General features: G+C 50.9%; 1 protein-coding gene across 2 annotated transcripts; it reads right to left on the bottom strand.

Moving 5' to 3' along the window:
• Positions 1-65,962: 65,962 nt before the first annotated feature.
• On the bottom strand, positions 65,963-121,358 carry LOC132805485 (pleckstrin homology domain-containing family O member 1-like). Of its 2 annotated transcripts, XM_060820585.1 has the most exons (6): positions 120,987-121,358; positions 101,924-102,070; positions 79,053-79,193; positions 76,600-76,704; positions 75,405-75,506; positions 65,963-68,681 (listed from the first exon to the last, which is right to left on the bottom strand). In XM_060820585.1, exons 1-6 carry the CDS (start codon positions 121,011-121,013, stop codon positions 67,977-67,979), a joined length of 1,227 nt encoding a protein of 408 aa, XP_060676568.1. In that variant the 5' UTR covers positions 121,014-121,358; the 3' UTR covers positions 65,963-67,976. The 2 variants fall into 2 exon arrangements, with proteins under 2 accessions (XP_060676568.1, XP_060676569.1); XM_060820586.1 differs by lacking the exons at positions 75,405-75,506; positions 76,600-76,704.
• Between the last annotated feature and the right edge of the window lie 538 nt (positions 121,359-121,896).

Raw genomic sequence — 121,896 nt, forward strand, 5'->3', positions numbered from 1 at the left:
TCCCTTTTATTTAACTACTATCAGACCATATCCCTCCTTATTCACTCCCTCACATAATTCCATTGGACCAGTTCTCTTCCACATCATGCCCATGATACAGAATCCATATAGTCCAGGTGCCTATTTACTCCTGTCCCAATGGACTCATCCGTAATTACTCAGAGAGGCGTGGCCAATGGATATTTCTTGAGATGGTGGAAAGTTTGATTGCCAAATTTCCAAGGGGACTCTTGGTTTTCCTGATAAATATTAACAATCTGGATATAGGGAAAATTTCAAAGCTTGCAGATGACACCAAACATGAAAGAATTACAAACTGTGATAAGGCCAGAGGAGAACTTCAGAAGGACAGTGACAAGTTGGTGAAATGGACAGTTAGGGAGCAGACAAGGCTCCATGCAGCAATGTGTAAGGTCAGATAGATTAGAGGCTACAATTCCAAAGCTGGCACAGGGGCAGACAGACCCGGGTATGTGTGTTCACAGATCACTAAAGCTGGCAGGACAAGTGAAGAGAACAGTTAATAAAACTTGCAACATTCCCAGCTTTACTAATAGGAACATAGAGTATAAGAGCAGGGAGGTGATGTTGAACTTGTACCTGTTAGACCTCAGCTGGTCTGTTGTGTACAGTTGTTCGCTGCCCATTAAAGGAAATATTTGAATGGACTGGAGAGACTTAAGATGTGATTTATAAGAATAGTGCCGGGAATTAGAATCTTCAGTTATAAGAATAGATTGAAAATGTAGGTACTGTTCTCTTCGGAGAGAAAAAGGCTGAGAGAAAGTATATTCCTGTTAGGGTGAAAGGGAAAGCTGGTAGGGAAAGGGAATGCTGGATGACTAAAGAGATTGAGGGTTTGGTTAAGAAAAAGAAGGAAGCATATGTCAGGTATAGACAGGATAGATCGAGTGAATCCTTAGAAGAGTATAAAGGAAATAGGAGTATACTTAAGAGGGAAATCAGGAGGGCAAAAAGGGGACATGAGATAGCTTTGGCAAATAGAATTAAGGAGAATCCAAAGGGTTTTTACAAATACATTAAAGACAAAAGGGTAACTAGGGAGAGAATAGGGCCCCTCAAAGATCAGCAAGGCAGCCTTTGTGTGGAGCCACAGAAAATGGGGAGATACTAAATGAATATTTTGCATCAGTATTTACTGTGGAAAAGGATATGGAAGATATAGACTGTAGGGAAATAGATGGTGACATCTTGCAAAATGTCCAGATTACAGAGGAGGAAGTGCTGGATGTCTTGAAACTTTTAAAAAATGGATAGATCCCCAGAGCTGATCAGGTGTACCCGAGAACTCTGTGGGAAGCTAGAGAAGTGATTGCTGGGCCTCTTGCTGAGATATTTGTATCATTGATAGTCACAGGTGAGGTGCCAGAAGACTGGAGGTTGGCAAACGTGGTGCCACTGTTTAAGAAGGATGGTAAGGACAAGCCAGGGAACTATAGACCAGTGAGACTGACCTCGGTGGTGGGCAAGTTGTTGAAGGGAATCCTGAGGGACAGGATGTACATGTATTTGGAAAGGCAAGGACTGATTAGGGATAGTCAACATGGCTTTGTGCATGGGAAATCATGTCTCACAAACTTGATTGAGTTTTTTGAAGAAGTAACAAAGAGGATTGATGAGGGCAGAGCAGTCGATGTGATCTATATGGACTTCAGTAAGGCGTTCGACAAGGTTCCCCATGGGAGACTGGTTAGCAAGGTTAGATCTCATGGAACACAGGGAGAACCAGCCATTTGGATACAGAACTGGCTCATAGGTAGAAGACAGAGGGTGGTCTTGGAGGGTTGTTTTTCAGACTGGAGGCCTGTGACCAGTGGAGTGCCACAAGGATCGGTGCTGGGCCCTCTACTTTTTGTCATTTCCATAAATGATTTGGATGCGAGCATAAAAGGTACAGTCAGGCAGGAAAGAGATGGTCGTGTGAGGGAACCTTGGTTGACGAGGGAGGTTGAATGTCTAGTAAAGAGGGAGAAGGAGGCTTACATAAGGTTGAGGAAACAAGGTTCAGACAGAGCATTGGAGGGATACAGGATAGCCAGGAGGGAGCTGAAGAAAGGGATGAGGAGAGCTAAGAGAGGGCATGAAAAATCTTTGGCGGGTAGGATCAAGGATAACCCCACGGCCTTTTATGTGTATGTGAGAAACATGAGAATGACGAGAACGAGGGTAGGTCCGATCAAGGACAGTAGTGGGAGATTGTGTATTGAGTCGGAAGCGATAGGAGAGGTCTTGAGTGAGTACGTTTCTTCAGTATTTACAAATGAGAGGGACCGTATTGTTGAAGAGGAGAGTGTGAAACAGACTGGTAAGCTAGAAGAGATACTTGTTAGGAAGGAAGATGTGTTGGGCATTTTGAAAAACTTGAGGATAGACAAGTCCCCCGGGCCTGACGGGATATATCCTAGGATTATGTGGGAAGCAAGAGAGGAAATTGCAGAGCCATTGGCAATGATCTTTTCGTCTTCACTGTCAACGGGGGTGGTACCAGGGGACTGGAGAGTGGCGAATGTTGTGCCCCTGTTCAAAAATAGGGATAACCCCGGGAATTACAGGCCAGTTAGTCTTACTTCGGTGGTAGGCAAAGTAATGGAAAGGGTACTGAGGGATAGGATTTATGAGTATCTGGAAAGACACTGCTTGATTAGGGACAGCCAGCACGGATTTGTGAGGGGTAGGTCTTGCCTTACAAGTCTTATTGAATTCTTTGAGGAGGTGACCAAGCATGTGGATGAGGGTAGAGCAGTGGATGTAGTGTACATGAATTTTAGTAAGGCATTTGATAAGGTTCCCCATGTTCGGCTTATGCGGAAAGTCAGGAGGCATGAGATAGAGGGAAATTTGGCCAGTTGGATAGAGAACTGGCTAACCGGTCAAAGTCAGAGAGTGATGGTAGATGGTAAATATTCAGCCTGGAGCCCAGTTACAAGTGGAGTTCCGCAGGGATCAGTTCTGGGTCCTCTGCTGTTTGTAATTTTTATTAATGACTTGGAAGAGGGAGTCGAAGGGTGGGTCAGTAAATTTGCAGACGATACAAAGATTGCTGGATTTGTGGATAGTGAGGAGGGCTGTTGTCGGCTGCAAAGGGACTTAGATATGATGCAGAGCTGGGCTGAGGAGTGGCAGATGGAGTTCAACCCTGTCAAGTGTGAGGTTGTCCATTTTGGAAGGACAAATAAGAATGCGGAATACAGGGTTAACGGGAGGGTTCTTAGTAAGGTGGAGGAGCAGAGGGATCTTGGGGTCTATGTTCATAGATCTTTGAAAGTTGCCACTCAGGTGGATAGAGCTTGTAAGAAGGCCTATGGTGTATTAGCGTTCATTAGCAGAGGGATTGAATTCAAGATTCGTGAAGTGATGTTGCAGCTGTACAGGACCTTGGTAAGGCCACATTTGGAGTACTGTGTGCAGTTCTGGTCACCTCACTTTAGGAAAGATGTGGAAGCTTTGGAGAGGGTGCAGAGGAGATTTACCAGGATGTTGCCTGGAATGGAGAATAGGTCGTATGAGGATAGGTTGAGAGTTCTCGGCCTTTTCTCATTGGAATGGCGAAGGATGAGGGGTGACTTGATAGAGGTTTATAAGATGATCAGGGGAATAGATAGAGTAGACAGTCAGAGACTTTTTCCCTGGGTACAACAGAGTGTTACAAGGGGACATAAATTTAAGGTGAAGGGTTGAAGGTATAGGGGGAATGTCAGGGGTAGGTTCTTTACCCAGAGAGTGGTGGGGGCATGGAATGCGCTGCCTGTGGGAGTGGTAGAGTCAGAATCATTGGTGACCTTTAAGTGGCAATTGGATAGGTACATGGATAGGTGCTTAATCTAGGATAGATGTTCAGCACAACATTGTGGGCCGAAGGGCCTGTTCTGTGCTGTATTGTTCTATGTTCTATGTTCTATGACACTAAAATTGGAGGTGGAGTGGACAGTGAAGAGGGTTAACTCAGATTACAACAGGATCTGGACCAGATGAGTCAATGGGCTAAGAAGTGGCAGATGGAGTTTAATTCAGATAAATGTGAGGTGCTGCATTTTGGGAAAGCAAATCTTAGCAGGACTTATACACTTCATGGTAAGGTCCTAGGGAGTGTTGCTGAACAAAGAGACCTTGGAGTGCTGGTTCATAGCTTCTTGAAAGTGGAGTTGCAGGTAGGTAGGATAGTGAAGAAGGCATTTGGTATGCTTTCCTTTATTGGTCAGAGTATTGAGTACAGGAGTTGGGAGGTCATGTTGCGGCTGTACAGGACATTGGTTAGGCCACTGTTGGAATATTGCGTGCAATTCTGGTCTCCTTCCTGTTGGAAAGATGTTGTGAAACTTGAAAGGGTTCAGAAAAGATTTACAAGGATGTTGCCAGGGTTGGAGGATTTGAGCTACAGGAAGAGGTTGAACAGGCTGGGGCTGATTTCCCTGGAGCGTCGGAGGCTGAGGGGTGACCTTATAGAGGTTTACAAAATTATGAGGGGCATGGATAGCATAAGTAGGCAAAGTCTTTTCCCTGGGGTGGGGGAGTCCAGAACTAGAGGGCATAGGTTTAGGGTGAGAGGGGAAAGATATAAAAGAGACCTAAGGGGCAACTTTTTCACGCAGAGGGTGGTATGTGTATGGAATGAGCTGCCAGAGGATATGGTGGAGGCTGGTACAATTACAGCATTTAAGAGGCATTTGGATGGGTATATGAATAGGAAGGGTTTGGAGGGATATGGGCCGGGTGCTGGCAGATGGGACTAGATTGGGTTGGGATATCTGGTCAGCATGGACAGGTTGGGCCGAAGGGTCTGTTTCCGTGCTGTACATCTCTATGACTCTGTGTGGTTGAAGTTTTCAAAATCATGAGCAAGCCCAATACAATAGATGGGGAGAAGCTATTCCCACTTATAAAATGAACAACGATGAGAGGGGCGTAGATTTAAAGTGATGTTCAAACAGATGAAGGGTAATGCAAGAACATCCTTTTTCACAGCAAGTACTTAAGGAATGAAATACATTTCCTGGAAGCATCAACTGAGGCAACCAAGAGGGCACTGGATGATTATTTTGATAGAATGGTGGGCAGAGATATGGGTAAAAGGGAAGGGATTATGGCTATATAAAATGACCTCTTACTGCACCATAACAATCCTGTAATTCGGTGATCCATCATAAAGAATCCAGGAGAAAGCAGATGCTGGAAAAGTCAGAGTCAAAAAGGGTAGTGCTGGAAAAGCTCAGCAAGTCAGGCAGCATCTGAGTAGCAGGAGAGTCGATGTTTCAGGCATAAGCCCTTATCAGGATGCAGTATGACCTGCTGTGCTTTTCCAGCAACACCCTTTTCAATAAATCACCTGATCAATAATCCAGAGGCCCAGGCTAATGTTCTGGGTCATTGGTTCAATCACACCACAGCACCTGGGGAAATTTGAATGCAAGTAGTAATTCTGTTGTATAAAGACAGTTTCAGTAATCTGTCACCAATTGTTGTAAAAATCCATCTTGTTCAACAATGCCCTTTCGAGATTGAAGTCTGCCGAAAGTCACCTGGGCTTGTCTAACATGTGACACCAACCCTACAACAATGTGGTTGGATCTCGATTACCTTGTGAAATGGTTATGCAAGTGACTGAGCCCGAGGACAATATTAGGATGGGCCACAAATGCTGGCCTTTCCAGCAACGTCAAAATCTCAAGAAAGATTAAAGAAAAACTACAGAATCCAAGTGGATCAGATCCCTTCCATGTCACCCTCATCACTTCGGATCCCAGTCAAGCTGTTTCAAATCATTTTCCATTCACCCCTCTTGTGTAGAATTTCAATGGATCACCAGTTCCCGGGAACACTGATAGGAATTTCGAGACACAAGTTAATACAGAACAACTGTAATCAAAAACCCGAGGACCCAATGAGAATTGGTGGCTTCGAGGACATAGAAATATTCCCACTAAGGAAGATGAACGTTAACCACAATGAATAAAACTTTGGGATTGATTACACTAAGTTTATAATTAACTAGATTAACTAAAATGTGGACTAGTATTGATTGTTAGGGCTCATATTCTAATGAATATATTTCAGTGCTGTAGCTTTAAACCAGCTGTCAGTCATATTCACCTGTTACTTCAGCTTTTTCCATTTTCACCAGACCTTTATACAGCTCCTGGATGGGATTCCTGCCCAAGGTGATCATCCCATGAAGCCAGGTCAGCAGCATTCGGTAACCATGCTCCTTATAACTGTTACTTCCTGCAGCCAGAGGATAATTCAGATTAATGTTAACACAAACTTGAAACTTTGAAATCCATTGAGCATTGTTATTCCTTCTCACCTTATGCTCAGGAATGCACAAACCAACATTGCAAAAGGTATTTTCACTCTGAATCTAATCTGTACTGTCTCTGCGCTGGGGAGTGTTTGATGGGGACAGTTAGGAGGAAGGTTTACTCTGTACCTAACCTAATGCTATATCTTTTCCAGGAATGCTTGATGGAAACAGTACAGAAGGTGCTTTACACTGTATCTAATACTGTCCCTATCCTGGGAAAGTTGCAGCCACAGAGTGGAGGGGAAGCTTTATTCTGTATCAAGCACTGTGCAGTACCTGGGAGAGTTTGACTGGGGTATTGTAAGATCATATGTTTAAATCATTTGTCTTTTTCGTGGTGAAGCAGAAAGAACAGCAAATAAGCAACTAAGCTGGAAAATTGGCTGTCATCAAATGTGACTTCAAATGCATCAACAGAGTAATGTTCAAGATGGTGTTTACCTGAACAGCCACTGATACCCAGACAGTCAGTCTCAGCTTGTGTTAAACTAAAGCAGGTTCTCAATTAATATTGAAGGCATTATTTTCTTTATCAGTTGTCCCAATGTTTGTTCCAAATTTGCCTGACATCCCCAGTTGTAATTCAGTTGTAATGTCCTGCTCTTTGCTTCATATACCTGTCCACTGAGTCTCCACGGCTTTGAAGTGTTTCTTGGAGAAATCCCAACGCTCTGCCAACTTCCTCCAATCACCTGGGCTTCAGGTCCTTTGTGGCCAACTTCCAAATCACAGAGCTGGCATGACCCAGCTTCTGCACATGGTTAAACGTCAGGTCCGGTACAGAGTCCCCCTGTCCTTCTGAAGCAGCCTGGGGAAAAGAGCAGAAGGACATTTCGACCACAGTCTGACAGAGTCAGAGAGCTGATAGTTATTGGAACTGGTGAAAGGGTTATATGGAGGTTAATGGGACTGGGCAGCATACTGAGTTAATGCAGGGCTTATGCCCACTCGAATTGACAAAAGCTGTCTGTTCTGATGTGTCCTAACCATGATGTGTACAAAATCATGATTGGGTGCGTGTTCTCTTCAAATTATTTCCTATCACATAAATCAACTGAAATATTGGACATAACCTCACATCCATTTGTATTTATCAGAACCCTTTCTCAGTTTTTAGATTAGATTAGATTCCCTACAGTGTGGAAACAGGCCCTTCAGCCCAATAAGTCCATGCTGACCCTCCGAAGAGTAACCCACCCAGACCTCCAGCCCCCTCTGACTAATGCACCTAACACTACGGGCAGTTTAGCATGGCCAGTTCAGCTAACCCGCGCATCTTTGGACTTGGGGAGGAAATCAGAGCACCCGGAGCAAATCCGCACAGACACGGGGAGAATGTGCAAACTCCACACAGACAGTCACCTGAGGCTGGAATTGAACCTGGGACCCTGGTGCTGTGAGGCAGCAGTGCTAACCACTGAGCTACTGTGCTGCCCCTTGACAGATTCCTGGCCAAAACAAAACTCATGAACCACCACATTTCAACCTGACCTGAAAACAAGAGCTGGTTTAGTTTAAACTTTCTGCATTTACTCTCAGCTCCATTATCAGGATTGGCCTAGATTTAGCCAGGGGGAACACAGGAATTGACAGACAGATGCTGGTCTCCTCGAATGAGAAGGAAATACTGTCTGCTGCAGCCCAGTGGGTGCTAGCTTCACATCAGTCAATGGGTCATGGTTTCAATCCCCAGTTGTTAGACCTGAATACAAAATCTAAACTAGCGTTCTAGTGTGATGCTGACCCAGAGGGAAAACCCAGTCAAACGTGCAAATGACAAAATCACCTGTGTGAGCAGTACATTAATTTACAAGTATTAGTTTTTTTTAAAAAAATATGTATTTTCTTCTTGGTAAAGGAGCATTGCACTGTTGGAGGTGCTGTCTTTTGTGGTAAATTGGAGATCCTGTCTGCTTTCTTGGTTGGACAGAAGCAATCCCATGCACTATTCAGAGTCAGGGAGATGTTACCCAGATCCTGGCCAATATTATCTATCAGAGCTGAAAATGTGTTGCTGGAAAAGCGCAGCAGGTCAGGCAGCATCCAAGGAGCAGGAGAGTCGACGTTTCGGGCATAAGCATTCCTGAAGAAGGGCTCATGCCCGAAACATCGATTCTCCTGTTCCTTGGATGCTGCCTGACCTGCTGCGCTTTCCCAACAACACATTTTCAGCTCTGATCTCCAGCATCTACAGTCCTCACTTTCTCCTACAATATTATCTATCAACCAAGCAATTACTAACATGTGAATTGAGAGCAGAAATAAAGTATTCAGGGCCCCCCTGTGTGCTCTGTCTTTCAATAAGATCCTGGCTGATTGGTTTGTGTTCTGAATTCCACATTCTCAACTAACCTAGACAATCTTTGACTCCCTTACCAAAAGGAAATTACCTGTCTCTTTAAAATATTCATGATTAAAATATTCATGATCCCGCCTCCTGTACCTTCTGACGCAGAGTTCCAAAGTTGCACCATTCTTTGAGATAAAAGAATTCCTGTCATCCCTGTCTGAAAAGGAAGATCTTTAATTTTAAATGTGCCCCAGTTCTGGACTCACACACAAGTGGAAACATTTTCTCCACATTCAACCTGTCAAGATCTTATCAACTTCAAAACAAATGACCGCCCACTCTTCTGACTTCTCGTCCAAACAAGCCCAGGCCACCGAGTCTTTCTGTATAAGGTAACCACACATTTCAGGTAGCACACAATCACCTTCACCATTTAAACACAGGCAAATCCGAGAGAAAAAAGCATGAGGGGTGGTGTAGGAGGGAGGGTCTTAGATATTTGGGACATGGTGACCAATTTTAGGAAAGGACAATCTTCTTCAGAAGAGATGGCTTCATCTCAGCAAATCTCCTGGATGAGAGAGTAAGTAACGCAGTGAGGGGAGAGTTAAACTTTTAAACCAGGGAGGTCATAGTCTTAGTCATAGAGATGTACGACATGGAAACAGACCCTTCGGTCCATCCCCTCCATGCCGACCAGACATCCCAACCCAATCTAGTCCCACCTGCCAGCACCCATCCCACCCATATACCCATCCAGATGCCTTTTAAATGGTGCAATTGTAGCAGCCTCCACCACTTCCCCTAGCAGCCCACTCCACGCATACACCACCCCATTCATGAAAAAGCTGACCCCCCCACCCCCCCACCCCCCCACCCCCAAGGTCCCCTCCCCCATAACTTTTCCCTCTCACCCCAAACCTATGCCCTCCAGTTCTGGACTCCCCACACCAGGGAGAAGACCCAGTGGCTTGTCAAATGGACGTAGTTTTGAATATACCAGAGAGGGCAAAAGACAGAAGATGATGAATGGAGGAAAAGGAAATGAAGGAAGACTTTAGTGCTGACGGTGAATAAAGAAATGATCGTCTTCCAATGGGAAAGAAAGAGATAAGGGCAGCATTAAATTAAATGTTTTTAAATGCACAGATTATAGTGATCAAAACTGGGGAACTGGAAGCAGAAATTGCTGTGGGTCAGTGTGATATAATAACATTGACAGAACAGGACTGGACACTTAACGTTCAGAATTATAAGGCTTTTAGTAGAAACAGAGGACAGACCCATGAGAAATAAACTTGGGGTATCCAAAACTAGAGTACCCTGGATGACAAAGGAGCCTGGTGAGGAAATATGAAAGAAAGAGGAGGCATGTGATGCATGCTGGGATAATAATAATAGCAATAAAAACCAGAAAGAGTCTCTCAATTGTAGGAAAAAGGCGAAGGCTAGAATAAGGAAGACTAAAAGCATGAGGAAAGGGTGGCAGGATGTGCTAAAACAAAAAGTAATATCTTCTTCAAACATATTAATAATAGAACATTAATGAAGGATAGAGTGGGGCTCATAAGGAAGGGGAGCTGCTGACTGAGGCAAAGGGTATGTTGGAGGTACTACATGGATATTTTGCTTCTGTCTTTACCAAGTTAGAAAATGGTGACAATGGCCCAGTTAAAAATGTGAGTGTTGAGCAACTGAGTCAGACAGATAATGAAGAATAGGAGAATAGGAAAGAATAGGAGGGCAAAACAGGGATATGAGATAGCTTTGGCAAATACAGCTAAGGAGAATCCAAAGGGTTTTTACAAATATATTAAGGACAAAAGGGTAACTAGGGAGAGAATAGGGCCCCTCAAAGATCAGCAAGGCGGCCTTTGTGTGGAACCGCAAAAAATGGGGGAGATACTAAATAATTTTGCATCAGTATTTACTGGGAAAAGGATATGGTAGATATAGACTGTAAGAAAATAGATAGTGACACCTTGAAAAATGTCCATATTACAGAGGAGGAAGTGCTGGATGTCTTGAAACACATAAAGGTGGACAAATCCCCAGGATCTAATCAGGTGTACCCGAGAACTCTGTGGGAAGCTGGGAGTGATTGCTGGGCCTCTTGCTGAGATATTTGTATCACCGATAGTCACAGGTGAGGTGCCGGAAGACTGGAGGTTGGCAAACGTGGTGCCACTGTTTAAGAAGGGTGGTAAGGACAAGCCAGGGAACTATAGACCGGTGAGCCTGACCTCAGTGGTGAGCAAATTGTTGGAGGGAATCCTGAGGGACAGGATGTACATGTATTTGGAAAGGCAAGGACTGATTTGGGATAGTCAACATGGCTTTGTGCGTGGGAAATCATGTCTCACAAACTTGATTGAGTTTTTGAAGAAGTAACAAAGAAGATTGATGAGGGCAGAGCGGTAGATGTGATCTATATGGACTTCAGTAAGGCATTCGACAAGGTTCCCCATGGGAGATTAGCAAGGTTAGATCTCATGGAATACAGGGAGAACTAGCCATTTGGATACAGAACTGGCTCAAAGGTAGAAGACAGAGGGTGGTGTTGGAGTGTTGTTTTTCAGACTGGAGGCCTGTGACCAGTGAAGTGCTACAAGGATCGGTGCTGGGTCCTCTACTTTTTGTCATTTATATAAATGATTTGGATGTGAGCATAAGAGGTACAGTTAGTAAGTTTGCAGATGACACCAAAATTGGAGATGTAGTGGACAGCAAAGAAGGTTACCTCAGATTACAACAGGATCTTGACCAGATGGGCCAATGGGCTGAGAAGTGGCAGATAGAATTTAATTCAGATAAATGTGAGGTGCTGCATTTTAGGAAAGCAAATCTTAGCAGGACTTATACACTTAATGGTAAGGTCCTAGGGAGTGTTGCTGAACAAAGAGACCTTGGAGTGCAGGTTCATAACTCCTTGAAAGTGGAGTCGCAGGTAGATAGGATAGTGAAGAAGGTGTTTGGTATGCTTTCCTTTATTGGTCAGAGTACTGAGTACAGGAGTTGGGAGGTCATGTTGCAGCTGTACAGGACATTGGTTAGGCCACTGTTGGAATATTGCATGCAATTCTGGTCTCCTTCCTATCGGAAAGATGTTGTGAAACCTGAAAGGGTTCAGAAAAGATTTACAAGGATGTTGCCAGGGTTGGAGGATTTGAGCTACAGGGAGAGGCTGAACAGGCTGGGGCTGTTTTCCCTGGAGCGTCGGAGGCTGAGGGGTGACCTTATAGAGGTTTACAAAATTATGAGGGGCATGGATAGGGTAAATAGACAAAGTCTTTTCCCTGGGGTGGGGGAGTCCAGAACTAGAGGGCATAGGTTTAGGGTGAGAGGGGAAAGATATAAAAGAGACCTAAGGGGCAACCTTTTCACGCAGAGAGTGGTATGTGTATGGAATGAGCTGCCAGAGGATGTGGTGGAGGCTGGTACAATTGCAACATTTAAGAGGCATTTGGATGGATATATGAATAGGAAGGGTTTGGAGGGATATGGGCCGGATGTTGGCAAATGGGACTAGATTGGTTTGGGATATCTGGTCAGCATGGATGGGTTGGATCGAAGGGTCTGTTTCCATCTCTATGACTCTATGTTGTCTGACCCAGCAGGAACCTGCATAGCTGCTGCCTTTGCTGTTTGGCTGCAAGCATCTCTGGTCATTGGAGTTTGTTCGAAGGAAAACAAACTATCACCAAAATTCACAGCTGACCTTCGAGAAAACTGTGTGGGGAAGCTCACAGCAGGGGACAGGAACTGGCCAGTTTTGAAGTTAACCTTACTATTTTCATTTTGTATATTTGCAAGTGAGTAGAGTGGGGTTTTTTATTAGGTGTTTTTATTGAGATCTGTCTCTTGATTAAAGTTGAAACATATAAAAGCATCGGTCCTAAGCTAGCCTGGAGCAGTCTTTTCAGAGCACTCCGACTCTGCTATTTTCTGGCTCAGTAGATTGTTAGTAGAGTGATGTGCTGTTCTTGTGGAAAATTAAGGAAAGATTTCACGTTCCTGTCTGCAGGAATGTGTTTGGTTGCAATCCTATCGGATCGCGTGGATCAGTTCAAGTGGCACTTAGAGACAATGAGGAATTTGCAGGAGGTAGGGGTGCAATGGATGGCAGTACGTTGAACACAGAGTTGGGAGGTCATGTTACAGCTGTATAGGAGATTGGTTCAGCCACTTTTGGAATACTGTGTGCAATTCTGGTCTCCCAGCTACAGGAAGGATGTTGGAAAATATGAAAGGGTTCAGAAAATATTTACAAGCATATTACCCAAGCTATAGGGAGAGACAGACTGGGGCTACTTTCCATGGAACATTGGAGGCTGAGAGGTGATCTTATATAGGTTTATTAAATCATGATGACATGATTGGGTGAATAGACAAGGTCATTCCCCTGGGGTGGGGGAGTCCAAACCTAGAGGGCATAGGTTTAAGGTGAGAGGGGAAAGATTTAAAAGGGACCTAAAGGGCATTTTGCATGTATAGAATGAGCTGCCAGAGGCAGTGATGGAGGCTGGGACAATTACAACATTTAAAAAGGACCTGGATGGGTATGAACGGTTTAGAAGGAAATGGATCAAAAACATGATGTTGGTAAAATCACAGCAAGTCAGGCATGATTCCACAGAGCAGGACAGTCGACAACTCAGGCATAAGGGCTTCATCAGAATGGAGGACTTATCCTCGAATTGTCAACGCTCCTGCTCTACAGATGCCACCTGATCTGCTGTGCTTTTTCCAGTTCCATACTTTTCAACTTTGACTCTCCAGTATCTGCAGTCCTCCCTTTCTCTTCGAGACATATGGGCCAAATGCCGGCAAACGGTACTAGATTTATTGATGCTCTGTGATTGTTATGGACGGGTTAGGTCCGGGGGTCCGGGGTATGTATATCTCTTTGACGCTATGGCTGTAGTAAGAAAGACTAGAACAAAAGGGCACAGCCTCGGAATGAAGGAAGGCCCCTTAGAACCGAGAAGAGGAGCTGATGGGGATGGTCAGTCTGTGATACTCATTGCTACAGAGGTCTGTGGAGGCCAGGTCATTGAGTGTATTTAAGACAGAGAGAGAGAGAGAGAGAGAGGTTCTTGATGGGTGAGTGGAGGGAGGGAAGGCAGGAGAATGGGGGAGGAGATTTGATGGGCCAAATGAACTAATTCTGCTCCTATATCTTATGGAGCTCAGTTTGTATGTCCAAAGATCCTTGAAGGCAGCAGAACAAGTACATAAGGCAGTGCGGAAGGCATACAAGATACTGCTTTTATTAATCAAGGCACTGAAGACAAGCGTGAGGAGGTGCTTAATGATATGAGGAACATAGACAACAAACTCGCATTTCTGGACGTCACAGTCGAAAGAAAGGACAACGGAGAACTACAAACCTGCGTATACAGAAAACCAACAAACACTGATCAAATACTTAACGACACCAGCAACCATCCCAACACACACAAACGAAGCTGTATCAGAACACTATTCCAACGAGCCACCACACACTGCAGCACAGACGAACTTCGGAAAACAGAGGAGAACCACCTATACAACGTATTCAAGAAGAACAGATACTCAAAACACACAGTGCGCAGATTCCTCAAGAACAAACCCCGAAAAGCGGACCAAACACAGCCAGAAACCCTAACCACCTTACCATACATCAAAGCAGTTTCAGAAATGATAGTCAGACTACTGAGACCCCTCGGAATCCTAGTAGCACACAACCCACCAACACTCTCAAACAAAAACTAACAAACATAAATGACCCAGCACAACCCATGGACAAAACCAACGTCATCTATAAAATTCCTTGCAAGGACTGCCACAAACACTATGTAGGACAAACAGGAAGAAAGTTAGCCACCAGGATACACGAACACCAGCTAGCCACAAAAAGACACAACCCACTCTCCCTCGTAGCCCTACACACGGATGAAAAAAGCCACCATTTCGACTGGGACAACACATCTATCCTGGGACAGGCTAAGCAAAGACATGCCAGAGAATTCCTAGAGGCCTGGCAGTCCAACCACAACGCCATAAACAAACACATAGATCTAGATACCATCTATCAACCCCTCAGAAAACAAACAGGAAATGACATCACCACAAACCCCAGGAACCCCATCCAGGAGAAAGATATAAATTGAAAGCAGGAGACAACAGCTTCACTTCACTTGGAGGTCCCCACTGATGATGTTACCTAGCCAGGTAATGAAATGTCTGGATATCAAACCTACAGCTCAGCGAGCAAACCTACACCCTATAGATCAAATGGATAGGGAGAAATCTTTCCCTTTAATAGAAGGGTCAATACTCAGGGAGCACATTTCTGTCTTTGTAAGTATTAAGAGTCATACCAGACTTGAAACATTAACTTTTGCTGCCAGATCTGCTGAGTTTCTCCAGCTTTTTTAGTGTTTGACACATTGTTAATGTGTGGCAAGGGAGGTTTAAAGGGGGTTTGAAGACAAAAATCAGATACCATAGGGTAGTGGCAATCTGGAATTCATCGCCTGTAAGGGCAGTAGAGGCAGAACCCTCGAGGGTTTTAAGGAGTATTCAGATGAGAACTCGACCCAAAACAGCGTACAAGGCTACGGGCCAAGTGCAGTAAAATGGGATTTGAATAGATGAATGATTCACGACCTACGCAGACATGGTAGGTTGGAGGGCCTTTATTCACAGTGTTAAAAACTCTACCAATTATCCATGTGTCAGCAGCACTCACACATCATACAATCTGACAGAATGGTAAATATTGTAGGTGCGTTTTGCCAATCGCCGTTAAGTTTTGGAGTGATATTGCTCCTCATCACCTTATCCTGAAGCTGTCAATTAATGTTGGCTTTGAGAAGCATCTCCACAGTTGTGAGCTGTCGCCTCTCCACTGCCAGGTGTAAAGCACTCTGCTGCCTCTGCAAATCAAAAAGAAACAGTACCCGTGACCTAGAGAATATCCAAAGCAATGGGTCCTCTAAGCTGCATGCAATGCTCATGAGCAGCACATCTGTCAGCTACCACACAGGCCACTCTCAAGTTACCCTGTTTAAGGTACTGCACAGGCAGACCGTGCAAGTGTAAAATATGCTGGCCGTTTGAATCAATAGTCTGCACACAACAAAAGAAATAGAGGGATAATTAGTCCCAATGTGCCTGAAAATGGGAAAGCTAGATGTATGGAATAAAAAAAAGGACTGAAACACATTTATTACAGATACATAAATTGCAGGATTGTCCATTTCTCACACTCACACATATTCAGGACAAGGATTACAGTGACACTCATTTGGGGAGGTTAATTACAAGCATGTATATGGTGGCTTTATACATAATAGATGTGCATTGCCTTATTACAGATAACAGACACAGACATAACCACACATTACAGTGGATTTTCCTACCTGAACTCTGAGTTCAAACACTGTCAATCAAACTCTTCATGATGTAGTGGTTTCCGTTTGCCACCATCATCTTGTATGATACACTTTATACAGACACCATCGAAAACAAATGTGACAAATCGTAACAGTTTTTGACACTACTTGAGCATAAATCTTGAACCATTTCTGGGTTGTTGCATTATTAAAAGTCAGTTTTTTTCCTATTCTTGTGAAAGAATACCCTGTAATACTTCCACTCTTCTCATGAACAATGGTTGTGAGATGCATGTGAACAGATTAATGGTAATGTCACTGGAATGGGCTCATGATCTGCAGATGACTTGGTCAAATTTGAGTTCAATAAAAAGCTGGTATAAAAAACTAGCCTAATGGCAACCATTTAACCTCTATCAATTGTTGTAAAAACCCATCTGTTCACCAACGTTCCTCAGAGAAGGCCTGGCCTACACATGACAGCAGTGTGGCTCAATTTTAGCTGGCTTTGGGCTAATTAGGGCTGGGCAAGAAATGCTGGCTGGGTCAACATTGCCCACATCCTATGAATAAATATTAAAAAACATAATGTGCCAAGTGTAACACAGAAGGGTTTGAGCTACAGGGGCTGGGGCTGTTTTCCCTGGAGCGTCGGAGGCTGAGGGGTGACCTTATAGAGGTTTACAAAATCATCAGGGGCATGGGTAGGATAAACAGGCAAAGTCTTTTCCCTGGGGAGGGGAGTCCAGAACTAGAGGGCATAGGTTTAGGGTGAGAGGGGTAGGTTTTAAAAGAGTTCTAAGGGGGAGTGGGGGGGTGATGTGTGTATGGAATGAGCTGCCAGAGGAAGTGATGAGGCTGCGACTGTTACAACATTTAAAATGACATCTGGATGGAGAGATGAATAGGAAGGGTTTACAGGGGCATGGGCCCTCAAGTGTTGACCAAATGGGAGTAGATTAGGTTCGGATATCTGGTGGGCACGGACAGTAAGACTGAAGGGCCTGCCTCCATGCGGTACATCTCTATGACTGTATGACAACAGCATGAATTTCAGCATCAATTTAACAAACAAATTGAGGTAAGTTTTGAGCTAGGTACTGACTGTTCTATTAGATCCTCTCAGTGATTAACTAACAAGTTAATGGCCTTCATCTGGCAGAGCACTGATACATATTTCAAACTTTAATGCAACAATAGAAATCTACCCCAACATTCCCTTCAAATAAAATAACCAAGGGCTACCCTGAAGCTTCAGACCAGGTGGAGATGAACCCACTGAAGCGCTGCTGGAGCACAGAGGAAAACAATCTGATCTGTAAACTACAACCTGGTGATTGATAGCTTTGTTCAGGATAACTGTCCAAAAATAATCATAATTACAGAAATGTCAGGGCAGTCTTGACCCAAGAATGAGAACCAGAAATCAATGTCTTAACCACTTATTCTCAACCTCTGCAGAGACACCAATGAACATTACAAAAACAGTGCCTGTAAAACAAATTGAGGGAGCAAACAGGGCCTAGAAACTGGATGATTACATCGTTAAAACAAATCTACAAACACAGGAACAAGGATTATGAATAGGCAATAAGGCCGTTTGATACTGATCTGCTATTTATTAACATCATGGCTGCGATCTTAAATCCATACTCAAACCTATACCTGTTGACCTATTGCTGACTGGGCCCAGCATTTATTCCCCGTCCCTAGTTGCCCCTTGAGAAGATGGTAGTGAGCTTCCTTCTCAAACTGCTGCAGTCCGTCTGCTGTGGGTTAACCCACAACGCCGTTAGGGAGGGATTTTGACCCAGCAACATTGAAGGAATGGTGATATGTTCCCAAGTCAGCAAGGTGAGTGGCTTGGAGGGGAACTTGTTCCCATGTCTCTGCTACCCTTGTCCTTCTAGATGGAAGTAGTTGTGAGTTTTGAAGGTACTGTCTAAGAATCTTTGGTGAATTCCTGTAGTGCATGTTGTGGATATTACACACTGATGCTGCTGAGCGTCGGAGGTGAAGAGAAATGGATGCAATACCAATCACACGGGCTGCTTTGTCCTGGATGGCATTAAGCTTCTTGAGTGTTATTGGAGCTGCCCCCATCCAGGGCAAGTGGGGAGTATTCCATCACGCTCCTGATCTGTGCCTAGTAGATGGTGGACAGGCTTTAGAACATAGAACATAGAAAAATACAGCGCAGTACAGGCCCTTCGGCCCTCGATGTTGCGCCGATCCAAGCCCACCTAACCTACACTAGCCCAATAACCTCCATATGCTTATCCAATGCCCGCTTAAATGACCATAAAGAGGGAGAGTCCACCACTGTTACTGGCAGGGCATTCCATGAACTCACGACTCGCTGAGTAAAGAATCTACCCCTAACATCTGTCCTATACCTACCCCCCCTTAATTTAAAGCTGTGTCCCCTAGTAACAGCTGACTCCATACGTGGAAAAAGGTTCTCACTGTCAACCCTATCTAAACCCCTAATCACCTTGTACACCTCTATCAAATCTCCCCTAAACCTTCTTTTCTCCAATGAGAACAGCCCCAAGTGCCTCAGCCTTTCCTCATACGATCTTCCTACCATGCCAGGCAACATCCTGGTAAACCTCCTCTGCACCCGTTCCAGTGCCTCCACATCCTTCCTATAGTATGGCGACCAAAACTGCACACAATACTCCAGATGAGGCCGCACCAGAGTCTTATACAACTGCAACATGACTTCAGGACTCCGGAACTCAATTCCTCTACCAATAAAGCCCAGTACACCATATGCCTTCTTCACAGCACTATTTATCTGGGTGACAACTTTCAGAGATCTGTGTACATGGACACCAAGATCCCTCTGCTCATCCACACTACCAAGTAGCCTACCATTAGCCCAGTAATCCATCTTCTTGTTACTCCTACCAAAGTGAATGACTTCACACTTACCTACATTGAACTCCATTTGCCACCTTTCTGCCCAGCTCTGCAACTTATCTATATCCCGCTGTAACCTGCTACATCCTTCTTCGCTGTCCACAACTCCACCGACTTTCGTGTCATCCGCAAACTTGCTCACCCAGCTTTCAAGCCCCTCCTCCAAGTCATTTATAAAAATGACAAACAGCAATGGTCCCAAAACAGATCCTTGTGGAACACCGCTAGTAACTGCACTCCAAGATGAACCTATACCACCAACTACTACCCTCTGTCTCCTTCCAGCCAGCCAATTCCTAATCCAAACCTCTAATGCACCCTCAATGCCATACCTCCGTAGTTTTTGCATGAGCCTACCATGGGGTACCTTATCGAACGCCTTGCTAAAATCCATATACACCACATCTACTGCTTTACCCTCGTCCACTTCCTTGGTCACCTTCTCAAAGAACTCAGTAAGGTTTGTGAGGCACGACCTGCCCTTCACAAAACCATGCTGACTATCCTTGATCACATTATTCCTATCCAGATGTTCATAAATCCTATCCCTTACAATTCTCTCTAAGACTTTGCCCACAACAGAGGTAAGACTCACCGGCCTATAGTTACTCGGGCTATCCCTACTCCCCTTCTTGAACAAGGGGACCACATTTGCTATCCTCCAGTCTTCTGGCACTATTCCTGTAGACGACGACGACATAAAAATCAAGGCCAATGGCTCCGCTATCTCCTCCCTAACTTCCCAGAGGATCCTAGGATAAATGCCATCAGGCCCAGGGGACTTATCTATTTTCATCCTTTCCAGTATTCCCCAGACCTCTTCTCTACATACCTCAAGGTCATCCATTCTAATCACTTGTGACTCAATATTCACATCAGCAACAGTGTCCTGTTCCTGAGTGAATACTGACGAAAAGTATTGATTTAGTGTCTCTCCAATCTCCTCCGCCTCCACGCACAACTTCCCACTACTATCCTTGACTGGACCGATACCTACCCTAGTCATCCTTTTATTCTTGACATACCTATAGAAAGCCTTTGGGTTTTCCCTAATCCTACCAACCAAGGACTTTTCATGTCCCCTTCTCGCTGCTCTTAGCTCTCTCTTTAGATCCTTCCTGGCTACCTTATAACTCTCAATCACCCCAACTGAACCTTCACGCCTCATCTTTAGATAGGCCACCCTCTTCCCTTTTATTTGGGATTCCAATTCCTTATTAAACCACGGCTCCCTCACAAGACCCTTTACTCCCTGCCTGACTGGTACATACTTATCAAGGACACCCAATAGCTGTTCCTTGAACAATCTCCACATATCATTTGTGTTCTTCCCTTGAAGCCTATTTTTCCAATCCACACATCCTCAGTCATGCCTCACCACATCATAATTGCCCTGCCCCCAGCTATAGCTCTTGCCCTGCAGTGCACACTTATCTCTCTCCATCACTAGAGTAAAAGTCACCGAGTTGTGGTCACTGTCCCCAAAATGCTCACCTACCTCCAAGTCTAACACCTGGCCTGGTTCATTACCTAGAACCAAACCCAGTGTAGCCTCACCTCTTGTTGGCCTGTCTACATATTGTGTCAGGAAACCCTCCTGCACACATTGGACAAACACCGACCCATCTAACGAACTCGAGCTATAGCTTTCCCAGTCAATATCTGGGAAGTTAAAGTCTCCCATAACAACCACCCTGCTACTTTCACTCTTCTCCTGAATCATCCTCGCAATACTCTCCTCTCCTTCTCTCGGACTATTAGGAGGCCTGTAGAAAACTCCTAACAGGGTGACCTCACCTTTCCTATTTCTAACCTCAGCCCAAACTACCTCAGATGGCGAGTCTTCATCCATCGTCCTTTCCACCGCTGTAATACTATCCTTGACAAGCAATGCCACACCTCCCCCTCTTTTACCCCCATCTCTGACCCTGCTAAAACATTTAAACCCTGGAACCTGCAACAGCCATTCCCGTCCCTGTTTTACCCATGTCTCTGTAATGGCCACAACATCGAAGTCCCAGGTACCAACCCACGCTGCAAGTTCACCTACCTTATTTCTTATACTTCTGGCATTGAAGTATACACACTTCAAGCCACCTTCCTGTTTACCGGCACCCTCCTTCGAGATCGATGCCTTGTTCCTAACCTCCCTACACTCAAGGTCCTGTACCCTGAAGCTACAGTCCAGGTTCCCATGCCCCTGCAGAGTTAGTTTAAACCCTCCCAAAGAGCACTAGCAAACCTCCCCCCAAGGATACTGGTGCCCCTCAGGTTCAGGTGTAGGCCATCCTGTTTATAGAGGTCCCACCTTCCCCAGAAAGAACCCCAGTTATCCAGAAACCGGAATCCCTCCCTCCTGCACCATCCCTGTAGCCACGCATTTAACTGCTCCCTCTCCCTTTTCCTCTACTCTCTATCATGTGGCACGGGTAACAAACCAGAGACAACAACCCTGTTTGTTCTAGCTCTGAGCTTCCAACCTAGCTCCCTGAAAGCCTGCCTAACATCCTCATCCCTCTTCCTACCTATGTCGTTGGTGCCAACGTGGACCACGATCTGGGGCTGATCCCCCTCCCCCTTAAGGACCCTGAAAACACGATCAGAGACATCACGTACCCTTGCACCTGGGAGGCAACATACCAATCGTGAGTCTCTGTCGCCCCCGCAAAACCGCCTATCTGTGCCCCGAACTATCGAGTCCCCAATAACTATCGTTCTATCTTTCTCCACCCTTCCCTTCTGAGCAACGGGGACAGGCTCCGTGCCAGAGACCTGAACCTCGTTGCTTACCCCGGTAAGTCGTTCCCCCCACAAGTATCCAAAACGGTATACTTGTTCTTGAGGGGAATGACCGCAGGAGGTCCCTGCACTGGCTGCTTCCTCCCACTCCCCCCTCACTGTCACCCATCTCTCTATAACTTTCGGAGTAACTACTTCCCTAAAGCTCTGATCTATGACCACCTCTGCCTCCCGAATGATCCATAGTTCATCCAACTCCAGCTCCAGTTCCCTAACACGGTCTTGGAGGAGCTGGAGATGGGTGCACTTCTTGCAAGTGTAATCAGCAGGGACGCTAATGGCTTCCCTCACCTCATACATGTTGCAAGAGGAACATTGCACTGCCTTCGCTGCAATCCCTCTAAAAGGTCAACTTTAAAAAACGAGATCTAAAGAAACAAACAGGGGAGTCAGGGAGTGATTTATTTTTGTGAGCCTAATTGTCCTCTCATCCACCTTCTTCCCCCATTTTATGACATTCACTGAAACAGAAAAAAATATCCAAAGCTGGATTTTTAAAAAATTAACTCGTTTATTAACCATTTCTTTCCAGTTGGCTTTTAGTGTATGAATTAAAGGTGCACAATATCCGATATTCACAAAAACATACGTGGTCACCGATGTTGATGTCACATCCCGCAGTTATCAGGAGCCTGACAATCTGAGCAAAATGGTGTTCCACTGCAAGATGGAGGCAGGCATACTGTTAATTACAAGATAAAGTGGCAGTTATTCTCAGTGTGTGAACAGTCCTCTTTATTCATATTCTAACCTTACCCTCAGAAAGTCAGACCAAATCAGACACATTTAAACATCCATATATCCGACCAATGGGAGCTGGACCCAGAGTCTGTGTCAGGCTAACCTCAAGATGCGTGGATTAATAAAAGTGTCACCGGACACAGGGAGTGTCCAGGATAGAGAAGGTTGACCATTCTGCAACTCCTGGATCGTATCCCCCAATCCTTATACTGCTTTTCAGAAGTGGCACTGGTCAATCTGTAATGCTTCATGTACAATAGAACAATACAGTGCAGTACAGGCCCTTCGGCCCTCGATGTTACACCGACCTGTGAAACCGATTTGAAGCCCACCTATCCTGCACTATTCCATTTTCATCCATGTGTATGTCCAATGCCCATTTAAATGCCCTTAACAGTCTACCACTGTTGCAGGCAGTGCGTTCCACACCCTTACCCACTGAGTAAAGAATCTACATCTAACACCTGTCCTATATCTATTATCCCTCAGTTTAAAGCTGTGTCCCCTCATGCTCACCATCACCATCTGAGGAAAAATGCTGTCACTGTCCACCCTATCTAATCCTCTGATCATCTTGTATGTCTCTATTAAGTAATCTGTTAACCTTCTTCTCTCTAACGAAAACAGCCTCAAGTCCCTCAGCCTTTCCTCCTAAGACCTTCCCTCCATACCTGGCAACATCCAAGTAAATCTCCTCTGCACTCTTTCCAAAGCTTCCACGTCCTCCCTATAACGCAGCAACCAGAACTGTATGTAATATTCCAAGTGCGGCCGCACCAGAGTTTTGTACAGCTGTAGCATGATCTCATGGCTCTGAAACTCAGTCCCTCTGCTAACAAAAGCTAACACACCGTATGCCTTCTTAACGATCCTATCAACCTGGGTGGCAACACCGAGATCTCTCTGCTCATCCACACAACCAAGAATCTTACCAATAGTCTAATACCCTTTATTCCTGTTTCTCCTTCCAAAGTGAATCACCTCACACTTGTCCGCATTAAACTCCATTTGCCACCTCTCAGCCCAGCTCTGCAGCTTATCTATGTCCCTCTGTAATCTGTAACGTCCTTCCACACTGTCCACAACTCCACCAACTTTAGTGTCATCCACAAATTTATTAATCCATCCTTCTACCCCTCATCCAGGTCATTTATAAAAATGACAAACAGCAGTGGACCCAAAACAAACCCTTGCACTACACCACTAATAACTGAACCCCAGGATGAACATTTCCCATCAACCACCACCCTTTGTCTTCTTACAGCTAGCCAATTTCTGATCCAAACAGCCAAATCACCCTCAATCCCATGCCTCCATATTTCCTGCAGTAGCTTACCATGGGGAACCTTATCAAACACTTTACACCACATCAACAACTTTACCCTCATTCACCTGTTTGGTCACCTTCTCAAAGAACTCAATAAGGTTTGTGAGGCACGGCCTACCCTTCACAAAACATGTTGACTATCCCTAATCAAATTATTCCTTTCTAGATGATTATAAATCCTATCTCTTATAACCTTTTCCAACACCTTACCCACAACCGAAGTAAGGCTCACTGGTCTATTATTACCAGAGTTGTCTGTACTCCCCTTCTTGAACAAGGGAACCACATTTGCTATCCTCCAGTCTGTTGGTACTATTCCTGGAAACAGTGATGGCATAAAGATCAAAGCCAAAGGCTCAGCAATCTCCTTCCTAGCTTCCCAGACAATCCTAGGATAAGTCCCATCCAAGAGAAAGTGAGGACTGCAGATGCTGGAGATCAGAGCTGAAAATGTGTTGCTGAAAAAACGCAGCAGGTCAGGCAGCATCCAAGGAGCAGGAGAATCGACGTTTCGGGCATGACCCCTTCTTCAGGATTGAGGGAAGTGTGAGACATGCTTTCTTCATTCCTGAAGAAGGGCTCGTGCCTGAAACATCGATTCTCCTGCTCCTTGGATGCTGCCTGACCTGCTGTGCTTTTCCAGCAACACATTTTTAGCTCTAAATCCCATCCAGCCCAGGAGACTTACCTATTTTCACAATTTCCAGAATTGCTAACACCTCTTTCTTATTAACCTCAATCCCAGCCAGTCTATTTGCCTGTATCTCAGTATTCTCCTTGACGACATTATTTTTCATCAGTATTCACACAGGAAAAAGACATTCATTTAGCACCTCTCCTATCTCTTTGGACTCCACACACATCTTCCCACTACTATCTTTGATTGGCCCTAATCTTACTTTAGTACTGACAAACCTATAGATCCTTGATCCTCTCTGGCAAAGATCTCTCATGTCCCTCCTGGATCCTCTTAGCCCTCTCTTTTGGTCCTTCCTTGCTAACCTGTAACACTCAAGTGCCCTAACTGAGCCTTCACATCTCATCTTTACATAAACCTCCTTCTTCCTCTTGACACGAGATTCAACGTCTTTAGTAAACTACGGTTCCCTCACTCGACCACTCCCTCCCTGCCTGACAGGTACATACTTATCAAGGACACACAGTAGCTGTTCCTTAAACAAGCTCCACATTTCAATTGTGTCCATCCCCTGCAGTTTCCTTCCCCATCCTATACTTCCTAAATCTTGCCTCATTGCATCATAATTGCCTTTCCCCCAGCTATAAATCTTGACCCGCAGTGTATACCTGTCCACTTCCATCACTAAAGTAAGCTTAACCAAACTGTGCTCACTATTATCAAAGTGTTCACCTACCTCTAAATCCAATACCTGGCCGGGCTCATTACCCAGTACCAAATCTAATGTGACCTTGTCTACATATTGTGTCAGGAAACCTTCCTGTACACATTGGACAAAAACTGACCCATCAAAGGTACTCGAGCTATAACATTTCCAGTCAATGTTAGGAAAGTTAAAGCCCCCATAACATCTACCCTGTTACTTTCACTCCTATCCAGAATCATCTTTGCTATCCTTTCCTCTACATTTCCGGAACTTTTCAGAGGCCTTTTGAAAACTCCCTCTCCTTTCCTGTTTGTAACCTCAGCCCATACTACCTCAGTAGACGAGTCCCCAAACATCCTTTCTGCCACCATGATACTGACCTTGACTAACAATGCCACACCTCCCCCTCTTTTACCACCTTCCCTGTTCCTACTGAAACATCTAAACCCCACCCCTGCAACAATCATTCCTGTCCCTGCTCCATCCAGGTCTCCAAAATGGCCACAACATCGAAGTCCCAGGTACCAACCCATGCTGCAAGTTCACCCACCTTCAAACCACCTTCCTGCCATATTCATGACCTCACTACTCTCAACCTCCTGTACACTGGAGCTACAATTCCGGTTGCCTTCCCTCTGCTGAATTAGTTTAAATCTTCCTGAAAAGCAATAGCAAACCATCCCCCCTCCCCCAAGGATATTGGCACACCTCTGGTTCAGTGTAGACCATCCCACTTGTAGAGGTTCCACCTTCCCAGAATGGGCCCCAATTATCTGAACCCTTCCCTCCTGCACCATTCCTGTAGCCATGTCTAGTTTCAACATCGAGTCTTCAAGTACACAAAAGCAAAATACAATAGATACCGGAGATCTGAAATAAAAACTTAAAGTGCTATTGAAATTTAGCAGGCCGGGCAGCATTCATGGAGAATCAGCAATAACATTTTGAGTTTAAGGTAATTGTTCTTCTGAAGAGTAGTACTGGACTTGAAACAATAACTGTTTCTATCTCCACAATGCAGCCAGACCTGGTGGGTTTCTCCAGCAGTTTCTGTTTATAATTGTTATTCTTCGTGGGTCAGCATTGCCTAATATACAGGAGCGAAAGTCGCTGGGCCTAACCGTGACATCTAAGCACTTTAACAATAATAGTCCCTGGAATCTGATCAGAAGTGGTAATTCAGGTTAATTTATATTTCATTCTTCTCTTGACTTTTTTAAACTAATCTTTGCTTGACTGAGATTAGTTTATTCAGTGCAGATTTGGAGACAAAAGCTGAGTTTATCCAGTGGCACAGAGAGTTTTGTTCTTACCTGACCCGCTGCATTCACATCGATCCCTTTTTCCACCAATAAATGACAGACATCTTGATGTAAAAAATGAGGTCTGCAGATGCTGGAGATCACAGCTGCAAATGTGTTGCTGGTCAAAGCACAGCAGGCCAGGCAGCATCTCAGGAATAGGGAATTCGACGTTTCGAGCATGTCCCTGTTTTACTGCATAGTGCAGAGTATTCAGGTTTTGCTGATGAAGGAAGCAGGAATTAGACTTTTACCTGAATACGACAAATCTACAGGTAATTACAGGTAATATCTGTTCATCAAACATTGGCTCGGTATTGGTAAAATACTTAAATGGCAATTCTTCCGCACCCACAACCCGGAGACAGCACTGATCCTTGCAGTATCCTACTGGTCACGGGGAATTGAAGATGCAGGTAACAAAGGTACTGCTGTTATTATGGGCGACTTTATTCTGCATATAGATCAGCAATTCAAACCAGTAACAATGCTATACAGGAAGAACTCCTGGAGAGTGAAGGGAGACTGTTTTTTGGATCAATACACCAAGGAACCAACTCGAGCCAGTCAAGACTAGCTATTGTGTAATTAGAGAGGAGTAATTGAAAGTCTAGCTGTGTGAGACTCTTGGGAAGAGTGACATCATATGATAGAATCCTTCATTAAGGTGGAGAGTGACACTGTAGATTCTGAGACAAAATTCCTAAATTTAAATAAAGGAAAGTACGATGGTGTGAGGCACAAGTTGACTTTGATAAACTGAAGAGGAGAAATTGAGCACTGCAGATGTTGGGGATCAGAGTCGAGAGTGTGGTGCTGGAAAAACACAGCATCCGAGGAGCAGGAGAATCGACGTTTTGGGCATAAGGCCTTTCATCAGAAATTAGGCCGGGGGCTGGGGGTGGTGGTGTTGAGAGATAAATGGGAGGGGGTGTGGGGTTGGAGGGAAGGTTGGCTGGGAATGTGATCGGTAGATGAAGGTGGGGGTGAAAGTGATAGGTCGGAGAGGAGGGTTGAGTGTTGGATGGGAAGGGAGATGGGTAGGTCAGGAGGGTGGTGCCAAGTTGGAGGCTTGGGACTGGGGTAAGGTGGGGGGAGGGGAAATGAGGAAACTGCCAAACTCCATGTTGATCCCGTGTGGTTGCAGGGTCCCAAGACAGAAAATGAAGGCGTTCTTCCTCCAGGCGTTGGGTGGTTAGAGTTTAGCGATGGAGGAGACCCAGGATCGGTATGTCCTGGTGAAGTGGGAGGGGGGAGGAACGTTACTTAAAGGGGTGATGGTGGATGAGCAATGGCAATCATTCATAGAGTGCGTGGAGGGACTGAAACAATTGTTGGTTGATTTCTGGCACAAAAATAAAGCAGGAAATATGGCCTGACCATTGCTAATGTGGGAAATTAGTGATAGGATTAGATCCAAGGAAAGTGAACACAAATTTGTCAGAAGCAGCAGCCGGAAGCAGCACAAAGGGACTGATCACGGAAAGGAAAACAGAGTACAACAGAAAGCTTGTGGGAATATACAAGCTGATTGTAAAAACTTCTATAGCTATGATAAGAGAACAAAGATTAATGAAGACAAATGTAGATCCTTTACAATCAGAAAGACGGGAAGTTATGATGGGAATCAAAGAAATGACAGGCCAATTAAATACATATTTTGGTTCTGTCTTCATAAAGGACACAGATAACATCGCAAAGAACGTTGGGGAAAACAGAGTCTAGTGAGAGGGAAGTACTGAAGGAAATCAGTATTAGGAGGGAAAAGCTGTTGAGGAAATTGACTGGATTAAAGGCAGATATAACCTACTTCACCTGCTTTATAATCCACATCCCAGAGTAGCCCTAGAAATAATAGATGGGTTGGTGGTCACCTTTCAAGGTTCTACAGACTGTAGAACAGTTTCTATGGATTGCAGGGTAGCTAATGTAACCACAATATTTTAAAAGGAAATAGAAAGAAAATGGGGAATTATAGAACATCGACCATAGAAAAGTACAGCACAGAACAGGCCCTTTGGCCCACAATGTTGTGCGGAGACTTAATCCTAATGTAAAATATAGTAACTTAACCTACACACCCCTCAACTCATTGCTATCCATGTACACGTCCAGCAGTCACTTAAATGTCCCTAATGACTCTGCTTCCACCACCACAACTGGCAACGCATTCCATGCATTCACAACTCTCTGTGTAAAGAACCTACCTCTGATGTCTCCTTTATACCTTCCTCCTAATACCTTCAAACTATGACCCTCTAACAATCAATCCTGCCCTGGGGAAAAGTCTCTGGCTATTGACTCTATCTATTCCTCTTATTATTTTGAACACCACGATCAGGTCTCCTCTCTTCCTCTTTCTCTCCAGAGAGAAAAGTCTGAGCTTATTCAACCTTTCTTCATAAAGCAAGCCCTCCAGTCCTGGCAGCATCCTGGTAAACCTTCTTTGCATCCTCTCCAAAGCCTCTGTATCTTTCCTATAGTAGGGCGACCAGAACTGGACACAATATTCTAAGTGTGGTCTCACCAGGGACTTGTAGAGCTGCACAAAACCTCGTGGCTCTTAAACTCGATCCCCCTGTTAATGAAAGCTAAAACACCATATGCTTTCTTTACAACCCTATCCACTTGGGTGGAACTTAGAGGGATCTCTGTTCCTCCACACTGCCAAGAATTATAGACTGGTTAATCTGACATCAGTAATGGGGAAAATGCTAGAGTCCACTATATAAGATATAATAGCACAAAACTGGAAAATGGTGACAAGATTGGATGGAATTAGGATTTATGAAAGGAAAATCACACTTACAAATCTACTGGAATTTTTTAAGAACATAACTTTTACGGTTGACCAGAGGAAGTGAATGGATGGGGTTTACTTGGCCTTTCTGAAGGCTGTTGATAAATTCCCACATGAGAGATTAGCATATAAAATTAAAGCACATGGCTTTAGGAGAAATGTTGGCAAAAAGAAGCAAAGAGTAGGAATAAATGGGTCATTATCTGCATGGAATCCAGTGACCAGTGGGCTACTGCAGGGATATTCACCATATATATTGATTTAGAAGAGGGAACTAAATGGAACATCTCCAAATTTGCAGATGACACAAAGTTAGACGGGAGAATGAACTGTGAGGAGAATACAGAGATACTTCAACGTGACTTTGAAAACTTAAGTGAGTGGGCAAATGGATGTCAGGTACAGTACAATGTGAATAGCAAGACTGACAACCAATTACAATTACGTTCAACAATAGAAACATGAGGGGGGAACCTCATGGAAACCTATAAAATTCTAATAGGACGAGAGTAAATGTCAGAAGGATGTTCCCAATGACCAGGGAATTCCTGAACCAGGGGTCACAGTCTAAGGACAGGCCATTTCAGACTGAGATGAGGAGAAATGTCCTCACCCAAAGACTGGTGAGCCTGTGGAATTCTATGTCACAGAAAGCAGCTAAAACCAAAGCATTAAATGTTTTCAAGGAGGAGTTAGATATAATTCTCAGGGCTACACATATCAAAGGTATGGGGAGAAAACAGGAACAGGGTACTGAGTTGGGTGATCAGCTATGATTATACTGAACTGAAAAGCTGAATGGCCTAATTCCTACTCTGATTTCTTATGTTTGTCGGTGATTGCTAAATCATACTTGGCCCCAATTAAAGCAATGCCTCACTTTTCAGATTTCCACCCTTGGTGACATTGCCCCTCCCCATTATTTGTAACCTCTTCCTACCTGAAACCTCACCAGGATCTCGACACTGTCACATTCTTGATGCTTTCAGCTGTCCCTATTTCTGTCACTCCACAACCGGCAACTGTACCCTCTGTTATCAAACTCTTCCAACATTCTGGAATTCCCCCCCTCATCCTCTGCGGCTGTCTTCTCTCTTTTAAGGTGCTCCTGAAAGTTGACCCTTTGACCAAATGGGATGATTAGATATCTCAGATGTCAAATTTTGTTTGATAAAATTCCATTGATGTGCCTTGGGATTTTCACTGCTTTAAAGGTGTTGTATAAATGGAAGTGGTCAATGTTTCCGCTGTTGTGTGGAACAGCTCTGTAGCATTACACGGCATACTCACACTATTCTTTGCTTCATGTTCTAGACCTGTACTTAGACTGCTTCACATTTGTACTCACACTGCCATGCACGTTGACCTGACATTGGTTATCAAGCAGCAATTTTACACAGCTGAAGTGACCCCCTTCCACTGCAAGGTGAAGCGCAGTTTGTCCAGCCTGAAACCAAATACTGGCAGACATGGGACGATATTCTTTAAAGTGCTCCAGTTGTAATACAGGGGACAGTGAGAAACGACTGAGGAAGATTCTGGGAGAAATCGACTCGCTCACCATGACGGAGAAGGGGATCAGGAAGGTCAAAAGGCAAGAAAAAGATAAGGCCAAGGTTAAATTGTTGTATGTACGTAAACGCATGGAGCATTGTGAACAAAACCGGGGAACTGGAAGCAAACATTGCTCTGGAGGAGATGACACAGTAGCACTGACAAAAACATGACTCAAGCCAGAACAGGACTGGATACATAACATACTGCATTATAATGCTGAGAGTAGAAACAGGAAGGGTACAAAGGTGTAGCCATCATGGTCAGAGATGGTATCATTGCCCTTGAACGAGATGCAGCTCCTTAAGTAGAATCTAAATGTTTGGAGGTAAGAAACAGAAGAGGAGCAGTGACCTTGTTGGGTAATTATATGTAAAATATTAGAGGGGAAGTAGGAGAGAGCATTTTCAGGATATTATGAACAGGCAGGGTTTTGATAGTTGCTAATTTCAATTACCCAAGGGTAGACTGAGAAAAAGATAGATTGTGGGACACGGAAGGGGAGAAATTCCTGTAATGTGTGCAAGACTACCTTTTGGAACAGTACATTTCCAGTATTACAAAGGAGGGAGCTGTGCTGGATATGGTTCAAGGGAATGGGGAAAGCCAAGTGAAGAATATCAGAGTGGGGGAGCACTTGGCAAATAGCGATCTTAATGTAATAAGGTTCAATATGTGATGATGCTGCTCCTTTAACAAGGTTATGTTGCCCTTGGCTTTTTTTAGAGAGGTCATGAAAGACACAGACTCCGAAACATCTGGAGTTGAAGGGTTTTAGGGCTCATTTGATTATAGCTAACAGGCAAAAGGCTTTTACATTTTTTAAAACAGCACTTGCACATTGAAAGGAGAGTGGCCAGTTCCCCCAGCTCAGCTTTTCTTGATTATACGTTTTAATGAGATCTGTCTCTTGATTAAATTTTAAAAATTTAAGCCTGGATTAAGTTAGCCTGGAGCAGTGTTTTTTTAAGAGCAACAAGACTGCGCTATTTTCTGGATGTGTAGATTGTGAAGGTACAAAGATGGTTTTTAGTCAAGTGATGTCCTCTTCCTATCGGGTGTGGGAGTTTAGGGAGAATTTCCATTTTACTGATGATTATATCTGCAGGAAGTGATAGTGAATCCTATCAGAACGCATGAAGCAGCAATTAGAGGCAATAAGGAATTTACAGGAGCTAGAGGGATGTGATGGATCGCAGTGATAGGAAGGGAGAAAAGCCACAGATACGGTCAGGTAGACGGATTATCTCCAGGATAGGTAGGAGGGATAGGCAGGTAGGGCAGGAGTCTCCTGTGGCTATTCCCATCTCAAACCAGTAAATTCTGTTGCAAAATGTAGGAGGTGATGGACTCTCAGGGGAATGTAGCACAAACAGCCGAGTTTCTGGTACTGAGACTGACTCGAATGCAATGAGGGGTACGTCGGGTTCCAAGAGATCAACTATAATAAGGGACTCTCTAGTCCGAGGTACAGACGGACGTTTCTGTGGCCAGCAGCGAAAAAGCAGAATGGTGTGTTGCTTCCCTGGTGCCAGGATCAAGGATGTCTCAGAGAGGGGGCAGAATGTTCTCACGGGGGAGAGGGGCCAGCAGGAGGTCATCGTCCACATTGGAACTAACTAAACTGGAAGGGCAAAGACAAGATTCTGAAGGGAGAATATGAAAAGTTAGATAGGAATTTAAAAGGAGGTCCTCAAGGGTAGTAATTTCTGGATTACCCCCAGTGCTATGAGCGAGTGAGGGCAGTAATAGGAGGATAGGGCAGATGAATGCATGGCTGAGGAGCTGGTGCAGGAGAGAACAGTTCGCATTTTTGGATCATTGGAATCTCTTCTGGGGTAGAAGTGACCTGGACAAGGAGGACAGTTTGCACCTGAATTGGAAGGGGACAAATATACTGGCAGGGAGATTTGTTAGAGCTGCCCGGGTGGAATTAAACCCAATTAGGTAGGGAGGACTGGTACAGTTGGGAAAGGGAGCAAGTCAAACAGTCAGGGCAGGCAGGAACAAGGTCAGACTGATAAACTAAACTGCATTTATTTCAATGCAAGGGGCCTAACAGGGAAGGTAGATGAACTCAGGGCATGGTTAGGAACATGGGACTGGGATATCATAGCAATTACAGAAACATGGCTCAGGGATGGGCAGGACTGGCAGCTTAATGTTCCAGGCCACAAATGCTACAGGAAGGATAGAAAGGGAGGCAAGAGAGGAGGGGGAGTGGTGTTTTTGATAAGGAATAGCATTACAGCTGTGCTGAGGGAGGATATTCCCGGAAATATATCCAGGGAAGTTATTTGGGTGGTTTTGAGAAATAAGAAAGGGATGATCACCTTATTGGGATTGGATTATAGACACCCTAATAGTCAGAGGGAAATTGAGAAACAAACTTGTAAGGAGAAAGTGAGGACTGCAGATGCTGGAGATCAGAGTCGAGAGTGTGGAGCTGGAAAGACACAGCAGGTCAGGCAGCATCCGAGGAGCAGGAGAATCAACATTTCGAGCACAAGCCCTTCATCAGAAACTGGGGTGGGGTGGGGTGGAGAACAGATGGGAAGCTAGGAAAGTGATTGCTGGGCCTCTTGCTGAGATATTTGTATCACCGATAGTCACAGGTGAGATGCCAGAAGACTGGAGGTTGGCTAACGTGGTGCCACTGTTTAAGAAGGGTGGTAAGGACACGCCAGGGAACTATAGACCAGTGAGCGTGACGTCGGTGATGGGCAAGTTGTTGGAGGGAATCCTGAGGGACAGGATGTATATATATACAGGCCTGGATAGGATGCATCCCAGATTGCTGAGAGAGTTAAGGAAGTAAATTATGAAGCCGTTGACAGAAATTTCCTCGGCTGATCTGAGTACAGGATTAATCCTCGAAGACTGGAGAACTGTAAATGTGAAACCGCAGTTTAAGAAAGGAACAAGGATAACCCAGGGCACTACAGACCTGTCAGCCTGACATCAATAGTGGGGAAAGTGATGGGAGGCCAACAGACAGGAGAAGGTAAATATACACTGAGACCAAAAATGAGTTAATACTACACACTAAAGGGCAGGTCATGCCTGACAAATTTACTTGAGTTCTTTGACAAGCTGACACACACAGTGGATGAGGGGAGTGCTGTGGATGTTGTATATTTTGAATTTCAGAAAGCATTTGATACAGTACACCATGGCAGTCTGGTTAGCAAATTAAAAATTAGATTAGATTTACAGTGTGGAAACAGGCCCTTCGGCCCAACAAGTCCACACCGACCCGCCGAAGCGAAACCCACCCATACCCCTACATTTACCCCTTACCTAACACTACTGACAATTTAGCATGGCCAATTCACCTGACCCGCACATCTTTGGGCTGTGGGAGGAAACCGGAGCACCCGGAGGAAACCCACGCTGACACGGGGAGAACGTGCAAACTCCACACAGTCAGTCGCCTGAGTCGGGAAATGAACCCGGGTCTTCAGGCGCTGTGAGGCAGCAGTGCTAACCACTGTGCCACCGTGCTGCCCACAATGTTTGGGGTTGATGGGTCCTTGGAACATGGATTAGACATTTGCTAAAAGACAGGAAACAGAGGGTAGCGATAGATGGCCATTCTCAGAGTGGAGACGAGGTGAAAGTGGTGTCCCCAGGGGACCCTTGCTTTTTCTGATTTTTATAAATGATTTGTGGTTGTACGTTGAGGGCAAAATCTCTAAATGTGTTGATGATCCTAAGTTCAGGAAATTAGTGAATTGTGAGGATGATACTGAGTGTCTTCAGAGGGACATAGTTAAGTTGGCCAAATGGGCAGATGAATTCAATGCAGAGAACTATGACCTATTGCATTTTGACTGATGAAGCACAGACAATACAGGCTCAATGGTATGATTCTCAAGGGACCCAGGAGCAAAGGGACCTCAGGGTCCGTGTGGATGAGTCTCTGAAGACAGTCAGGTAAGTTGAAACTGTTGTTAAAAAGGCTTATCGGACCCTTGGCAGAGAGTATAGAAGCAAGGAAGTGGTGCTGTACCTCTATAAATCATTGGTCACATCAGATCTGGGAGTATTGTGTTCAATTCTGGGCACCTTACTTAAGGAAAAATACCCTGGAGAGGGTTCAATGGAGAATTACACCAGAAATTGGGGAATTTTAGGAACAAGGAAAGATTAGAGAGACTGGATTTATTCTCTTTGGGGCACAGAAAATTGAGAGGTGACCTTATTGAGACGGTCAAAGTTGTGAAAAGATTTGAGGGGGTAAAGAAAACGGTTCTGTTTTCACTAGCTGACAATTTCAAGACTGTCGGCAATAAAGTGAGGATTTTTAAGATAAGATTACTTACAGTGTGGAAACAGGCCCTTCGGCCCAACAAGCCCACACTGACCCGCCAAAGCGCAACCCACCCATACCCCTACATTTACCCCTTACCTAACACTACGGGCAATTTAGCATGGCCAATTCACCTGACCCGCACATCTTTGGACTGTGATGAGGAGAAATGTCTTTACCCAGAGAGTTGTTAGGATTTGGAACGTGCTGCCTGGGAGACGGGTGCAGGCAGATTCCACAGGTTGCAAAAGACAGCTGGATATATGTGTGAAAGGGATGAATTTCGTGGGCTGCAGAAATAGGGCTAGCAAGTGGGACCAGCTGGGAAATTCTGTCAGGAGCTAGTACAGACACAATGGGTGGAATGGCCTGCTTCTAAACTGTAAAATTCAATGATTCTATGCAATCCTAATCCAAACCATGAAGCAGCCACATTGGGTGTGGTTATTTGAGACTTGGTGTGTTTGCCCAAGAGGGTTGTTACATTAGCTTGGTGTAATGAAGGTGACTTCTGCCGACAATTTCAACAGAATTACAGAACTGACCATCTGCTCCCCAAGGAACATGAGTAGATCCACACCTCAATGTGGTGCTGAATCCCAAAGGACAGAACCCTCCACCTAATTTGGCACTGATTCCCACATAGCAAATAAACCCCCATCGAGTGTGGTACTGAGTCACACAGAGTAAGTGAGCTCCCCACTGTATGATGTGAGTCCCAGTGCAGCAAGAGTGTAATCCACTCCAAAACCCCAATCTGTAAACTGAAACAACCTTTACATTCTTAAACATTTAATTAGGAGTTTAGACATTATAAGCATACATCAAACAACCACAGTTTCAGCCCAAAATGAATGTATAAGAAGTAATTTGAAAAGCTGATAGATTGTTTGTGACCAGTACAGCTATGCAATAGTGCACAGTGGAAAACCAATTCTTAGTGATGAAAATTGCAAGATACAAAACTACCTGAAGAAAAGTTCTTACTATTTAAGACCAAACACCTCCATATAACTGTGATCTCTGGCTGTCCTAAATTTGCAGGGCAAATGGTCCCATACAAATCTGTGCATTGGTCCATGACTAAGTTTGTTTTTGACCTCAGTGTTGCCCCCCTCTATCAGATTCTCCAGCACACGTACATGGCCCTGTCCCGCTGCCAAACGAACACTGCTATTTCCTTCCTGGGTTGGAAATGGAGTTTTAGAGACCTAATGTTAACGATGGGACAAAGCAAGTTGAGACCAGCAAGAGGAGAAAGTGAGGACTGCAGATGCTGCAGATCAGAGCTGAAAATGTGTTGCTGGAAAAGCGCAGCAGGTCAGGCAGCATCCAAGGAGCAGGAGATTCGACGTTTCGGGCATAAGCCCTTCTTCAGGATTCCTGCTCCTTGGATGCTGCCTGACCTGCTGTGCTTTTCCAGCAACACATTTTCAGCTGAGACCAGCAAGGATTTAGTACAGTGAGGGGTAGGGGCCTGGCATCCACAATGAGAATACCTTATCTTGAACCTGGTGGTCACAGCCGAGGGCATGAAGAGGCATCACTCCGTCCAGCTGGCCTTTCTCTGCAGTTGGTAGTAATGGTGCCTTTCCAGTCTAAAAACAAAATGTGGTCCAGTAATTGAGACAGAAACACAGCCATTCTCGGCATTAAATTGCATTGGTCAAGCATCCCAGCCATACAACACACATCCCCCTTTAATACCATCACATGTGGATAGGAATGGGAAGGGCTAGGTATCTGAAAATGAAAGACACTGACTACCAGGGCAGTATCAACAAAACAAGAAAATTGCAGGAGGTGAGAGAAGGGCATAAGTACGGGAGAGTGAGAGGGCATCTCAGATTTTTATGCATCCACAGAATGAGGGCATTACTGGCTAGACCACTATTTATGGCCCATCCCTAATTGCCTAGAGGGCAGTTAAGAGTGAACTACATTACTGTGGGTCTGGAGTCACATGTCGGTCAGGCCAGGTAAGAAGGACAGTTTCCTTCATGAGCTAGGTGGGTTTTTCTGATAATCAACAATGGATTCGTAATCATCACGAGACTCTTAATTCCAGATATTTACTGAATACAAATTCCACCATCTGACATGGCAGGATTGGATCCAGAACATTACCTGGATCATGCCACAAAGCTATTGCTTCCCAACTTCAGAGAACCTCCTCAAACAGAAAGTGATACAAATGCCTCCTCGTTTATCACAGCAGAGGGCATCGACCACAGGATAGTTGCAGAGAAGCAGGTCCCATTCACTTGGTCCTGTTTCTTACTGAGAATTGTGGGATGACACAGTCAGTAAAACCAACAGGAAGCTGGGGAAATCCCTGTTTAATACTCACACCATCATAGTCACACAGCAACAGGGTGTACAGGTATTACAGGATAGCAAGGTTAATGAGCACCACAGCAGTGAACGTCTGGTTGACAATAGCTCTCACCTCATCAGGTTCGTCCAGTGGGACCTCCTCAAGCTCCTCCATTGTGTAGCAGATAATATTCAGGTGTTCCTAGTGAGCAGCACAGTGGTGCATACTCTGGCCAATTTGAATAGAATCCACATGAATTAATGCATAATAAATTCTTTCCAACTTGATTGTGTTACTGATTGTATTTCGATAATCCAGCTCTCTCACACAGTCACACCTTTGTATTACTGACGGCATTCCTACTAAAGAACATTCATCTCCATCAGTCACTCAGTAATACCTCCTCCCAGTACCTTGTCGTAGAGTCATAGAGATGTACAGCATGGAAACAAACCCTTCGGTCCAACTCGTCCATACAGACCAGATATCCCAACCCAATCTAGTCCCACCTGCCAGCACCAGGCCCATATCCCTCCAAACCCTTCCTATTCATATACCCATCCAGACGCCTCTTAAATGATGTAACTGTACCAGCCTCCACCACATCCTCTGGCAGCTCATTCCCTACACGTACCACCCTCTGGGTGAAATAGTTGCCCCGTAGCTCTCTTTTATATCTTTCCCTTGTATAACGTGTTGTAATGGCCTTTATCCAAAGCTTCAGATTTTGACACAATAACATCTTGACAATAGCACTTTGTCCCATCATCAACACAGAATAAAACACAATGTTTAACACAGAATAAAACACAATGTTTAACACAGAATAAAACACAATGTTTAACACAGAATAAAACACAATGTTTAACAGAATTGAGGCAACAGGTGAAAAGTAAAACTAATTTTATTTACATAATTTGGTCATTACCTTCAAATAGAATTCAAATATTCTGTCTCTCAAAGTATCCATTGTATGATTCAATGTTGCTTCATTTCTACTGTTAGTCCAGCTCAGTAACCTTCCACCCCAGCACCATGTATCACTTATGGTACCTTGACAGGTATTCATCCAAATCCCTCACACTGGGAGAGTACTGGGGATGCTGGAAACTGGAAATAAAAACAGAAGGTGCTATCCCCTCCCCCAGATCTGGTAGCATCTATTATAACATTTTTTTTTTCAGATCTGAAGGGTGGTAGGTGTGTGATAAGATGGGTTCAGGGTATTGCCATTTTAAGTCACTATTTGTTCTGAATCTCATGTTTCTGTCCTGCAAGCTTGGAAAACATATCCTTAAAAGAAGTGTCACTCCTGGTGAACCAACAACACGGGATTATTTTCCAGGCCAAGCATCAAGTGACAGCCAGAATTAAGGGATCGTACACCCAATGAATCAGATCTAAGCTTTGCAGTTGTGAACAGTGATGGACAATTAAATGACTCATTGGAGGAAGAGGCTCAACAAATATTCCTATCCGCAATAATATGGAGAGAGAGCTGCCCACGAATGTCAAATCCGAGGCTGAAACATCTGCAACAATCTTCAGCCATCTCAGCCCTCTCCAGAGATTGTCACCATCACAACTTCAGCCAATTCGATCACTCCATGTGGTATCAAGATGGTTGTGTTTGTTGGGCATCAGTCATTTCAGCTCGAGGTCACCTCTGCATGAGATCCTCAAAGTAGTGTCCCAGGCCAATCTATCTTCAGCCGATTCAGCAATGACCTTTCTTCCATCGTTAGGTCAGAAGTGGGGAAGTTTGCAAATGATTGTTCAGCATCATTCATAACTCCTCAGATGCTGAAGCAGGTCATGTCCAAAAAGGGACAAAACCCAGACAATATCCAGTATTAGGCTGACAAATGGCAAGTGACATTTGCACTATACAAGTGCCTAGCAATGACCATCCCAAACAACAGAAAATCTAACTAACTTCTATTGACATTCAATTAGCACGACCATTGCTGAACCCTCCACTATCAACATCCAATACCACTGACCAGAAATTAAACAGACTAGCCATACAAAGATCAGAGATTGGGAACCCTGCCACATCAACAAACATTTACTCCCACCACCACTGATGCACAATAGCACCAAAGTGTACCATTTACAATGTGCAGCACAGAATTTTGTTAAGTTTCCTTAGATATATCAAACCCACACCATTACCATCTAGAAGGAGCCGGGCAGCAGATACACTGGGAACATCACCACATCCGAGATCCCCTCCAAACCAGTCACCATCCTGACTTTGAAATATATCACTATTCCTTCAATGTTGCTGGATCAAAATTCTGGAACTCCCTCCCTAACAGCACATGGCCTTCAGCAGTTCCACAAGTTAAAAATCACACAACACTAGGTTAGAGTCCGACAGGTTTAAGTGGAAGCACACAAGCTTTCAGAGCGACGCTCCTTCATCAGGTGGTAGTGGAGGGCTCAGTCCTAACAGACAGAATTTATAGCAAACATTTACAGTGTGATGTAACTGAAATTATACATTGAAAAATTGATTGTCTGTTCAAGAAGGCAGCATCTCCTGAATAAATAAAACAACTCATCTTCCAGCTCGACATTTTGCAGCCTTCTGGACTCATTAACTTCAGGCCACGATCTCTGCTTTCCTCTTTGATTCCATGTCTCGCCAGCTGGCCGTCTGTATTTTATTTCAGTGGCTTCTCTTTCTTTCAGAGAGAGTTATTCGTTATTTTGCCGTTAACACTTCATGTGGACCAGGACTTCCACGACTAGTACCTTTGCCTTTTGTTCAATGATATCATTGTCATTTAAACTTTCCCAACCTCTGACCTATTCCTGACCTTCCGTTTTGTTTATTGTGACCATCTCCCACCACATCTGCCCCACCACCACCCCACAGCCCCACCTCACATTTTGAATTCTTTTCACTTCCAATGAACCGAATTGGAGTTGAAACATTAACTCCCTTTCTTTCTCCATAGGTGCTGCCCGACCTGCTGTACTTTGTGTTTTCATTTTTGTTATGGTTTCATTTTTTACATTTTCATTTGTAACCTCTGCACCCAGGGGTCCTATTTGAATAAACGTATCTCCCCTGATGTTAAAGCAGCTTTCTCAGGCTATTAGTTGACAACAACTCTCTCAGTTCACCGCGTCATTATTTTTACTGATGTTAATCTAGTTTCCTCATTATGCTACTCAGTATTTCTCTCCAGCATCTGACTGTGGCTCAGATGTCAATCCAGTTCCCTCACATGATTGCTGAAAAGGCACAGCAGGTCAGGCAGCATCCAGGGAACAGGAGATTCGACGTTTCGGGCATAAGAAGGGCTTATGCCCGAAACGTCGAATCTCCTGTTCCCTGGATGCTGCCTGACCTGCTGCGCTTTTTCAGCAACACATTTTCAGCTCTGATCTCCAGCATCTGCAGACCTCACTTTCCCCTCACATGATTGGGCTCAGTAACTCATCACAGCTAGTTCATTTATTCCACTTGTAATGCTAAGAAAGTAGGGCCATTTTGTGCTACGAGACTGATGCAACTGCTTAATACTTGAATTTTGAGATACTGTTTAGAACCTGCTTGTGAAACTATTCCAGGTTTGAGTTTAACCTCGGCTGACTGTCTGTGTGGAGTCCGTACATTCACCCCTTGTCTGTGGGTTTCCTCCGGCTGCTCCAATTCCTCCCACAATCCAACGATGTGCAGGTCATTGCCATGTTAAATTGTTCAAGGATGTATCGGTTACGTGCATTAGTCAGAGATAAATATAGAATAATAGGGTAGGGGAATGGATCTTTGTGAGTTATTCCTCAGAGGGTCGGTATGGACTTGTTGGGCCAAAGGGCCTGTTTCCACACTGCAGGGAATCTGTGATTCTATTCCATAATTCTCTGATGTCCATGACCCAAAGCTAGGCAGCATTGTAAGCAGTGTAGATGGACTGTGTACAAAAGGATTTTCACAGATCAAGTGAATGAGCAAAACTGTAGCTAATGCATTTTAATAAAATCAAGGCAACTGTGAGCTTGTCAATTTATTACACGCGAGAAAACTTCAATCACCTGCAGCTTCCCTTGGGTTCAGGTGATGGCAGCAGTCTGTTCAGCCACAAGGATTAGCTTTGGACCTACACTACCACATGAGAAAAAGAGAGAGAGAGAAAGAAAGAGAGAGGAAACGAAAGACAAAGACAGACAGAAAGAAAGAGAGAAAGAAGGCAAGAGAAAAACACTGACACAGAGAGATTGTTTGACTATTTCCCACATAAGCCAAGTCTCCTGGTCAGTAGACACTTAAAACATTGTCCTCAAGGACATAATTATTAGTTCAAAACCCATCAACTCCATGGGAGCTGCTTTTACACTCTGTTATGAAGTTGAAGGCGTGTACTGTACCTTTAAGAAAGCATGAAGCTAACCGACGAGAAGACACAAAGTGTACTGAACAATTTAAAGATGTAACATTCGGCTGTGAGCTAGATACCCATTGTTTTCGCAGCAGTTCGAATTTAACCAGTTTAAATTATGCCCCAAGATACTAAAACCCAATCAAATTTTAATTTTGCTGTTTCAACAATATCGAACCAATGAGATGATCTGATGTTTGGGGTATAAAAAAGCAGGTAATTTGGACAGTTAGGCAGAGAAAGAGCACCTTCAGCCATCAAAGAGTGCTGTTCAGAACACTCTCTAAAAGGTACCTTTTTCATATGAAACATCTTTGAAGTAGAAGACCGAAGATGACCCAGGGAGATCTACAACCAGAGGAAGATCAATACCAGAGACAATAGCCACTGCTTAGTTTTTTAAACAATTGAGTTTCTGTCAGTAGATTGTTATAGAGTGGGAGGGAGATAACAAATCTTTTAGAGAAAGGAGACTTAGAGCTGTAAATAGTTGGTTAATGTTCACTTCTGGAGTTAAAGAATAAAATTGTTATTTTTTTTCTTTAAATAGTGGAATCTGGGTAGTTTTCTGTCGCTCATATTTTAACAGATCACAAGGCAAGGTGGGCGTTTCTGGGTGTTTGGTTTAATGAGCAGAAGGGTTTACCGTTGTGTCCTGACAGTTTGGGTCTCAGGTCTGTGATTTGGATGGATTTGAACAGATTTGAGATAGGAAAGATCCCAGCAGATTTAAACACTTGCCAAATAGTGTCCTAGATCTTTCAATAAAACATGGGTGATACAATTTGTTTAATTTTACTGACTAGCGGTTGGTTAATTTAAAAGTGAGAGAAATGGCTCTTAAAAATTTCTAAAGAGGTTCTGGAGTTTGGAGACGATTCCCTAATTTGCCAAGAAGGCTTAGAAAGAAAGAAAAATACCAAACTTGTAGAGGGTCGGGGAGTCCAGAACTAGAGGGGCATAGGTTTAGGGTGTGAGGGGAAAGTTATAAAAGAGACCTGAGGAGCAACGTTTTCACACAGAGGGTGGTATGTGTATGGAATGAGCTGCCAGAGGATGTGATGGAGGCTGGTACAATTACAACATTTAAGAGACATTTGGATGGGTATATGAATAGGAAGGGTTTGGAGGGACATGGTCCGGGTGCTGGCAGGTGAGACTAGATTGGGTTGGGATATCTGGTCGGCATGGACGGGTTGGACTGAAGGGTCTGTTTCCATGCTGTACATCTCTATGACTCTATAATTAGCAAAGAGGTTAGAATTTGGCTTAACCAAGAACAAAAGGAAAGCTGAAATTATAAGGGAGTTACTCAAACACTTAGCTGTGTCAGAGAAACAGACAAACAAAGTTGTGGTTCTGTTCGCCGAGCTGGGAGTTTTTGTTGCAAACATTTCGTCCCCTGTCTAGGTGACATCCTCAGTGCTTGGGAGCCTCCTGTGAAACGCTTCTGTCATATTTCCTCCAGCATTTATACTGATTTGAATCTGCCGCTTCCAGTTGTCAGTTGCTGTCCGCTGCAGTGGCCGGTATATTGGGTCCAGGTCAATGTGTTTGTTGATTGAATCTGTGGATGAGTGCCATGCCTCTAGGAATTCCCTGGCTGTTCTCTGTTTGACTTGCCTTATAATAGTGGTGTTGTCCCAGTCGAATTCATGTTGTTTGTTATCTGAGCGTATGGCTACTAAGGATAGCTGGTCGTGTCGTTTCGTGGCTAGTTGGTGTTCATGGATGCGGGTTGTTAGCTGTCTTCGTGTTTGTCCTATGTAGTGTTTTGTGCAGTCCTTGCATGGGATTTTGTACACTACATTGGTTTTGCTCATGCTGGGTATCGGGTCCTTCATTCTGGTGAGTTGTTGTCTGAGAGTGGCTGTTGGTTTGTGTGCTGTTATGAGTCCTAGTGGTCGCAGTAGTCTGGCTGTCAGTTCGGAAATGCTCCTGATGTATGGGAGTGTGGCTAGTCCTTTGGGTTGCGGCATGTCCTCGTTCCGTTGTCTTTCCCTTAGGCATCTGTTGATAAAATTGCGCAGGAATCCGTTTTTGGCGAATACCTTGTATAGGTGTTCTTCTTCCTCTTTTTGCAGTTCTGGTGTACTGCAGTGTGTTGTGGCCCTTTTGAATAGTGTCTTGATACAACTTCGTTTGTGTGTGTTGGGGTGGTTGCTTTCATAGTTCAGGACTTGGTCTGTGTGTGTGACTTTCCTGTGTACCCTTGTGGTGAATTCTCCGTTCGGTGTTCTCTGTACCATCACGTCTAGGAATGGGAGCTGGTTGTCCTTTTCTTCCTCTCTCGTGAATCGGATTCCTGTGAGTGTGGCGTTGATGATCCGGTGTGTGTTGTCTATTTCTGTGTTTTTAATGATTACAAAGGTGTCGTCCACATATCTGACCTAGAGTTTGGGTTGTATTTGCGGTAAGACTGTTTGTTCTAATCTTTGCATTACTGCTTCTGCTATGAGTCCAGAGATGGGTGAGCCCATGGGTGTTCCGTTGATTTGTTCGTATATCTGGTTGTTGAATGTAAAGTGTGCAGTGAGGCACAGGTCCAGTAGTTTAAGTATGCCGTCTTTGTTAATAGGTTCAACATCCTGTTGTCTGTTCTGTATGTCCAGCAGGTTGGATATTGTTTCTCTGGCTAGGGTTTTGTCGATAGAGGTGAACAGTGCCGTTACATCGAATGAGACCATGGTTTCTTCCCTGTCTATGTGTATATTTCTGATGATGTCCAAGAATTCCTGTGTTGACTGTATAGAGTGTCTGGATCCGCTGATCAGGTGGTTCAGTTTCTGCTGTAGCTCTTTAGCCAGTTTGTGTGATGGTGTCCCTGGTAGTGATACTATGGGTCTGAGTGGGATGTCTGGTTTGTGTACTTTAGTAGTCCATAGAATCTGGGGGTGTTGTTGCTTTCCGGTTTCATTCTTTGTAGGTGTGACCTGGTTGTCTGTCCGTTTTTTTTGTAGATTCCTCAGTGTGTTGTTTATCCTCTTGGTGAGCTGTGGGGTGGGGTCAAACTCCCTCTTTTGGTAGGTGTTGGTATCTGCAAGTAGTTGTTGTGCCTTTTGAATGTACTCTGCTTTGTCCAGTGTGACCGTCATTCTGCCTTTGTCTGCTGTTCTTATCATTTCTTAGTGATAATATACACATAGACAAGGAAGAAACCTGCCTGAACTGCTGTGCTCTTCCAGCGCCACTGCCCTGGATTTGGCAGCATTTGTTGGAGCCAGTTTGGTTCCAATTCCCCATTTCCAATCTTTAAAAGTTCAATTCCGTCTCCACAGTTTCACAGAAATAAAACTAATAAAAGACTGATTTGGATATTGAGCTGCAGAACAGAACCAAGGTGCACAGCTAGAAGAAAGTTCTGGCCATGAACCATTTGAAGCTCTCCAACGTGGTAGTGTTTATTCCTGTTGTGTTTAATTTGTTGGACTATTTACTCCCTGCTGGTTTGGGTTTATCTTCTGGATATTTTCCAATGTTCTCGGTAAGTTGTCTACGTTACAATGAATGCTCCTGTTCTAGTTTGTTCGGGACCGAATCATGGAGAATGTTTCAGGTACTCACATTATCCTTGGCATTAACATTTACTTTAATCCCGACCAACCGCCTGGTCGTTGCTGTCGCATTCCTCGTGGCAGCTTCCTGCAGATCGTTTTCTGTTTGTAATTCTGGGAGCAGACAAAATACATCAACATAGAAACTAAAACTCCCACTACTTAGACCCAATTCAACACTCCCAGGACAGGTAGGACAAGGAGTTAGATACAGATTAAATCTCCCTCGGTTCTTTTAAACTGGAAATAAAGTTATTCCCACACTGGACCAACACTCCCAGGATAGGGACAGCACTGGGTTAGACACGGAACAAAGACTCCTTTACTGTTATAAACTCAACACAAATCTACCCCAATTCTTTTAAAACTGAAAGAAGACAAAAACTGAAGTTCCCTCAACATTATCCCCATGAAACGCTCCCCTGGGACAGGTCCACCATGAGACAGAGTAAGCTCCCTCATCACTTTTAAACTGGAATTAAAGCCACCTCTATACTGTCCCCATGAAACATTTCCAGCACAGGGCCAGCGCAAGGTTAGGTCAGTCCATCTAGACCGAACACAGTTCTCTCAGTCACTGGGAGGAAGGCAGAGGATTTGGTTCACAGGAAGGCAGGAATATGCTGAGGGGAGGTTTCATCCCATAGTTATCGAACAGTAGCTCAAACCACAGTCTCCTTTTATAAACTGGGATCAAACAGCTCAGTGTTAAATGCACTGAGCAGGTTTAAACTTCGTGGTACAGTACAAGAAGCAGGGGACTTTATAAAACATGACTAAATCTTTCAAAGGAAGGAGTTGTTCTCACGGCTCTGGTCCCCGAGCACAGGTTTGTCGTTCCTGATCTGACATGTACAGGATGTCCAGTCCCACATCTCGTGTTGTGTCGGATCCCAGCTGGGATCTAACATTATCACCCCCTCCTCTCACCCCCTCCCTCCAGAAGACGCACGGTTACCTGTAACCTGCTACTTACTGGCTGTATGGAGGAGGGTAGGGGAGGGGGAGGGGAGAGGGGGATAGGGGAGGAGAGGGGGAGGGGAGAGGGAGATAGGGGAGGGGAGGGGGAGGGGAGAGGGAGATAGGGGAGGGGAGGGGGAGGGGAGAGGGAGATAGGGGAGGGGAGGGGGAGGGGAGAGGGGGATAGGGGAGGAGAGGGGGGAGGGGAGAGGGAGATAGGGGAGGGGAGGGGGAGGGGAGAGGGAGATAGGGGAGGAGAGGGGGAGGGGAGAGGGAGATAGGGGAGGAGAGGGGGTGGAGGGGAATGGGGAGGAGAGGGATAGGGGAGGAGAGGGGGAGGGGAGAGGGGGAGGGGAGGAGGGGGATGGGGAGGAGAGGGGAAGGGGAGAGGGGGATAGGGGAGGAGAGGGGGAGGAGGGGGATGGGGAGGAGGGGGATGGGGAGGAGGGGAGAGGGGGGAATAGGGGAGGAGGGGGGAGGGGAGAGGGGGATAGGGGAGGAGAGGGGGAGGGGAGAGGGAGATAGGGGAGGGGAGGGGGAGGGGAGAGGGAGATAGGGGAGGGGAGGGCGAGGGGAGAGGGGGATAGGGGAGGAGAGGGGGTGGAGGGGAATGGGGAGGAGGGGGATAGGGGAGGAGAGGGGGAGGGGAGAGGGGGAGGGGAGGAGGGGGATGGGGAGGAGAGGGGAAGGGGAGAGGGGGATAGGGGAGGAGAGGGGGAGGAGGGGGATGGGGAGGAGGGGAGGGGGGGAATAGGGGAGGAGAGGGGGAGGGGAGAGGGGGATAGGGGAGGAGAGGGGAGGGAAGAAGGGGGATGGGGAGGAGAGGGGATAGGGGAGGAGAGGGGGAGAAGGGGGATGGGGGAGGAGGGGAGGGGAGGGGGAGGAGGGGGGATGGGGAGGAGGGGGATAGGGGAGGATAGGAGGCGGGATGGTGAGGGGATGGGGAGGGGAGAGGGAGGAGGGAGAATAGGGGAGGGGAGAGGGGGAGGAGAGGGGGAGGATGGGGAGGAGGGGGATAGGGAGGAGAGAGGGGGAGGAGGGGAGATGGGGAGAAGTGATGGGGATAGGGGAGGGCGAAGGGGTGGAGGAGTGTGGAGAAGGGGGGCAAGCAGGGAGGGGGATGGGGAGTGGGACGGGGAGTGGGGTGTTGGGTGGTAAGGGGGGATCGTGGATGGGGAGCAGGGAAGGGGAGGGGGAGCAGGGGGATGGGAAGCGGAAGCCGGGCAGGAGGAGGGGGAGGGGAAGTGGGAGAGGCGGAGGAGGAGGAAGGGGGTATGGGGGGAGGGGAAGGGGAAGGAGGAGGGGGAGATGGGGAAGGGAAGGGTGGAGGGAAAGGGGGACGGAAGGGGGGTGGGAAGGGGAGGGGAGGAGGAGTGGGGAGGGGAAGGGAAGGGGGAGGGGAAGGGGCGCGGGAGGAAGAGGAGGAGGAGGGGGAAGGGGGGAGTGGGGGGATGGGAAGGGAAGGGGGAGGCGAAGGGGAGGGGCGAAAGTGGCGGGAAAGGGGAAGTGAGGGGGGAAGTGAGGGGGAGGGGAGAGTGAAGGGGAGGGGGAAAGAGATGGGTCAGGGGAGAAAGAGAGGTTGCAACGGGAGGGGGGGAGAATTGAGGGGGATGGGAGAGAAGTGAGGGCGAGCAAGAAGCAAGGGAGAGTGAGGAGGGAGAAATGGGGGAGAAGAAGTGGGGGGAGTAAGGCTGCTGGGTATGGGGGAGGCAGGTGATGTGGGGGAATGAGGAGGAAAATGCAAGGAAGGAGACGGGAATCGGGGAGGGAGGGGGATGGGGACCCTCCGACAGGGCCCACTCCCTCAGCACTGACCCTCCGACAGGGCCCACTCCCTCAGCACTGACCCTCCGACAGGGCCCACTCCCTCAGCACTGACCCTCCGACAGTGCCCACTCCCTCAGCACTGACCCTCCGACAGTGCCCACTCCCTCAGCACTGACCCTCCGACAGTGCCCACTCCCTCAGCACTGACCCTCCGACAGTGCCCACTCCCTCAGCACTGACCCTCCGACAGGGCCCACTCCCTCAGCACTGACCCTCCGACAGTGCCCACTCCCTCAGCACTGACCCTCCGACAGTGCCCACTCCCTCAGCACTGACCCTCCGACAGTGCCCACTCCCTCAGCACTGACCCTCTGACAGTGCCCACTCCCTCAGCACTGACCCTCCGACAGTGCCCACTCCCTCAGCACTGACCCTCTGACAGTGCCCGCGCCCTCAGCACTGACCTTCCAACAGTGCCCACTCCCTCAGCACTGACCCTCCGACAGTGTCCGCTCCCTCAGCACTGACCCTCCGACAGTGCCCACTCTCTCAGCACTGACCGTCCGACAGTGCGGCACTCCCTAAGCACTGACCCTCCGACAGTGCAGCACTCCCTCAGCACTGACCATCCGATAGTGCCCACTCCCTCAGCACTGACCCTCTAACAGTGCGGCCCTCCCTCAGCACTGACCCTCCGACAGTGCGGCACTCCCTAAGCACTGACCCTCCGACAGTGCAGCACTCCCTCAGCACTGACCATCCGATAGTGCCCACTCCCTCAGCACTGACCCTCTAACAGTGCGGCCCTCCCTCAGCACTGACCCTCCAACAGTGCCACTCCCTCAGCACTGACCCTCCGACAGTGCGGCACTCCCTCAGCACTGACCCTCCAACAGTGTAGCACTCCCTCAGCACTGACCCTCCGACAGTGCGGCGCTCCCTCAGCACTGACCCTCCGACAGTGCCCACTCCCTCAGCACTGACCCTCCGACAGTGCGGCGCTCCCTCAGCACTGACCCTACGACAGTGCCCACTCCCTCAGCACTGACCCTCCGACAGTGCCCACTCCCTCAGCACTGACCGTCCGACAGTGCCCACTCCCTCAGCACTGACCCTCCGACAGTGCCCACTCCCTCAGCACTGACCCTCCGACAGGGCCCACTCCCTCAGCACTGACCGTCCGACAGTGCAACGAATATGGGCCAAATGCTGGCCATGGGGAGTAGTTTAATTTCGGATATCTGGTCGGCAATGATGAGTTAGACTAAAGGGTCTGATTCTGTGCTGTCCACCTCTGTGACTCTATGATAAGGTTAACAACACTTGAGAACCTGTATTCTATGCCTGCTGGATTAGACCCACATCCATTAAGACAGCTAAAACCCAATACTGATCCAAACCTCGACAGGGAGGAAGTGAGGTCTGCAGATGCTGGAGATCAGAGCTGAAAAATGTGTTGCTGGAAAAGTGCAGCAGGTCAGGCAGCATCCAAGGAACAGGAGAGTCGACTTTTCTGAAGAGCCATTCCTGAAGGAGGGTTTATGCCCGAAATGTGATTCTCCTCTCCCTGGATGCTGTCTGACCTGCTGCGCTTTTCCAGCAACATACTTTTCAGCTAGAAGCCTAGACACATCACTACAGCAAGGACTGGATGACATCACAGGTTCTAAAAGGAGACAGTGCAAGATAGCAGATGATGACGTATCCTTCCCAGATCGTCTCAACACCTTCTATGCTTGCTTTGAGCAGAATTTCAGCGGAGAGGGAACATCTATTCCGACAATTCCTGACGAACCTATCCCAACAGTCACTGCATCAGAGATCAGATCGGTTTTCCTTTGTGTGAATCCAAGGAAACTAATGGGACCAGACGGAGTACCAGGCCGTGCACTCAGAGCATGCGCAGATCAACTGGCAGAGATCTTCTCGGACATCTTCAACCTCTCCCTGCAGCAGGCCCCTGTCCCTGCCTGTTTCAAGAGGGCCGACATCATCCCTGTGCCTAAGAAGGCTCATGCAGCATGTCTCAATGACTACCGCCCAGTGGCCCTAACCTCAGTGGTCAGGGAGTGCTTTGAAAGGCTAGTCATGGCATGAAACCAACTCCAGCCTCCCCACTACTCTTGACCCACCCTAATTTCCCTATCGGACCAACAGATCCACGTCAGATAAGATTAGATTAGATTACTTACAGTGTGGAAACAGGCCCTTCAGCCCAACAAGTCCACACCGACCCGCCGAAGCGCAACCCACCCATACCCCTACATTTACCCCTTACCTAACATTACGGGCAATTTAGCGTGGCCAATTCACCTGACCCGCACATCTTTGGACTGTGGGAGGAAACCGGAGCACCCGGAGGAAACCCACGCAGACACGGGGAGAATGTGCAAACTCCACACAGTCAGTCGCCTGAGGTGGGAATTGAACCCGGGTCTCAGGCACTGTGAGGCAGCAGTGCTAACCACTGTGCCACCATGCCGCCCACAAGATACCTTATCACTTGCCCTTCACTCTGCCCCAGAACATTTTGACACCAAGAACAGCTACACAAGAATCCTACTCATTGAAGGCTGAACTGTAGTCAACACTATTAGCCCCTCGAGACTGATCACTAAACTGAGTGATCTCAGACTAAGCCCCACTCTCTGCAACTGGATCCTCAGTTTCCTGACCCACAATCAGTGAAGGTTGGGGACAATATTTCATCCTCACTAACACTCAACACTGGAGCCTCCCAGAGGTGCATACTCAGGCCCCTACTGTACTCTCTGTATACCCACGACTGCGTCGCCAAATACCAGACTAATGCCATTTACAAGTTCACTGATGACACCACCATAGTTGGTCAAATCTCAGATGGTGATGAAACAGACTCCAGACGGGAGGTGGAAAACCTGGAAAAATGGTGCACTGAGAATTACCTAGCTCTGAATGCCGGCAAAACCAAGGAACTCATTATTGACTTACTCGTGCCCCTCTACACATTAACAGCACAGAGGTGGGACAAGTGAAGAGTGTCAAGCTCCTGGGAGTGGTCATCCACAACAAGCTTTCTTGGACTCTTCATGTGGATGCATCAGTTTGTTGACGGAGTGTCGCTGTGAAAGCTAGTGCTTCCAATTAAACCTGTTGAACTATAACCAAACCCTGGCAATGTTTTCCTACACCGTCTACCATCGGGAGGTGGGTACAGGAGCCTGAACACACAGTTTCACAACAGTTACTACCCTACTGTTGTTAGAATACCGAATGGCCTCACAAACCCATAGCATTCACCTGTCCCTGTGTTTTGGTTTTTGCTGCTGTTACCTATTACTTATTCTCTGTGCTAGTTAACGCTGGGATCTGCCTGTATTGCTCACAGGGCCAACCCTTCACTGTGCCTCGGGACAATCAATTCAGTTCAATTCACAAACATTCACTCTCTCCACAACGAACACTCGGGACCGGCTGTGTGGAACATCACAAGGTACACGGCAGAGATTCCTGAGACAGCGCCTTTCCAAACCCATGACCACGACTATCATGAAGGAGAATGACGGTAGACAGGTGGGGATACGGACACCCGGACGTTCCCTGCTCTGCCAGACAATATCTCGACTTGGAAATCCAAAGGAACCTCAATTATCCAAATACCCGACTGTCCACCAAAGCGGCAAGGTCCCAGTGCTCAGCTGAATGATGTCATCCAGCACTGGGTTATCTGGAATTTGATTAACCGAACGAAATACTCCCTGACTGCGGCCTTCGGAAAAATCGAGGTTGCATGAGATACAAGTTTTCCGTCAGTGTCACTGGGTCAAAATCCTGGAATTCCCTCCGTGACAACATTGTGGGAATACCTGCAGCACGTGGACTGGAGTGGTTCAAGGAGGCAGCTGACCCCCCACCTTCTCAGGGGAAACAACAGGCTGTGGGCAACACACAAATCAAACAAACCTTCACCATTCAAGGGGCAGAGGATTTCCACATGTCCCAGGATTGGAGACGTGCAAGGGACTTGGTCTAAATACACCTGATGTGGAGAATTCATTCCAGGGTCCAGAGTTACTCACTGATAAGGAGGAAGGGGCTTCTCGTCTCTTCCAAACCACTTCAGTGGGAATAAGGAGGGAGTATATCCCAGACTGCAGATGGTTACCAATTACAGCGGAGACTCAGTACTGAGGGAGCAGGGTACTGTCAGAGGGTCAGTACTGAGGGAGCGTGCACTGTCAGAGGGTCAGTACTGAGGGAGCAGCTCTTTGTCATAGGGTCAGTACTGAGGGAGCAGTGTACTGTCAGAGGGTCAGTACTGAGGGAGCAGTCCACTGTCAGAGGGTCAGTACTGAGGGAGCAGTGTACTGTCAGAGGGTCAGTACTGAGGGAGTGGGCACTGTCAGACGGTCAGTACTGAGGGACCAGTGCACTGTCAGAGGGTCAGTACTGAGGGAGCAGTGCACTGTCGGAGGGTCAGTACTGAGGGAGCGCCGCACTGTCAGAGGGTCAGTACTGAGGGAGCAGTGTACTGTCAGAGGGTCAGTGCTGAGGGAGTGGGCACTGTCAGAGGGTCAGTACTGAGGGAGCAGCGCACTGTCAGACGGTCAGTACTGAGGGACCAGTGCACTGTCAGAGGGTCAGTACTGAGGGAGCAGTGCACTGTCGGAGGGTCAGTACTGAGGGAGCGCCGCAGTGTCAGAGGGTCAGTACTGAGGGAGCAGCACATTGTCATAGGGTCAGTACTGAGGGAGCGTGCACTGTCAGAGGGTCAGTACTGAGGGAGCAGCTCTTTGTCATAGGGTCAGTACTGAGGGAGCGTGCACTGTCGGAGGGTCAGTACTGAGGGAGCAGCACATTGTCATAGGGTCAGTACTGAGGGAGCGTGCACTGTCGGAGGGTCAGTACTGAGGGAGCGTGCGCTGTCGGAGGGTCAGTGCTGAGGGAGTGGGCACTGTCAGAGGGTCAGTACTGAGGGAGCAGTGCACTGTCAGAGGGTCAGTACTGAGGGAGTGGGCACTGTCAGAGGGTCAGTACTGAGGGAGCGGTGCACTGTCAGAGGGTCAGTACTGAGGGAGTGGGCACTGTCAGAGGGTCAGTACTGAGGGAGCAGTGCACTGTCAGAGGGTCAGTACTGAGGGAGCAGTGAACTGTCAGAGGGTCAGTACTGAGGGAACAGTGCACTGTCAGAGGGTCAGTACTGAGGGAGTGGGCACTGTCAGAGGGTCAGTACTGAGAGAGCAGTGCACTGTCAGAGGGTCAGTACTGAGGGAGCAGCGCACTGTCAGAGGGTCAGTGCTGAGGGAGTGCCGCACTGTCAGAGGGTCAGCGCTGAGGGAGTGCCGCACTGTCAGAGGGTCAGTACTGAGGGAGCAGTGTACTGTCAGAGGGTCAGTACTGAGGGAGCAGCACATTGTCATAGGGTCAGTGCTGAGAGAGCGTGCACTGTCAGAGGGTCAGTACTGAAGGGAGCAGCGCACTGTCAGAGGGTCAGTACTGAGCGAACAGTGCACTGTCAGAGGGTCAGTACTGAGGGAGTGGGCACTGTCAGAGGGTCAGTACTGAGGGAGCAGTGCACTGTCAGAGGGTCAGTACTGAGGGAGTGGGCACTGTCAGAGGGTCAGTACTGAGGGAGCAGTGCACTGTCAGAGGGTCAGTACTGAGGGAACAGTGCACTGTCAGAGGGTCAGTACTGAGGGAGTGGGCACTGTCAGAGGGTCAGTACTGAGGGAGTGGGCACTGTCAGAGGGTCAGTACTGAGGGAGCAGTGCACTGTCAGAGGGTCAGTACTGAGGGAGCAGCGCACTGTCAGAGGGTCAGTACTGAGGGAACAGTGCACTGTCAGAGGGTCAGTACTGAGGGAGTGGGCACTGTCAGAGGGTCAGTACTGAAGGAGCTTCACACTGTCAGAGGGTCAGTACTGAGGGACCAGTGAACTGTCATAGGGTCAGTACTGAGGGAGCAGTGAACTGTCAGAGGATCAGTACTGAGGGAGCAGCGCACTGTCAGAGGGTCCGTGCTGAGGGAGTGCCGCACTGTCAGAGGGTCAGTGCTGAGGGACCAGTGAACTGTCAGAGGGTCAGTACTGAGGGAGCAGCGCACTGTCATAGGCTCAGTGCTGTGGGAGTGGGCACTGTCAGAGGGTCAGTACTGAGGGAGCAGTGTACTGTCAGAGGGTCAGTACTGAGAGAGTGGGCACTGTCGGAGGGTCAGTACTGAGGGAGTGGGCACTGTCAGAGGGTCAGTACTGAGGGAACAGTGCACTGTCAGAGGGTCAGTACTGAGGGAGCAGTGTACTGTCAGAGGGTCAGTACTGAGGGAGTGGGCACTGTCGGAGGGTCAGTGCTGAGGGAGTGGGCACTGTCGGAGGGTCAGTGCTGAGGGAGTGGGCACTGTCAGAGGGTCAGTGCTGAGGGAGGGGGCACTGTCAGAGGGTCAGTACTGAGGGAGCAGTGCACTGTCAGAGGGTCAGTACTGATGGAGTGGGCACTGTCGGAGGGTCAGTACTGAGGGACAGCAGGCCTTTAACTGTGCAGCCTGAAAATTAGTGATGCTCAGTGTAACCTTGCTTTCCTCCATTCTGTATTGAATCTCAGCTCTTTTACAGCTTTGTATTTCCCTGCATGTGCTTACATTTTGTCATTCATTCATTCCTCCACCTCCCTGCTTCCTTGTGTCTGTTTGAGCTCTCGTGCTTTGCACACTCTGCTCCAATCAAGCGCTCAGCTCAGTTTGATACCTAATAAGGGAATGAGAGTGCAGCATTCAGTCAGTCAGTCAGTCAGGCACAGTGGGCCTTGCCTCCTCCTCCTCCTCTCTCATGAGCAAAATCTTCACCCTGTGCGTTCCCGGTTAGCGCCAAATTCCTCACAACTCGAGCAAGAGATTCACATTTACTGCTGTTTCGATCAAGTGGATTACTTTCTTGCTTCTCAATCAGAAAATCTTATGTTTCAGGACCACTGCGGTCTATTGATCATGTAATCCAGCCTGGGTGAAACATTAAAACCATGGCCTCATGGTGGGATGTAATGGATCCTGTGGCATTATTTGGTAAGAGAGCAAAGGAGTTCTTCCTGATGCCCTGTAGACATGGTGTATCTTTAAGCAATATTATTTAAAATAAAAATATCTGCTCTTTCTCACACTGCTGTTTGTGTGCGAGCTAATTCATTGCAGTTTCTTTGCTGCGTTTTCTACAATACAATCACACTTAAAACTTCAAAAGCCCGTCGTTGGCCGTGAGGCACTTAGGGGGTGTCCTGAGGTTGTGAAAGTGCAATAATAAATGAATGCCTGTTTCTTTCAGAACCTACATTTGAACACAGCTCCAATTAACTCGCCCCATGGGGACAAATGCTCACTGGGGTCAGGTCCCAGAGTGTTCATCCCCTCCACGTGGCTGACCATTCTTCACGTGTGAGTTGGGACCGTGGATTGGAGCAGGACCAGTTACATTTCGTACCATCGCGGTTGAGACTGAGTCGGCGGGCTGCTTTGTCATTGAAGTCGAACAGGAGAAAACCAAACCAGCTGCTGGCCTGCTCCTAGCCATTGTTCAGAGCTCTCTGCTCAGGGGAGTGGCTGAGTATGAGCTAGGATCAACGTAGCTCTTTACTGTGACCGAATATTCACCTAGTCTTCACTATGTGGGCCTTCACAGAAGGCATGCAACTTGCATTTATGTAGTGCCTTTCACAACTTTGTGACAGCCTAACATGTTTTACTGTTGGTGAAGTGCCAATTGAGTATTGTTAGTTAGTTGGAATGAAAACCTAGTGGACAGTTTTGCACACAGCACACTTCACAAACATCACTGGAACAACGATGTTGCATGTTGCAGTTGTATTCATGTTGCAGCTGTATAAGACTCTGGTGCGGCCGCATCTGGAGTATTGTGTGCAGTTTTGGTCGCCATACTATAGGAAGGATGTGGAGGCACTGGAACGGGTGCAGAGGAGGTTTACCAGGATGTTGCCTGGTATGGTAGGAAGATCGTATGAGGAAAGGCTGAGGCACTTGGGGCTGTTCTCATTGGAGAAAAGAAGGTTTAGGGGTGACTTGATAGAGGTGTACAAGATGATTAGGGGTTTAGATAGGGTTGACCATGAAAACCTTTTTCCACGTATGGAGTCAGCTATTACGAGGGGGCATAGCTTTAAATTAAGGGGTGGTAGGTATAGGACAGATGTTAGGGGTAGATTCTTTACTCAGCGAGTCGTGAGTTCATGGAATGCCCTGCCAGTAACAGTGGTGGACTCTCCCTCTTTATGGGCATTTAAACGGGCATTGGATAGGCATATGGAGGATAGTGGGCTAGTGTAGGTTAGGTGGGCTTGGATCGGTGCAACATCGAAGGCCGAAGAGCCTGTACTGCACTGTATTTTTCTATGTTCTATGTTCGAATGATAGATATCTGTTTTAATGGAATTGATTCAAGAATACCCATTCTCTTTCCAAAACAGTGCGAGGGGATCTTTTCAGTCCACCCAAGAGGGCTTCAGCTGACCATCTCATCCTACAATGCAACTATCAGTGTTTATACATTCAAGCATAGATCCAGAACACGTGAGATTTGATCTCCCAAGTCGTGACTCAAGGCAGGAGGTGCTACCTGAGCAAGAACTGACTGACCTTTCAATATTAAACACACCTGGATGAGGTGATGAAGGGCTATCATTGCGCATCTAGCCTGAACCTCCGCCAGCATTATATAGTTTCAACAATCTATTTAATACATTTAAAGATAAGAGATCACCAATTTAAAACTGAGATAAAACAACATTTTTTATAACAATTGAGAGATGTCTTTTTGAAAATGTGGCAGGGGCATAGTCTGAAAATGGGTTGCTGGAAAAGCGCAGCAGGTCAGGCAGCATCCAAGGAGCAGGAGAGTCGACGTTTCGGGCATAACCGCTTCTTCAGGAATGCTTTTCCAGCAACACCTTTTCAGCTCTGACCTCCAGCATCTGCAGTCCTCACTTTCTCCCAGAAGGACAGTCTTTCAATATTTGTAAAGTAGAAGTGGACAGATCCTTGTTAAATTGGGTTGAGTGGCTATCAGGAGAGGAGGTGGGTGGGTTTGACATTGCCATCACATCAGCCATGCACTTATTGTTTGGCAGAGCAGGTGAAGGGACTAAATGACTGATTCCTCCCACCCCTTGTTCCGTGAAGGCTGGGCAAGGTCAGGAGTAGGGGTCAGAAGCAGGGTCAAAGGGCAGAGAGCAGTAGTCTCTGTGTACTCAGTCCCCATTTCAATCATATGTTCTCTGCTTACTTTTTTAAAAATTCCGTGTCAATGTTTATAATGACAACTGTTCATGGTGTTTGGTGAAGGAAACAAGACAAGGCTTATCCACTAAATAAGACCATAAGACATAGGAGTGGAACTAAGGCCATTCAGCCCATCGAGTCCACTCCCCCATTCAATCATGGCTGATGGGCATTTCAACTCCACTTACCCGCATTCTTCCCGCAGCCCTTAATTCCTCGAGACAACAAGAATCTATCAATCTCTGCCTTGAAGACATTTAGCGTCCTGGCCTCCACTGCACTCTGCAGCAATGAATTCCACAGGCCCACCACTCTCTGGCTGAAGAACTGTCTCCACATTTCTGTTCTGAATTGACCCCCTCTAATTCTAAGGCTGTGTCCACGGGTCCTAGTCTCCTCGCCTAACGGAAACAATTTCCTAGCGTCCACCCTTTCCAAGCCATGTATTATCTTGTAAGTTTCTATTAAGTCTCCCCTTAATCTTCTAAACTCCAATGAATACAATCCCAGGATCCTCAGCCGTTCCTCATATGTTAGACCAACCATTCCAGGGATCATCCGTGTGAATCTCCGCTGGACCCTGGGGAGTGTTGCTGAACAAAGAGACCTGGGGTGTAGTAGCGTAGTTCCTTTAAGATGGAATCACAGGAATGCAGGATGGAGAAGAGCGAGGGAGGTTGGTGTGCTGGCCTACATTTGTCAGAACAATGGATATGGGAGTTGTGATGTATGTTGCAGCTGTACAGGAACACAGAGTTCAATTCTGGTCACCCTTCTGTAGGAAAGATGTTATTAAGCTAGAGAGGGTTCAGAAAAGATTTACAAGGATGTTGCCAGGGTTGGAGGATTTGAGGAGAGGCTGAACAGGATGGGGCTGTTTTCCCTGGAGCATCGGAGGCTGAGGGGAGACCTTATGGTGGTTTATAAAATCATGAGGGGGTCTGGTTAGGCGTCTTTTTCCTAGGTTGGGGGATCCAAAACTAGAGGGCACAGGTTTAAGTTGAGAGGGGAATGATTTAAAAGGACCTGAAGGGCAACGTTTTCACGGGGGGGGTGGTGTGTGTATGGAACGAGCTGCCAGAGGATATGGAGGAGTCTGGTACAATTATAACGTTTAAAAGGCATCTGGATGCGGACAAGAATAGGAAGGGTGACAGGGATATAGGGATACGGGCAAATAGGATTAGGTCAGCTTGGGACGTCTGCTCAATGCAGCCAGGTTGGACCAGAGGGTCAGTTTCCATGCTGTATGACTGTGTATCCATGCTGTATGACTGTGTATCCATGCTGTATGACTGTGTATCCATGCTGTATGACTGTGTATCCGTGCTGTATGACTGTGTTTCCATGCAGTATGACCATGTTTCCGTGCTGTATGACTGTGTATCCATGCTGTATGACTGTGTTTCCGTGCTGTATGACCATGTTTCCGTGCTGTATGACTGTGTATCCATGCTGTATGACTGTGTATCCGTGCTGTATGACTGTGTATCCATGCTGTATGACTGTGTTTCCATGCTGTATGACTGTGTTTCCATGCTGTATGACTGTGTATCCGTGCTGTATGACTGTGTATCCATGCTGTATGACTGTGTTTCCATGCTGTATGACTGTGTTTCCATGCTGTATGACTGTGTATCCATGCTGTATGACTGTGTTTCCATGCTGTATGACTGTGTATCCATGCTGTATGACTGTGTTTCCGTGCTGTATGACTGTGTTTCCATGCTGTATGACTGTGTATCCATGCTGTATGACTATGTTTCCATGCTGTATGACTGTGTATCCATGCTGTATGACTGTGTTTCCATGCTGTATGACTATGTTTCCATGCTGTATGACTGTATTTCCATGCTGTATGACTGTGTATCCATGCTGTATGACTGTGTTTCCGTGCTGTATGACTGTGTTTCCGTGCTGTATGACTGTGTTTCCATGCTGTATGACCGTGTTTCCGTGCTGTATGACCATGTTTCCATGCTGTATCACTGTGTTTCCATGCTGTATGACTGTGTTTCCATGCTGTATGACTGTGTTTCCATGCTGTATGATTGTGTTTCCATGCTGTATGACTGTGTATCCATGCTGTATGACCGTGTTTCCATGCTGTATCACTGTGTTTCCATGCTGTATGACCGTGTTTCCATGCTGTGTGACTGTGTTTCCATGCTGTGTGACTGTGTTTCCATGCTGTATGACTGTGTTTCCGTGCTGTATGACCGTGTTTCCATGCTGTATGATCGTGTTTCCATGCTGTATGACTGTGTTTCCGTGCTGTATGACTGTGTTTCCATGCTGTATGACTGTGTTTCCATGCTGTATGACCATGTTTCCATGCTGTATGACTGTGTTTCCATGCTGTATGACCGTGTTTCCATGCTGTATGACCGTGTTTCCATGCAGTATGACCGTGTTTCCGTGCTGTATGCCTGTGTTTCCATGCTGTATGACTGTGTTTCCATGCTGTATGACCATGTTTCCATGCTGTATGACTGTGTTTCCATGCTGTATGACTATGTTTCCATGCTGTATGACCGTGTTTCCATGCAGTATGACCGTGTTTCCGTGCTGTATGCCTGTGTTTCCATGCTGTATGACCGTGTTTCCATGCTGTATGACTGTGTTTCCATGCTGTCTGACAATGTTTCCGTGCTGTATGACTGTGTTTCCGTGCTGTATGACTGTGTTTCCATGCTGTATGACCGTGTTTCCATGCTGTATGACTGTGTTTCCATGCTGTATGACAATGCTTCCGTGCTGTATGACTGTGTTTCCATGCTGTATGACTGTGTTTCCATGCTGTATGACTATGTTTCCGTGCTGTATGACCGTGTTTCCATGCTGTATGACTGTGTTTCCATGCTGTATGACTGTGTTTCCATGCTGTATGACTGTGTTTCCATGCTGTATGACTATGTTTCCGTGCTGTATGACCATGTTTCCGTGCTGTATGACAATGTTTCCATGCTGTATGACCGTGTTTCCGTGCTGTATGACCGTGTTTCCATGCTGTATGACTATGTTTCCGTGCTGTATGACTGTGTTTCCATGCTGTATGACCGTGTTTCCATGCTGTATGACTGTGTTTCCATGCTGTACGACAATGTTTCCGTGCTGTATGACTGTGTTTCCATGCTATATGACTATGTTTCCATGCTGTATGACTATGTTTCCGTGCTGTATGACCATGTTTCCATGCTTTATGACAATGTTTCCATGCTGTATGACCGTGTTTCCGTGCTGTATGACCGTGTTTCCATGCTGTATGACTATGTTTCCATGCTGTATGACCGTGTTTCCGTGCTGTATGACTGTGTTTCCATGCTGTATGACTATGTTTCCATGCTGTATGACTATGTTTCCATGCTGTATGACTGTGTTTCCATTAAAAAATGAGGTCTGCAGATGCTGGAGATCACAGCTGCAAATGTGTTGCTGGTCAAAGCACAGCAGGTTAGGCAGCATCTCAGGAATAGAGAATTCGACGTTTCGAGCATAAGCCCTTCATCAGGAATAAGAGAGAGAGAGCCAAGCAGGCTGAGATAAAAGGTAGGGAGGAGGGACTAGGGGGAGGGGCGATGGAGGTGGGATAGGTGGAAGGAGGTCAAGGTGAGGGTGATAGGCCGGAGTGGGGTGGGGGCGGAGAGGTCAGGAAGAGGATTGCAGGTTAGGAGGGCGGTGCTGAGTTGAGGGAACCGACTGAGACAAGGTGGGGGGAGGGGAAATGAGGAAGCTGGAGAAATCTGAATTCATACCTTGTGGTTGGAGGGTTCCCAGGCGGAAGATGAGGCGCTCTTCCTCCAACCATCGTGTAGTTGTGTTCTGCCGGTGGAGGAGTCCAAGGACCTGCATGTCCTCGGTGGAGTGGGAGGGGGAGTTAAAGTGTTGAGCCACGGGGTGATTGGGTTGGTTGGTTCGGGCGGCCCAGAGGTGTTCTCTGAAGCGTTCCGCAAGTAAGCGGCCTGTCTCACGCTGTATGACTGTGTTTCCGTGCTGTATGACTGTGTTTCCATGCTGTATGACAATGTTTCCGTGCTGTATGACCGTGTTTCCGTGCTGTATGACCATGTTTCCATGCTGTATGACTATGTTTCCATGCTGTATGACCGTGTTTCCATGCAGTATGACCGTGTTTCCGTGCTGTATGCCTGTGTTTCCATGCTGTATGACCGTGTTTCCATGCTGTATGACTGTGTTTCCATGCTGTCTGACAATGTTTCCGTGCTGTATGACTGTGTTTCCGTGCTGTATGACTGTGTTTCCATGCTGTATGACCGTGTTTCCATGCTGTATGACTGTGTTTCCATGCTGTATGACAATGCTTCCGTGCTGTATCACTGTGTTTCCATGCTGTATGACTGTGTTTCCATGCTGTATGACTATGTTTCCGTGCTGTATGACCGTGTTTCCATGCTGTATGACTGTGTTTCCATGCTGTATGACTGTGTTTCCATGCTGTATGACAATGTTTCCGTGCTGTATGACCGTGTTTCCATGCTGTATGACTGTGTTTCCGTGCTGTATGACTGTGTTTCCATGCTGTATGACAATGTTTCCGTGCTGTATGACTGTGTTTCCATGCTGTATGACTGTGTTTCCATGCTGTATGACTATGTTTCCGTGCTGTATGACCATGTTTCCGTGCTGTATGACAATGTTTCCATGCTGTATGACCGTGTTTCCGTGCTGTATGACCGTGTTTCCATGCTGTATGACTATGTTTCCATGCTGTATGACTGTGTTTCCATGCTGTATGACCGTGTTTCCATGCTGTATGACTGTGTTTCCATGCTGTATGACAATGTTTCCGTGCTGTATGACTGTGTTTCCATGCTATATGACTATGTTTCCATGCTGTATGACTATGTTTCCGTGCTGTATGACCATGTTTCCATGCTTTATGACAATGTTTCCATGCTATATGAGAATGTTTCCATGCTGTATGACCGTGTTTCCGTGCTGTATGACCGTGTTTCCATGCTGTATGACTATGTTTCCATGCTGTATGACTATGTTTCCGTGCTGTATGACCATGTTTCCATGCTTTATGACAATGTTTCCATGCTGTATGACCATGTTTCCGTGCTGTATGACCGTGTTTCCATGCTGTATGACTATGTTTCCATGCTGTATGACCGTGTTTCCGTGCTGTATGACTGTGTTTCCATGCTGTATGACTGTGTTTCCATGCAGTATGACTATGTTTCCATGCTGTATGACTGTGTTTCCATGCTGTATGACAATGTTTCCGTGCTGTATGACCGTGTTTCCGTGCTGTATGACCGTGTTTCCATGCTGTATGACTATGTTTCCATGCTGTATGACCGTGTTTCCATGCTGTATGACTGTGTTTCCATGCTGTATGACCGTGTTTCCGTGCTGTATGACCGTGTTTCCATGCTGTATGACCGTGTTTCCGTGCTGTATGACCGTATTTCCATGATGTATGACCGTGTTTCCATGCTGTATGACTATGTTTCCGTGCTGTATGACTATGTTTCCATGCAGTATGACCGTGTTTCCATGCTGTATGACCGTGTTTCCATGCTGTATGACTGTGTTTCCGTGCTGTATGACTATGTTTCCATGCAGTATGACTGTGTTTCCATGCTGTATGACCGTGTTTCCATGCTGTATGACCGTGTTTCCATGCTGTATGACCGTGTTTCCGTGCTGTATGACTGTGTTTCCATGCTGTATGACCGTGTTTCCATGCTGTATGACCGTGTTTCCGTGCTGTATGACTGTGTTTCCATGCTGTATGACTATGATTCCGTGCTGTATGACCGTGTTTCCATGCTGTATGACTATGATTCCATGCTGTATGACTGTGTTTCCATGCTGTATGAATGTGTTTCCATGCTGTATGACTATGTTTCCGTGCTGTATGACCGTGTTTCCATGCTGTATGACTGTGTTTCCGTGCTGTATGACTGTGTTTCCGTGCTGTATGACTGTGTTTCCATGCTGTATGACCGTGTTTCCATGCTGTATGACTGTGTTTCCGTGCTGTATGACTGTGTTTCCATGCTGTATGAATGTGTTTCCATGCTGTATGACTGTGTTTCCATGCTGTATGACCGTGTTTCCATGCTGTATGACTGTGTTTCCGTGCTGTATGACTGTGTTTCCGTGCTGTATGACTGTGTTTCCATGCTGTATGACCGTGTTTCCATGCTGTATGACTGTGTTTCCGTGCTGTATGACTGTGTTTCCGTGCTGTATGACCGTGTTTCCATGCTGTATGACTGTGTTTCCGTGCTGTATGACCGTGTTTCCGTGCTGTATGACCGTGTTTCCATGCTGTATGACCGTGTTTCCATGCAGTATGACCGTGTTTCCGTGCTGTATGACCGTGTTTCCGTGCTGTATGACTGTGTTTCCGTGCTGTATGACCATGTTTCCATGCTGTATGACTATGTTTCCATGCTGTATGACTGTGTTTCCGTGCTGTATGACCATGTTTCCATGCTGTATGACTATGTTTCCATGCTGTATGACCATGTTTCCATGCTGTATGACTGTGTTTCCATGCTGTATGACTGTGTTTCCATGCTGTATGACTATGTTTCCATGCTGTATGACCGTGTTTCCGTGCGGTATGACGGTGTTTCCATGCTGTATGACTATGTTTCCATGCTGTATGACTGTGTTTCCGTGCTGTATGACTGTGTTTCCATGCTGTATGACAATGTTTCCGTGCTGTATGACCGTGTTTCTGTGCTGTATGACTGTGTTTCCATGCTGTATGACTGTGTTTCCATGCTGTATGACCGTGTTTCCATGCTGTATGACTGTGTTTCCATGCTGTATGACCGTGTTTCCGTGCTGTATGACCGTGTTTCCGTGCTGTATGACCGTATTTCCATGCTGTATGACCGTGTTTCCATGCTGTATGACTATGTTTCCGTGCTGTATGACTATGTTTCCATGCAGTATGACCGTGTTTCCGTGCTGTATGACCGTGTTTCCATGCTGTATGATTGTGTTTCCGTGCTGCATGACTATGTTTCCATGCAGTATGACTGTGTTTCCATGCTGTATGACCGTGTTTCCATGCTGTATGACTGTGTTTCTGTGCTGTATGACTGTGTTTCCATGCTGTATGACCGTGTTTCCATGCTGTATGACTGTGTTTCCGTGCTGTATGACTGTGTTTCCATGCTGTATGACTATGATTCCATGCTGTATGACCGTGTTTCCATGCTGTATGACTATGATTCCGTGCTGTATGACCGTGTTTCCATGCTGTATGACTATGATTCCATGCTGTATGACTATGATTCCATGCTGTATGACTGTGTTTCCGTGCTGTATGACTGTGTTTCCATGCTGTATGACTATGTTTCCGTGCTGTATGACTGTGTTTCCATGCTGTATGACTGTGTTTCCATGCTGTATGACTATGTTTCCATGCAGTATGACCGTGTTTCCGTGCTGTATGACTGTGTTTCCATGCTGTATGACCGTGTTTCCATGCTGTATGACTGTGTTTCCATGCTGTGTGACTGTGCTTCCATGCTGTCTGACAATGTTTCCGTGCTGTATGACTGTGTTTCCGTGCTGTATGACTGTGTTTCCATGCTGTATGACCGTGTTTCCATGCTGTGTGACCGTGTTTCCATGCTGTGTGACTGTGTTTCCATGCTGTATGACTGTGTTTCCATGCTATATGACTGTGTTTCCGTGCTGTATGACTGTGTTTCCGTGCTGTATGACCGTGTTTCCATGCTGTATGACCGTGTTTCCATGCTGTATGACTGTGTTTCCATGCTGTATGACCGTGTTTCCATGCTGTATGACCGTGTTTCCGTGCTGTATGACTGTGTTTCCGTGCTGTATGACTGTGTTTCCATGCTGTGTGACCGTGTTTCCATGCTGTATGACTGTGTTTCTGTGCTGTATGACAATGTTTCCGTGCTGTATGACTGTGTTTCCATACTGTATGACTGTGTTTCCATGCTGTATGACTATGTTTCCGTGCTGTATGACCATGTTTCCGTGCTGTATGACAATGTTTCCATGCTGTATGACCGTGTTTCCGTGCTGTATGACTGTGTTTCCATGCTGTATGACTATGTTTCCATGCTGTATGACTATGTTTCCGTGCTGTATGACTGTGTTTCCGTGCTGTATGACTGTGTTTCCGTGCTGTATGACTGTGTTTCCATGCTGTATGACTGTGTTTCCGTGCTGTATGACCGTGTTTCCATGCTGTATGACCGTGCCCACCCCCTTCTCTGGTAAGAGGATGTGTTTACAGCGCGATTACTTTACAAAGGCAGTTTTGGAGATATTCAAATTGGAAAGTCGAGAGGATGTGATCAAGACAGCCCTTCCTAAAAAGGGACTGATGCCCAAAACATCGTATCTCCTGTTCCTCGGATGCTGCCTGACCTACTGTGCTTTTCCAGCCCCACACTCTCGAAGCTGGTTCGTGTATTTTACTGAAAGGAAAATGCTGGAAATCCCAGCCGGTTGGGCAGCATTGATGGACGGAGCAAGCTAATATTTCGGGTGTCAATGACTCTGTATCCGAACATCTGCTGTAATTTGCTCCTCTATTTCACATGGTCCAGGCATTATGCACAACACAGAGACAGGATGCAAGTCGTTTTACTTCGCTTAATTTAATTGTATTAAAATCACAGCTTCAAAAAAATTCAAAAGAAGTAAAGATAGATCAGGATCTGACAGCGCTGGGTAGGGGGGAAGGGAAGACCCAGAGCTTACTCTTGAAAAAATGAAACATGATTCGCCTGTCACTTCTCTCAGCCTGGTTTACATATTGCCTACTCTGAATTGTTCTGCAGGACACAGAACATCAGGGCACCCTTACAACCAACAGGAAGATGGTGATTGTGACTGAGATTACAGTCTATTCCTTTAGGCTGATGTAACACTGTCCTTGAATAAATAGCTGGACAGTCCAGACTCATAGCACCTTAAGAACACTGAGCAATTAGAAGCATCATAAAATATTTGGACCATGTAATCCCCTCCACTGAGGTCCTGATATTTCTGAGCTGGATTAGATAAGTAGGTGCCCCTCTTGGCAAGGAGGCCCACCTTGCTACATGGTCAGTTCGCCGATTTCTTACCCCTGCCACTTTACAAAGATCAGCATGTTACAAGTTCTTTGTAACCCTCCCTTCCCCACGGATTTTAGACAACTAGGCCCTGTGAGCTAGTTGGCACCCAATGGTCAAGTCTATTCACCTTTCACTAACGGTTGCTGCCCTGGAGGAGATGTGGCACCCGTATTTGATCCTCACAAGGACAATCCTCACAGGGGCAGGATACAGCTGAAGGGAGGATAGGTGAGACAGGCTCGGAACTGGAGTGGGATGGAGGAGGGGGGTCGGAAGGTGAGGAGTTGTTAGGGGCTGGGATGAAGAAAAGATGGGCAGGATATCATAGAATCCCTACAGAGTGGAAGCAGGCAATGTGGCCCATCACGTCCACCCTGAACCTCCGAAGAGCATCCCACCCAGCCACACTGTAGCCCCACATTTCTGAGGGCTATCCTTCATATCCCTAGTCACTAGGGGATGATCCACCCAGCCTGCACAGCTTTGTGACTGTGGGAGGAAACCGGAGCACCCGGAGGAAACCCACGCAGACACGGGGAGAACGTGCAAACTCCACACAGTCAGTCGCCTGAGGCGGGAATTGAACCCGGGTCTCTGGCGCTGTGAGGCAGCAGTGCTAACCGCTGTGTTATCGATGTGATAAAGCTAGCAGCATGGGTGAGGAGGGGAGGGCAGTGAGAATACTGTTTGGTTGATTAGAAAAGAAGAAACGATGGTATAGGTGGGCTTGTGGGGGTGGCTTGTTTGAGTTCTGAGGTTAGTCACTGCCATTTAATACTGTTGAGAAATAAATCTCCATGTCAGGGACTGAGAGTCATTTTTCGAATTTTGACATATCCAGGACAGCTCCTTTAAAAGGTCTGGATCATGGGATTTGGTACTGAGTAAATTATCCTGAAATAAAAAATAGAAAATGCTGGAAGTGTGCAATAATTTTGACAGCATCCATGGAGGTAACATTTCAGATCAGCGTCCTGGTGAGCTGAAATATTAGCTGTGTTTTTCTGTCCACAGACGCTGTGTAACCTGCTGTGTATTTCCAACACTTTTAGTTTTTATTTCCAAATCTCCAGGATTTGCCGTACTTTGTGTTTGTGTAAAAACTTATCCCGATGTTGATTCAAGGTGGAAATACTGATAACCAACAAGAAAGGAAAGGGCCCTTCTACTTTTTCCAGTTCTCAGGGCAGTCTCACCCCTGCAAGCTTTTGGGGTTTCCGTCCCTCACCCTCACCCAACCCCAAACCAAACAGCCAAATTTGTTTCAGATACCATCCTCTCCAGTTTGTTACAAAGGCTTTGCATTGAAAAGTTTCCAATCCTCATCACAGACAACTGCTGCCTTGGTGGAATGAGGTGAATTCATAGCTCTTCCCTTCCAGATAGGACGGCGCAAGTTCAGGCCATAAGACCCATCTGTTCCTGCAGGACTAAATCCAAGTTAAGGTCACCGCGAAACCACGTGACCCTTTGCCAGCATGCTCAAAGTCTTCCAATTGGACAAGAGAAGGAGGATTACCAAGACACACATGATAGACCCGTGAAGTTCACATCAGACTTCCCCTGTAAGGAGGTTGGCTGGTTGACCCCAGTGCTGGCCCTGTGTGCATTCGAGCTGATTGCTTGCAGAGGTGCCTCAGTTCCTTCACCTCCTGCAGAACCTGCTTGGCTTGGTTCCAGTTGGACAGAGCCTCACTGAGTAGCCACTCAGTGTCATTCAGAGTGACCTGTCCCTCTGATACCCCCGGGGAGTCTCTGTCCTGCCTTTTCCAGCTCCCACGGCCAGCCTCCAGTAACAGCTGTTGAGTTCTCTCCAGTTTCAGTGCAATCAGTTCCCTGACCTGCCCTAGTTTCTCCTGTTCTATATTACTCGTCTGAGTCTCAAAGCCTTTCCGTAATGCAGACCTGTTGGCAGTTCCTGCTCGGGACAGAATTTCCTCGGATGCACACTTGTTTAGCTCTGCAAAGGGTAGCTTTTTCGGAATGTCTGGTGAGGAGCCCCCCTCCCGATCTAGAGAGGTGGCGGATTCCCTCTGCCAGCTGTCTCCTCTCTTCTGTAGTCTGCCCACCCTGGAGGAGCAATCCTTCTCTGTCACCGGGTTTCCCTTCTCGCAGCTTTTAGTGGAGGTTTCATAGTTGGGTTTGTGCTGGCTACAGAAACCATCTGCACAAGTCCCACGGCGATCCAGGGCTGGATCCTCCTCCTGGATCAGATCGAGAGTCAGCATGCCATCAGATGTGGAGGTAGACGCCTGTGGGTACCAGACAAACACTTCACAAATCGTGTTTAGGTCAAACACAACATAATTTTTGAATGTCCTCTCAATCTCTCAGACTGTCAGTGAAATTGTTCTTGTTGGGGTGCAGATTCCCCAGAACCGCACCCTAAGTGCCCAGATCGTGAATATTGATCCTGGCATTGTCAACATACAACACACTACAGGCAGTGCGGCCAGTCAGTCAATTTTGCAAATGCAGTATCCTAATCCCACCTGGGCCTATTCTCCTTTCATTGTACTTTCCAATCTTCTGAGGTGTGGTTGATTTCCACCAGGTTAATGATCATGTGAAGGATCATTCCAGGCTAATTAAATAGGAGAGCTGGTGGGTTAGTAACAATGTCACTGGCCTGGTAATCCAGAGAGCAGGAGAATTGACGTTTCGGGTATAAGCCCTTCTTCAGGAATCAGTTTCCTCAAGAAGCGCTTATGCCCGAAGCGTCGAATCTCCTGCTCCTTGGATGCTGCCTGACCTGCTGCGCTTTTCCAGCAACACAATTTTCAGCTCTGATCTCCAGCATCTGCAGTCCTCACTTTCTCCTGGTAATCCAGAGGCCCAGGCTAATGCTGTGGGGATGTAGGTTTGAGTCCCACCACAGTGAATGATGGAATTTAAATTCAGTTAGTAAATGCGGGGATTGAGGACTAACCCCAGTGACGGTGACCATGAAACTACCATTGAGTGTTGTCAAAACCCATCTGGTTAAGGGAGGTAACGCGCTGACCTTACCTGGTATGCTCTACATGTAACTTCAGAACCACTGCAATGTGGTTGGCTTAGAACTGCGCTGTGAAACAATCCCAGCAAGCCACTCCGGGGTCATTGACAATCAGGAACTGTCAACAATGGGGGCCTTGTTGTCATTCCATATAAAAAAATAAAGAAACGTTATAATGCCCTAGCCATTGGACTGTTGGTGAGAGCAGCTGGCTCTGCTCCTAAACCCACTGAACATAGGATAGTTCCCAAATTTACTGTTCTACTCTGTGCCTGACCAATCAATTTCAGTCTCTCCCACAGGGCTGTAGAGGCTTAAAAGCAGGAGCCGATGTTGCCTCCTGAGATGGTCACCGTTCATTTGCTGCCTTGGGGTGAAACAGACCTTCCTCTTGTGCTAAGGTCAGTCAATGTGTGGATCATGTGGCAACCGAAAGGGGCCAATGCATGAAGAAACTGTTTGGGTCTTTCATATGTCTCCACAGCAACAGAGTTTAAAGGAAATATTGGCCACAACTCACCGAAATACTAGGATTGAAGTCCTGACCTAATTCCTTTAGCTGTGAAACCTCCCTAGACCTCAAACAATGTTCTAATCAAGGCTTTCCAGGGTGGGAATCCCCAATATTGTTCCAGCTGTAGACCAACACTGACCTGCCCAATAGTTCGGTGACTACACTCTGAGAGGTGGTGGACTACACTAAGTGAAGTTGAGATCCCATCAGATCGGAAAACTATGGAATGTGACTTCTCCCTTCAAGAAAGGCAAAAGACAGGACACAGGGAAGTATGCGCCAGGTAATTTCACATCTTTTACAGGGAAAATGCAGGATTTGTTTTACTCATGGGTATGGGTCAGCATTTACTTCCTGTTCATAAATACTCCTCAGGAAGTGGTGAGGTACCTTCTGGAGCAGCTGCAAGTTACTGGAGGTAAATCTACAATGTCCTTCGGGAGGCCATTCCAGGATTTTGACCCAGAAACTACTGCAGAGACATCAAGTCAGGATGGTGAGAAGCTTGGAGGGAAACTGCCCTGGTCTTCAAAATGGAAGTGCTCATGGATTTAGAAGCACCGTCTAAGGTGTCCTGGTGAATTGTAAAGTGTAGAGTGTACTCAGCACTGCTACTGAGCATCAGTGGAGGAGGGACTGGAGGATATAGGCCCAATCAAGAGGGTTAGGCTTTGTCCTGGGTGGAAGTTGTGACATGGAGGCGCCAGTGTCGCACTGGGGTGGACAAAGTCAGAAGTCACATGACACCAGATTGTAATCCAACAGGTTTATTTGAAGACAAGCTTTCAGAGCACTGAAGGTGAAGTGGCTTCGTTTGCTGAAGGCGGAGTGATCCGAAAGTTTGTGCTTTCTAATAAACCTGTTGGACTATAACCAGGTGACCAGTGACCGCTGACTGAATGTTTGGAAGGTACTGTCACAGAACCTCTGGTGAAGTGGTGCAGTGTGTTTTGGACGTGGTACATGGTGCTTGGTCCTGAAGAGTACTGTTGGGGCTACACTCATCCAAGCATCAGACTCTTCCCTGGTGTTTGTTGGATAGTGGGTGGTGAGTTCTCACTACAGGGTTCCCAGCCACATCCTGCTTTTGTAGCTATTGTATTCGTGAGGCTGGTCCAGGTCAGTTTCTTTTCAGTGGTAACCCCAGGATGGTCACAGCTGGGTGTGGGGGCACGGCCTCTCAGTGATGATCATACAGTTATATGTCAAGGGGCCATGACTAGATTTTCAGTTGGAGATGGTTCGTGTCTAACACTTCCATAATACAGATGTTACTTGCCTCTTGCCAGGAGTATCATAACACAGCATTCCTTCTCTAGTCTGGTTCTACCAATACCAACTAGAATTGCAGAATTTGGAGTAGCAGTAGGCCATTCAGCTCTTTGGGCCTGCTCCACCATTCATTATAGTCATGGGGAATCATTCAATTCAGTTCCCTGCTCCCAACTTCTCCACTTAGCCTAAGACCATCAGACATAGGAGTGGAAGTAAGGCCATTCGGCCCATTGAGTCCATTCCGCCATTCAATCATGGCTGATGGGCATTTCAACTCCACTTACCAGCGTTCTCCCCGTAGCCCTTAATTCCTTGTGACATCAAGAATCTATCAATCTCTGCCTTGAAGACATTTAGCGTCCCGGCCTCCACTATATCTACACCTTTCTCGGCCTGAATAATTTCCTGTAGCAGAGAATTCCATCGCCTTACCAGTCCCTGCCTGAAAAAAATTTATCCTAAAAGGCCTAGCTCCTATCCTTAGTGTATGGCCCTTTTGTTTGGGACTCCCTGGTCACTGAAAGCATCCTTCCTGCATCTACCCCGTCTAATCCGTGAGAATTTTATAGATATCTATGAGGTCCCTCCACATTTCTCTCAGCTTCAGTGAATATGGTTCTAATGGATTCCGTCTCTCCCCACACGTCAGTCCTGCCATTCCAGCAATCAGTTTAGTAAATCTTTTTTGTACTGCACCAAAACATCCCCCCCTCATACAAGACCAAAACTACACACAATACTCGGGGTGTTGTTGGTTTTATCAATACTCTATACAAGAAATTCCAACTCCTTTACCCCCTAATCCTTTTGCTATGGCGGTCAGGATACCATTCGCCTCTTCACTGCCTGCTGTACATCAATGCTTATTCTCAGCAACAAGGACATCCAGAACTTGGTCAGCCACCCTCTTCCCTAATTTATCACCATTCAGATAATAATCTGTCTGCCTGTTTTTTGCCATCAAAATAGATAACCTCACATTTATCCACATTATACTGCATCTTCCACTTATTTCCTCACTTACTTAACATGTCTAAACCGCACTGAAACTTCTCCGCATCCTTACCACAACATCCCCTTCCACCCAGCTTGGTGTCAGCTGCAAATTTGGAGATTCCCTCATCTAAATCATGATTAGATATTGTGAATATCTGGGGCCAAGGTACTGAGACCTGCAGTCCCCCAGTCATCACTCCCTGCAAAATGGGAAAGAGCAGGTTTATTCCTAATCCCTATTTTCCTGTTTGCCAACCAGGCTCTATTCCTGATGAAGGGCTTTTGCCCGAAACGTCGATTTTCCTGCTCCTTGGATGCTGCCCGACCTGCACCACTCTAATCCAGGGTTTCCAGCATCTGCAGTCCTCGTTTTTACCTTGCAGATTACTTATGTGGGACCTTACTGAAAACCTTCCGAAAATCCAAGTGAGTGACATCTCCTGGCTCCCCCTTATCCAGGCCACTGGTTACCTCAAAACATTCCAGAAGATTTGTCAAGCACAGCTTCTCCTTCCCATTAGTTTCTACAATAACATTTCATGATTGACTTCCTTCAGTTCCTCCTCCCTATTAGACACTGTGATCCCAGGGGAGGAAGTGAGGACTGCAGATGCTGGAGATCAGAGATGAAAATGTGTTGCTGGAAAAGCGCAGCAGGTCAGGCAGCATCCAAGGAGCAGGAGATTCGACGTTTCGGGCATAAGCCCTTCTTCCTGAAACGTCGAATCTCTTGCTCCTTGGATGCTGCCTGACCTGCTGCGCTTTTCCAGCAACACATTTTCAACTGTGAGCCCAGACATGGTTTGCAATGTTGTTTGTGTCCTTTTTTGTAAAGACAGAACTAAAGTATGTATTTTAATTGCTCATGTTGGAACTGAAGCTGGAATGAGATCAGGAGCTGAGTGGCCCCAGCAGGACCTAAACTGAACGTCATTGAGGCAGGTTGTCACACAACACGTGCTACTTAACAGCACTATTAACAACACCTTCCATTCACTTTACTGATGTTCAAGTGCGGACCAATAGGGTGTTAATTGGCTGAGAGGGAGTTGTCCTGAATTTTCAGCACAGGACATAATCAGGACCATTTTCCACATTGTTGGGTAGATTATTACTAAAGAGGATATAGCAGAGAGCTAAGAAAATATGAATGCAATTGTAAAGAGTCAGCATGGCTTTGTGAAAGGGAAATTGTGCTGACTAATTTGTTTGAGTTCTTTGAGGAAGCAATGGGCAATGTGATTTAAGGATCATGTGTGGATGGTTTCCAGAAAGCTGCCTGGACAAAAATCAGAGATAAAGGTTGATGAGACACAGGGTAATGTAATAGTTTGGATAAAAGGTCACCAGGGTCTAACCAGACCATAGGGCTGCTCTCTCATTGGAGAGTGGTGGTTTAACCTGAGGGTCATCATACCTCAGGCAAGGTGAAAGGTCAAGAAGTAACCTCAGCTGGTGCGGATATTGAACCCATGATGTTGGCATCACAAACCAGCCATCTAGCCAACTGAACTAATTAACGGGAAAAAGAGTAACGGACTAGAATAAATAACAGGAATATGGGTCACTTTCAGTTGGGCAATAAGTATCAACTGGTGTGCTTCAGAAATTGGTGCTGGGACCTCAATTATTTACAACTGATACCAGTTACTGAGAGTCATAGAAATGGACAGCCCGGAAACAGACCCTTCGGTCCAACCCGTCCATGCTGACCAGATATCCCAACTCAATCTAGTCCCACCTGCCAGCACCCGGCCCATATCCCTCCAAACCCTTCCTATTCATATACCCATCCAAATGCCTCTTAAATGTTGTAATTGTACCGGCCTCCACCACATCCTCTGGCAGCTCATTCCATACACGTACCACCCTCTGCATGAAAAAGTTGCCCCTTAGATCTCTTTTATATCTTTCCCCTCTCACCCTAAACCTATGCCCTCTAGTTCTGGACTCCCTCACCCCAGGGAAAAGACTTTGCCTATTTATCCTATCCATGCCCTTCACGAATTTATAAACCTCTATAAGGTCACCCCTCAGCCTCTGACGCTCCAGGGAAAACAGCCCCAGCCTGTTCAGCCTCTCCCTGTAGCTCAGACCCTCCAACCCTGGCAACATCCTTGTAAATCTTTTCTGAACCCTTTCAAGTTTCACAACATCTTTCCGATAGGAAGGAGGCCAGAATTGCACGCAATATTCCAACAGTGGCCTAACCAATGTCCTGTACAGCTGCAACATGACCTCCCAACTCCTGTACTCAATACTCTGACATTTGCTGATGATGTAATATCAGTTAGGAAAACAAGTTCTCAGCAGAGTGCGAAGAGATATAGACAGGCTGAGGGGGCAAAGAAATTGACAAGGAGAGTATAATGTGGAGAAAAGTGAGCAGGTCCGTTTTGAGAGAAAGAGCAGGAAATCAGCAGTTATTTACATTTAAAGGTAGATGAGGGATCTAGATGTTCTAGTACATGATTCACAAAGTTAGTTTTCAGGGACAACGAGTGATTGTGAAGGAAATTGGGACAAGGGGTATAGGATATAACTATCTTGCTTCAGTTGTACAGGACATTGGTGAAACCACATCTGCTGTGCCGTGGTCTCCAGGATACCACAAGGTCAAAGAGCAGAATTAGGCCACTCGGCCTATCGAGACTACCCCTCCATTTGAAGATTTGCCTTATTTAGTAAAGAATATAACGCCATTAGGAAGAGTTCGGAGGAGGTTCCACAAACTGATACTTGACCCCGTGGGTGTCACTGAGCAATGTCTGGGCCGGCTGCACCTTTATCTGCTGGGAGTTGGGGCGAGTCAGAGGTGATCTTATTGAAAACGATGACATTCTGAGGGCACTTCACAAAGTGACTGCAGCAGAGATATGTTCTCCTCACAGAGAGAAGGGAACTCGGGGATACAGTTTAAAAATAAGGGGTGTTCCATTTAAGACAGAGCTGAGGGGAATGTTTCTCTGATTTTTTGGATCTATCTTTCTCTGTGAATAGTGGGAGGCAGGGTCAGTGGATATTTTTAAAGCAGAAATCGGCAGATTCTGACTAACAAGGGCCCAGCTGGGGTCGTGGAGTTGGGGTTATGATCAGATCAGCCGTGAAGCCACTGAACGATAGACCGTGGCCAAGACCAGCCAACTCCTGCCCCTAAACAGCACGTTTGTAAAGAATGAGGAACCCACTCACCACTGCCATCAAGTGACCGCGAGTGGGTGGTCGGCGAGAGTGCTGGATCTTCACACGGTCTCGAGTTGGGTGAGCAAGGAAGCTTTCCTCGTCAACAGTCACCTGGAATCACACACACGTGACAGGAATGGGAACTGCGCTCAGTGAGAGGCACACCAGCCCCAAGTGCAGGAGTAAACACCCCATCCCCTCAACTCAACCACATTCCACCCCCACCACTCCCTCCCACCCCCACCCTGCCAAATTAATACAAGTGTACTCAGCTCAGAGACCCTGCCTCCCATCAAACCCTCCCAGGGACAGGGACAGCACCGGGTTAGATACAGAGTAAAGCTCCCTCTACACTGTCCCCCCATCAAACCCTCCCAGGACAGGGACAGCATGGGGTTAGATACAAAGTAAAGCTCCCTCTACACTGTCCCCCCATCAAACACTCCCAGGGCAGGGACAGCATGGGATTAGATACAGAGTAAAGCTCCCTCTACACTGTCCCCCATCAAACACTCCCAGGGACAGGGACAGCACGGGGTTAGATACAGAGTAAAGCTCCCTCTACACTGTCCCCCCATCAAATACTCCCAGACCAGGGACAGCACAGGGTTAGATACAGAGTAATGCTCCCTCTACACTGTCCCCCCATCAAACACTCCCAGGGACAGGGACAGCAAGGGGTTATAAACAGAGTAAAGCTCCCTCTACACTTTTCCCCCATCAAACACTGCCAGGAGAGGGACAGCATGGGGTTATATACGGAGTAAAGCTCCCTCTACACTGTACCCCATCAAACACCCCCAGGGACAGGGACAGCATGGGGTTAGACACAGAGTAAAGCTCCCTCTACACTGTCCCCCATCAAACACTCCTAGGACAGGAACACCATGGGGTTAGATACAGAGTAAAGCTCCCTCTACACTGCCCCCCCATCAAACACTCCCAGAGACAGGGTCAGCACGGGGTTAGATACAGAGTAAAGCTCCCTCTACACTGTCCCCCCCATCAAACCCTCCCAGGACAGTGACAGCATGGGGTTAGATACAGAGTAAAGCTCCCTCTTCACTGTCCCCCATTAAACACTCCCAGGGACAGGGACAGCGCGGGGATATAGTGTAAAGCTCCCTCTACCCTGTCTGTACTATGACACTTGAATTCATTGTCTGCTGTACCGTATACAGAAAGCAATGTTGTGTGTCATTACCTCATCGAGGATCCGATTCTTTGCTTGGCTGAGCGCACTGCTCAGGGCATTAATCCAGGACTCCTTCTCCTCAGGGCTCACTGCCAGGAAGACCAGGTTTGGGACCTGGAATCAGATACATATGGACATGGCTAACTGGTAAAGAATATAAAGGTGGATAAACCTCCGGGATCTGTTCTCATGGATCCCAGAACATTTTGAAACCTATTGCAGGCAGGAATATTTGCGTCCGCTATAACAATGGGTGAGGTGCCTGATGACTGGAGGGCGGCTAATGTTATATCTTTGTTTTAAGCGAGGTTGTAAGGAAATACCAGGGAACGAGAGATGGGTGAGCTTGGTTCTGGTTGTGAGGAAATTATTGGAGGTAATTATTAAAAGGACGGATTTATGGAAATTTCGAGAGGCAAAAATTGCTTAGGGATAGTCAGTAAGATCGGAAAACCGTGTCTTACAAACCTGATTGTGTCTCTTTTGACGGAAGGAACCAAAAACATTGATGATGGCACCACAGTGTATGTTGTTTATTTGGATGTTAGTCAGGCCTTTGACAAGCTTCTGCATGGTATGCTAATTAGTGAAGTTAGGGGAGGAAGTGAGGACTGCAGATCAGAGCTGAAAATGTGTTGCTGGAAAAGCGCAGCAGGTCAGGCAGCATCCAAGGAGCAGGAAATTCGACGTTTCGGGCATAAGCCCTTCTTCAGGAGTTCAGGAATTACTGAAGTTAGGTCACATGGGAGTCAGGGTGAGTATACCAATGGATACATGATTGGCTTAATGGCAAGAGATATAGACTAATAGTGGAGGGTTGTTTTTCAGGCTGGAAGCCTCTGCCCACTGGTGGTCCACAGGGATCGGTTCACGGTCCTCCTTTGTTTGTCATTTATATAAACGATTTGGATGAGAATTTAGAAGACATGGTTAGTATGACACCAAAATTGATGGCCTGGTATACAGTGAAGAGTTTTCTAAGGTCACAAAGGAACCTTGACCAAGTGGGTCAACGGGCTGAAACCTGGCAAGTGGAATCCAATCTGGATTATTGTGAGGTATTGAACTTTGGTTTAACAAACAAGTTCAGACTTATAAAATTAATGGCAGGGTCTTGGGTCATGCTGTAGAACAGAGGGACCTGGGGTGCAGTATATCATTCTCTGAAGTTTATGTCACATATAGAAAGGGTGGTTCAAAGGGCATTTGGCACGTTTGCCTGAATTGCTCAGTCCTTTGAGTTGGGGGGGTCATGTTGTGGTTGTACAGGACATTGGGGAGGCCACTTCTGGTGCCCAGTTCTGGTCTCCCTGTTACAGGAAGGATTGTACTCAGCTGGAGTAGGCTCAGAAGAGATTTACCAGGATGTTGCCGGGTATGGAAGGCTGGATTGGCTTCTTCCATTGGGGCGAAGGAGATGGAGGGGCGAACCCTGATAGAAGTTTATAAAATAATGAAAGGTATAGGTAATGTCAATGGTAGTTGACGTTTCCCTCGGATGGAGGATTTCAAGGCTGGGGGCACGTTTTAAGGTAAGAGGGGGGAGATTTATAAAAGCCGTGAGGGGGCAAACGTTTTAGACAGAGGGTGGTGTGTGTGTGGAAGAATCCCTGAGGAAGGGGTGGGTGCGGGTACAGTAACAATATTCAAAACACATTTGGATAGATACATGTTAAGGAAAGGTTTATGGGATAGGAAATAGATACCAACATATAACTCCATAATATTCCATAGTTATTTACTCAGGATACATTTAAACTGAAGTGTAAATGGAGTACTTTGGGAGAAGGAGAATTTATATAGAATCCTCCATAATTCCAGGACATGCCAACAAAAGAATGTGACGTAAAGTTAAAACGCAGTCACTGCTGTAATATAATGTAATTTGTGCACAGCTAGATCGGAAATACAGCCACGTAACAACGACCAGACAATACACCGAGTGATTGCTGAAAAAAGACACACTTTAAAGACAATTCTCTCGCAGGATAATTTGCAAGTTTACCAATTCAGGGGCTCAACAACATTTATTCTGCGTGAGAGGACAGGTGGGTTAGAAAGTGGATCGGGGAGCAGAGACATTGTCATGAAGGATGTCCCATTTAATGATGAGTGACAGTTAAATCCAGGATTTGTTCAAATCTTAAAGCAGGCAGGTTGAGTCTAATTGGTAAGAGCATTAGTGAGCCATAAATAACTGTCACCTATCTTGTTGAGTTGAAATAATCCTGGGTGTGCAAAGAATTACACTGACAACCAACGCCAGTCGGGCTAACAGGGTGGTGTGGTGGCATGTTCGGGCAGCTCTGAGTATTCATTAACAGGGCAGGGCTCTTTGCAAACAGAAAGAACATCTGACTCTCCATCGCCTCAGTGCAGGGGCTGCTGGAGAGCAGGATTCTGAGGGGGGGGGAGCAGATCACAAACATCAGCGAGCCGTGTGTAGACAGAGAGAGACTCACCGTGTTCCCCGGCTGTTTGTTACGCAGCAACGTGAATTTACTGTGGCTCTTCTTACTTCGACTTTTCGATTTGCGCAGTTCTTCACATTTCTCGTAGTCCGTCAAGTCAAACTTGTCTAGGACCACCTTCTCATCTTTAACCTGTGGAGTGTAACAGCCAGGACGTTACAAAGGGCCCGGTGAGAATTAAATCAGGGATATCCCCTGTTTCACCCATCCCTCAGCACTTTCTCACCATCAGCCTGATCCCAAGGAGACAGAGGTGCTCAGATGTGGGTGTGAACTTACTGTCCCTCCTCACCTTCCTCCCGGACACTGACGGGAAGGTTTCTGCCAGTCGGTGGGAGGTTAATATTTGGAGACAGTGGAAGAAGTCAAGTGGTGTAAGGACAGAAAGTAGTACAACAACAATAGGCCACTGTCACCTGGTTCTGACCCTCAGACCCTGCAAGGGCTGAACAGCCGCACAGCACAGGAATGTATTCTGAAAATCAGGCCCACAAAAAGGGTCAGATTCTTCCTGCTGTAACATCAAACATTCTCTCTCAGGCACTCGCTTCCTTTATCCTGCCTCACCGGGGACCAACTGCGTAGCTCGAGTGATCATCCCTGACCTCAAACCGTGCACACACACCCCACACACCCCGATCCCCACACATATACACACACACACACACCCGCACCCACACACACCCCACGCACACACACCCCACGCACACACACACGCACACACACACACACGCACACATACACACACACACACACTCCCCACACATACACACACACACTCCCCACACACACACACACACACCCACACACACACACCCGACCCCCCCCCACACACACACCCCACATAAACACACCCCACATACACCCCCCACACACACACACACACACACACACCACACATAGCCCCCCCACACACACCCCACACACTCCACACACACACACCCGACACACACACACCCCACACACACACACAGACACAGACACAGTCCAAAATTGTCCCAGGATGGTGAGCAGGATTGAAACTTGAAGACTGCTTTGGTTGAATAGTTTGGATGAATGCAGCCAGTCTGTTGTCAGAACAAGACTAACTCCAGAACGGTACATGGTCTGAGTGAAGGACTAAGGTTCTGACACTCTGCGGACAGCCCCCCGACCTCTCAGGAATGGGACCAGATTGTGGGGACTGTTGAAGCTTTTCACTGTGTTTTACCACATTATTCGCTGTAAAATACAAGTGACGATAAATCAATCAATCAATCATTCTGTTTCACACTAAAATTCCATGATTGGAATGAATAGGGTGAAATGTTCACACCGCCGGTCTCGTTGTGAACACTAGGTCAGACCCCCAATCCACTCATTATCACAGAGTCGGCCTCGGGAGATAAAACTGTCCTTTTTTCTAGAACACCACAACATTTTGGGGAATTACTCACTTTCAAAACTCAAGCCAGTTCCGGAAATTAATCATTGGGAATGAAGGGAAATGAGGAGACGTTCTGGGATTCTAGAACATAAAACAGTACAGCGCAGTACAGGCCCTTTGGCCCTCGATGTTGTGCTAACCTTTTATCCTTCTCTAAGATTAAACTAACCTACATACTCTTCATTGTACTAACGTCTATGGGCTTATCCAAGAGTGGCTTACATGTCCCTAAAGTATCTGACCACTGGCAGTGCACTCCGCTCCTCTGGATGTAAAGAACTCTGTTCGTCACACTGCCAAGATTCCTGCCTTTCACCCCCTAGTCTGCATTCAAATTTACCTTCCAAACTGAATCACTTCACACTTTCCCAGGTTGAACTCCATCAGCCGCTTCTCAGCCCAGCTCTGCATCCTGTCAGTGTCCCATTACCACCTCCACACCACCCACAACGCCACCAAACTTAGTGTCATCGACAAACGTGCTATCCCACCTTTCCCTTCCCCATCCATAAAACTCACAACGAACAGAGGTCCCAGAGCCGATCCCTGCGGAACGCCACTGGTCACCGAGCCCTAGGCTGAGTACTTTCCAACTACCACCACCCTCTGTCTTCCCTGGGCCAGACAAGTCTGTACCCAGACAGACAGGTTTCCCTGGATCCCATGGCTCCTTACTTTCTGAATGAGCCTACTGTGGAGAACCTGATCAAATTCCTGACTAAAATCCATGTACACCACATCCACTGCTCTACCTTCATCAATGTATTTTGTCACATTCCCCCAAGAAGTCAGTACGGTTTGTGAATCCCCCTCCCAAAGCCATGCTGACTCTCTCTAATCAAACCATGGTTTTCCAAGTAATCAATTCTCTACCTGGTTAAAGTGAAATCCAACTTTGTTTTGAATTAAGTTAAAAAAAACACAGGGAATGAAATATGTTTTTAAAAGTTGGTCACTGCCACATTCCCATCTCCTGCTCATTAACAAAGTGCTTATATCTGTCAGCCCCCTGTACCAAACAAGCAGTGACTCTAAACTCATCAATAAATGTTACTTGGGATGGAAATAAAGTACATTTGGGGAAATCAAGTAATCAATCTCCAGGCAACATCATCGATGACCTTGAAACAATATCAACGTTGACCATCTGAGAACAGTTAGGTGCCCAGGTCAGGGTTCATGTTCCTGGTCACTCTCCACAGTGAAGCACCGACTGTGATGGGTTTAATTAGCCTAGAACTGGAGCCCTAGTGAAAAGAACCCCTCCCCCCACACCCATCAACTTAGGAAAGCCAGAAGGGGGCAGGAGAAAGCTTTAATGGGAGGGTCAAGGACAACCCTTACCCTGGGTGAGGAACATGTGAGGGTAGGGCCGATCAGGGATAGGGGAGGGAACTTGCCCCGGAGTCGGAGGAAGTAGGGGAGGTCCTGAATGAATACTTTGCTCCAGTATTCACTGGGGAGAGGGATCTGGTTCATGAGGACAGTGTGAGACAAGCTGAGCTGCTCAAACAGGTTGATGTTAGGAAGGTGCTGAAAAACTTTGACAAACATAAGGATAGATAAATCCCCAGGGCCAGACGGGATATACCCAAGGTTACTGCAGGAAGTGAGGGAAGGGATTGCTGCGCTTTCAGCAATGATTTTTGTGTCCTCATTGTCCAATGGAGTAGTGCCAGATAATTGGAGAATGGCAGATGTTATCTCCTCGTTCAGGAAAGGGAATAGGGATAACCCTGAGAGTTACAGACCAGGCAGTGATGTGCAAAGTATTGGAGAGGACTCTGAGAGACAGGATTTATGATTACTTGGAAAACCACAGTTTGATTCAAGATAGTTAGCATGGCTTCATGAGGGACAGGCCATACCTCACAAACTTTATTGAATTCTTTGAGGATGCGAGAAAATATGTTAATCAAGGTGGATGTGGTGTACATGGATTTGAGTAAGGTGTTTGATAGGGTTCCCCACAGTAGGCTCATTCAGAAAGTAAGGAGGCATGGGATACAGGGAAGCCTGTCTGTCTGGGTACAGACTTGCCTGGCCCAGGGAAGACAGAGGGTGGTGGTAGTTGGAAAGTAATCAGTCTGGAGCTCGGTGACCGGTGGCGTTCCCTAGGGATCGGCTCTGGGACCTCTGCTCTTTGTGAGTTTTGTAAATGTATGAGAAAATGGAGGGGTGGTCTAGTAAGTTTGCTGATGACATGAAGGTTGGTGGAGTGGTGGGTAGTGTGGAGGGCTGTTGTAGGTTGCAATGGGACATTGAGAGGATGCAGAGCTGGGCTGAGAAATAGCAGATGGAGTTTAACCTGGAAATGTGTGAAGTTGTTCACTTTGTAAGGTGGAATTTGAATGCAGAATAGGGGGTTAAAGGCAGCATATGCTGCAGCTCTATACAGTTAGACCACACTTGGAATACTGTGTTCAGTTCTGGTCACCTCATTATAGGAAGGAAATGGAAGCATTAGAGAGGGTACAGAGGAGATTTACCAGGATGCTGCCTGGACTGGAGGATGTGTCTTATGAAGAAAGGTTGAGAGAGCTAGGGCTTTTGTCATTGGAGTGAGGAAAATTAAGAGGTGATTTGATAGAGATGTACAAGATGTATAGGCAAAGATAGAGACTTTTTTCCCAGGGCGGAAATGTGTATCATGAAGGGGCATAATTTTACAGAAATTGAGGAAAGTTTAGGGGAGATGTCAGAGGTGGGATCTTTACACAGAGAGTGGTGGGGGGGGGGGGTGTGGAATGCACTGCCAGCAGGGTAATAAAGTCAGATACGTTAGGGACATTGAAGCCACTCTTGGATAGGCACTTGGAAGATAGTACAATGATGGGTATATAGGTGAGTCTGATCTTAGAGTAGGATAGAAGGCTGACACAACATCGAGGGCCGAAGGGTCTGTACTGTACTGTACTGTTCTATGTTCTAGCTCTACACTTCTCTTTCTGTTGCTCTGCATCCCCCTCTCTTTTACTGACAAGTCCCACCTCTCTTCGTTTTCCTCCTGGCCAATTCCCCACTGAGAGCTCTCTCACCGTCAATCAGCAATTCTCCACCTCTGTCTACTGACAGCTCACTCACCCTCTACCAACAGCTACCTCGCTCTTGCTCCCTCTAGCCAGCTGTCCCTCTCTCTCTATCTCTCTCTCTCTCTGTGGCCAAACAGCTGTCCCTCTGTCTCTCTCTGTGTGTGGACAGCGCCATTCTCTACTGTACACTCTCCCTAATGAGAGCTCTTCCTCAACTCTATCAAAACTCGCCTCCTCTATACCATTGTCTCTCTAACAACAGCTGTCCCCTTCTCTACTGGCTGTTGTCCCTCTCTCTACTGACAGCCCTCCCCCAACACCGCTGGGCCAACAACTATCCCTCTCTACTGACAATGTTCTTTCTCTCTACCGACAGCTTTCCCCTCCCTCTGCAGCTGCTCACCCATTCCCTCTCTTTCCAGAAAGATTGCCCTCTGGCAATTGCTCCTTCCTTTTCCGATACCTCCCTCTCCATCTACCAATAGCTCTCCCTCTCTCAACTGACAGATCCCCTTCCCTCTCTTCCCCTCAGCTGCTCCCTCACTGTCCTGGCTCCGCATCCTCACTGACAGCTCTCTCTCTCATTCTAACAACCACTCCCTCTCTCTGACAGCACTCCCTCCCTAACAACTGCTTCCCTTCTCTATCTATGTCTCCCCAGCTCTCTCCCAATGTGCCATCCCTCTCCTCTTCCCAAACACCAACATTCCTTCTACACTGTGTGTATTTTCAAAATGTCTTTGACTATTGGTAAGACTTTTCTGGGAGTAGAAATTATCACAGGAGATTATTTGAAATCTTTGACTAAGGCTACTCAGAGTTAGCAGATAAATTTAAGGCACACGAGATCATGTAAGGACGAGGTAATTAATTATGCAGCATTTAGACTTATAAGCACAGAGACCAGACTGAAATGTCGCCATGAGAATTAGCTAGAATTCAGTTAGAAATGAATAAAATGCTTGAATTTGAGAAAGAAGGGGAACTGGAAATCAGAAAGCTTAAATTGTAAAGTGAGAGAAAGATAAACAAAGAGTAATGAAAAGGGAAATGGAATGAAAGGTTTAATCTCCAAAGGGACAGAGAAAACATCACAAACTCAGATAACATGGACTGTGGAAGCCAGCGCAGTGGGAGCAACAAATGAAAGAAATGTAAGGCTGGGGGATCTCGGCATCGTTACTGCACTGTCAGCTATCAGTAGCAGCAGAATTATCCTCAAACACAATCTGCAAGGTTGCAGCTACCTCACTACCATTGGTGGCCTCGGAAGACGCCTGGAGGAAGAACGCCTCATCTTCCGCCTCGGAACACTTCAACCCCAGGGCATCAATGTGGACTTCAACAGTTTCCTCATTTCCCCTTCCCCCACCCCATCCTAGTTCCTAACTTCCAGCTCAGCACTGTCCCCATGACTTGTCCGGACTTGTCCGACCTGTCTAGCTCCTTTTCCACCTATCCACTCCACCCTCTCCTCCCTGACCTATCACCTTCATCCCCTCCCCCACTCACCCATTGTACTCTATGCTACTCTCTCCCCACCCCCACCCTCCCTCTAGCTTATCTCTCCACGCTTCAGGCTCACTGCCTTTATTCCTGATGAAGGGCGTTTGCCCGAAACGTCGATTTCGCTGCTCGTTGGATGCTGCCTGACCTGCTGTGCTCTTCCAGCACCACTGATCCAGAATCTGGTTTCCAGCATCTGCAGTCAGTGTTTGGACCTAGCAAAGGCTATTGGCCGATACTTCTGTACTAACAGCTCCCTCTCTCACTAGTAACAGTTCCCCCATCCTACGTTCCCTCCATTTCCTGCCACCATTGCTCTGGTCTCCAAGGTCTGCGTGTGGCTGTGACTTTCTGAAGCTGAGGTCAGTGGTTCTGCACGCACAGACCCTCCAAATGACTGGAGGGAATACTGCCCTGCTCTTTAATGACTCTTCTCCTTCAACAGCAGCAACTTGGATACACTGACAACAAAATTAAGAAGCTTCAAAAGCAAACATTCATGTTCACTGAGGTTGGCTCCAGGTCTGGGGTACTCAGTCAGCCTTGCCGAGTTCACCTTCATAACCAAAGGTTTGCAGGTTTTGGCTCTCCATTTCGAAAGGACGTAGAATACCTCTCATCTCATCAGGATTGAGAAAGCCTTTGCAATGTTAGCTCTCGGCCCCTGCTCCATTTAACACAAACTAGCTTACCCTCTGCAACTGACCATGTTACAGATAATGTTCTTCAGGGAGCTGACCACCATCCAGGGGCAAGAGCAGGAGGTTAAGGACTGACCGTGGAGTGAGGTGAGTGATACAAGGACAGGGAAGGTACACAGACACTGTGGGGCTGAACCACGTCACTCTCATTTCTCCTGGTTGTAGATACAATTAGCTGGGTAATCGCGGTTTTAAATGTGTGAGTTAGAGAGTGTCACCAGCAAACACTTTTTCAACACAGTTATCAAAAACTAATGAGTCACTTTGGTATTTTTAGCTAATTTCCATTTCCAGATTTTATAACTGTTATTTGTTTTTATTTGTGACCCACTGTGTGTAATCGTATATACATCACGTGTTCCTGAGCAGATGCTGTAAGTGTGTGTGTTTCTGGTGTAAGTGTGTTGTGTTTCTGATGTAAGTGTGTGTGTTTCTGGTATAAGTCTGTTGTGTTTCTGGTGTAAGTGTGTGTGTTTCTGGTGTAAGTGTGTGTGTGTCTGGTGTAAGTGTGTTGTGTTTCTGGTGTAAGTGTGTGTGTTTCTGGTGTAAGTGTGTGTGTTTCTGGTGTAAGTGTGTTGTGTTTCTGGTGTAAGTGTGTGTGTTTCTGGTGTCAGTGTGTGTGTTTCTGGTGTAAGTGTGTTGTGTGTCTGGTGTAAGTGTGTGTGTTTCTGGTGTAAGTGTGTGTGTTTCTGGTGTAAGTGTGTTGTGTTTCTGGTGTAAGTGTGTGTGTTTCTGGTGTAAGTGTGTGTGTTTCTGGTGTAAGTGTGTTGTGTTTCTGGTGTAAGTGTGTGTGTTTCTGGTGTCGGTGTGTGTGTTTCTGGTGTAAGTGTGTTGTGTTTCTGGTGTCAGTGTGTTGTGTTTCTGGTGTAAGTGTGTGTGTTTCTGGTGTAAGTGTGTATGTTTCTGGTGTAAGTGTGTTGTGTTTCTGGTGTCGGTGTGTGTGTGTTTCTGGTGTAAGTGTGTGTGTTTCTGGTGTAAGTGTGTGTGTTTCTGGTGTCAGTGTGTTGTGTTTCTGGTGTAAGTGTGTGTGTTTCTGGTGTAAGTGTGTTGTGTTTCTGGTGTCAGTGTGTTGTGTTTCTGGTGTAAGTGTGTTGTGTTCCTGGTGTAAGTGTGTGTGTTTCTGGTGTCAGTGTGTTGTGTTTCTGGTGTAAGTGTGTGTGTTTCTGGTGTAAGTGTGTTGTGTTTCTGGTGTCAGTGTGTTGTGTTTCTGGTGTAAGTGTGTTGTGTTTCTGGTGTAAGTGTGTTGTGTTCCTGGTGTAAGTGTGTGTGTTTCTGGTGTAAGTGTGTTGTGTTTCTGGTGTAAGTGTGTGTGTTTCTGGTGTAAGTGTGTGTGTTTCTGGTGTAAGTGTGTTGTGTTTCTGGTGTAAGTGTGTGTGTTTCTGGTGTCAGTGTGTGTGTTTCTGGTGTAAGTGTGTGTGTTTCTGGTGTCAGTGAGTTGTGTTTCTGGTGTAAGTGTGTGTGTTTCTGGTGTAAGTGTGTTGTGTTTCTGGTGTAAGTGTGTGTGTTTTTGGTGTAAGTGTGTTGTGTTTCTGGTGTAAGTGTGTGTGTTTCGGGTGTCAGTGTGTGTGTTTCTGGTGTCAGTGTGTTGTGTTTCTGGTGTAAGTGTGTTGTGTTTCTGGTGTAAGTGTGTGTGTTTCTGGTGTAAGTGTGTGTGTTTCTGGTGTAAGTGTGTTGTGTTTCTGGTGTCAGTGTGTATGTTTCTGGTGTAAGTGTGTGTGTTTCTGGTGTCAGTGTGTGTGTTTCTGGTGTAAGTGTGTGTGTTTCTGGTGTAAGTGTGTGTGTTTCTGGTGTGTGTGTGTGTTGTGTTTCTGGTGTAAGTGTGTGTGTTTCTGGTGTAAGTGTGTTGTGTTTCTTGTGTAAGTGTGTGTGTTTCTGGTGTAAGTGTGTGTGTTTTTGGTGTAAGTGTGTGTGTTGTGTTTCTGGTGTAAGTGTGTGTGTTTCTGGTGTAAGTGTGTGTGTGTCTGGTGTAAGTGTGTGTGTATTTGGTGTAAGTGTGTGTGTGTCTGGTGTAAGTGTGTGTGTTTCTGGTGTAAGTGTGTTGTGTTTCTGGTGTAAGTGTGTGTGTGTCTGGTGTAAGTGTGTGTGTTTCTGGTGTAAGTGTGTGTGTGTCTGGTGTAAGTGTGTGTGTATTTGGTGTAAGTGTGTGTGTATTTGGTGTAAGTGTGTGTGTGTCTGGTGTAAGTGTGTTGTGTTTCTGGTGTAAGTGTGTGTGTTTCTGGTGTCAGTGTGTGTGTTTCTGGTGTAAGTGTGTGTGTTTCTGGTGTGTGTGTGTATTTGGTGTAAGTGTGTGTGTTTCTGGTGTAAGTGTGTGTGTTTCTGGTGTAAGTGTGTTGTGTTTCTGGTGTAAGTGTGTGTGTTTCTGGTGTAAGTGTGTGTGTTTCTGGTGTAAGTGTGTTGTGTTTCTGGTGTAAGTGTGTGTGTTTCTGGTGTAAGTGTGTGTGTGTCTGGTGTAAGTGTGTTGTGTGTCTGGTGTAAGTGTGTGTGTTTCTGGTGTAAGTGTGTGTGTGTCTGGTGTAAGTGTGTTGTGTGGCTGGTGTAAGTGTGTGTGTTTCTGGTGTAAGTGTGTGTGTTTCTGGTGTAAGTGTGTGTGTCTGGTGTAAGTGTGTTGTGTGTCTGGTGTAAGTGTGTTGTGTTTCTCGTGTAAGTGTGTGTGTTTCTGGTGTAAGTGTGTGTGTTTCTGGTGTAAGTGTGTCGTGTTGCTCCTCGGATGCTGCCTGAAATGCTGTGCTCCTCCAGCCCCACTAATCCAGAGTCTGGGTACCTGAGTGCATATTCACTGGGCTACATCGTGAAGCTGGGACATCTGACAGTCACAGTCTGATACTCATCTACAGGGACAGTATTTTGAGGCTTTCTTGTTCAGACAGATGGTAAATTAAAACCTCAACTGTATTGTCCTTACTCTGTCCTCACTCCGTGAACAGGACGTGTCAAAATGTAAGGTTAGAATGTAACAGGTTTGCTCTCACTCGACTCCTTCGGCTGTTCCACACATTGCTTCCCAGATGCCAACGCTGCCTGTGTACACATGGCCAGAGACTCCCTAGATGTCACAGGAAGTGCACCACTCTCTGCAGGGGTAGTGCCAGAAGACTAGAGGATACCAAACTTTGTCCCCTGGTCAAGAAGGGGAGTAGGGACAACCCTGGTAATGATAGACCAGTGAGCCTTACTTTGGTTGTGAGTAAGGTGTTGGAAAAGGTTTTAAGAGATAGAATTTATCATCATCTGGAAAGGAATAAGTTGGTTAGGGATAGTCAACACGGTTTTGTGAAGGGTAGGTCATGCCTCAGAAACCTTCCTGAGTTCTCTGAGAAGCTGACTATGGGGTGGATGAGGGTAAAGTGGTCGATACAGGTGGTATATGGATTTTAGTCAGGTATTTGATAAGGTTCCCTGTGGTATGCTGAAAATACAGAGGCACAGGACTGAAGGTGTTTTGGCGGTTTGGATCAGAAATTAGCTTGCTGAAAGAAGACAGAGGTTTGTGGTTGATGGGAAATGTTCATCCTGGAGTCCAGTTACCAGTGGTGTACCGTAAGGATCAGTGTTGGGTCTATTGCTGCTCGTCAGTTTATAAACGACATGGATGAGGGCGTAGAAGGGTGGGTTAGTAAATTCGTGGATGACACTAAGGTCGGTGGAGTTGTGGATAGTGACGAAGGATGTTGTAGGTTACAGAGAGACATAGATAAGCTGCAGAGCTGGGCTGAGAGGTGGCAAACGGAGTTTAATGTAGAAAAGTGTGAAGTAATTCACTTTGGAAGGAACAACAGGAATGCAAAGTACTGGGCTAATGGTAAGATTCTTGGTAGTGTAGATGAGCAGAGAGATCTCGGTGTCCATGTACACAGATCCTTGAAAGTTGCCACCCAGGTTGACATGGTTGCTAAGAAGGCATACAGTGTTTTAGCTTTTATTAATAGAGGGATTGAGTTCCGGAACCACGAGGTTATGCTACAGCTGTACAAAACTCTGGTGCGGCCGCACTTGGAGTATTGTGTACAGTTCTGGTCACCGCATTATAAGAAGGATGTGGAAGCTTTGGATAGGGTGTAGAGGAGATTTACTAGGATGTTCAAAGTTTGTGTGAAGATTTGTAGCTCGGGTGCTTGTTGTCGTGGTTCTGTTCGCCGAGCTGGAAGTTTTTGTTGCAAACGTTTCGTCCCCTGGCTAGGAGACATCATCAGTGCTGTGGAGCCTCCTGCGAAGCGCTTCTTTGATGTTTCTTCCGGCATTTATAGTGGTCTGTCCTTGCCGCTTCGGGTGTCAGTTTCAGCTGTCCGCTGTAGTGATTGGTATATTGGGTCCAGGTCGATGTGTCTGTTGATGGAGTTTGTGGATGAGTGCCATGCCTCTAGGAATTCCCTGGCTGTTCTCTGTCTGGCTTGCCCTATGATAGTAGTGTTTTCCCAGTCGAATTCATGTTGCTTGTTGTCTGAGTGTGTGGCTACTAGGGATAGCTGGTCGTGTCGTTTCGTGGCTGGTTGGTGTTCATGTATGTGGATTGTTAGCTGTCTTCCTGTTTGTCCTATATAGTGTTTTGTGCAGTCCTTGCATGGTATTTTATAAACTACATTAGTTTTGCTCATGTTGGGTATTGGCTCCTTTGTTCTAGTAAGTTGTTGTCTGAGCGTGGCTGTTGGTTTGTGTGCTGTTATGAAAGTAACCACCCCAACACACACAAACGAAGCTGCACCAGGACACTATTCAAAAGGGCCACAACACACTGCAGTACACCAGAACTGCGAAAAGAGGAAGAGGAACACCTATACAAGGTATTCACCAAAAACGGATACCCACGCAACTTTATCACCAGATGCCTAAGAGATAGACCGAGGAACGAGGACATGCCACAACCAAAAGGACTAGCCACACTACCATACGTCAGGAGCGTCTCAGAACTGACAGCCAGACTACTGTGACCCTTAGGACTCATAACAGCACACAAGCCAACTTCCACACTCAGACAACAACTTACTAGAACAAAGGACCCAATACCCAACATGAGCAAAACTAATGTAGTTTATAAAATACCATGCAAGGACTGCACAAAACACTATATAGGACATACAGGAAGACAGCTAACAATCCGCATCCATGAACACCAACTAGCCACGAAACGACACGACCAGCTATCCCTAGTAGCCACACACTCAGACAACAAGCAACATGAATTCGAGTGGGAAAACACTACTATCATAGGACAAGCCAGATAGAGAACAGCCAGGGAATTCCTAGAGGCATGGCACTCATCCACAAATTCCATCAACAAACACATCGACCTGGACCCAATATACCAACCACTACAGCGGACAGCTGAAACTGACACCCGGAAGCGGCAAGGACAGACCACTATAAATACCGGAAGAAACATCAAAGAAGCGCTTCACAGGAGGCTCCACAGCACTGATGATGTCTCCTAGCCAGGGGACGAAACGTTTGCAACAAAAACTTCCAGCTCGGCGAACAGAACCGCGACGATTACTAGGATGTTGCCAGGTATGGAGGGAAGGTCTTACGATGAAAGGCTGGGGGACTTGAGGCTGTTTTTGTTAGAGAGAAGAAGGTTGAGAGGTGACTTAATAGAGACATCTAAGATAATCAGAGGGTTAGATAGGGTGGACGGGGAGAGCCTTTTTCCAAGTATGGGGACAGCAGACACGAGGGGGCATAGCTTTAAACTGAATGGTGATAGATATAGGAGATGTCAGAGGTAGTTTCCTTACTCAGAGAGTAGTAAGGGTATGGAATGCTTTGCCTGCAACGGTAGTAGATTCGCCAACTTTAAAGATTAGAGTGATGCTGGAAAAGCACAGCAGGTCAGGCAGCATCCGAGGGGCAGGAAAATCGATGTTTTGGGCAGGACCCCTTCATCAGGAACGATTTCCCTGCTCCTCGGACACTGCCTGACCTGCTGTGTTTTTCCAGCACCACTCTAATCTTGACTCTCATCTCCAGCATCTGGAGTCTTCACGTTTGCCTGGCCAACTTTAAAGGTATTTAAATGTTTGTTGGATAAATATATGGATGAAAATGGGACGGTGTAGGTTAGACGGGCTTCAGGTCGGTGTGACACTGAGAGCTGAAGGGCTTGTACTGGGCTGTAATCCTCTAGGTCCTATGTTCTACTTGTTGTGATCCTGACCCATAATGACCACAAGGTGCTGAGTTAAAGCCCGATTCTGACCGGAGCTGACTCAGGGCATGTAGCCCAGCAGCTGGATCCTACAGTTATTCCCAGAATCCCTGGGCTAGGGAGGTGGAAATATCAGACCAGGTGATTACCTCAGACAGCAACTTCCCAATCCATGGCCACTTCCATCTAAAAGAACAGGGAGAGTAGATGCATGGGAACACCACTCCTTCCAAGTCACTCGCCATCCTAATATATCATCGTTCATTTACTGTCACTGGGTCAAAATCCTGGAATTCTCTCCCTCACAGTGTTGTGGGTTAGCCCACAGCAGGAGGACTCCAGCTGTTCCAGAAGGCAGCTGACCTCCCCCCCAACCCCCCACCATCTCAAGGGGCAACTTGGGAGGGGTAATAAATGCCAGGCCCAGCCAGCAACGCCCACATCCCACAAATGAATTGAAAAAAATGATTTTCTCCCACTGTTGGATTTACCCCAAGGACCGAATTGTTATAGAGCTCAGTTGCTGAAATAATCAGCTCTAACATAAAGATTTCAGAGATTGCTAATGAGCATGGCCTTCACAGGGAAAGGGTTTCTGTGCGATCAAAAGTGACTACACTCTCATGACATTACAATATGTAAAGCTAACAACGTGTTGCTGGAAAAGCGCAGCGGGTCAGGCAGCATCCAAGGAGCAGGAGAGTCGGTGTTTCGGGCATAAGCCCTTCTCCAGGAGGGCTTATGTAAAGCTACCCAACTGAACCTCAAAGTAATGACACAAAGTTAAATCAAATGCGATCTAAACTCCTTGCAGAGTAACACCATTCAGTTGTTTGTCTGATTGGTAAACTATCCTTAACTTTCAGTCATTTCTCATTGTAACCTTGCGTCAATTTATCACACCCTGACTGAAATTTCCCTCCCATTCCTTCAAAACTATGAATACCGCAGACTATCCCAAACCTGTGCGGCTCGTGATCTCTCAACCTTTGGCCACAGCTTCCCTTTCCAATCTACGGCCTATTAAAATTCAAAGCTGCCACAAGCTAACCAGTACTAGCACAACACTGGCATCGGTTTCTCACTGCTATATGAAATGCCTGCCCTTTTCAGTTAGGTGTCTTAGTAGGGAAAACGTGTTCATCATTTTGGCCATCCCCAGCCTCACACACACGGTATCTGTTTATCCAGTGAGGAAAGGTCAACAATTCTGGGAAAGACTCTGGGAACTTCAAAACCGTTCCAAACACATCAGTGGTTGAGAGCACAGAAAGAGAGGCTGGAGAGATTGACCAAGTGATGGGGCATGTCGCTGAAGGTGGAGCAAGTGATGGAAAATTCCAGAAGGAAATAAAACTAATGGCAGAGAGAGTCCAGGTGAGAGACGGACTCAGACACTGAGAGGAATGAGACAGACCCAGTGTCAGAAAACTGATTGATTCATTTGTCACGTGCACCAGAGTACAGTGAAAAGTTTTGTTTATGAGCAGGACAGGCAGGTCAGACAAAGCAAGGATGGACAGACAAAAAGACTTAGTCAGAGGCATCATGGTTCTGGATGTAGGTTTGCTCACTGAGCTGGAAGGTTCATTTTCAGATGTTTCGTCACCATGCTGGGTAACATTTTCAGTGGGCCTCTGGGCAAAGCACTATTGATGATTCCTGCTTTCTATTTATATTTCTATTTGGGTTTCTTTGGGTTGGTGATGTTATTTCCTGTGGTGAAGTCACTTCCTGTTCTTTTTCTCAGGGGGTGGTAGATGGGGTCTAACTCAATGATAGAGTTCTGGTCGGAATGCCATGCTTTTAGGAATTCTCGTGCGTGTCTTTGTTTGGCTTGTCCTAGGATGGATATGTTGTCCCAGTCGAAGTGGTGTCCTTCCTCATCCGTATGTAAGGATACTAGCGAGGGAGAGTCATGTCTTTTTGTGGCTCGTTGGTGTTCATGTATCCTGATGGCTAGTTTTCTGCCTGTTTGTCCAATGTAGTGTTTGTTACAGTCCTTGCATGGTATTTTGTAAATGACATTAGTTTTGCTCATTGTCTGTATAGGGTCTTTCAAGTTCATTAGCTGCTGTTTTAGTGAGTTGGTGAGTTTGTGGGCTACCATGATGCTAAGGGGTATGAGGAGTCTGGCAGTCATTTCTGAGCTGTCTTTGATGTAGGGAAGAGTGGCCCGGGTTACAAAATGCTAACCACTGAGTCATCGTGTCAACCAGTGATGAAGGATGTAGGAGAGAGATGGGGCCAGTCATCGTGAATATGGGGCCAATGATGGAGGATATTGGAGAGAGATGGGGCCAGAGATGGAGGATATTGGAGAGAGATGGGGCCAGTGATAGGGGATATTGGAGAGAGATGGGGCCAATGATGGAGGATATAGGAGAGAGATGGGGCCAGAGATGGAGGGTGGAGGAGAGAGATGGGGTCAGTGATGGAGGATGTAGGAGAGAGATGGGGCCAGAGATGGAGGATATTGGAGAGAGATGGGGCCAGTGATGGAGGGTGTAGGAGAGAGATGGGGCCAGAGATGGAGGGTGTAGGAGAGAGATGGGGCCAGTGATGGAGGATGGAGGAGAGAGATGGGGCCAGTGATGGAGGATGGAGGAGAGAGATGGGGCCAGTGATGGAGGGTGTAGGAGAGAGATGGGGCCAGAGATGGAGGGTGTAGGAGAGAGATGGGGCCAGTGTTGGAGGGTGTAGGAGAGAGATGGGGCCAGTGATGGAGGATGGAGGAGAGAGATGGGGCCAGTGATGGAGGATGGAGGAGAGAGATGGGGCCAGTGATGGAGGGTGTAGGAGAGAGATGGGGCCAGTGATGGAGGGTGTAGGAGAGAGATGGGGCCAGAGATGGAGGGTGTAGGAGAGAGATGGGGCCAGTGATGGAGGGTGTAGGAGAGAGATGGGGCCAGTGATGGAGGATGGAGGAGAGAGATGGGGCCAGTGATGGAGGGTGTAGGAGAGAGATGGGGCCAGTGATGGAGGATGGAGGAGAGAGATGGGGCCAGTGATGGAGGATGGAGGAGAGAGATGGGGCCAGTGATGGAGGGTGTAGGAGAGAGATGGGGCCAGTGATGGAGGGTGTAGGAGAGAGATGGGGCCAGTGATGGAGGATGGAGGAGAGAGATGGGGCCAGTGATGGAGGATATTGGAGAGAGATGGGGCCAGTGATGGCGGATATTGGAGAGAGATGGGGCCAGTGATGGAGGATGGAGGAGAGAGATGGGGCCAGTGATGGAGGGTGTAGGAGAGAGATGGGGCCAGTGATGGAGGGTGTAGGAGAGAGATGGGGCCAGTGATGGAGGATGGAGGAGAGAGAGATGGGGCCAGTGATGGAGGGTGTAGGAGAGAGATGGGGCCAGAGATGGAGGATATTGGAGAGAGATGGGGCCAGTGATGGCGGATATTGGAGAGAGATGGGGCCAGTGATGGAGGATAGAGGAGAGAGATGGGGCCAGTGATGGAGGGTGTAGGAGAGAGATGGGGCCAGTGATGGAGGATGGAGGAGAGAGAGATGGGGCCAGTGATGGAGGGTGTAGGAGAGAGATGGGGCCAGTGATGGAGGGTGTTGGAGAGAGATGGGGCCAGTGATGGCGGATATTGGAGAGAGATGGGGCCAGTGATGGAGGATGGAGGAGAGAGATGGGGCCAGTGATGGAGGGTGTAGGAGAGAGATGGGGCCAGTGATGGAGGGTGTAGGAGAGAGATGGGGCCAGTGATGGAGGGTGTAGGAGAGAGATGGGGCCAGTGATGGAGGATGGAAGAGAGAGATGGGGCCAGTGATGGAGGGTGTAGGAGAGAGATGGGGCCAGAGATGGAGGATATTGGAGAGAGATGGGGCCAGTGATGGCGGATATTGGAGAGAGATGGGGCCAGTGATGGAGGATAGAGGAGAGAGATGGGGCCAGTGATGGAGGGTGTAGGAGAGAGATGGGGCCAGTGTTGGAGGGTGTAGGAGAGAGATGGGGCCAGTGATGGAGGATGGAGGAGAGAGATGGGGCCAGTGATGGAGGGTGTAGGAGAGAGATGGGGCCAGTGATGGAGGGTGTAGGAGAGAGATGGGGCCAGAGATGGAGGGTGTAGGAGAGAGATGGGGCCAGTGATGGAGGGTGTTGGAGAGAGATGGGGCCAGTGATGGAGGGTGTAGGAGAGAGATGGGGCCAGTGATGGAGGGTGTTGGAGAGAGATGGGGCCAGTGATGGAGGGTGTAGGAGAGAGATGGGGCCAGTGATGGAGGGTGTTGGAGAGAGATGGGGCCAGTGATGGAGGGTGTAGGAGAGAGATGGGGCCAGTGATGGAGGGTGTAGGAGAGAGATGGGGCCAGAGATGGAGGATATTGGAGAGAGATGGGGCCAGTGATGGCGGATATTGGAGAGAGATGGGGCCAGTGATGGAGGATGGAGGAGAGAGATGGGGCCAGTGATGGAGGATATTGGAGAGAGATGGGGACAGAGACATGGTTGTGTCTGAGAGTGTGATGGAATAAATGAATATAAACACAGAGACTGCTGTGTTGGACAATAGTGGAAATGACCCGATCTCTGAAAAGAATATGAACAGGAAGTGAGTACGCACCACAGGACTGTGCACAGATACACATCCAATAGTTGGCCCTTGCAGATCTGACACTAGTGTCAGTCGTGTGTTTGGTCACTTGCCTTCCATTTTATGCCCACAGCTGACCGTGCACTCACTGACCAGGACATACTGAGCAAGGGGACCCTGAAGGTCAATATAATCTCAGCACCTGAGGGACAATGATGATCAGGAGCATGACCTCGGACAATATTGTCCATTTCCCAACCACTGCTCAGATCTCAGGGGATTGAATGGAACATCAGGCCAACCACTCGAGCTCTGAATGAGATTCCATGAACCATCCACAACAGAGAACTTTCGCCCCGTGTCTCAGGGCCCTCTCTCCCCGTGTGTCAGGACCCTCTCTCCCCGTGTCTCAGGGCCCTCTCTCCCCGTGTCTCAGGGCCCTCTCTCCCCGTGTCTCAGGGCCCTCTCTCCCCGTGTCTCAGGGCCCTCTCTCCCCGTGTGTCAGGACCCTCTCTCCCCGTGTGTCAGGGCCGTCTCTCCCCGTGTCTCAGGGCCCTCTCTCCCCGTGTGTCAGGACCCTCTCTCCCCGTGTCTCAGGGCCCTCTCTCCCCGTGTGTCAGGACCCTCTCTCCCCGTGTCTCAGTGCCCTCTCTCCCCGTGTCTCAGGGCCCTCTCTCCCCGTGTCTCAGAGCCCTCTCTCCCCGTGTCTCAGTGCCCTCTCTCCCCGTGTCTCAGGGCCCTCTCTCCCCGTGTCTCAGTGCCCTCTCTCCCCGTGTCTCAGGGCCCTCTCTCCCCGTGTGTCAGGACCCTCTCTCCCCGTGTCTCAGTGCCCTCTCTCCCCGTGTGTCAGGACCCTCTCCCCGTGTCTCAGGGCCCTCTCTCCCCGTGTCTCAGTGCCCTCTCTCCCCGTGTCTCAGGACCCTCTCCCCGTGTGTCAGGACTCTCTCTCCCCGTGTGTCAGGACCCTCTCTCCCCGTGTCTCAGTGCCCTCTCTCCCCGTGTCTCAGGACCCTCTCTCCCCGTGTGTCAGTGCCCTCTCTCCCCGTGTCTCAGGACCCTCTCTCCCCGTGTCTCAGGACCCTCTCTCCCCGTGTCTCAGTGCCCTCTCTCCCCGTGTGTCAGGGCCCTCTCTCCCCGTGTCTCAGGGCCCTCTCTCCCCGTGTCTCAGGGCCCTCTCTCCCCGTGTCTCAGGACCCTCTCTCCCCGTGTGTCAGGGCCCTCTCTCCCCGTGTCTCAGGGCCCTCTCTCCCCGTGTCTCAGGACCCTCTCTCCCCGTGTGTCAGGACCCTCTCTCCCCGTGTGTCAGGGCCCTCTCTCCCCGTGTGTCAGGACCCTCTCTCCCCGTGTCTCAGGGCCCTCTCTCCCCGTGTCTCAGGGCCCTCTCTCCCCGTGTCTCAGGGCCCTCTCTCCCCGTGTCTCAGGGCCCTCTCTCCCCGTGTCTCAGTGCCCTCTCTCCCCGTGTCTCAGGGCCCTCTCTCCCCGTGTCTCAGGGCCCTCTCTCCCCGTGTCTCAGGGCCCTCTCTCCCCGTGTCTCAGGACCCTCTCTCCCCGTGTCTCAGGGCCCTCTCTCCCCGTGTGTCAGGGCCCTCTCTCCCCGTGTCTCAGGGCCCTCTCTCCCCGTGTGTCAGGGCACTCTCTCCCCGTGTCTCAGGGCCCTCTCTCCCCGTGTCTCAGGACCCTCTCTCCCCGTGTCTCAGGGCCCTCTCTCCCCGTGTCTCAGGACCCTCTCTCCCCGTGTGTCAGGGCCCTCTCTCCCCGTGTGTCAGGGCCCTCTCTCCCCGTGTCTCAGGGCCCTCTCTCCCCGTGTCTCAGGACCCTCTCTCCCCGTGTCTCAGGACCCTCTCTCCCCGTGTGTCAGGACCCTCTCTCCCCGTGTGTCAGGACCCTCTCTCCCCGTGTCTCAGGGCCCTCTCTCCCCGTGTCTCAGGACCCTCTCTCCCCGTGTGTCAGGACCCTCTCTCCCCGTGTCTCAGGGCCCTCTCTCCCCGTGTCTCAGGACCCTCTCTCCCCGTGTGTCAGGACCCTCTCTCCCCGTGTCTCAGGACCCTCTCTCCCCGTGTCTCAGGGCCCTCTCTCCCCGTGTGTCAGGACCCTCTCTCCCCGTGTGTCAGGACCCTCTCTCCCCGTGTGTCAGGGCCCTCTCTCCCCGTGTGTCAGGACCCTCTCTCCCCGTGTCTCAGGACCCTCTCTCCCCGTGTCTCAGGACCCTCTCTCCCCGTGTCTCAGTGCCCTCTCTCCCCGTGTCTCAGGACCCTCTCCCCGTGTGTCAGGGCCCTCTCTCCCCGTGTCTCAGGGCCCTCTCTCCCCGTGTGTCAGGACCCTCTCTCCCCGTGTGTCAGGACCCTCTCTCCCCGTGTGTCAGGACCCTCTCTCCCCGTGTCTCAGGACCCTCTCTCCCCGTGTGTCAGGGCCCTCTCTCCCCGTGTCTCAGGACCCTCTCTCCCCGTGTGTCAGGACCCTCTCTCCCCGTGTGTCAGGGCCCTCTCTCCCCGTGTGTCAGGGCCCTCTCTCCCCGTGTGTCAGGGCCCTCTCTCCCCGTGTCTCAGGACCCTCTCTCCCCGTGTGTCAGAGCCCTCTCTCCCCGTGTGTCAGGACCCTCTCTCCCCGTGTCTCAGGGCCCTCTCTCCCCATGTGTCAGGACCCTCTCTCCCCGTGTCTCAGGACCCTCTCTCCCCGTGTCTCAGGACCCTCTCTCCCCGTGTCTCAGGACCCTCTCTCCCCGTGTCTCAGGACCCTCTCTCCCCGTGTGTCAGGACCCTCTCTCCCCGTGTGTCAGGACCCTCTCTCCCCGTGTGTCAGAGCCCTCTCTCCCCGTGTGTCAGGACCCTCTCTCCCCGTGTGTCAGGACCCTCGCTCCCCGTGTGTCAGGGCCCTCTCTCCCCGTGTGTCAGGACCCTCTCTCCCCGTGTCTCAGGGCCCTCTCTCCCCGTGTGTCAGGGCCCTCTCTCCCCGTGTCTCAGGGCCCTCTCTCCCCATGTGTCAGGACCCTCTCTCCCCGTGTCTCAGGACCCTCTCTCCCCGTGTCTCAGGACCCTCTCTCCCCGTGTGTCAGAGCCCTCTCTCCCCGTGTCTCAGTGCCCTCTCTCCCCGTGTGTCAGGACCCTCGCTCCCCGTGTGTCAGGACCCTCGCTCCCCGTGTGTCAGGACCCTCTCTCCCCGTGTGTCAGGACCCTCGCTCCCCGTGTGTCAGGACCCTCTCCCCGTGTGTCAGGACCCTCTCTCCCCGTGTGTCAGGGCCCTCTCTCCCCGTGTCTCAGGACCCTCTCTCCCCGTGTGTCAGGGCCCTCTCTCCCCGTGTGTCAGGGCCCTCTCTCCCCGTGTCTCAGTGCCCTCTCTCCCCGTGTCTCAGTGCCCTCTCTCCCCGTGTGTCAGGACCCTCTCTCCCCGTGTGTCAGGGCCCTCTCTCCCCGTGTGTCAGGACCCTCTCCCCGTGTCTCAGGGCCCTCTCTCCCCGTGTGTCAGGGCACTCTCTCCCCGTGTCTCAGGACCCTCTCTCCCCGTGTGTCAGGACCCTCTCTCCCCGTGTCTCAGGACCCTCTCTCCCCGTGTCTCAGGACCCTCTCTCCCCGTGTGTCAGGACCCTCTCTCCCCGTGTCTCAGGGCCCTCTCTCCCCGTGTGTCAGGACCCTCTCTCCCCGTGTGTCAGGGCCCTCTCTCCCCGTGTGTCAGGACCCTCTCCCCGTGTCTCAGGGCCCTCTCTCCCCGTGTGTCAGGGCACTCTCTCCCCGTGTCTCAGGACCCTCTCTCCCCGTGTGTCAGGACCCTCTCTCCCCGTGTCTCAGGACCCTCTCTCCCCGTGTCTCAGGACCCTCTCTCCCCGTGTGTCAGGACCCTCTCTCCCCGTGTCTCAGGGCCCTCTCTCCCCGTGTCTCAGGACCCTCTCTCCCCGTGTGTCAGGGCCCTCTCTCCCCGTGTGTCAGGACCCTCTCTCCCCGTGTCTCAGGGCCCTCTCTCCCCGTGTCTCAGGGCCCTCTCTCCCCGTGTGTCAGGGCCCTCTCTCCCCGTGTGTCAGGGCCCTCTCTCCCCGTGTGTCAGGACCCTCTCTCCCCGTGTGTCAGGGCCCTCTCCCCGTGTCTCAGGACTCTCTCTCCCCGTGTGTCAGGGCCCTCTCTCCCCGTGTCTCAGGGCCCTCTCCCCGTGTGTCAGGACCCTCTCTCCCCGTGTCTCAGGACCCTCTCTCCCCGTGTCTCAGGGCCCTCTCTCCCCGTGTGTCAGGACCCTCTCTCCCCGTGTGTCAGGACCCTCTCTCCCCGTGTCTCAGGACCCTCTCTCCCCGTGTCTCAGGGCCCTCTCTCCCCGTGTGTCAGGACCCTCTCTCCCCGTGTCTCAGGGCCCTCTCTCCCCGTGTGTCAGGGCCCTCTCTCCCCGTGTCTCAGGGCCCTCTCTCCCCGTGTGTCAGTGCCCTCTCTCCCCGTGTCTCAGGACCCTCTCTCCCCGTGTCTCAGGACCCTCTCTCCCCGTGTGTCAGGGCCCTCTCTCCCCGTGTCTCAGGGCCCTCTCTCCCCGTGTGTCAGTGCCCTCTCTCCCCGTGTCTCAGGACCCTCTCTCCCCGTGTCTCAGGACCCTCGCTCCCCGTGTGTCAGTGCCCTCTCTCCCCGTGTCTCAGGACCCTCTCTCCCCGTGTGTCAGGGCCCTCTCTCCCCGTGTCTCAGGGCCCTCTCTCCCCGTGTCTCAGGGCCCTCTCTCCCCGTGTGTCAGGACCCTCTCTCCCCGTGTCTCAGGACCCTCTCTCCCCGTGTCTCAGGACCCTCTCTCCCCGTGTTTCAGGGCCCTCTCTCCCCGTGTCTCAGGGCCCTCTCTCCCCGTGTCTCAGGGCCCTCTCTCCCCGTGTGTCGGGGCCCTCTCTCCCCGTGTCTCAGGACCCTCTCTCCCCGTGTCTCAGGGCCCTCTCTCCCCGTGTGTCAGGGCCCTCTCTCCCCGTGTCTCAGGACCCTCTCTCCCCATGTGTCAGGACCCTCTCTCCCCGTGTGTCAGGACCCTCTCTCCCCGTGTCTCAGGACCCTCTCTCCCCATGTGTCAGGACCCTCTCTCCCCGTGTGTCAGGACCCTCTCTCCCCGTGTCTCAGGACCCTCTCTCCCCATGTGTCAGGACCCTCTCTCCCCGTGTGTCAGGACCCTCTCTCCCCGTGTCTCAGGACCCTCTCTCCCCGTGTCTCAGGACCCTCTCTCCCCGTGTGTCAGGACCCTCTCTCCCCGTGTCTCAGGGCCCTCCCTCCCCGTGTCTCAGGGCCCTCTCTCCCCGTGTCTCAGGACCCTCCCTCCCCGTGTCTCAGGACCCTCTCTCCCCGTGTCTCAGGGCCCTCTCTCCCCGTGTCTCAGGGCCCTCCCTCCCCGTGTCTCAGGGCCCTCTCTCCCCGTGTCTCAGGACCCTCTCTCCCCGTGTCTCAGGACCCTCTCTCCCCGTGTCTCAGGACCCTCTCTCCCCGTGTCTCAGGACCCTCTCTCCCCGTGTCTCAGGACCCTCAGGCTCCCCGTGTGTCAGGCTCCCCGTGTGTCAGGCTCCCCACACCTACCTCTTTCTCTGAGATGTACAGCTGATCTGTCTTTAAGATGACGAAGCGGTTTTTCCAGATCTCCCGGAATATTCCTCTCCCGCAGTATTTGCGGATCCAGCCGGATTTCTCGGGTTGGCTGGGGGGCTGATTGCCGTCCTGGGTTCCCTGGGAAGTGAAGGAAACCCACAGCGTCACTGCCCGGACGGTCACCACTGACCACCGGCCTCCTTCCCACTGAGCCGACAGGGAATCCGCCCCCTCCCCCTCCTCCAGGGTCTCTCGGCTCCTGCACCATCTCACTGTGATGGACCAGGGTGAGGACAATCGAGCTGGACACAGGCTCGGAATCCAGCCCCAGGCCCCAGGCCCAGACCCAGACCCAGACCCAGACCCCAGACCCCAGACCCAGACCCCAGACCCCAGACCCAGACACCAGCCCCAGACCCAGACCCCAGACCCAGACCCCAGACCCAGACCCAGACCCCAGACCCAGACCCCAGACCCAGACCCAGACCCCAGACCCAGACCCCAGACCCAGACCCCAGACCCCAGACCCAGACCCCAGACCCAGACCCAGACCCCAGACCCAGACCCCAGACCCAGACCCAGACCCCAGACGCAGACCCAGACCCAGACCCCAGACCCTAGACCCAGACCCCAGACCCCAGACCCAGATCCCAGATCCCAGACCCAGACCCCAGACCCAGACCCAGACCCAGACCCCAGATCCCAGATCCCAGACCCAGACCCCAGACCCAGACCCCAGACCCCAGACCCAGACCCAGACCCAGACTGCAGACCCCAGACCCAGACCCCAGACCCAGACCCCAGACCCAGACCCAGACCCCAGACCCCAGACCCAGACACCAGCCCCAGACCCAGACCCAGACCCCAGACCCAGACCCAGACCCCAGACCCAGACCCCAGGCCCAGACCCAGACCCAGACCCCAGACCCCAGACCCAGACCCCAGACCCAGACCCAGACCCCAGACCCCAGACCCAGACCCCAGACCCCAGACCCAGACCCCAGACCCCAGACCCAGACCCCAGACCCAGACCCAGACCCAGACCCAGACCCCAGACCCAGACCCCAGACCCCAGACCCCAGACCCCAGACCCCAGACCCCAGACCCAGACCCAGACCCCAGACCCAGACCCAGATCCCAGGCGCAAACCCCTGACCCAGATCCCAGACCCCAGACCCCAGACCCAGGCCACATACCCAGAGCCCAGGCCCACACCCAAACCCCAGACCCAGACCCCAGACCCAGACCCCAGACCCAGACCCCAGACCCCAGACCCAGACCCCAGGCCCAGCCCCAGACCCAGACCCCAGACCCCAGACCCAGACCCAGACCCCAGGCCCAGACCCAGACCCCAGACCCAGACCCAGACCCAGACCCCAGTTCCAGACTCTGGACACCAGACCCAGACTCCAGACCTCAAACCCAGACCCAGACCCCAGACTCTAGGCCCCAGAACCCAGACCCAGACCCAGACCCCAGACCCAGACCCAGATCCCAGGCGCAGACCCCTGACCCAGATCCCAGACCCCAGGCCCCAGCCCAGGCCCAATACCCAGACCCCAGGCCCAGACCCAGACCCCAGACCCAGACCCCAGACCCAGACCCCAGACCCAGACCCCAGACCCCAGACCCAGAGCGCAGGCCCAGCCCCAGACCCAGACCCCAGACCCCAGACCCAGGCCCCAGACCCAGACCCCAGACCCAGACCCCAGACCCAGACCCAGACCCAGACCCAGACCCCAGACCCCAGTTCCAGACTCTGGACACCAGACCCAGACTCCAGACCTCAAACCCAGACCCAGACCCCAGACTCTAGGCCCCAGAACCCAGACCCAGACCCAGACCCCAGACCCAGACCCAGATCCCAGGCGCAGACCCCTGACCCAGATCCCAGACCCCAGGCCCCAGCCCAGGCCCAATACCCAGACCCCAGACCCAGACCCAGAACCCAGACCCAGACCCCAGACCCAGACCCCAGACCCAGACCCCAGACCCCAGACCCAGAGCGCAGGCCCAGCCCCAGACCCAGACCCCAGACCCCAGACCCAGACCCAGACCCCAGGCCCAGACCCAGACCCCAGACCCAGACCCAGACCCAGGCCCCAGACCCAGACCCCAGACCCAGACCCCAGACCCCAGACCCAGACCCAGACCCAGGCCCCAGACCCCAGACCCAGACCCAGACCCCAGACCCAGACCCCAGGCCCCAGACCCAGACCCTAGACCCCAGGCCCCAGACCCAGACCCTAGACCCCAGTTCCAGACTCTGGACACCAGACCCAGACTCCAGACCTCAAACCCAGACCCCAGACCCTAGACCCTAGACCCTAGACCCCAGACCCAGACCCCAGACCCTAGCCCCAGACCTCAACCCCATATCCCAGCCCCAGCCGGAGACCCCAGATCCTAGACCCCAGACCCAGATCCCAAGTTCAGACCAAGATCCCAGCCTCAGACCCCAGATCCCAGATCCCTGACCCCAGACCCTAGAATACAGGCTAAGACCCAGTTCCCAACACCAGATCCCAGACCCAGACCCAGACCCAGGCCCCAGACCCCAGCCTCAGACCCAGACCCCAGGCCCCAGACCCCAGACCCAGACGCAGACACCAGACCCAGGCCCCAGACTCCAGACCCCAGACCCCAGACCCAGACCCCAGGCCCCAGACCCAGGCCCCAGGCCCCAGACCCAGACCCCAGACCCAGACCCCAGACCCCAGACCCAGACCCAGATGCAGACCCCAGACTCAGACCCCAGACCCAGACCCAGACGCAGACCCCAGACCCAGACCCAGACGCAGACCCCAGACCCAGACCCCAGACCCAGACCCCAGACCCAGACCACAGACCCAGACCCAGACCCCAGACCCCAGACCCAGACCCAGATGCAGACCCCAGACTCAGACCCCAGACCCAGACCCAGACGCAGACCCCAGACCCCAGACCCCAGACCCAGACCCCAGACCCAGACCCCAGACCCAGACCCAGACGCAGACCCCAGACCCCAGACCCCAGACCCAGACCCCAGACCCAGACCCCAGACCCAGACCCCAGACCCAGACCCAGACCCAGATCCCAGACCCCAGACCCCAGACCCAGACCCCAGACCCCAGACCCCAGACCCCAGACCCAGACCCCAGACCCAGACCCAGATCCCAGGCGCAAACCCCTGACCCAGATCCCAGACCCCAGACCCAGGCCCCATACCCAGACCCCAGGCCCAGACCCAGACCCCAGACCCAGACCCCAGACCCAGACCCCAGACCCAGACCCCAGACCCCAGACCCAGACCCCAGGCCCCAGACCCAGACCCAGACCCCAGGCCCCAGACCCCAGACCCAGACCCCAGACCCCAGACCCAGACCCCAGGCCCCAGACCCAGGCCCCAGGCCCCAGACCCAGACCCCAGACCCAGACCCCAGACCACAGACCCAGACCCAGATGCAGACCCCAGACTCAGACCCCAGACCCAGACCCAGACGCAGACCCCAGACCCAGACCCAGACGCAGACCCCAGACCCAGACCCCAGACCCAGACCCCAGACCCAGACCCCAGACCCAGACCCAGACCCCAGACCCCAGACCCAGACCCAGACCCCAGACCCCAGACCCAGACCCAGATGCAGACCCCAGACTCAGACCCCAGACCCAGACCCAGACGCAGACCCCAGACCCAGACCCAGACGCAGACCCCAGACCCCAGACCCCAGACCCCAGACCCCAGACCCAGACCCCAGACCCAGACCCAGACGCAGACCCCAGACCCCAGACCCTGACCCCAGACCCAGACCCAGACCCAGACCCTAGACCCCAGACCCCAGACCCAGACCCCAGACCCAGACCCCAGACCCCAGACCCCAGACCCCAGACCCAGACCCCAGACCCAGACCCAGATCCCAGGCGCAAACCCCTGACCCAGATCCCAGACCCCAGACCCCAGACCCAGGCCCCATACCCAGACCCAGACCCCAGACCCAGACCCCAGACCCAGACCCCAGACCCAGACCCCAGACCCAGACCCCAGGCCCAGCCCCAGACCCAGACCCCAGACCCCAGACCCAGACCCAGACCCCAGGCCCAGACCCAGACCCCAGACCCAGACCCAGACCCAGACCCCAGACCCCAGACCCAGACCCAGACCCAGGCCCCAGACCCAGACCCCAGACCCAGACCCAGACCCCAGACCCCAGACCCAGACCCAGACCCAGGCCCCAGACCCAGACCCCAGACCCAGACCCAGACCCCAGACCCAGACCCCAGACCCAGACCCAGACCCCAGACTCTAGGCCCCAGACACAGTCCCACACCCCAGACCCCAGACCCAGACCCAGACCCCAGACCCAGACCCAGACCCCAGACCCAGACCCCAGACCCCAGACCCAGACCCAGACCCAGACCCAGACCCCTGACTCTAGGCCCCAGACCCCAGACCCAGACCCCAGACCCCAAGCCCCAGACCCAGACCCCAGACCCAGACCCCAGACCCAGACCCAGACCCCAGACTCTAGGCCCCAGACCCAGTCCCAGACCCCAGACCCCAGACCCAGACCCAGACCCAGGCCCCAGACCCAGACCCCAGACCCAGACCCAGACCCCAGACCCAGACCCCAGACCCAGACCCCAGACCCCAGACCCAGACCCAGACCCAGACCCAGACCCCTGACTCTAGGCCCCAGACCCCAGACCCAGACCCCAGACCCCAAGCCCCAGACCCAGACCCCAGACCCAGACCACAGACCCAGACCCAGACCCCAGACTCTAGGCCCCAGACACTAGACCCAGACCCCAGACCCCAAGACCCAGACCCAGACCCAGACCCAGGCCCCAGACCCAGACCCCAGACCCAGACCCAGACCCCAGACCCAGACTCCAGACCCAGACCCAGACCCAGACCCCAGACCCCAGACCCCAGGCCCCAGACCCAGACCCTAGACCCCAGTTCCAGACTCTGGACACCAGACCCAGACTCCAGACCTCAAACCCAGACCCCAGACCCTAGACCCTAGACCCTAGACCCCAGACCCAGACCCCAGACCCTAGCCCCAGACCTCAACCCCATATCCCAGCCCCAGCCGGAGACCCCAGATCCTAGACCCCAGACCCAGATCCCAAGTTCAGACCAAGATCCCAGCCTCAGACCCCAGATCCCAGATCCCTGACCCCAGACCCTAGAATACAGGCTAAGACCCAGATCCCAACACCAGATCCCAGACGCAGATCCCAGACCCCAGATCCCAAACCAAGACCCCAGACCCAGACCCCAGACCCAGACCCAGACCCCAGACCCAGACCCCAGACCCAGACCCAGACCCAGACCCAGAACCCAGACCCCAGACCCAGACCCCAGACCCAGACCCAGACTCCAGACCCAGACCCCAGACCCAGACCCAGACCCCAGACCCAGACCCCAGACTCTAGGCCCCAGACCTCAGACCCAGACCCCAGACCCCAAGCCCCAGACCCAGACCCAGACCCAGACCCAGACCCCAGACCCAGACCCAGACCCAGACCCTAGACCCTAGACCCCAGACCCAGACCCCAGACCCAGACCCTAGACCCCAGTTCTAGACTCTGGACACCAGACCCAGACTCCAGACCTCAAACCCAGACCCAGACCCCAGACCCTAGCCCCAGACCTCAACCCCATATCCCAGCCCCAGCCGGAGACCCCAGATCGCAGATCCCTGACCCCAGACCCTAGAATACAGGCTAAGACCCAGATCCCAGGACCAGATCCCAGACCCTGGCCCCAGATCCAGGCCCCAGACCCAGACCCCAGACCCAGGCACCAGAGCCCAGATCCCAGACGCAGACCCCTGACCCAGATCCTAGACCCCAGACCCCAGGCCCAGACCCTAGACCCCAGTTCTAGACTCTGGACACCAGACCCAGACTCCAGACCCAGACCTCAGACTCTAGGCCCCAGTCCCCAGACCCAGACCCCAGACCCCAGACCCAGACCCCAGGCCCAGCCCCAGACCCAGACCCCAGACCCCAGACCCAGACCCAGACCCCAGGCCCAGACCCAGACCCCAGACCCAGACCCAGACCCAGACCCCAGACCCCAGACCCAGACCCAGACCCAGGCCCCAGACCCAGACCCCAGACCCAGACCCCAGACCCCAGACCCCAGACCCCAGACCCCAGACCCCAGACCCAGACCCAGACCCCAGACCCAGACCCAGATCCCAGGCGCAAACCCCTGACCCAGATCCCAGACCCCAGACCCCAGACCCAGGCCACATACCCAGAGCCCAGGCCCACACCCAAACCCCAGACCCAGACCCCAGACCCAGACCCCAGACCCAGACCCCAGACCCCAGACCCAGACCCCAGGCCCAGCCCCAGACCCAGACCCCAGACCCCAGACCCAGACCCAGACCCCAGGCCCAGACCCAGACCCCAGACCCAGACCCAGACCCAGACCCCAGTTCCAGACTCTGGACACCAGACCCAGACTCCAGACCTCAAACCCAGACCCAGACCCCAGACTCTAGGCCCCAGAACCCAGACCCAGACCCAGACCCCAGACCCAGACCCAGATCCCAGGCGCAGACCCCTGACCCAGATCCCAGACCCCAGGCCCCAGCCCAGGCCCAATACCCAGACCCCAGGCCCAGACCCAGACCCCAGACCCAGACCCCAGACCCAGACCCCAGACCCAGACCCCAGACCCCAGACCCAGAGCGCAGGCCCAGCCCCAGACCCAGACCCCAGACCCCAGACCCAGGCCCCAGACCCAGACCCCAGACCCAGACCCCAGACCCAGACCCAGACCCAGACCCAGACCCCAGACCCCAGTTCCAGACTCTGGACACCAGACCCAGACTCCAGACCTCAAACCCAGACCCAGACCCCAGACTCTAGGCCCCAGAACCCAGACCCAGACCCAGACCCCAGACCCAGACCCAGATCCCAGGCGCAGACCCCTGACCCAGATCCCAGACCCCAGGCCCCAGCCCAGGCCCAATACCCAGACCCCAGGCCCAGACCCAGACCCCAGACCCAGACCCCAGACCCAGACCCCAGACCCAGACCCCAGACCCCAGACCCAGAGCGCAGGCCCAGCCCCAGACCCAGACCCCAGACCCAGACCCAGACCCCAGGCCCAGACCCAGACCCCAGACCCAGACCCAGACCCAGGCCCCAGACCCAGACCCCAGACCCAGACCCCAGACCCCAGACCCAGACCCAGACCCAGGCCCCAGACCCCAGACCCAGACCCAGACCCCAGACCCAGACCCCAGGCCCCAGACCCAGACCCTAGACCCCAGGCCCCAGACCCAGACCCTAGACCCCAGTTCCAGACTCTGGACACCAGACCCAGACTCCAGACCTCAAACCCAGACCCCAGACCCTAGACCCTAGACCCTAGACCCCAGACCCAGACCCCAGACCCTAGCCCCAGACCTCAACCCCATATCCCAGCCCCAGCCGGAGACCCCAGATCCTAGACCCCAGACCCAGATCCCAAGTTCAGACCAAGATCCCAGCCTCAGACCCCAGATCCCAGATCCCTGACCCCAGACCCTAGAATACAGGCTAAGACCCAGTTCCCAACACCAGATCCCAGACCCAGACCCAGACCCAGGCCCCAGACCCCAGCCTCAGACCCAGACCCCAGGCCCCAGACCCCAGACCCAGACGCAGACACCAGACCCAGGCCCCAGACTCCAGACCCCAGACCCCAGACCCAGACCCCAGGCCCCAGACCCAGGCCCCAGGCCCCAGACCCAGACCCCAGACCCAGACCCCAGACCCCAGACCCAGACCCAGATGCAGACCCCAGACTCAGACCCCAGACCCAGACCCAGACGCAGACCCCAGACCCAGACCCAGACGCAGACCCCAGACCCAGACCCCAGCCCAGACCCCAGACCCAGACCACAGACCCAGACCCAGACCCCAGACCCCAGACCCAGACCCAGATGCAGACCCCAGACTCAGACCCCAGACCCAGACCCAGACGCAGACCCCAGACCCCAGACCCCAGACCCAGACCCCAGACCCAGACCCCAGACCCAGACCCAGACGCAGACCCCAGACCCCAGACCCCAGACCCAGACCCCAGACCCAGACCCCAGACCCAGACCCCAGACCCAGACCCAGACCCAGATCCCAGACCCCAGACCCCAGACCCAGACCCCAGACCCCAGACCCCAGACCCCAGACCCAGACCCCAGACCCAGACCCAGATCCCAGGCGCAAACCCCTGACCCAGATCCCAGACCCCAGACCCAGGCCCCATACCCAGACCCCAGGCCCAGACCCAGACCCCAGACCCAGACCCCAGACCCAGACCCCAGACCCAGACCCCAGACCCCAGACCCAGACCCCAGGCCCCAGACCCAGACCCAGACCCCAGGCCCCAGACCCCAGACCCAGACCCCAGACCCCAGACCCAGACCCCAGGCCCCAGACCCAGGCCCCAGGCCCCAGACCCAGACCCCAGACCCAGACCCCAGACCACAGACCCAGACCCAGATGCAGACCCCAGACTCAGACCCCAGACCCAGACCCAGACGCAGACCCCAGACCCAGACCCAGACGCAGACCCCAGACCCAGACCCCAGACCCAGACCCCAGACCCAGACCCCAGACCCAGACCCAGACCCCAGACCCCAGACCCAGACCCAGACCCCAGACCCCAGACCCAGACCCAGATGCAGACCCCAGACTCAGACCCCAGACCCAGACCCAGACGCAGACCCCAGACCCAGACCCAGACGCAGACCCCAGACCCCAGACCCCAGACCCCAGACCCCAGACCCAGACCCCAGACCCAGACCCAGACGCAGACCCCAGACCCCAGACCCTGACCCCAGACCCAGACCCAGACCCAGACCCTAGACCCCAGACCCCAGACCCAGACCCCAGACCCAGACCCCAGACCCCAGACCCCAGACCCCAGACCCAGACCCCAGACCCAGACCCAGATCCCAGGCGCAAACCCCTGACCCAGATCCCAGACCCCAGACCCCAGACCCATGCCCCATACCCAGACCCAGACCCCAGACCCAGACCCCAGACCCAGACCCCAGACCCAGACCCCAGACCCAGACCCCAGGCCCAGCCCCAGACCCAGACCCCAGACCCCAGACCCAGACCCAGACCCCAGGCCCAGACCCAGACCCCAGACCCAGACCCAGACCCAGACCCCAGACCCCAGACCCAGACCCAGACCCAGGCCCCAGACCCAGACCCCAGACCCAGACCCAGACCCCAGACCCCAGACCCAGACCCAGACCCAGGCCCCAGACCCAGACCCCAGACCCAGACCCAGACCCCAGACCCAGACCCCAGACCCAGACCCAGACCCCAGACTCTAGGCCCCAGACACAGTCCCACACCCCAGACCCCAGACCCAGACCCAGACCCCAGACCCAGACCCAGACCCCAGACCCAGACCCCAGACCCCAGACCCAGACCCAGACCCAGACCCAGACCCCTGACTCTAGGCCCCAGACCCCAGACCCAGACCCCAGACCCCAAGCCCCAGACCCAGACCCCAGACCCAGACCCCAGACCCATACCCAGACCCCAGACTCTAGGCCCCAGACCCAGTCCCAGACCCCAGACCCCCGACCCAGACCCAGACCCAGGCCCCCGACCCAGACCCCAGACCCAGACCCAGACCCCAGACCCAGACCCCAGACCCAGACCCCAGACCCCAGACCCAGACCCAGACCCAGACCCAGACCCCTGACTCTAGGCCCCAGACCCCAGACCCAGACCCCAGACCCCAAGCCCCAGACCCAGACCCCAGACCCAGACCACAGACCCAGACCCAGACCCCAGACTCTAGGCCCCAGACACTAGACCCAGACCCCAGACCCCAAGACCCAGACCCAGACCCAGACCCAGGCCCCAGACCCAGACCCCAGACCCAGACCCAGACCCCAGACCCAGACTCCAGACCCAGACCCAGACCCAGACCCCAGACCCCAGACCCCAAGCCCCAGACCCAGACCCAGACCCAGACCCAGACCCCAGACCCAGACCCAGACCCAGACCCTAGACCCTAGACCCCAGACCCCAGACCCAGACCCAGACCCTAGACCCCAGACACCAGACCCAGACCCCAGACCCAGACCCCAGACCCAGACCCAGGCCCAGACCCTAGACCCCAGTTCCAGACTCTGGACACCAGACCCAGACTCCAGACCTCAAACCCAGACCCCAGACTCTAGGCCCCAGACCCAGACCCCAGACCCAGACCCAGACCCCAGACCCCAGGCCAAGATCCGAGACCCCAGGCCCCAGACCCTAGCCCCAGACCTCAACCCCATATCCCAGCCCCAGCCGGAGACCCCAGATCCTAGACCCCAGACCCAGATCCCAAGTTCAGACCAAGATCCCAGCCTCAGACCCCAGATCCCAGATCCCTGACCCCAGACCCTAGAATACAGGCTAAGACCCAGATCCCAACACCAGATCCCAGACGCAGATCCCAGACCCCAGATCCCAAACCAAGACCCCAGACCCAGACCCCAGACCCAGACCCAGGCCCCAGACCCTGACCCAGACCCCAGACCCAGACCCCAGACCCCAGACCCCAGACCCCAGACCCAGACCCAGACGCAGACCCCAGACCCAGACACCAGACCCCAGACCCAGGCCCCAGACCCAGACCCCAGACCCAGAACCAGACCCCAGGCCCCAGACCCCAGACCCAGACACCAGATCCCAGACCCAGGCCCCAGGCCCCAGACCCAGACCCCAGACCCAGGCCCCAGACCCAGACCCCAGACCCAGGCCCCAGGCCCCAGACCCAGGCCCCAGACCCAGACACCAGACCCCAGACCCAGACCCCAGGCCCCAGACCCAGGCCCCAGGCCCCAGACCCAGACCCAGACCTAGATGCAGACCCCAGACTCAGACCCCAGACCCAGACCCAGACGCAGACCCCAGACCCAGACCCAGACGCAGACCCCAGACTCCAGACCCAGACCCCAGACCCAGACCCCAGACCCAGTCCCAGACCCCAGACCCCTGACCCAGACCCCAGACCCAGACCCCAGACCCCAGACCCCAGACCCAGACCCAGACCCAGACCCCAGACCCAGACCCAGACCCCAGACCCAGACCCCAGACCCAGACCCCAGACCCAGACCCCAGACCCAGACGCAGACCCCAGACCCCAGACCCAGACCCCAGACCCAGACCCCAGGCCCAGACCCAGACCCCAGACCCAGACCCAGACCCCAGGCCCAGACCCAGACCCCAGACCCAGACCCAGACCCAGACCCCAGTTCCAGACTCTGGACACCAGACCCAGACTCCAGACCTCAAACCCAGACCCAGACCCCAGACTCTAGGCCCCAGAACCCAGACCCAGACCCAGACCCCAGACCCAGACCCAGATCCCAGGCGCAGACCCCTGACCCAGATCCCAGACCCCAGGCCCCAGCCCAGGCCCAATACCCAGACCCCAGGCCCAGACCCAGACCCCAGACCCAGACCCCAGACCCAGACCCCAGACCCAGACCCCAGACCCCAGACCCAGACCCCAGGCCCAGCCCCAGACCCAGACCCCAGACCCCAGACCCAGACCCAGACCCCAGGCCCAGACCCAGACCCCAGACCCAGACCCAGACCCAGACCCCAGACCCCAGACCCAGACCCAGACCCAGGCCCCAGACCCAGACCCCAGACCCAGACCCCAGACCCCAGACCCAGACCCAGACCCAGGCCCCAGACCCCAGACCCAGACCCAGACCCCAGACCCAGACCCCAGGCCCCAGACCCAGACCCTAGACCCCAGGCCCCAGACCCAGACCCTAGACCCCAGTTCCAGACTCTGGACACCAGACCCAGACTCCAGACCTCAAACCCAGACCCCAGACCCTAGACCCTAGACCCTAGACCCCAGACCCAGACCCCAGACCCTAGCCCCAGACCTCAACCCCATATCCCAGCCCCAGCCGGAGACCCCAGATCCTAGACCCCAGACCCAGATCCCAAGTTCAGACCAAGATCCCAGCCTCAGACCCCAGATCCCAGATCCCTGACCCCAGACCCTAGAATACAGGCTAAGACCCAGTTCCCAACACCAGACCCCAGACCCAGGCCCCAGACCCAGACCCCAGACCCAGAACCAGACCCCAGGCCCCAGACCCCAGACCCAGACACCAGATCCCAGACCCAGGCCCCAGGCCCCAGACCCAGACCCCAGACCCAGGCCCCAGACCCAGACCCCAGACCCAGGCCCCAGGCCCCAGACCCAGGCCCCAGACCCAGACACCAGACCCCAGACCCAGACCCCAGGCCCCAGACCCAGGCCCCAGGCCCCAGACCCAGACCCAGACCTAGATGCAGACCCCAGACTCAGACCCCAGACCCAGACCCAGACGCAGACCCCAGACCCAGACCCAGACGCAGACCCCAGACTCCAGACCCAGACCCCAGACCCAGACCCCAGACCCAGTCCCAGACCCCAGACCCCTGACCCAGACCCCAGACCCAGACCCCAGACCCCAGACCCCAGACCCAGACCCAGACCCAGACCCCAGACCCAGACCCAGACCCCAGACCCAGACCCCAGACCCAGACCCCAGACCCAGACCCCAGACCCAGACGCAGACCCCAGACCCCAGACCCAGACCCCAGACCCAGACCCCAGGCCCAGACCCAGACCCCAGACCCAGACCCAGACCCCAGGCCCAGACCCAGACCCCAGACCCAGACCCAGACCCAGACCCCAGTTCCAGACTCTGGACACCAGACCCAGACTCCAGACCTCAAACCCAGACCCAGACCCCAGACTCTAGGCCCCAGAACCCAGACCCAGACCCAGACCCCAGACCCAGACCCAGATCCCAGGCGCAGACCCCTGACCCAGATCCCAGACCCCAGGCCCCAGCCCAGGCCCAATACCCAGACCCCAGGCCCAGACCCAGACCCCAGACCCAGACCCCAGACCCAGACCCCAGACCCAGACCCCAGACCCCAGACCCAGACCCCAGGCCCAGCCCCAGACCCAGACCCCAGACCCCAGACCCAGACCCAGACCCCAGGCCCAGAACCAGACCCCAGACCCAGACCCAGACCCAGACCCCAGACCCCAGACCCAGACCCAGACCCAGGCCCCAGACCCAGACCCCAGACCCAGACCCCAGACCCCAGACCCAGACCCAGACCCAGGCCCCAGACCCCAGACCCAGACCCAGACCCCAGACCCAGACCCCAGGCCCCAGACCCAGACCCTAGACCCCAGGCCCCAGACCCAGACCCTAGACCCCAGTTCCAGACTCTGGACACCAGACCCAGACTCCAGACCTCAAACCCAGACCCCAGACCCTAGACCCTAGACCCTAGACCCCAGACCCAGACCCCAGACCCTAGCCCCAGACCTCAACCCCATATCCCAGCCCCAGCCGGAGACCCCAGATCCTAGACCCCAGACCCAGATCCCAAGTTCAGACCAAGATCCCAGCCTCAGACCCCAGATCCCAGATCCCTGACCCCAGACCCTAGAATACAGGCTAAGACCCAGTTCCCAACACCAGATCCCAGACCCAGACCCAGACCCAGGCCCCAGACCCCAGCCTCAGACCCAGACCCCAGGCCCCAGACCCCAGACCCAGACGCAGACACCAGACCCAGGCCCCAGACTCCAGACCCCAGACCCCAGACCCAGACCCCAGGCCCCAGACCCAGGCCCCAGGCCCCAGACCCAGACCCCAGACCCAGACCCCAGACCCCAGACCCAGACCCAGATGCAGACCCCAGACTCAGACCCCAGACCCAGACCCAGACGCAGACCCCAGACCCAGACCCAGACGCAGACCCCAGACCCAGACCCCAGACCCAGACCCCAGACCCAGACCCCAGACCCAGACCCAGACCCCAGACCCCAGACCCAGACCCAGATGCAGACCCCAGACTCAGACCCCAGACCCAGACCCAGACGCAGACCCCAGACCCCAGACCCCAGACCCAGACCCCAGACCCAGACCCCAGACCCAGACCCAGACGCAGACCCCAGACCCCAGCCCAGACCCCAGACCCAGACCCCAGACCCAGACCCCAGACCCAGACCCAGACCCAGATCCCAGACCCCAGACCCCAGACCCAGACCCCAGACCCCAGACCCCAGACCCCAGACCCAGACCCCAGACCCAGACCCAGATCCCAGGCGCAAACCCCTGACCCAGATCCCAGACCCCAGACCCAGGCCCCATACCCAGACCCCAGGCCCAGACCCAGACCCCAGACCCAGACCCCAGACCCAGACCCCAGACCCAGACCCCAGACCCCAGACCCAGACCCCAGGCCCCAGACCCAGACCCAGACCCCAGGCCCCAGACCCCAGACCCAGACACCAGACCCCAGACCCAGACCCCAGGCCCCAGACCCAGGCCCCAGGCCCCAGACCCAGACCCCAGACCCAGACCCCAGACCACAGACCCAGACCCAGATGCAGACCCCAGACTCAGACCCCAGACCCAGACCCAGACCCAGACCCCAGACCCAGACCCAGACGCAGACCCCAGACCCAGACCCCAGACCCAGACCCCAGACCCAGACCCCAGACCCAGACCCAGACCCCAGACGCCAGACCCAGACCCCAGACCCCAGACCCAGACCCAGATGCAGACCCCAGACTCAGACCCCAGACCCAGACCCAGACGCAGACCCCAGACCCAGACCCAGACGCAGACCCCAGACCCCAGACCCCAGACCCCAGACCCAGACCCCAGACCCAGACCCCAGACCCAGACCCAGACGCAGACCCCAGACCCCAGACCCAGACCCCAGACCCAGACCCCAGACCCAGACCCAGACCCAGACCCTAGACCCCAGACCCCAGACCCAGACCCCAGACCCAGACCCCAGACCCCAGACCCCAGACCCCAGACCCAGACCCCAGACCCAGACCCAGATCCCAGGCGCAAACCCCTGACCCAGATCCCAGACCCCAGACCCCAGACCCATGCCCCATACCCAGACCCCAGGCCCAGACCCAGACCCCAGACCCAGACCCCAGACCCAGACCCCAGACCCAGACCCCAGACCCAGACCCCAGGCCCAGCCCCAGACCCAGACCCCAGACCCCAGACCCAGACCCAGACCCCAGGCCCAGACCCAGACCCCAGACCCAGACCCAGACCCAGACCCCAGACCCCAGACCCAGACCCAGACCCAGGCCCCAGACCCAGACCCCAGACCCAGACCCAGACCCCAGACCCCAGACCCAGACCCAGACCCAGGCCCCAGACCCAGACCCCAGACCCAGACCCAGACCCCAGACCCAGACCCCAGACCCAGACCCAGACCCCAGACTCTAGGCCCCAGACCCAGTCCCAGACCCCAGACCCCAGACCCAGACCCAGACCCCAGACCCAGACCCAGACCCCAGACCCAGACCCCAGACCCCAGACCCAGACCCAGACCCAGACCCAGACCCCTGACTCTAGGCCCCAGACCCCAGACCCAGACCCCAGACCCCAAGCCCCAGACCCAGACCCCAGACCCAGACCCCAGACCCAGACCCAGACCCCAGACTCTAGGCCCCAGACCCAGTCCCAGACCCCAGACCCCAGACCCAGACCCAGACCCAGGCCCCAGACCCAGACCCCAGACCCAGTCCCAGACCCCAGACCCAGACCCCAGACCCCAGACCCAGACCCAGACCCAGACCCCTGACTCTAGGCCCCAGACCCCAGACCCAGACCCCAGACCCCAAGCCCCAGACCCAGACCCCAGACCCAGACCCCAGACCCAGACCCAGACCCCAGACTCTAGGCCCCAGACACTAGACCCAGACCCCAGACCCCAAGACCCAGACCCAGACCCAGACCCAGGCCCCAGACCCAGACCCCAGACCCAGACCCAGACCCCAGACCCAGACTCCAGACCCAGACCCAGACCCAGACCCCAGACCCCAGACCCCAAGCCCCAGACCCAGACCCAGACCCAGACCCAGACCCCAGACCCAGACCCAGACCCAGACCCTAGACCCTAGACCCTAGACCCCAGACCCCAGACCCAGACCCAGACCCTAGACCCCAGACACCAGACCCAGACCCCAGACCCAGACCCCAGACCCAGACCCAGGCCCAGACCCTAGACCCCAGTTCCAGACTCTGGACACCAGACCCAGACTCCAGACCTCAAACCCAGACCCCAGACTCTAGGCCCCAGACCCAGACCCCAGACCCAGACCCAGACCCAGACCCCAGGCCAAGTTCCGAGACCCCAGGCCCCAGACCCTAGCCCCAGACCTCAACCCCATATCCCAGCCCCAGCCGGAGACCCCAGATCCTAGACCCCAGACCCAGATCCCAAGTTCAGACCAAGATCCCAGCCTCAGACCCCAGATCCCAGATCCCTGACCCCAGACCCTAGAATACAGGCTAAGACCCAGATCCCAACACCAGATCCCAGACGCAGATCCCAGACCCCAGATCCCAAACCAAGACCCCAGACCCAGACCCCAGACCCAGACCCAGGCCCCAGACCCTGACCCAGACCCCAGACCCAGACCCCAGACCCCAGACCCCAGACCCAGACCCAGACGCAGACCCCAGACACAGACACCAGACCCCAGACCCAGGCCCCAGACCCAGACCCCAGACCCAGAACCAGACCCCAGGCCCCAGACCCCAGACCCAGACACCAGACCCCAGACCCAGGCCCCAGGCCCCAGACCCAGACCCCAGACCCAGGCCCCAGACCCAGACCCCAGACCCAGGCCCCAGGCCCCAGACCCAGGCCCCAGACCCAGACACCAGACGCCAGACCCAGACCCCAGGCCCCAGACCCAGGCCCCAGGCCCCAGACCCAGACCCAGACCTAGATGCAGACCCCAGACTCAGACCCCAGACCCAGACCCAGACGCAGACCCCAGACCCAGACCCAGACGCAGACCCCAGACCCCAGACCCAGACCCCAGACCCAGACCCCAGACCCAGTCCCAGACCCCAGACCCCTGACCCAGACCCCAGACCCAGACCCCAGACCCCAGACCCCAGACCCAGACCCAGACCCAGACCCCAGACCCAGACCCAGACCCCAGACCCAGACCCCAGACCCAGACCCCAGACCCAGACCCCAGACCCAGACGCAGACCCCAGACCCCAGACCCAGACCCCAGACCCAGACCCCAGGCCCAGACCCAGACCCCAGACCCAGACCCAGACCCCAGACCCAGACCCCAGGCCCCAGACCCCACGCCCCAGACCCCAGACCCAGACCCCAGACCCAGGCCCCAGACCCAGACCCAGACCCCAGACCCCAGACCCAGACCCCAGACCCAGACCCCAGACCCCAGACCCCAGACCCCAGGCCCCAGACCCAGACCCCAGACCCAGACCCAGACCCAGACCCCAGACCCAGACCCCAGACCCCAGACCCAGGCCCCAGCCTCAGACCCAGACCCAGCCTCAGACCCAGACCCCAGACCCAGACCCCAGGCCCCAGACCCCAGGCCCCAGACCCCAGGCCCCAGACCCAGACCCCAGACCCAGACCCAGGCCCCAGCCTCAGACCCAGACCCAGCCTCAGACCCAGACCCCAGACCCAGACCCAGACCCAGACCCAGACCCCAGACCCCAGACCCAGACCCAGACCCCAGGCCCCAGACCCCAGACCCAGACACCAGACCCCAGACTCAGACCCCAGACCCAGACCCAGACGCAGACCCCAGAACCAGACCCCAGACCCCAGACCCAAGACTCTAGGCCCCAGACCCAGTCCCAGACCCCAGACCCAGACCCAGACCCAGACCCCAGACCCCAGACCCCAGATCCCAGACCCAGATCCCAGATCCCAGTCCCCAGACCCCAGATCCCAGGCCCCAGATCCCAGACCCCAGATCCCAGACCCTTGCCCCAGACCCCAGACCCAGATCCCAGACCTAGAAAACCAGACCCCAGACCCAGACCCCAGACCCAGGCACTAGACCCAGACCACAGAGCCTAGCCCCAGACCTCTGACCCAGATCCCAGACCCTAGAATACAGGCTAAGACCCAGATCCCAGGACCAGATCCCAGACCCTGGCCCCAGATCCAGGCCCCAGACCCAGACCCAGGCACCAGACCCCAGACCCTGGCCCCAGATCCTGACCCCAGGCCAAGATCCGAGACCACAGATCCCAGACCTAGAAAACCAGACCCCAGGCCCCAGAGCCTAGCCCCAGACCCCTGACCCAGACCCCAGACCCAGACACTAGCCCCAGACCCCAACCCCAATCCCAGACCTCAGATCCCAGACCCAGACCCATGATCCTAGACCCAGACCCCAGACCCAGACCCAGACTCCAGATCCCAGACCCAGACCCCAGATCCCAGGCCCCAGATCCCAGACCCAGACCCCAGATCCCAGACCCAGACCCCAGATCCCAGACCCAGACCCCTGACCCCAGACCCCAGATCCCAGACCCAGTTCCCAGACCCCAGATCCCAGACCCAGACCCCTGACCCCAGATCCCAGACCCAGACCCCAGACCCAGACCCATGATCCTAGACCCAGACCCCAGACCCAGACCCAGACCTCAGATCCCAGACCCAGACCCATGATCCTAGACCCAGACTCAGATCCCAGGCCCCAGATCCCAGTTCCCTGACCCCAGATCCCAGACCCCAGACCGAGACCCCAGACCCAGACCCAAATCCCAGACCCAGACCCCAGACCCAGATCCCAGACCCAGACCCAAATCCCAGACCCAGACCCCAGACCCAGATCCCAGACCCAGACCCAAATCCCAGACCCAGATCCCAGCCTGAGACCCCAGACTTCAGATCCCAGATCCCAGACCCCAGACCCAGATCCCAGATCCAAGATCCAAGATCCAAGACCCCAGACCCCAGACCCAGCCTCAGACCCCTGACCCCAGACCCAGACCCCAGCCCGAGGCCAGGACACACATCCCAGCCCCATCCCCAGCCCCAAAGCCAGGCTCTCAGAACCAGGCATCTCCTCCACCTCTTCCACTCCCCCCCCCCTTACTCCCCTAGACCCAGACTCTGAGCCAGCAACCTCCACATCCCCTCCCCCCCCTCAGATGGAGTCCAGCTCTGAGAGAGACCCCGGCCCTTGGGCACCACTCACCCTCTTATTCGGCAGCGTCTTCTTCATCCTCCAACAGCCCCAGCGCTGGCTCCCTGCTCCGGCTGAGATGGCTGGGGGTGGGGGACTGAGGGGTGTTCCTGCTGTTTTCTCAGTCTGTCAGTGTTTCTCTGTCTGTAGCCACCTCGCTGCGTTCCGCTGATCTTACTCCTTTATCTCTCTGTCTCTCTCTCTCTCCCTGAGTCGCTGTCCCTCTCCTCGATCCTATTTCTCTCGATCCATCGCTGCCTGGGTGTATTCTGTCTGTATCTCTGGCTATTGCTCTGAGTGGGTCGCACCCCTTGGATTACATTCCCCTGTTTTGTTCCCTTCACGGTGTCAGTCTGAATGACTGAGCAGCAGTGCTCCTTGTCTCGAACTCACCCTGTACGAGCCGGTGGGTGGGGGTGGAGTTTTGTTGTTCTGAGAGGAAGTTGACATTAACCCATTGAGTGCCGTGAAGCCAGAGCGACCCTCAGGCTGAACCTTCTTTCTGGTTTGTTGACCAATGTTAAACAAAACCTCAGGACTGGAGGCTGTTTGAACAAGGGGCAGGGGTTCTGGGAATAACAGGCTACAGCAGCAGCTCGCTTGGGGCAGGGGGAATGTTGTGTGAAGGCCATCCGGATGGTGGAAAGGAGACAGGATTGAAAACTTAGCAGGGAGATAAACAGGATCCTATCATTCGGAGCAGTCTGTCCGATGCTGACAGTGTCCAGGGAGAGGATTGGTGTCGGGAGCTGGGAAACTGACTGTGCAGTGAGGCGACAGACAAGGGTTCCTTCTGTCCTGTATCTTCCTGAATAAAGTTTCAGCTCATTGGTCCTCAGCGTCGGACAAGCAACCTGACAAATACAGAGAGCCAGGCTCGGAGTAAAGGGCCTGTCAATCCAAGCTGGGCATGAGCAATGTC

The sequence above is a fragment of the Hemiscyllium ocellatum genome, chromosome 50, assembly GCF_020745735.1.
Source record: "Hemiscyllium ocellatum isolate sHemOce1 chromosome 50, sHemOce1.pat.X.cur, whole genome shotgun sequence".
NCBI lineage: Eukaryota > Metazoa > Chordata > Chondrichthyes > Orectolobiformes > Hemiscylliidae > Hemiscyllium > Hemiscyllium ocellatum.

Bases quoted from the DNA above. Each gene is read 5' to 3' on its own strand.
- LOC132805485 (XM_060820585.1), bottom strand. From the start codon at position 121,013: ATGAAGAAGACGCTGCCGAATAAGAGG. The intron at 76,705-79,052 runs GTGAGTCTCTCT...ATCTGATTCCAG, and splicing joins ACAAACAGCCGGGGAACACG to GTCCCAAACCTGGTCTTCCT. The intron at 68,682-75,404 runs GTGAGTGGGTTC...TGGTACCCACAG, and splicing joins GCGGTCACTTGATGGCAGTG to GCGTCTACCTCCACATCTGA.